This window comes from Oncorhynchus keta, chromosome 27 (assembly GCF_023373465.1).
Source record: "Oncorhynchus keta strain PuntledgeMale-10-30-2019 chromosome 27, Oket_V2, whole genome shotgun sequence".
Taxonomy (NCBI): domain Eukaryota; kingdom Metazoa; phylum Chordata; class Actinopteri; order Salmoniformes; family Salmonidae; genus Oncorhynchus; species Oncorhynchus keta.
The window spans coordinates 36364953-36500332 of NC_068447.1; the positions used below are offsets into that span (position 1 = coordinate 36364953).

General features: G+C 43.2%; 7 protein-coding genes across 44 annotated transcripts; 3 read left to right on the forward strand and 4 right to left on the reverse strand.

Moving 5' to 3' along the window:
* The first annotated feature begins 7992 nt into the window (after nt 1-7992).
* LOC118359897 (protein prickle-like) lies at nt 7993-44230 on the forward strand. 6 transcript variants are annotated; one of them, XM_035738793.2, is made up of 12 exons: nt 7993-8256; nt 8399-8463; nt 21186-21265; nt 32601-32784; nt 32973-33086; nt 35491-35628; nt 39005-39208; nt 40016-40202; nt 40847-41185; nt 41447-41755; nt 42000-42359; nt 42450-44229. In XM_035738793.2, exons 2-12 carry the CDS (start codon nt 8422-8424, stop codon nt 42908-42910), a joined length of 2418 nt encoding a protein of 805 aa, XP_035594686.1. In that variant the 5' UTR covers nt 7993-8256; nt 8399-8421; the 3' UTR covers nt 42911-44229. The 6 variants fall into 6 exon arrangements, with proteins under 6 accessions (XP_035594686.1, XP_035594687.1, XP_035594688.1 ...); XM_035738794.2 differs by having other exon boundaries at nt 7993-8463; XM_035738795.2 differs by lacking the exon at nt 8399-8463.
* A 477-nt stretch (nt 44231-44707) lies between these two features.
* LOC118359900 (protein FAM110A-like) lies at nt 44708-53563 on the forward strand. 28 transcript variants are annotated; one of them, XM_052482294.1, is made up of 6 exons: nt 44708-45102; nt 45498-45549; nt 45793-45846; nt 46670-49616; nt 49726-52974; nt 53208-53563. In XM_052482294.1, the coding sequence occupies exon 4, from the start codon at nt 46863-46865 to the stop codon at nt 48123-48125; it is 1263 nt and encodes a 420-aa protein (XP_052338254.1). In that variant the 5' UTR covers nt 44708-45102; nt 45498-45549; nt 45793-45846; nt 46670-46862; the 3' UTR covers nt 48126-49616; nt 49726-52974; nt 53208-53563. The 28 variants fall into 28 exon arrangements, with proteins under 28 accessions (XP_052338254.1, XP_052338256.1, XP_052338240.1 ...); XM_052482296.1 differs by having other exon boundaries at nt 46675-49616; XM_052482280.1 differs by lacking the exons at nt 45498-45549; nt 45793-45846 and having other exon boundaries at nt 49726-50798; nt 51436-51516; nt 51811-52974.
* Nucleotides 53564-54205: 642 nt separating this feature from the next.
* LOC118359902 (peptidyl-prolyl cis-trans isomerase FKBP1A-like) lies at nt 54206-56495 on the forward strand. Its single transcript, XM_035738809.2, has 5 exons — nt 54206-54346; nt 54449-54496; nt 54989-55101; nt 55382-55557; nt 55751-56495. Exons 1-4 carry the CDS (start codon nt 54310-54312, stop codon nt 55508-55510), a joined length of 327 nt encoding a protein of 108 aa, XP_035594702.1. The 5' UTR covers nt 54206-54309; the 3' UTR covers nt 55511-55557; nt 55751-56495.
* LOC118359901 (syntaphilin-like) lies at nt 55997-65745 on the reverse strand. 2 transcript variants are annotated; one of them, XM_035738808.2, is made up of 5 exons: nt 65348-65745; nt 62733-62837; nt 62385-62504; nt 61817-61966; nt 55997-59375 (listed from the first exon to the last, which is right to left on the reverse strand). In XM_035738808.2, exons 1-5 carry the CDS (start codon nt 65383-65385, stop codon nt 58103-58105), a joined length of 1686 nt encoding a protein of 561 aa, XP_035594701.1. In that variant the 5' UTR covers nt 65386-65745; the 3' UTR covers nt 55997-58102. The 2 variants fall into 2 exon arrangements, with proteins under 2 accessions (XP_035594701.1, XP_052338227.1); XM_052482267.1 differs by lacking the exon at nt 65348-65745 and having other exon boundaries at nt 62733-63456.
* Nucleotides 65746-66026: 281 nt separating this feature from the next.
* Nucleotides 66027-73313, reverse strand: LOC118359903 (double-strand-break repair protein rad21 homolog). Of its 5 annotated transcripts, none has more exons than XM_052482268.1 (14): nt 73021-73312; nt 72540-72743; nt 72146-72275; nt 71926-72025; nt 71642-71745; nt 71336-71464; nt 71060-71164; nt 70055-70174; nt 69591-69820; nt 69247-69334; nt 68931-69070; nt 68685-68798; nt 67116-67193; nt 66027-66819 (listed from the first exon to the last, which is right to left on the reverse strand). In XM_052482268.1, exons 2-14 carry the CDS (start codon nt 72684-72686, stop codon nt 66637-66639), a joined length of 1668 nt encoding a protein of 555 aa, XP_052338228.1. In that variant the 5' UTR covers nt 72687-72743; nt 73021-73312; the 3' UTR covers nt 66027-66636. The 5 variants fall into 5 exon arrangements, with proteins under 5 accessions (XP_052338228.1, XP_035594704.1, XP_035594707.1 ...); XM_035738811.2 differs by having other exon boundaries at nt 73007-73312; XM_035738812.2 differs by having other exon boundaries at nt 66036-66819; nt 71060-71125; nt 73019-73310.
* Nucleotides 73314-87143: 13830 nt separating this feature from the next.
* LOC118359463 (opsin-5-like) lies at nt 87144-92649 on the reverse strand. Its single transcript, XM_035737981.2, has 5 exons — nt 92562-92649; nt 89918-90080; nt 89634-89761; nt 89102-89436; nt 87144-88910 (listed from the first exon to the last, which is right to left on the reverse strand). Exons 1-5 carry the CDS (start codon nt 92647-92649, stop codon nt 88434-88436), a joined length of 1191 nt encoding a protein of 396 aa, XP_035593874.1. The 3' UTR covers nt 87144-88433.
* Nucleotides 92650-122265: 29616 nt separating this feature from the next.
* Nucleotides 122266-127499, reverse strand: emilin3a (elastin microfibril interfacer 3a). The gene is made up of 4 exons (XM_035738816.2): nt 126207-127499; nt 125856-125975; nt 124886-125568; nt 122266-124606 (listed from the first exon to the last, which is right to left on the reverse strand). Exons 1-4 carry the CDS (start codon nt 126359-126361, stop codon nt 122637-122639), a joined length of 2928 nt encoding a protein of 975 aa, XP_035594709.1. The 5' UTR covers nt 126362-127499; the 3' UTR covers nt 122266-122636.
* Between the last annotated feature and the right edge of the window lie 7881 nt (nt 127500-135380).

The window sequence follows — 135380 nt, forward strand, 5'->3', positions numbered from 1 at the left end:
AGGTTCCATCAGAAAAGTTTGTCATCAAACTGTAGAAATATCTTCCAAGGGCATTTAGAATGTTAGAACAGCTGTAACTACAGCACTAGTGTCACCATGACGATCCTTCTCCTCAGGAGCACCATATTCATTAATTCATGGTTCTCTTCCTGAGAGTCTGGCCCACACATCTCTCTCAACCTCTACAGTACGTGGCGGGATGTCACACGCTGTGGGGGTGGAATCATCTCAAGGACTTCATCAAACTGATGCCAGTGCATGTCGTCTCGAAGTCCATAAAAATCTGTTTGGTCCAACACGATGCCTACATTTCACTTGTACACTAATTTCATCCGTGCTGAAGATGATGCCTGGATAAAGGTCAGCATCATATTCCACTACACACCACTGCCCAAGAAGACGTGGATTTACCCACTGGATTTCATCCACAGGTTGTGGATTTTCCTCATTGGCTGGCTGTTCTGGAGCAGCCAGGCCCTTCTGCCTGAAACTGAAGTGATGTGTGTTAAAGCATGTACAGATTACATCCTTTGTTGAACAAATGCAGCTGACATCACCAGACATCAGCTCACCAGGAGCAAGGGTGATGACCTGGTGTATTTCCTGATGGAGGGCACCGCTTTTATCGGGCTTGGTATCACCTCCATCGCACGTTCAACATCGGCACTCTTCACAAGGTGTTTGTCTCATGGAGGGTCAAGTTCCTCAGTCATCCTTTCCTCTCCATGCTTCTTTTGTATGCTGTTCTCCTATGTTTACCTTTCTGACACTGGTCTCTCTCACTTACATCACGGATCTTGTTCTTTTTCTCTGCCTCAACATTTATTTTCCATCTCTGACGCTCTCTCTCAAGGTATTTCCTGGGTCAGCATTTTGAACGTGATCGACACTGCCTTTCTCTTTCTGCTGCTGATGTGGGTGCCATCATTCCCTAGATGTTTTAATGGATAACGTTAAATCAAATATTCTTAGAATATATACATGTATACACTATAATCCTTAAGTAATTTAGGCTCTAGAGTCACTTAAAGGAACAACTGAAGTTAAGAGCATTACCCAACTCTCCTACCACTAGGCTACCTGCCTTAAAATATATTTTGTGTTCACATGGAACACATTACAGCATGTTTTATAAGTGAATATAAACCAGATATAATGTATAATATATTGAATAATTCATTTGTTTAGATGCAATATTCATAAATAAAGTAAATAACTCAACCCTGTCCCAGGTTTACTACCCCTTTACAATGAAACGTGATGGGGTTGAGTTTCTTTTGCTCAAAATGGCCTCTGCTCCTCATGTGTTGAAGGACAGGAGACCACATGGTGTGCATGAAATTAATAGATTGTATATTTTTATGGGTTAAAGTGTAATTTAGATAAGTTCTAGTTTTCCAACTTTATTTTAAGTTGGTCAGCTTGACGATCCCCACCTGACTTTAAAAAACAACAAAATACAGATATAAAATAATGTGATTACTTGCCTGTTTCTGTACCATGCAGTTGAAAATTTTAATATTAATTTCCCAAGTAAAAATTAAATGAAACGCCTGGGGGTCATGACACAATTCTGAGTGTCAGTTAAAAAATATATTTTTTAAATAATAAAGTTGAAATGAATGCTATATTTATGTCAATTCATTATACTGGACATTTCAATGTATATACAAAATCTTTAAAAATGTCATTTTGGTGACCCAATACTTGAAATATAATATAAAAAGTCAGAGGGACTGAAATATTACCTGAGCCCAAGAACGGCCCAGGAGCAGCCAAACTATGAATGGAAGGTCTGTTGTAGAAATATAATATAATTCCCTAGAATAGACCAATATGATGACATACTACTTTGTGTTGTTACTTTACTACACTATTTCTGCAAGATATACAGATCTATGAGTATTTCCATGATGCTATACCATTGATTTGTTCATATAGTATGATAAAATCTTTGAGACAGTTGTGTGGACTTGAAATGAGAACCATGTGCTCTTGGGGTTGTGGGTCAGGCAAAGGGTTAGCCAAATAGCTTCCAACTGTCACTTTTAATGTGGTGTTGTGCGTGATAGTCCCCTCATTTGCCACCCAACAGTCAAATGCTGACAGCTTAGGTTGAAGATCAAAGTTTGACATGCTGGATGATTCCTCATGATTTCAATAACGATTTTTTTTTACATTAATTTAATATTGAAAATATAAATATGAATATTGAAAATGTAATGTATTTGATTTGGCTAGTTTTCAATATATTGTTGAACATAATATACTCTATGGGCATGTCAAAGTTTCAGAGTGGAATCTCTGCTAGTTTAAAGTTATGGCCCATTTTATACAGAGACGTTGGCATAGTTGGCATTGTAACCAATCACAGTCCTCCTTTTACTTGTATCATTGCACATCCTGCAAATCATTAGCAGAGGGCAACCATTTTGAATCCATTTTTACATTCACCAAAAATGGTTCTTCGGCTGTCCCCATAGGAGAACTCTTTGAATAACCTATTTTTGTTCCAGGTAGATTCTGTTTGGTTACATGTAGAACCCTTTTTGGGTTCCATGCAGAACCCTTTCCACAGAGGGTTCTACATGGAACCCAAAAGGGTTGTACCTGTAATGAAAAAGGGTTCTCCTATGGGGACAGCTGCAGAACCCTTTTTCTAAGAGTGTACTATGTTTGTTGTTGTTTCGTGTGATTTGGGACAGCTTTGAGTGTTGGTTTACTTCATTGCTTCACCACAGGGTCTTTAACCACACAGACTATTGTGTCCTGTTGTAAGATGTTAATGTGAGACTTGGCAGTTAGGGTGTCTGTCCATTTGACTGTGCTGCCCCTTGGTCTTACTTAGACTGGGCCTTGGAGTAGAAGGCTATCAGGCTATCATAGATAGCATATGGTTCAAAAGTCATCCGGCATATTGCCTTCCTTTGATTAATTTGACTCTGAGATGACAGTTCCTATCACTGCTGATCTGCGGTCTGGGATGAACTTTAATCAAGCCATTCAACCAGAACTGCTAATTCAAATGGAAGAGACGAATTTGGAGCCTAATTGTCAGTTTGTTGTAAACTACAGCGAGACTTCTCAAAGGATTCCTGGATACGTAGCAGTGATTTCCTTAAAAGGAAATGCTGTGAATAACATCCCAAGGTCAAGTAATTAGGGTACAGATGCATTGAGCCAAAAAGCTATTTTTGTGCACCACAGATTTGGCATTTGCTAAGTATCTTTATTAACATTTTGCACCAAATATTTCCACGCAGGCTGCTTTTTCCCTCCCATTCCTCTCTTTCTCCTTTCCCTATTATAATTTTTTTTATCATTTTCTTTCAGCTCATCAGTCTTACCATCCTAATCTGCTATACTGTGTCATTGTATGGAGGTTATTATGGAGTGGCCATCGGTGAGATGGTCTCCGCCATCATATATATATATATATCATCTTCTTTGTCGTCTTCATGATGGAAGTGGACAAGACCATTCAGGTGGTCAACTGGGTCTGGAGTGTGAGTACAGTATATATACACACACACAAAGAGAAAAATAAACACACAGACATAAATTATAGATATATTCATAAAAACAAACAGTAACAATGAGGACATTCCATGTGCATATAGAAGGACAATCATTCACTAATGTTAGTCTCCTCCTACCAGGATCTGTTGCGTGCTTCTACTGGTACAGCCATGTACCTCATCAGCTCTCTGATGGATCTGATTCGTGGAGCAGGGGATGGCGCCCATATTGCAGGAGTGGTGAGTCAAATGTCTAACCACTGTGAGATTTTTGAACAGATACAAATGAAAGCATCTCAAATTACTTACTTATTCAGCTCTTAAATCCTTCAGCCCAATTCATCACTGAAAGTAGAACTTTGTGGTTAGATTATGTTTAGATGAAACATTATTCCATTCCCTTAGGTGTTTGGCCTGCTGGCTGGGATCCTGTTTGCCTATGACGTCTACACCATCATCCTTGTCATCAAGAGCAACAGATAGGATACAGCAGCGCCCACTGGTGGGTATTTTGGATAAGACTGCATGCAGCTTTGCTATGAACTTCAGTTTGGACTTTGACATTTTCTCACCTAATTTCCTTTGTTCTATTCCCTGCTTTGTTTCCAGATGACAACGTTTAAGCAGTGGAAGGTAACCCCCAACTTAGCCAATTAAATAAAATGCCATTTGTGCAGGACGAGATGACAATGAAGAGAGAAAGAAGTGCAGCAGGTTGGAAGGAAGTTTGATGCTCAAATGAAGAGATTAATAGCAGAAATTAACCACTGTTAGGGTCAGAAGAGAGAAACATCTACTGTACGATCTATGGCTGACACAGAGAGGATAATGTTATACTGCACTGAGGTCATTATGTTCAAAAGAACCATGTAAATTCCAGGAGGGATTCCCTTGACAACCGCTGTTCCAGTCTCGGTGTACAATTCTACCGTCCCATTGTTCAATCTTTAGTCTGATGAAAAAGGGAAAGATGTCAATATTATGCAGCATAAGGAGGTGGAAAGCTCTGGAAAGTTCACACGAGGACATCGTTTATTTTCTGATCTAATGAACTATTGTGTAAAACAGATGTCTGTGTTGAGTTACATCCACTGCTAAAGTATTGGTTTTGTATTAGAAATTAGATTGTAGCATTACATTTATAGAGGTGCTCAGATGAATATAACATAATGTAACATCAATAGTTTTGGTACAAATGGCATTCTCTCTCTCTTTGTCGTCATAATTTCACCTCGGCGTCATGGCCCTCTCCATTACCGACTATAATATATTAAAAATGTGCTGGTTGAATTAAGCCAATTTTTGCTTGCGTTTAGACCTTGATTTAATCAGATCGAGTGTTAACCGGCATCGCGGATGTTTTGACATATGTTGGAGGTGTCACTGCAGTATGAGCTGACAAATAGGTGAGAGGCTGCTCTTGTGTGTCACAAACCACTTCCTTCCTTATTAATCCTATTGAGTTAGAAGTTCAAAACGGTGATAGAAAGTGTAGGTTAATGCATGTTTTCATGTTCATTTGGATGGTGGGGATTTGTAGCCTATCAGTCAAATCGAGATATAGACAACGGAAACATCAAGCAGTGTTTGAACTTGTAAAGTGGCTGCATGGGATTTGTCGGTTTCGTTGCATCCAATAGCATGGTCCGAGATAAACTAACACCATGAGCCGCTTGTGGATTTGACAGCTCTAACGCAGTTCCATCTCCGACACACCAAAACACCGCTATGCGGGTGTCTGCTAGTACGTATCTGCTATAGAATCTAGCCCATTGTCAATTCACCTTAATAGTACTGGCTGGCACAGAATAAATGGATTGGTATTAAACTCAAACACATGGTTTCCATGTGTTCGTTACCATTCCATTCACTCTGTTACAGTGATTATTATGAGCCGTCCTCCCCTCAGCAGCCTCCTGTGCTGGAAACATTTGTAGTGCCTTAGTTGCATTGGTTGTTGTTTTGCCTCTTTCTACTTACCTAGCACTGTAAGGCCTACTGGCCACAATTAACCCTGCACTCACTCATAGTAAAGTTTGATGTTCATTTGCCACCAAATAACTTCTCATGAGTACTCTTGCCATAGGAAAATAATGGGACAACATGTTTTCATTATCCTGGTTTTGAATCTAATTCAGGTCAAGTGTGTTGCTTACCAGTTTTTCTTTGTGTTTTTTTTTAACCAATGATAGATAAGATATTTTAATGAGATTGAATGTTGTACAAGAGAAATGTTACCTCAGTTAGTGCCCCCTTGTTAAAGTATTTAGACAGTTTGTATGCAGTTATAGTAGTAAACATTAATATTTGTATTATAGACTCGTAGAAAAACAACTGATTTAGAATGAGCAATTCATTAACTTAATTAGCAAAGAAGGGCACTTGATCACTTGTGTGGTTGCATTTCAGGATGCCTATGTTATTGTAATATCTTTTGTGAATGTTATCTCAAATATAAAGTACATTTCTCAAGGAAGAATTTGGCCTTAATGTTTTATATCGAACAGTTTTTTAATGTATTTATTCATACTTTTGTGTATTTCAAATATTGAGGAATATACACAATGCTTTGTGCAATAAAAGCAAGTTATTATACAATTAGGAACCTCTCTAATAACTGTCTGCACATTGTATAATCTCATTGTTGTTATATACATCGTACTTTCTAATGACTGTGTATACTGGTTTGTGACACTCACAAGTTCAAGGATCTGAGTGTTCTCTCTTAAACTACCACTAGATGGAAGCAGCTGCACTCTAATTGGAATTTGACCAGGGCTCATTCTGTACTTTTGTATTTGTTCTCACACAGGACTAAATGCAATAAAATCGAATGCTGCAAAATACTACGAATAATTACTAATGTTTGTTTAGAATTTCACTTGACCTAGATAACATATTTTGTTTCATTTTCAGGGAACTAGGTCAACAAAACACCCTTTCACTATGAGTCTTTGGTTGATCTGAACCCCCTCAGTAAAATTAGCAGATGTACAGCTAATTTCCAGCAATTCTAAAAATGTTTTCATTTTTGAATCTGATATCTGACTAGTCGGTAATTTGAGAAGTTTACAAATGTACCAATCTAAAAATGTTTTGCTGGCATGGGCAAATTGACTGACATATCAAGAGTGAAATTGCTGATGCACAACCACATTTTGATATTGCACCTTGTGTATTCTACTATTCTAACTCCCAACATGAAGGTGAGACCCGGACTGAGTTCCGTGTTTTGAAAATGCCCATCCCCCATCTACAGTCTAGTCTGAGCAGTCAGATAGATTTTCCTCTATGTTCACAAAAATATAATTGCAGTCACAACTCCAAATTGTCATTCAAAAGGCTTCCTCAAGCTGTGAACACGTAGGAATTGTTTTGGAGTCTGTGACACCAGTGTACCTGAATGCAGGTGATAGACCAAATGGGATTCAAAACCACAGACCTTTTTGAGGATTACATAAGGCCGACATTGGGAAGAGTTTTGGTATTCTTGGCCGATTTGAATGTTGACATGGTGTCCATAATGCCACTCATTTAAATGGATTGTCCATTATTCGTTTAGTGCTCCCATCATTAAAAAAAAACAGTAGGGAGTCACAATCCATTGGACATACAAGAAAGACTGGAAATGAATCCCTGATGTTGTGCTTGTTCCAAACAGAACAGGGCCCAGTTTCCCAAAAGCATTTTAAGGATAAGTTCATCATTGGAACCATATAGATCCAATAGGATCCCTATTGTTCAAACATGAACTTAGCCTTTTGGGAAACTACCTGATAAGGTCAGGTCACCTTGTATTTGCTATTCTGTGAGGGCCTATTCTCCAGTGCTTTAGGTTCCAAGGATTCTGACATGTTACAGCAGTGTGTAGAAGGGAGATCCCATGATGTGAGGAATGTGCAGGAGGGCATAGTCAGAGGGAGTGTACAGTTGGGATAGAGAAAGCACTGTGTGCCAACTGTGGGGGTGCCGATGCAGCTGGGGATCCGAAGTGTCCTGTGAGAGAGAGACAGGTTGAGGTTGCCAGAGTTTAAGTGGGGCCAACAGTTTCCTATGCTGAGGCAATGCGAGAGCAGAGGAAAGCCTAAGGGTGAGTGAGTTGACTCTGAGCACCCCAGTGAGTGATCAACTGCACTGATGGAGTGGAAATCACAGAAAATGTATGTGGTAGCTTAGCTGCAGCAGCAGAGACATATTTGGTGATGAACGATTTTAATCGGAAGATAAACAAGAAGTTTTGAGAGAAGGGGTTCCATCCTCTCAGGCCGGCTGCCTGGTGTTGGATTATTTAGGGCCAAAGTAGTGGGATGGAGTGGTGGGTTTCTGGGGATAGTGTATATGTGCAGGGTTAGATGGTGATGAAATTTCAATTTTTCGCATTCGGCTTTTAATTGCGGTGACCAGTATGTGCAATCCGCACTCCGACCTGTAAAAGGCAGCAATAGGCAACACATCCTCTAGTCTGCCAGGAAAGCACACGAAGAAGAACATGGTAACAAATGGGCAATGATGAACCTCAATTTGAGGAGCGCACTGTCTGGGCCCGGGACAAGAGTGGCAGAAGGAAGGGTGTAGCGAAGGTAAAACTATCGTACAGCCCAGTGGGCTTCCACTCAATGAGTGCGGTCAATATACATTGAAACCCGGTGCAGTCATCTATGTGTAGGGTGCTTACGTGTGCGTCAGTGATTTTCAGACAACTCCAGAAAGTCGACTGTGCGTAAAACTCCAAGAAGAGGTTTGTACAAGTTCGTACTGTATGTAGGACACGATTTATTGGAACATATTTTTACTTTGTCCTGTGAATTCAGATGCCTCATGTATCCATCAACCTATTTTTTTTTTTTTTAAAAACCTCTGACTATTTGGAAACAACCAAGCCGCTTGTTCTTGAACCATCGACATGTTCACGCGCGGATCTAAAAAGCGACGGTCGAATCGCTCGGTAAGTAGATCCGCCAGAACTACAGTATGTTGTGACATTGTTTTGTGTTTTTTTTTAGAGTCCGGGGTATCTTGTTATCTGGAAAGTACTTGCATCGTTTAGAATACCTTTATTGACGATGAATAGCGTTCATAAAGGTTATCGAGTAGGCTGCAAGTAAATATACAACTTTAGGCTATTTTGTTCAGCCAACATTGATTAGGCTATGTACTTGTTTTACTGTTTGTTATTGGCTTGATTATAGACCTGTCTATGCGCTATGCGTTTTTGTATGTTATCATGTGACAAGTTGCTTTGCTTCCCTTTATTTAGTTTACAGAAATTCCGTTCTTTGTTTTATGACTCGAGTTTAATCGTGGTTGCGTGGGAGGGGCGTAAGGTCACTTCTTCGATGGCATTTACCTGCACAGGTTAGGGTTAGACAACTTCGAAGTATAGCCCCCCCCCACGACCCCAGGCCCCACACTCGGGGAGCTCTGGTGTGTGTGTGTGCGTGTACGGACACTTATTGCACAAAGACAATGTCATCTTTATTTATTTAAGAACATTTACATGCCAAAGCATTTGCGTTTACACGTGTTGATGGTGACAGGGAGGACATGTTTTAGTTGAACCATGCAGTCAAGGAGGACTAGTGTAGCTGTTGATATACTCAACATCTGGCTCCTATCAGACTTGGAGCATTTCCAATGTCCTCTAAAAGTGAATCCCACTGTAATTATATTGGAGGGTTGGCTTGTGAAACTCACACACAACAACTGATCCACACTATGGTCTGCATTCATGACTACTCTGTAACTACAGTATCTGTTCCATAAGAACTTCTGTGGAAGTGTTATTTGGACATTATATCAGACATATATATTAATTTATTTCTAAAGGCAGTTAATGTTGCCATAAGGCGCATGCAGGGGAGTATGTGTCTCCTTTCCTATGCAGGAGCTTAAAAAATGTAAATAAAGCTTTTAGTCAGCATCATTTTAATAGCCTGACGCAATCCTCCTATCGCAAGCTAAACATGCAGGTAGTTGAGGCATGCAATAGCTGCAACATTATGCCTCTTCGGTTTTGGCATGAGTTACTTGAAAGGGTGACTTGAAGTCAAGACACAACACAGTAAGCCAAGTGAGTTTGTTTGGTGTCAGCCTCTCATAGTCAAAGAGAGGATCAACTTTCAGGAAGCAATACAAGCATTATTACCAGAACATTTTATCCCTGTAGTTCTCTTATAAAAATCCCTATTGACAACATAATGAAATACTCACTGAGCCTCTGTAATATGAAGGTTAGCAATGCTAACAAGTACATGTACAATCCCGTAGCGAATGCTCACAAGGGCATTGAATGGAAAGGGAGATACCTAGTCAGTTGTACAACTGAATGCATTCAACTGAAATCTGTCTTCCACATTTAACCCAACCCCTCTGAACCAGAGAGGTGCGGGGGGCTGCCTTAATCGACATCCACATCATCGGTGCCCGGGGAACAGTGGGTTAACTGCATTGCTCAGGGGCAAAATGGCAGATTTTTACCTTGTCAGCTCGGTGATTCGACCCAGCAACCTTTTGGTTACTCGCCCAACGCTCCAACCCACCAGGCTACCTGTTGAAAACATTTGATACAGTCTCAAACATAAACTATTTGCAGGACAGACATTAGGCGCACCGGGGTATTTGGCAAAATCCACTGGATGGTTTTTCAATACAGTCAAAACGATTTATTTGACATTTTTCAATACATTTGAATATTTGTGGTTAGTTAGTACCTGCAGTCCACTTGTGTAATACGCTAGGAGATAAAGCAGATTGTGTTCTTTATTTCACCTCATATTATTTTACATTATGAAGCTTAGGGCTTACCATAGTTCCCTAGAACAGTTGAGCCAGTCACATGTTTTGTTTGTAAATAACACAACGGGAGAAAGCGGGAGCTGGTGAGTCCAGCTGTGTATTTGGTTTAACTTGCTAGTCAGCTAAGTAAGTGGCTACATTTAATAAGGAGACGGGGCATCATATAGTGTTTACTTTCTGCTGTTAAACAAGCTAAGCGTCAGTACAGAGACAAAGCAGAATCTCAATTCAACGGCTCAGACACAAGAGGCATGTGGCAGGGTCTACAGTCAATCACGGACTACAAGAAGAAACCCAGCCCATTCACGGACCAGGATGTCTTGCTCCCAGGCAGACTAAATAATTTTTTTGCCCGCTTTGAGGACAATACAGTGCCACTGACACGGCCTGCAACGAAAACATGCGGTCTCTCCTTCCCAGCAGCCGAGGTGAGTAAGACATTTAAACGTGTTAACCCTCGCAAGGCTGCAGGCCCAGACGGCATCCCCAGCCGCGCCCTCAGAGCATGCGCAGACCAGCTGGCCGGTGTGTTTACGGACATATTCAATCAATCCCTATACCAGTCTGCTGTTCCCACATGCTTCAAGAGGGCCACCATTGTTCCTGTTCCCAAGAAAGCTAAGGTAACTGAGCTAAACGACTACCGCCCCGTAGCACTCACATCCGTCATCATGAAGTGCTTTGAGAGACTAGTCAAGGACCATATCACCTCCACACTACCTGACACCCTAGACCCACTCCAATTTGCTTACCGCCCAAATAGGTCCACATAGGTCCACAGACAACGCAATCTCAACCACACTGCACACTGCCCTAACCCACCTGGACAAGAGGAATACCTATGTGAGAATGCTGTTCATCGACTACAGCTCGGCATTCAACACCATAGTACCCTCCAAGCTCGTCATCAAGCTCGAGACCCTGACGGGCCGCCCCCAGGTGGTGAGGGTAGGCAACAACATCTCCTCTCCGCTGATCCTCAACACGGGGGCCCCACAAGGGTGCGTTCTGAGCCCTCTCCTGTACATTTAACATTACATTTAAGTCATTTAGCAGACGCTCTTATCCAGAGCGACTTACAAATTGGTGCATTCACCTTATGACATCCAGTGGAACAGCCACTTTACAATAGTGCATCTAAATCTTTTAAGGGGGGTGAGAAGGATTACTTTATCCTATCCTAGGTATTCCTTAAAGAGGTGGGGTTTCAGGTGTCTCCGGAAGGTGGTGATTGACTCCGCTGTCCTGGCGTCGTGAGGGAGTTTGTTCCACCATTGGGGGCCAGAGCAGCGAACAGTTTTGACTGGGCTGAGCGGGAGCTGTACTTCCTCAGTGGTAGGGAGGCGAGCAGGCCAGAGGTGGATGAACGCAGTGCCCTTGTTTGGGTGTAGGGCCTGATCAGAGCCTGGAGGTACTGAGGTGCCGTTCCCCTCACAGCTCCGTAGGCAAGCACCATGGTCTTGTAGCGGATGCGAGCTTCAACTGGAAGCCAGTGGAGAGAGCGGAGGAGCGGGGTGACGTGAGAGAACTTGGGAAGGTTGAACACCAGACGGGCTGCGGCGTTCTGGATGAGTTGTAGGGGTTTAATGGCACAGGCAGGGAGCCCAGCCAACAGCGAGTTGCAGTAATCCAGACGGGAGATGACAAGTGCCTGGATTAGGACCTGCGCCGCTTCCTGTGTGAGGCAGGGTCGTACTCTGCGGATGTTGTAGAGCATGAACCTACAGGAACGGGCCACCACCTTGATGTTAGTTGAGAACGACAGGGTGTTGTCCAGGATCACGCCAAGGTTCTTAGCGCTCTGGGAGGAGGACACAATGGAGTTGTCAACCGTGATGGCGAGATCATGGAACGGGCAGTCCTTCCCCGGGAGGAAGAGCAGCTCCGTCTTGCCGAGGTTCAGCTTGAGGTGGTGATCCGTCATCCACACTGATATGTCTGCCAGACATGCAGAGATGCGATTCGCCGCCTGGTCATCAGAAGGGGGAAAGGAGAAGATTAATTGTGTGTCGTCTGCATAGCAATGATAGGAGAGACCATGTGAGGTTATGACAGAGCCAAGTGACTTGGTGTATAGCGAGAATAGGAGAGGGCCTAGAACAGAGCCCTGGGGGACACCAGAGGTGAGAGCGCGTGGTGAGGAGACAGATTCTCACCACGCCACCTGGTAGGAGCGACCTGTCAGGTAGGACGCAATCCAAGCGTGGGCCGCGCCGGAGATGCCCAACTCGGAGAAGGTGGAGAGGAGGATCTGATGGTTCACAGTATCGAAGGCATCCGATAGGTCTAGAAGGATGAGAGCAGAGGAGAGAGAGTTAGCTTTAGCAGTGCGGAGCGCCTCCGTGATACAGAGAAGAGCAGTCTCAGTTGAATGACTAGTCTTGAAACCTGACTGATTTGGATCAAGAAGGTCATTCTGAGAGAGATAGCGGGAGAGCTGGCCAAGGACGGCACGTTCAAGAGTTTTTTTCCTGTTCTCCCTGTTCACCCACGACTGCGTGGCCACGCACGCCTCCAACTCAATCATCAAGTTTGCGGACGACACAACAGTGGTAGGCTTGATTACCAACAACGACGAGACGGCCTACAGAGAGGAGGTGAGGGCCCTCGGAGTGTGGTGTCAGGAAAATAACCTCACACTCAACGTCAACAAAACTAAGGAGATGATTGTGGACTTCAGGAAACAGCAGAGGGAACACCCCCCTATCCACATCGATGGAACAGTAGTGGAGAGGGTAGCAATTTTTAAGTTCCTCGGCATACACAGACAAACTGAATTGGTCCACTCACACTGACAGCGTCGTGAAGAAGGCGCAGCAGCGCCTCTTCAACCTCAGGAGGCTGAAGAAATTCGGCTTGTCACCAAAAGCACTCACAAACTTCTACAGATGCACAATCGAGAGCATCCTGGCGGGCTGTATCACCGCCTGGTACGGCAACTGCTCCGCCCTCAACCGTAAGGCTCTCCAGAGGGTAGTGAGGTCTGCACAACGCATCACCGGGGGCAAACTACCTGCCCTCCAGGACACCTACATCACCCGATGTTACAGGAAGGCCATAAAGATCATCAAGGACATCAACCACCCGAGCCACTGCCTGTTCACCCCGCTATCATCCAGAAGGCGAGGTCAGTACAGGTGCATCAAAGCTGGGACCGAGAGACTGAAAAACAGCTTCTCTATCTCAAGGCCATCAGACTGTTAAACAGCCACCACTAACATTGAGTGGCTGCTGCCAACACACTGTCATTGACTCTGACCCAACTCCAGCCACTTTAATAATGGGAATTGATGGGAAATGATGCAAATATATCACTAGCCACTTTAAACAATGCTACCTTATATAATGTTACTTACCCTACATTATTCATCTCATATGCATACGTATATACTGTACTCTATATCATCGACTGCATCCTTATGTAATACATGTATCACTAGCCACTTTAACTATGCCACGGTGTTTACTTTGTCTACATACTCATCTCATATGTATATACTGTACTCGATACCATCTACTGTATGCTGCCCTGTACCATCACTCATTCATATATCCTTATGTACATATTCTTTATCCCCTTACACTGTGTATAAGACAGTAGTTTTGGAATTGTTAGTTAGATTACTTGTTGGTTATCACTGCATTGTCGGAACTAGAAGCACAAGCATTTCATTTAAGTCTACACTCGCATTAACATCTGCTAACCATGTGTATGTGACAAATACAATTTGATTTGATTTTGAGTCAAAGCGCCTTTTTGATTTCCTTGCATAGATTTATTTTCTTTCTCCTCTCCGTTCTCTGCCCACCTGCTCCTCCCCCCTTTTCTCAGCACACAGACACAGCATGTACACCTACTGCTCCAGAGCCAGTACTGTTCTTCCTTCAGACACGCATGCGTCAACTTTGTTCATTTGCACAATGTCTCTCGTTCACATTTGCTTGTAAATGTCCAAGCTCACCAAAATTAAAACTACCTATACTTCTATAACTTAGTGAGATGGATTTCCTGTCTTTGCAATTTGTGCACTCGTTAGCTAGCAGCCTCTATTGAAATGATCTATTAGTTAGTGAATTTATTTGCATTCTGGTAATAGACACCCAATCGGCTTTTTTAGCGCCTCCTTGTGTACGAAGACCGTTATACTGTAAATCTGAGGATGAGAGAAGGATGGTATGATATGAAAATCTGGATACCGCCAAACCGTAAGACATCCCAGCTCAAAGTTATACAAGTAACTCAAAAATTGCTACTCAGCTTCCTCCACACACAAAACAAACATTCGACTGCATGGCTATTGATCCAGGAGGGGATTCTCTGCTGTTACCAAGAGAATCTTGATTTTGCAAGAAGCTAACCACTTAGCTAGATAACTAGCTACTAAATTAGCCTACCAAATGCACAACTGCAGAGCATTTAGCACATTTTAGAAAGTTCACTTAGTACACTGAACAAAAATAAAAATTCAACGTGTAAAGTGTTGGCCCCATGTTTCATGAGCTGAAATAAAAGATCACACACATGTTCCATATGCAGAAAGCTTATTTCTCTCAAATTTTGTGCACAAATTCGTTAATGTCCCTGTTAAGTGCGCATTTTTCTTTGCCAAGATAATCCATCCACCTATGGTATATCAAGAAGCTGACTAAACAGCATGATCATTACACAGGTGAACCTTGTGCTTGGGACAATGAATGGCCACTCTAACATGTGCAGTTTTGTCACACAACACAATGCCACAGATGTCTCAAGTTATGAGGAAGCATGCAATTCAAAGTTGTTTCAGAGAATTTAGCAGTACATCCAACCGGCTTCACAATCGCAGACCACGTGTATGCCGTTGTGTGGGCGAACGATTTGTTTATGTCAATGTTGTGAATAGAGTGCCCCATGGTGGGGTAATGGTATGGTACCGACAACAAACACAAATGCTTTTTATCAATGGCAATTTGAATGCACAAAAATACAGTGACGAGATCCTGAGGCTCATTTTTGTTTAAGCTATCTATGACTAACAGATGCATATCTGTATTCCCAGTCATGTGAAATCCATAGATTAGGGCCTCATTTATTATTTTCAATTGACTGATTTTCTCATATGAATTATAACTCAGTAAAATCAATTAAATTGTTTCATGTTGCATTTATACTTTTGTTCAGTATGGTTATAAGATATCAAGCTCGCAGACATTTAATTGTGAATTCCATACTGTAACTAGATCACCTGGTGCCTGCTGCACAATAGTCAGTGACTCACAAAGCTCCGGTGTCTTGTGCTTGTAAACAAACACCATGTGTCTGGGGACTACACGTAAGCTTCATAATAAAAAATAATGAGACGGGTGAAATGAAGAATGGGATCTTCTTTATCTCCTAACGTATTGCACAAGTTAACTGCAGATATTCAAATGTATTAAACGAACTTCAAATAAATAGTTGACAGTGTTGAAAAAACCATCCCATGGCTATACGGTATACAACTCAAGCCTAATACAGTATGATAGCGTATTGTAGGGAACAGGGATGTGTTCCTGACATTCCAGAGAGAAGAGGCCTATTTGGCCTATTTGTGTGTGTGTGTGGTGTGATGGCTAGTGACGCTTTCCCTGCAGGCTTGTGTGTTTGATGTATCTGAGTCCAGCCCAGTCTGTAGTGTAACTACCATGTCTCGGTGAGTTAGGCTGCACAGGCCTGTGACCCCTGACCCACTCCCCTGAGTTAACGTTTAACTCCTCAAACACTAAACACATCCTGCTGTCTCCATTCCAGCATCTGTTATTCTATGCATTGTAACAGCGTTACTATGTAAACAGATTGTTGTAACATGGGTATAAGAGAAACAAAGTGTTACTTAGCATTACCATTGTATGGCTATGACGGCACTGGTCAGCTTTTAGGTAAAGGGTCTAACAGCGAACTTTCTGCGGCCTTGTTGGGTAAAGCGTATTATCAAGATCAAAAGGAGTAACTAAAGTAGGGTGTATGTATGTGCGTTTGCAAGCGTTCATGTGTACGCTCTCCTATACAGATGTGCAGTCTTAATTTGATCCCTGTTGTTGCAGATAATTTTCCTGTGCAGCATGGAATGCAAACTTGAGCGTATTCTAGGTTTTAAAAAGGCTTTCCAAGTTTGTCATTTCCACTTTAAAATGTCAGACTTGATTTTCTCGAATGAAAAATGTATACAACGCCTACAATGTCTATTCATAATAATCCACATTTCCTGTTGCTGCAGAATTTATTTTCCTGCTGTGAGAAACTGTTCAAATTAAAATGGCACATCTGTACCTGCTTTGCTTTTAATGGAGAGAATACGTTTTTTTTTCTTGTGTGATACTACAAACAAACCTATTGTCAATTCAAATGTTCTATTTACTTCCCACATATAGTTTATAAACTCACTTCCTACCTCTGCAGTCCCCACCCATCACATCCCCTACTTCAGAAAGCAACGTAGGCTAACCCACTGCAGGGACAGAAACTTGATGTGTATTTTCTCTTGCCGAGAGATGTGAAGGAAACTCATGAAACCCACATTACCTTGAATTTTATTACACTGTCTGAGAGAGTCTTCTTGACATCATCCCCTTCCCATGTTCTCTTGCACATGATGAATTTCGACTCGCAGCTCTTGTCTTCATTCAAGGAAAAATCATCCTAAAGGAACAAGTTGTATGATGGATCTGAAGTTTTCCATTACAAACTTTATTTGTCATGGTAATGATATGGAGCTCACATCCCCTCTCTCTCTCTGTGAACACGATACAGTGTTAATTAGAACCATCTTGGCGGGTATTGATGCATTTCTTTCTGGATCAGTTTACAGATGGGACCGTTTTAATGCCAGCTTTTTCTCCATGAGCAGAATGGATCAGCTTTATGACGGGGATGAAGTATGACCTTGTGTTTCACATGTGTCCACTGTTATGAAGGCATTCATATGCAGTACATGAATGTAATCCCTACATAGCAATCATCATCTGCCTTCTAGCATTGATCAACTCCCATAAATGTTTTAAATTGATTGTAAAGTCAGAAAGCAGTGTGCTATTATCTACAATATGTTTGTGATTTCACTGCTGAGTATGCTGATTTAACCACACGTGTACTGAACCGAACACTACTTTACTGGCCTAACAAATGTTAGGTAATATTTTCTGCATCTTTATTGCAAATACTAATGCTTCTCCGCAAGCTTTTTTTTGTAGTTCCTCAGTTATTTATTCTGCCCACAATCCCAAATGCACGGCATGATTTGCAGGCCCTCTAACTTCTCTCCCCCAGGACTCTAATCCTCCATTTGTCAATACAACAGGATTGTGCTACTACTCCCATCTTTCTCTCTGTATTTATTGCACACTTTGCTGGGCTTTCCCAGGGAGTCCCGTGCTCTGGCGGTGAGCTACACAAGTCGGGGATCAGTAGGCATGACAGAGGGCAATGTGGCTTCGCAAAATGTTTGTTTTTAGCACACGTGTTACCATGGGATCGCATTCCCCAGAGACAAAAGACTCTGCTTTCTGACTCTGAAAGATTGCGTAAGCATGTGTGTTCAGGACACGGTATGACGTACACAATATACATGTGTGTTTTGTATTCTTAATGGATTTCCACTTGGAGGGGAACGTCAGAAGACTTACTTCCTCAGTACTCCGTACCGTTTGGCTTGTTTATACATCCTACTGGTTTAACGTAGATGTCTTACAGTACATGCATGTCTGTGTCTAAGCACGTACGCCGTCTCTGTGTAGCTATTCAATCCCACAACAGTTGCAATAAAACTATGTGAATCATTCAATGTTATTTTCCATAGCGTGTTCTTTCCTAACCTGTTGATGCTGTTCATAGATTGGCCGTTTTGAGCTCAGGGGTGTGTGATGGCGCCATTGGTAGATTTGATGTTGAAGTGTATCGGGTTGAGCAGTTTAGACTCTTTCTCAACGACCTGCAAACATATCAACATCTGGACTCCGTTAACGAACAGCCACATTTATACAGGGATGAACAGAGCAAAATGCAGAGGTGTTTTTTTTCTGGTCAACGACACCCAACATATTGGTCTACTGCATCTCTGTTGACACTGACTGCAGCCCCGTCATAATAACCTCCAGGTCACAAGCCATAAAATGCTTCTCTCAAATGGTCTAACTGGCTTGACATGAATATTAACGTTGCATTCACCCCATGTCCTGAGATGTGGTTTCACAACAGGTCAAGACAAAGCTGCACAGGTGCTTTCCCAAATGGATTTGCTTTATTGGCATGTGTATGTCTGTGAGAGAAGGATAAGTAGCCTGTGTGTCTGTACAGTTTGTAAGATTGTTCAAAGGGAGTCTTTTTTTGGGGGGGGGGGGGGCAACATCCTCTGTTTTTGTCTCGTGGCAGTGACTCTCTCTCACTCTCACTTATCTGAGAAATATTGTTTCGCTAACCATCCCATCCTTCCCTTCCTATTGCTTGGAAGGGCTGGTTAATTATGATTTGCATAATAAAATCAGAGGCCTGACATTTTCATGGTGTGAAGCAACTTTCTATCCAATACTGTATATCAACATCGAATGTAAGAAAAGAGCCAATTATTGAGAGGAGGGTCGGTTTAGAAAGTGGGAGAAGGGAGGCAGGATGACAGCGTCAGAGCAAAGTGGAAACGGTGACTTCATGGAGAGGGAAAGCAAAAGGTGGCACACTTCCTCTCATCTGTTTCCTTCCTCTCATCTTTAAAAAGAGACTCTACAGTAGAGCAGTTGTCACACACTCTCTCCAAGACTACTTAACTGAATAGATACACACACACACACACACACCAATACTAATGCTCAAGTCAATATTTAGCTTTTACATGTAGGTCATCTGTTTATGGTTTGTTGAATGTGCTTTGAGAACTTCTGAATTTGCCAAATGACTTGTGATCGTGTGTGGCTAGAGTCCCACTCCCAACAGGAGCTGTAGTATGGGGGGTTGGACCCAGTTACTGGGCTGTTTCTTCTGGACTTGACAAGAGCTTAGCCTGTTCCTCTAACCGCTTGCCACATAGCAGCGAGCACCCGGCATGTAATCCTCTCACCCACCCGCTCCACACACACACACAAAGCTGGGTAATGGACAAGCCGTCTGTGCAAGCATACACACAGACCTTTCACATGCATATGAATCAGGGGCTGGAAACAAATTATTTTCCAATCATTAAGTTCTGAACAGAACCCTTTTTTTTTGTTCCTTTCTACTGTTCCAGACAGAGAAATAAAATTCTGAACTGTTTAGAACCCCCAAAAAATTACGGTTTTGATTGTTCCTTTTTAAGCCTCTGATATCGACATTTAGCTCGTCATTAAATTAATTCAAGAAAGGGTATGGATAGAGCAGCTTGCTATGATGCTGGCAAGATTTTTTTTAAATAAAAAAAAAAACTTTTTTACATGCTTTGGACAGACTAGTGTAGGGCGTGAAATGCAACTTAAATGTTGTGGGTGGTGAGAGAGGGTAGAGGCTTGGCTTGACACACTGGGCATCTTGTTATGACTGTCATGCCCTGGCCTTAGTTATCTTTGTTTTCTTTATTATTTTGGTTATGTCAGGGTGTGACATGGGGGATTTGTGTTTTTGTCTGGTCTAGGGGTTTTGTATGTTATGGGGTGTTTTCTAGTCTAGGTGTTTAAGTCTATGGTTGCCTAGATTGGTTCTCCATTAGAGGCAGGTGTTTATCGTTGTCTCTGATTGGGAACCATATTTGGGCAGCCATGTTCTTTGGGTATTTTGTGGGTGATTGTTTCCTGTGTCTGTGCCACACGGGACTGTTTCGTTGCCAGTTCACTTTATTTGTATTTGTGTTCATGTTCAGTTTCCCCTATTAAAACATGGACACCTACCACGCTGCGTATTGGTCCGATCCTTGTTTCACCTCTTCAGAGGAAGAGGAGGAAATCTGCCGTGACAATGGCATGCATTATATAAATTAGGCCCACAGAATTATACCATACCTATGTAGGAGCAGCTTCCATAAAGGAACTTTTAATGTCTTGGAACTTCAGAGAGTTGGCTTAACGTTGGACCAGCTAGCTAGCTAGGTAACAAGCTTGTGTGTGTGCAGAGCGGCACCAGAATTAAAATAAAACATCTTCTCTGTTTTGTAGTTCATCCAAATGTGAAAACTATAGTAACCTAGCACTGAAAAGGTTAATCCATTCTTCTCTCATTAACAATCTCTCCCTAATTTCTGACTCACGCTTGTAACGTCAGTAGGCTACTAGACTATGCTTCGGAGGGGCAGGTTGCCTACACACACACTTGCAAAGATTTTCAGCTGACAGGCAGACACTGGAATACGTTTCTGAGTGACAGACTGAGGACTTTGCATAGGTGATTTGTTGTGTTTTTGTGGGACTGGGAAAAAATGCCCTGAATGTAAAATAATGTTATTAACCGGTTCCCATACTTTTTAAAATAACTGTTCTGTTCCAGGACAGTGTAGATCACTTTCGTTCTGATTCTGTTCCTCGACAAATGTCCTTATTTGTCGGTTCAGTTCCCTGAACATAATGTGTGTACACATAAACATGCACAACCCTACCCTATTAACATAGACCATTTTACACATTATTTACATGCATATACTCACAGATGACATCACACACATGGAATATGAGCGACCACTCTCGCATAAAGTACACTGATGTGGGGATAGACCTCTCTCTAAGTCCATCCGTACTGCCTTTTGATTTAAAGCGAAATGACAACTTTACTTGTGTGACCGTTTTCTCCTCCCATTCACTCACTGTCAAGTGAAATAAATAAACGCTGTGTTTGTTCATCATTTTATCGTCATTGTTTGTGATGCATGAATGGTGTTATCGTACTTGGTGTTGTGGTTTCAGGAGGAGGAAAACCCAGACCAGGGACAACCATGTATGAGATGTGGAGACCAGTGTCCAGGCTTTCGCATGCATGGCTGGAGGTAGGCCTCTCACACTCCCGTCACATACTCTAAACACTCCCTCCTCGCCTCCTCACAGGATCATAGACACTGTTCTCAAGATATTTCATGTGATTATATTTCACGGCATGTGTTTCTTTACTTTCATTTCACATTCATAACTCGTATGTATTATAGATCTGATCAGTCTAGTGCAGGCAGTGCCTTGTGTGTCGCATGTCGCTATTTGGTTGTCACTTCATTATTGAGGAAGTGGCTAACTTAGTATCATTTGCATAATTAGAGGTGATTTCTGACAACAGTTGGGTCTGTGTGTTTGTATATCAGTGGACTGGGCCCTTGGAGAGATTAACACAACTGTGTTCATGTTGAGAGCAGGCCTAGATATTGACTCAAACAAACATTATCCACACACAACACATTTACCACATCCAGAGCAGATAAAGCACCCAGCAGTGTATATGGAAAGGTCATAGAGAATCTAGGCTATAGACACAAAAGCATGTTAAGCAAATGTGAGAGCAGCTGCACTTTGTGTGTGTGTGTGTGGACGTTATCCACACACAGCACGCACAACCTCTGAGGGCAAGAGATTACCATTAGACATGCTATCTGCATGTGTGTTGTGTTTTTTGTAAAACATTTTAAAGGGTTAATGATTTAACCTTTATTTAACTAGGAATGTCCGTTAAGAATAAATTCTTATTTACAATGACGGCCAAACCCTAACCCGGAAGGTGCTGGGCCAATTGTGCGCGGCCCTATGGGTCCACCCAATCGCGGCCAGTTGTGATACAGCGTGGAATCGAACCAGGGTCTGTAGTGACTCCTCTAGCACGGAGGTGCAGTGCCTTAGACCGCTGCCCCACTAGGTAGAGCCATAATATGCTATGGATGGATGTAGCCCTATTTTACATGACACTGTAGACATTCTACATACTGTATCTCAATTAATAAATTAATAAGAGGTGTTTTAAATAAATGCAAGATGACAAATTTGAAGTCTTGGAATGGAAATGGCAGAGATCATAAGAGAAGCTTTGCTAAACTAAATTGTCTTGACTTGGTCTTACTACCAGAGAGTGTGAAATAGCTGAGCGTTGAACTGGAACAAACTCTAGTGGACACAAGGGGAATTCCACCAGGTTTAGAGGTGAGTCTTTGTCTACCGGTGCGTTAAACACATTTTAACATAATCTATACAGCTCACTGTACCCCTGAAATGAGTATTTGTCAGTTGGAATGTTTTTCAACCAGCTATGGTCATATAGCAGTCTAGTCAGTGTCCCCAATGTCTTTCCGAGCAGCAACTAGTTTTCCACTCCTCTTTCCTCTGTTGTACAGTCCCCCAGTATGAACTCCCTCCCCTCCTCACTGTGTCAGCCAGCTGGGTCTCTTGGTTAGTCCTAATCCTGTCCGTCACCCTAATAAGATTAGCCCTTTCAGCCCCTGCTACTGCCACCACCGCTGTGATGAAGCACTAACCCCCCCTCCCTGAATCTCTCCCTTTCTCCTTCTCCACATCCCTTTCTTTCAGCCCCTGCCTCTGCCACCACCGCTGTGATAGAGCCGTAACCCCCCCCCTTCATCCCTCGCTCACTTTCCCTCCCTCTGCCCATCAGTCTGGCTTTTCACTGTCCTTGCTCCGTTAATAACTACTTTATGAGGAAGGGCAGTTTGGGTTTTGATTTAGGACCAGTAAATCTTTTGAAGACCAATATTATTATTTTTTTAACCTTTTTATTTTAGCGGGGAGTCTCATTGAGACCAATGTATCTTTTGCAAGGGAGCCCTGCATGACAAGACCAGCAGCAATTACACTTTAAAAGTTAGAAACACAAATACTTCAATCAAGGTGGGAGCATAGGAAACACAAAAACACTATTCTAAAAAAACAAACACATTCCTCTGTGAAGAGATCCTCCACCATCAATCTGAGCTGCCGAAAGGCACCAAATCATCCAACTGTAGGGTATTCTGAAGATTGTTCCATAAGTATGGTGCGAAGAAACTAAAAGCTGTTTTACCTAAATCGGTAGTGACAGAAGGAATTTCAAAAGTTAGCCAACCCTGTGAGCGGGAATGGTATCTCGTACTTCATATAGGTTAGGACCGATGTTAGGTAATGGGGGCATTTTTGCTTAAGAGCTTTATAAACAAACAGAATGCAATGTTTGGACCTACACAACACTAATGAGGGCCAGCCCACTTTCTGATAGAGAATGCAGTGATGAGTGCAAAATCGCTCGGTTAACACAGATTGCAATTCTGACTATTTTCTTAAGTGCTCCCTTAGTTGTTTTAGTGAATGGGGACTACACTCACATTTCATGGTAGATTTGACAGAGAGAAACCCCAGCTGTCAGATTGAACGAATAATGAGTCAGATCGAAGGAAGGTCAAGTCAACAGGCGTTTGAAGACAAACCAACCTTAATCTAAAGCACATGGTGACTCTACTGTACTTTTTATACTGTCATGCTAAAAACACAGAGGAACTTGATATGCCACTGTCATCATACCATTAATGTGTTAACCAGGGGTGTACCCAAACAATTTGTGCTTCTACTTCTAAAAATTCACCTTTCCAGAAACAAGCCTCTCACTGTTGCCGTTTGCTATAGACCATCCTCTGCCCCCAGCTTTGCCCTCGACACCATATGTGATTTGGTTGCCCCCCCCATCTATCTTCTGAGCTCGTGCTGCTAGGTGACCTAAACTGGAACATGCTTAACACCCCGGCCGTCCTACAATCCAAGCTTGATGCCCTCAATCTCACCCAAATTATCTATGAACCTACCAGGTACAACCCCAAATCCGTAAACACGGGCCCCCGTGTTTAACTAACTCGCCCTCCAAATACACCTCTGCTGTTTTCAATCAAGATCTCAGCGATCACTGCCTCATTGTCTGCATCTGTAATGGGTCTGCGATCAAACGACCACCCCCCATCACTGTCAAACGCTCCCTAAAACACTTCTGCGAGCAGGCCTTTCTAATCGACCTGGCCGGGGTATCCTGGAATGACATTGACCTCATCCCGTCAGTAGAGGATGCCTGGTTATTCTTTAAAAGTGCCTTCCTCACCATCTTAAATAAGCATGCCCCATTCAAAAGATGTAGAACTAGGAATAGATATAGTCCTTGGTTCACTCCAGACCTGTCTGCCCTTGACCAGCACATCCTGTGGCGTTCTGCATTAGCATCGAATAGCTCACGTGATATGCAACTTTTCAGGGAAGTTAGGAACAAATATACACAAGCAGTTACGAAAGTTAAGGCTAGCTTTTTCAAACAGAAATGTGCATCCTGTAATACAAACTCAAAGTTCAGGAACACTGTAAAGTTCATGGAGAGTAAGAGCACCTCCTCCCAGCTGCCTACTGCTCTGAGGCTAGGAAACACTCTTTAGCACCGATAAATCCACAATAATTGAGAGTTTCAATAAGCATTTCTCTACGGCTGGCCATGCTTTCCACCCGGCTACCCCTACCCCGGTCAACTGCATGGCACCCTCCACAGCAACCCGCCCAAGCCCCCACCATTTCTCCTTCACCCAAATCCAGATAGCTGATGTTCTGAAAGAGCTGCAAAATCTGGAACCCTACAAATCAGCCGGGCTAGACAATCTGGACCCTCTCTTTCTAAAATTATCTGCCGAAATTGTTGCAACCCCTATTACTAGCCTGTTCAACCTCTCTTTCGTATCGTCTGAGAGTCCCAAAGATTGGGAAGCTGCCACGATCATCCCCCTCTTCAAAGGGGGTGACACTCTAGATCCAAACTGCTACAGACCTATATCTATCCTACCCTGTCTTTCTAAGGTCTTCGAAAGCCAAGTTAACAAACAGATTACCGACAATTTCGAATCTCACCGTACTTTCTCCGCTATGTAATCTGGATTCAGAGCTGGTCATGGGTGCACCTCAGCCACACTCAAGGTCCTAAATGATATCATAACCGCCATCGATAAGAGACATTACTGTGCAGCCGTATTCATCGACCTGGCCAAAGCTTTCGACTCTGTCAATCACCACATTCTTATTGGCAGACTCAACAGCCTTGGTTTCTCAAATGATTGCCTCGCCTGGTTTACCAACTACTTCTCTGATAGAGTTCATTGTGTCAAATCGGAGGGCCTGTTGTCCGGACCTCTTGCAGTCTCTATGGGGGTGCCACAGGGTTCAATTCTCGGTCCGACTCTCTTCTCTGTATACATCAATGATGTCTATCTTGCTGCTGGTGATTCTCTGATCCACCTCTATGCAGACGACACCATTCTGTATACTTCTGGCCCCTCTTTGGAAACTGTGTTAACTAACATCCAGACAAGCTTCAATGCCATACAACTCTCCTTCTGTGGCCTCCAACTGCTCTTAAATGCAAGTAAAACTAAATGCTTGCTATTCAATCGATCACTGCCCACACCTGCCCGCCCATCCAGCATCACTACTCTGGACAGCTCTGACTTAGTATACGTGGACAACTACAAATACCTAGGTGTCTGGTTAGACTGTAAACTCTCCTTCCAGACTCACATTAAGCATCTCCAATCCAAAATGAAATCTAGAATCGGCTTCCTATATCGCAACAAAGCATCCTTCACTCATGCTTCCAAACATACCCTCGTAAAACACTCTACTCAACAAATTGGATGCAGTCTATTACAGTGCCATCCGTTTTATCACCAAAGCCCCATACACTACCCACCACTGCGACCTGTACGCTCTCGTTGGTTGGCCCTCGCTTCATACTCGTCGCCAAACCCCCTGGCTATAGGTTATCTACAAGTCTCTGCTAGGTAAAGCCCTGCCTTAGCTCACTGGTCATCCTAGCAGCCCCCACTCGTAGCATGCACTCCAGCAGGTATATCTCACTGGTCACCCCCAAAGCCAATTCCTCGTTTGGTCGCCTTTCCTTCCAGTTCTCTGCTGCCAATGACTGGAACGAACTGCAAAAATCACTGAAGCTGGAGACTCATATCTCCCTCAGTAGCTTTAAGAACCAGCTGTCAGAGCACATGTTTACTCCATGTGTAACTCTGTGTTGTATGTGTCGAATTGCTATGCTTTATCTTGGCCAACTTGTTCTCAACTAGCCTACCTGGTTAAATAAAATGTTAAAAAATATATATACTGTATGTTAATCTGTTACTCAAAGTTGTTAAACTGTCTGTTATAGTCAGTTTCGTTATGGTGAAATTATTGAACATATGAAAGACATTGGGCCAAATGGAGAGTTTACTTGGTTTTTTGTTTTGTTTAATGTTCCAGTCTGGTATCAGAAGAATCAGAGGTGTTTAATCGTTTTAAGTCAGAGGTGTCAGAACCACAGTTAAGAGGGCAGAATAAATACATGATTGAGATGTATTGGGGTCACTGCTTAACATCTTAAAGACTCCAGAGCCCAAGACAAATAACCTCTCCTTTTAATAACCCATTCACAGTAACACCTGACCCCATTACCCCCATGGAGGACAAACAGGCAAGTGACCAAAGAGCGCTGCTGTTTAACCCCACTGTCAGGGCAGTGATCCATCTTCAGCACTCTCTCCCAGACAGGGCTGAGGCCTCAGAGGCAGATGTCTGTATCCACCAGAGGAGGAATTAAGTTACTTGTGACCCCACAGGTCCCAGTCGGTGTCACTGACATACAGAGTGCTCAAAACCAACTAATTGGGGAGGGCCGGCAGGCAGGCGGGTGGCATGGCGATTACTCTGGCACTAATTGGTGGCCACAGAGCGAGCGTTCTGGGACAGTGTCCATCTGTTTCTTGATGGATCTGTCTAATCTGGACTCAGAGTACCATCATGACACAGTAAGAGAGAGAAGCTATACTGTAGCTACTCAGTTTCAATCACAGCTAATCACACCAAAAGCACACACGCATTCATGCCAATAGGATTATTTATCACTGTACTGTACACACTGTTTGGTACATTACACTACCCATTTAATCCATTTGACGATTGAGTGGCCAAACTGATGGGACTGGGTGGCTAGATTAAGATGTACATATCTAAAACGTCTGACAATTTGACTTAGTTCAGAGTGAACGATGAAGTTGTGATTTTTATGGAAGATTTTGTAGCTAAATATTCTAACGGTTCATTATGTTTGGATTGATGGCACCCTTTACAGATGTATGAACTGAGAGTGATGCTAGTATTGGTTGGTGAGTGACCAGAAAAGGGACAATACCAGAGATGTACTGAGGGAAGAAAGAGCGATTGACAGGCGAGGCAAATTAACACAGATCTAAGGGCAAATGGCCTTTTTGGTGGGATCATTTGACTGACAGGTCATCGTGGAGTGATTGAAAGTGAGGTTAGATGAGCTGTTATGATGTTGTACTTCTTTGAGGCCTGTAGCCAATCCAAGAGCTGCTCTGAATGTCATCCTTTTTAATTGGTCAAAACAGAAGTACTTGATAACCCACCAGAGGTGATTATTTATCAATTATGCTCGTCTTGATTTGACTTGTCAGAACTAAGAATGATTCATTCACAAATGGGTGGAGGTAGGGGCTTGGATTTCTTTGTCACCTTATTGACTCAAGCGGCTTTATTTCTTCCTTTACTCATTTGTTTTGTTGAATGTAGCCACTAATTGGAAGGCTACTTGCTCATAGAACATACAAGTGAAATTCTTGTGTTAATGTGTTAGCTCACAGTGGGAAGTGGATAGTGGGAACACATGGGCCACTATTCTCCAGAGGTAGAGGGTTTAGAATTTAGATTGAGTCTGTTAACACTGCTAGCAGATTTATAAACAGGAGGGTTAATGATTGTAATTAGGATTGTGGCATTCTAAAAGTGAAAATGAGCAGACAGAGTGGCCTGTCTGCTCTCCCACAAGAGGGCCAGCAGGGAAAATGTTATTCGTGATTACTATATGTCAGGATTATTTGGCCCTGCTGTGCATACTAATGGGAGTTACTGAGGCTCCATGGTGGCCTAGTTCACACTGCGTTATCCACACAGAAGTTATCCACTGAACATAATGAATAAGACTAGATAAGAGTACCACAAGCTAATGGATAGTGTTTTGAAGGGATGTAATAATTCACCGATACGCATCAGTCCCTGATTCAAATGTTTAAGATACGAATGCATCAGTCCGCAGACCCCAAACCAATCCAAATGTAGCATGCATCAGTCAGAAAATCTATTAAAATGTTATAAATCACAAATTAAATGTGTTTTGTTGTTGCTCATATTACTTTCTTTCTACCTTCTGAAAATAACATATTTTGTAACAGTGTCGAACAAAGCATGTAACTGTGATGACATTCACTAGGCATGTTTCCATTGACCCAGGTTTTTTTGACAAGTCTAATATATATATATATATATATATGCAACATGTGCAATGGTAACAAGTAATTTATTAGTTGACTAACAACCTATGTAATTTTCTAGTGTAATCGGTGTGAAATGGATAGCTAGTTAGCAGTGCGCTAGTAGCGTTTCAATCGGTGATGACACTCGCTCTGAGACCTTGAACTAGTTGTTCCCTTTGCTCTGCAAGGGCCACGGCTTTTGTGGAGCGATACGTAACGATGCTTCAAGGGTGAATGTTGTCGATGTGTGCAGAGGGTCCCTGGTTCAAGACCAGATTGGGGCGATGAGAGGGTCGGAAGCAACACTTATCTATGCCCTGTTGAATATTGTGTTTTACCAGAATAAAAGTGAGCTGTCGGAGACACAACTCTCATCTGGCTATAGGCTACCTGCTGAACAGTGCTTACAATAGATTTTATTTTTATTGTTCAGGTCCACCATCAGCAATAGTTTTGGCAGTTTTGCTTTAAACAATCAGTGTACAAAACATTAGGAACACCTCAGAACAGCCCCTATTCACCGGGGCATGGACTCCACAGGGTGTTAAGTGTTCCACAGAGATGCTGGCCCATGTTGACTCCCATAGTTGTCAAGTTGGCTGGATGTCATTTGGGTGGTGGGCCATTGTGGTTAGATCTTTTGTCTTTCCCATTCACCTTCTGAATGGCACACAATACATAATCCAGGCCCAGCTCATGAGATCCATCAGCAGCAGACTTTGAATGTTTTTTCCCCCTGTATTGTATCAAGGCTCTAGTTTAATCTCATCTTGATTATTGTCCAGTTATATGGCGCTGCACAGAAAGACTTAGTTAAGCTGCAGCTAGCCCAGAACAGAGCGGCAAGTCTTGCTCTTAATTGTAATCAGAGGGCTAATATTAATACTATGCATGCCAGTCACACTTGGCTAAGAGTTGAGGAAAGACTGATTACATCACTTCTTGTTTTTATAAGAAACATTAATGTGCTGGAAAACCCAAATGGTTTGCATAGTCAATTTACACACAGCACTAACGCACACACTTACCACACCAGACATGGCACCAGGGGTCTTTTCATAGTCCCCAGGTCCAGAACAAATTCAAGGAAACATGCAGTATTCTACAGAGCCATGATTGCATGGAACTCCCTTCTCATATAGAGCAAGTGAACAGCAAACTTGGTTTCAGAAAACAAATAAAGCAACATGTCTCGGCACAATGGCCTCTCCCCATGTGACCTACTTGTGTGTACTGTATGTGCTGACATCTGTGTGTATCTGATAGATGCACACGACATGTTGATGTTTATACATTCATGTCCATTGTAAAGTATTTTGTCTGCGATGTATTTTTCGTTACGTACACGACTCCAGTAAGATATATATATATTTATTATTTTTATTTTTTTATTTATTTTTTTATCAAGTATCGGAGCCCATGTATCGAATCGTCTTGAGAGATGCACATCCCTGACATGGATTCTTCACACACTGTTTTTATAGAGGATATAAGAAGTGTATATACTGTATTGTTTATCTAAATGTATAGTACTAGTTTGTGATGGGCCTCAGAAGCACAATAGAAAAGCAGCCTACACTGCTTTACTTGTATCCTACTGCCCATCAGTCAATCATGTATGGGATTATCCACTACCAGGCTCACTGTTTACACATCAACACAAAGTAAGATGCCTCAACAACAACTGTTACAGCCACAGAGCGCTGACGCAGAGGCGTGACACGGATTACAAGCTAAACAGATCAAATCAGCATCTGCTCATGCTCTGTAACCACGGTAACGATGCTGGTAATTTCTGAGGCCCTCTTGGTGGCAGTAGCTGGGTGTGGCTGTGGAGGCTGTGTGTGCCGCCCTGGCATTCCATCTGAGCGTAGCTAAATATACTCTTAATGGCCAGCTATACGTCTTTCCAGGCTGGCAAGACGATACAACTAGGTTAATAACACTCAAGCCCATTTGCACACAGTCCACATCGTTTAAAATAAATTCGTTTAGAAACTGGCTCTCTAGCTCTGGCTGATGTAATTAGGTTTAATGTTGGACTTGGCTACTATACTCTGAACAACTCTTTGCTGATTATTTTACTGATAAACCTGCCTGTCGTTTTGAGTGGGTGGCTGGATAACATTTCCTGGTACATCTGTAGTGGTTTTCCTGCTGCCTGCATGCTGGAAGTCATCTGTACTACACACACACACACATATACATACACATATGGTGTCTCACTGTGCCTCTTACATGCACGCATGTACAGTGTACACAGGCTCTGAGGACAAACAGCTGGGGCCAGATTGTGGCTAGTGAGTCTTGCCAGAATGGCTTACCCTGAGGTGACCTGCTATGTTTACCATGATTTATACAGGACCTGCTGCACTACAACCTGGCCTTATAAGGAGCTACGGCAGCCAGTGATGAAAGCAATCCGTTAAGGAACCAAAGTAAATATATAGCAAAGGCATAGATATCATAGTATCAGCAGACTGAATAGCAGCAGAATAAAGATTGGACAGGAAAGCCCAACAGTTTAATATTTTAATGGGAAGGTAATAGTAGGAAGGATGGAGGACTGACTGGTGAATGATGTTTATCCACATGAAAGGATTGGACTCTGGTCGGAGAGAGAGTGGGTGTGTTTAGAGCTGGTGTTTGGGTTAAGGGGTGGGGGGGTATGTGTGTGTTTGTGTCTAAGCAAAGCGGCTTTGTCCTCCATCTGTGCCTGAGGAACAGGCCTTGAGCCGCAAATACCAGCTGAGGGCCTGTTATGCAATCACACAAGAGCCAGAGATACTGTATATGCAGCAGCCAACACACTGATGCATCCACACACATGTAATGCTTGCACATACATTAGCACGTACTGTACAAAACCTTTCTCCCATGATCAATCCCACATACAGACAGGCCCAATTACAGATTGATTCTGAGGAAAGATATGACATCCCAGAGTGGGTGTCCTCCTGCTATAGATGTAGGATCTTAATTTAATCAACCTGTTGCAGGATAAACTTTCCGGTCATTTAAAACTTGTGGTGTATTTGAGGTTTAAAAAGGCTTCTGAAATGTGTAATATTTCACTTAGAAATTTCAGACTTTAGTTTACCTTACAAAAAAACATTTCCTGTTGCTGCAGGATCATTTTCTGCTGTAGCAGACTGACTCAAATTAAGATCCTACATCTGTATTAACCACTGTAGGACGGCCAGGCCCAGGCTTACATCAGTGACCTCATTTCCTGCTAGCTCAGTGGCGTGATAGAGCAAGGGTGGGAATCTTAAAGGAGAAATCCACTTCAAACCGATATTTGTGTTAGTCCTGTGATACAGTCCCAAAAGGTTTTGCATGTCAGCAGTCCGGTTTTCAAGATATTGTAAAACGCATCATCATGATGCTTCATGAAAGTCATGACTTTCCTTTTGATATGCAGGGTCTGATTCAAGAAGAGATGAGACTTACCAGTATGTTTACCATAGGTGACAAGGTGTTAAATATGACCCCTTAACGGGCAGGGGTCAGTCTCTTTCATCAGGTAATCGGAGAATGGTCAGCTACCTCATCCAGTTATGTGTGTGTCCGACGGTGTCACTGTTACACTGAATGCGGGTGTGCATGTCAGTTTGCAGTTAGACTACATGCTCGTTTTAGCTTCTGCGCAGTGAGTATTTGACTGGGTCTGTGTGTCTGAGTTTGTGATGTGCCTCTCCTTGGATGAACACCTGCTTGTTGTCTTAGTAATGCGTGACTGTGATGCGGGGAGTCATATTGAGTCACGCTCAAGAATGTTTGTGGGCTTGCTAATTACATCATGTATCCAACGCAAAGTATGTTCATGCCATGGAATACTTGACCACAGACAGTATGGATGTGTGGGCATGTGTATGAGTCTATTGGAATGGTTGGCAAATGTTGGCAAACAATGGCATGTTTTTATGATTAGATAATAGGATGTGTTAAAAAAAATCTTAGTTTGGTGGGTGTTGCATGTATTGGACCTGTTGTCCTCTCTTTCCATCCACAGGAAGATCTGTGTGCACTGTAAGTGTGTGCGTGAGGAGCATGCAGTGCGGGCGGTGCCGGGCCAGCTGGAGAGGATGATGGTGAAGCTGGTCTCAGACTTCCAGAGACACTCCATCTCCGACGACGACTCAGGCTGCGCCTCCGAGGAGTACGCCTGGGTCCCGCCTGGACTCAAGCCCGAACAGGTCAGAACCAGCTTTCAATATACTTGGCATCGCTCATTTACTCACGTGTTTCCTTTTTATTTTGACAGTTAGCTGTATGTTTAAACTTCAACACTCATTCTTATTTGCATACACACAGGGTATAAAAAAATGGCCTCGCAGCCCCTGTCAAAGAAGTGTGTGTCTGAACATGCTTGTTTTTAATGCAGGTGTATCAGTATTTCAGCTGTATCCCGGAGGACAGAGTGCCCTATGCTAACAGCTCAGGAGAGCGGTACCGCATAAAACAGCTCCTCCACCAGCTACCAGCTCATGACAGTGAGGTAACAGTCGCTAATACTGTAACTCTGCGTGGGGTTTTGGTTGTCCTAAAGCCCCTGGGCTATAATATGATTGTTTTCTGTGATGCTTCTCTGACTCAGCATTATAACTATTCTTTACTGTACTACACGTCTGTGGGAGATTTTGGTTTCCCTAGCCTCTGGTCTGTAATGTAACAGTCACAAGTTTGGACACACCTACTCATTTCAGTTTTTTTCAAATAGATATTTTATTATTTTTGACTATTTTCTACATCGTAGAATAGTAGTGAAGACATCAAAACTATGAAATAGCACATGGAATCATGTAGTAACCAAAAAAGTGTTAAACATTTCTTCAAAGTAGCCACTGTCGTGTCCTTGGCTATGCCGGATGAAGTGATATGACATGCTATTCTATAAAATAATTTCTCCGTAATTAATATCACCTGGTTGAGCTAATCATGTAAATGTAATTAACTGGAGAGTCGGGGCACCACAAAATAATATTTATAGAGCTGTTACCCTCCGAATAAACTCTTGAAGACCTAGTAATATTTTACATCAATAGCAGTCAATATTAATTGTCACCTTAATTCAGTCTCATCTGAAAGTTGTAAATTCTTGGTTATCTTCACAAACCCTGGCTAACATGTTGAATCAGCAATGCAAAATTGGGTTTAATTATTTATTTACTAAATACCTAACCAATCACACAGAATTACACATAATTAATCATAACTTGATTACAAATTATGTCATAAAGGAAAACGTCCCTAGCGGGCGGAACAGATATGACAGCTTGTCACACAAAAGTAAAGGGTCTGGGTTTGAGTGAAAGAGCGGGAAGACTGAGTAACAAAGGAAGAAGCTGCAGTATCTTATGCATTCCAAATTACCGCCCATTTGGACCCACTGGTTGATGCTTATTTATAAAATCCTATTAGGCCTCACTCTCTCCTATCTGCGATATCTACCGCAGCCCTCATCCTCCACATACAACACCCGTTCTGCCAGTCACATTCTGTTAAAGGTCCCCAAAGCACACACATCCCTGGGTCACTCATCTTTTCAGTTCGCTGCAGCTAGCGACTGGAACGAGCTGCAGCAAACACTCAAACTGGACAGTTTTATCTCAATCTCTTCATTCAAAGACTCAATCATGGACACTCTTACTGAGAGTTGTGGCTGCTTTGTGATCTATTGTTGTCTCTACCTTATTGCCCTTTGTGCTGTTGTCGGTGCCCAATAATGTTTGTACCATGTTGTTATGTTGCTACCATGTTGTTATGTTGCTACCATGCTGTGTTGTCATGCGTTGCTGCCTTGCTATGTTGTTGTCTTATAGGTCTCTCTTTATGTAATGTTGTCTCTCTTAATGTGACACGTGTTTTTGTCCTATGTTTATATTGTATTTATTTTTAATCCCAGGTCCCCGTTGACCGCAGGAGGCCTTTTGCCTTTTGGTAGGCCGTCATTGTAAATAAGAATTTGTTCTTAACTGACTTGCCAAGTTAAATAAAGGTTCAATAAAAAATAAGAAGGAGAGACTTTCTTGGGCCAAGAAACACAAGCAAATGGACATTAGACCGGTGGAAATCTGCCCTTTGGTCTGATGAGTCCAAATTTGAGATTTTTGGTTCCAACCGCCGTGTCTTTGTGAGACTCAGAGTAGGTGAACGGATTATCTTTGCATATGTGGTTCGCACAGTGAAGCATGGAGGAGGAGGTGTGACGGTGTAGGGGTGCTTTGCTGGTGACACTCTCAGTAATTTATTTAGAATTCAAGGCACACTTAACCAGCATGGCTACCAAAGCATTCTGCAGTGATATGCCATCCCATTAATTTGCACTTAGTGGGACTATCGTTTGTTTTTCAACAGGACAATGACCCAACACACCTCCAGGCTGTGTAAAGGCTATTTCACCAAGAAGGAGAGTGATGGAGTGCTGCATCAGATGACATGGCCTCCACAATCACCTGACCTCAACCCAATTTAAGATGGTTTGGGATGAGTTGTAGCGCAGAGCGAAGGAAAAGCAGCCACCAAGTGCTCAGCATATGTGTGAACTCCTTCAAGACTGTTGGAAAAGCATTCCTCCTGAAGCTGGTTGTGAGAATACCAAGAATGTGCAAAGCTGTGGCTACTTTGCAAAGGGTGGCTACTTTGAAGAATCTCAAATATAAAATATATTTTGATTTGTTTAATTATTATTTTTTTGGGTTACTACATGATTCCATATGTGTTGTTTCATAGTTTTGATGTCTTCACTGATTCTACAGTGTAGAAAATAGAAAAAATTAAAAATAACTTGAATGAGTAGGTGTCCAAACTTTTGACTGGTACTGGCGTTTTTGTTTTGTTCCTCACTAGTTTGTTCTGCTTGAGACAGCATTATAACTTCTGTATGTGTTTTGTGTTTCCAGCCTCAATACTGTAACCATCTGGATGAGGAGGAGAAGAAGGAGCTGCGTATGTTCAGTCAGCAGAGGAAAAGAGAGAACCTGGGCAGAGGCATGGTCAGACTGTTCCCTGTCACCATGACCGGAGCCATCTGCCAACAGGTAGATACTGCTGGGGGGGGAGGGGGAGAGACAGGAGGAATTAGGGAATTCTCCGATTTTTGGTGTATGTATCAGACCTGGGTTCAAATATCTAAATTATTTTCACATTTGAAGTAAGTATTCACATTTTATTTGAAAATACAAGTAGTTTAATTTAATATTTGTATGTATTTGGAAATAAATTTGGAAAGTATTTTAAAATACTCAATTACACTCCCAGGTATTTAAAAATAGTATTTGAAATAAGTATTTTAAAATGCTCTCAAATACAATTTGTTAGACTATTTCGTTTTTACAAATAACCGTTCAAATAAAGATACTTATTTTGAGCTCTTTTGAAAAGGCTCAAATACACAGAAAAAAAGCATTTTAAATACCAGATACTGAAATACACACCAAGCCAGGCACATACAGTTGAAGTGGGAAGTTTACATACACCTTAGCCAAATACATTTAAACTCAGTTTTTCACAATTCCTGACATTTAATCCTAGTAAATATTCCCTTTTTTTTAGGTCAGTTAGGATCACAACTTTATTTTAAGAATGTGAATGTCAGAATAATAGTAGGGTGATTTTATTTCTTTAATCACATTCCCAGTGGCTCGCACACGCTTTTTCAGTTCTGCCCACACATTTTCTATGGGATGGAAGTCAGGGCTTTGTGATGGCCACTCCAATCCCTTGACTTTGTTGTCCTTAAGCCATTTTGCCACAACTTTGAAAGTATGCTTGGGGTCATTGTCCATTTGGAAGACCAATTTGTGACCAAGCTTTAACTTCCTGACTGATGTCTGAGATGTTGCTTCAATATATCCACATAATTTTCCTACCTCATGATGCCATCTATTTTGTGAAGTGCACCAGTCCCTCCTGCAGAAAAACACCCCTACAACATGATGCTGCCACCCCCGTTCTTCACGGTTGGGATGGTGTTCTTCGGCTTGTAAGCCTCCCTCTTTTTCCTCCAAACATAATGAATGGTCATTATGGCCTAACAGTAATATTTTTGTTTCATCAGACCAGAGGACATTTCTCCAAAAAGTACGATCTTTGTCCCCATGTGCAGTTGCAAACCGTAGTCTGTCCTTTTCATGGCTGTTTTAGAGTAGTGGCTTCTTCCTTGCTGAGCGGAATTTCAGGTTATGTTGATATAGGACTCATTTTACTGTGGATGTAGATACTTTTGTACCTGTTTCCACCAGCATCTTCACAAGGTCATTTGCTGTTGTTCTGGGATTGATTTGCACTTTTCACACCAAAATACGTTCATCTCTAGGAGACAGAACGCGTCTCCTTCCTGAGCGGTATGACGGCTGCGTGGTCCCATGGTGTTTATACTTGCGTACTATTGTTTGTACAGATGAACGTGGTACCTTCAGGCATTTGGAAATTGCTCCCAAGGATGAACCAGACTTGTGGAGGTCTACAATTGTTTTTCTGAGGTCTTGGCTGATTTCTTTTGATTTTCCCATGATGTCAGGCAAAGAGGCACTGAGTTTGAATGTAGGCCTTGAAATACATCTACAAGTACACCTCCAATTGACTCAAATTATGACATAATTTTCTGGAATTTTCCAAGCTGTTTAAAGGCACAGTCGGCTTAGTGTATGTAAACTTCTGACCCACTGGAATTGTGATTAAGTGAAATAATCTGTCTGTAAACAATTGTTGGAAAAATGACTTGTCATGCACAAAGTAGTCCTAACCGACTTGCCAAAACTATAGTTTGTTAACAAGAAATTTGTGGCGTGTTTGAAACACTTAGGTTGGAGTCATTAAAGCTTTTATGTAAACTTGAATGAATCATGATGTACTGTTTTACGTAGGACCGCCCCAGCCCTTCCGTTTGCAGCCAGCCCTTCCGTAATAAACACACACAACAGTAGCTAGCTAGCATAAGCCGTTGAACTTCAGACATCGTTTGCCACTAACATCATGAATATGGCACATAAATCATCACACACATTTTCAAAATGTTATAATAAACCTTCTATACTAAAACAAGTGACATATTAGACAACTGCAACCTGTTAAACATTACGATCATGTGGCTAGCAAGTAGCAACTGTTAGCTTGCATTGTTCAGCGCAAAGAAGGTCAGCCGCTACAACTTCAGCTTGCTTGCTATCAACTCAAAATCGTCTAGCTAATCAAATGTATGTTTTGTTATAAATTAACGAGTTAGTTAATTTTAGACAGAACATTTCCTTACCCTACTGAAGTTATTAATTTTCCATCTTGGTTATCCTCTTTACGTAGTAGGGCAATGATGTAAATAAACCATGCGTGCTAGCATTACTTTAACAAAACGCTCCCTAAAAGTTGAAACATGTTTACATTTTAATTTCCATTTTGTTCTAGGAACGTTCTCCAAATGGTTTTATATTGGGAATGGTCTCAAAAAGTTCAGAGAACTTCAAGAAACAACATTCTTCTGTGGGAATTTCAGTACTTCTGCATAATGTTTCCTTATGGTTATATTTAAAGTCATGTTCTCAAATTGTTCCAAGAACGTTAAGAAAACTTTACATAAAAAACAAATGTTTAATGTTCAGAGAACGTCCCAATGATGTTATTTAAAAACATGTACATTTACGTTACGCTCAGCATCAACAAAACACTCTATCCTCTCTTGTTAAGTGTATTCAGGTATGTTGGTCTCGCCCACTATTTGGCCACACCTGATCTTAATGAGTGCCTGTTTCCTTTGAAATGGGGTATTTTGAATAGACTAAAAACATGTCAGGCTTTCTCCATCCTGGTGGCGCAGTGAACTAATTACATAGATAGAGAACAGAGGATTATACATTCGAATCTAACTGATGCAGTGTCACAATAAAAAACAACATGAATGTGTTTCCATGATTAATGCCCAAGGAAATTAATTTCCATGTATCCTATCTGTTCTTGGAGTTCAAAAACATTAACCCAAAATAAGCTAGCAACATTATTAAGTCTTAAACATTCAGTGACATTTTTGTTTTTTAAAACCTACAAATAACCTGTCATTTTAGTTCTCTGAGAGTTAATAAAACCTCCCAGGAAAACTGTCAAGGAACCAGAGTAAAACATTCTCAGAACCTCAGTGGAACCTAAAGATAAACGTTTCCCAGAACAGGCAAAATGTTTACTTCTTTTCTCGGAGCGTTTAAAAAAAAAATGTTAAGTTCCGTTTTACCCGTCAGGAAGCGTATGGCTTCGTTCCCAGAACAAATAGGAAACCAAAAATGTACGTACCCACAACTTCCAAGGAACCAAATGTGCGAGCTGGGATGTATTTGAACCGAGGTCTGTTATGTATACACTTGTGATCTCACATGCTCATTTACATTTGGTTTACCTATTGTTTTGTCTCTGTCATTCTCTGTGTTTCAGTGTGGCAGACAGATCTGTGGTGGGGACATAGCGGTGTTTGCCAGCCGGGCGGGTCACGGGAGCTGTTGGCACCCTCAATGTTTCCAGTGTGCCTCTTGTACTGAGCTGCTGGTGGACCTCATCTACTTCTACCAGGATGGACAGATCTACTGTGGCAGGCACCACGCTGAGAGGATCAAACCGCGCTGCCAAGCCTGTGATGAGGTGATTGACTCTGCCCTGTCATGATATGCTATGCTCACTGTGTATCCAGTCCACTGTCTGGTCATGCACTCTGTCTGCCCTGTCCTGTCAACAAATCTCTCCATACTATGTACGCTGTCTGCTCATATACTGTGTGGCCCTCTGCTGTCCACAAAGCTCTCCAAACTATGTATCCACTCTCTGCTTATACACTCTCTGCCCTGTCTACAAATCTACATTTTTCAAATCGCCACTCTTGCCAGTTCTAACACTGACTCTTATGAGGAGATTTGTATCTTTGGCAGACTTGTACTTCGGGGCTGGGAGAGTGTTTCTTTATTTGATTTACATGCCTGTAGACCCTAGAGGAGCATCTAGTCCCTCAATGAGACAGCCATATGTTGTTGTTCCACAAACACCTTTTAAATCGCTCTTCCACGTGCCCGCACACACCCACACAGTCTTGTTTAGACCCTTGGTATTTCTGACTTAAGAGATTAGTTGAAGTAGACTAATAGGTCTGTCATGACTGACCTTCACAAGTCCTTAGAGGATGTACCCTGTCACACTGTAAAGACAGTCTTTCAGAGAAACAGAGCTGTCATTCCACATGAACCAGAAATGTTCATTAGTGATGTGATTGGCTGAGCCTCTTACCCTTTTTTCCACCCACTCTCTTTCCCCCTCTCTTCCCCTCCTCTCTTCCCCTCCTCTCTTCCCCTCCTCTCTTCCCCTCCTCTCTTTCCCTCTCTCTTTCCCTCTCTCTCTCCCCCTCTCTCTCTCCCCCTCTCTTCCCCTCCTCTCTTTCCCTCTCTCTCTGAACTGCAGATAATTCTAGCTGATGAGTGTACAGAGGCAGAGGGCCGACACTGGCATAGGAAGCACTTCTGTTGTTTTGAGTGTGAAGCAGCGTTGGGAGGGCAGCGGTACATCATGAGAGAGTGCCGGCCGTACTGCTGCTCCTGCTATGAGTCACTCTATGCAGAGTACTGTGACACCTGTGGGGAACACATAGGTACTGGAACAACACAGGTCCATATTTGCACAAAGGGAAACATATACAACCACTCACACAGAGAGAAATATACAACCACTCACACAGAGAGAAATATACAACCACTCACACAGAGAGAAGTATACAACCACTCACACAGAGAGAAGTATACAACCACTCACACAGAGAGAAGTATACAACCACTCACACAGAGAGAAGTATACAACCACTCACACAGAGAGAAGTATACAACCACTCACACAGAGAGAAGTATACAACCACTCACACAGAAGTATACAACCACTCACACAGAAGTATACAACCACTCACACAGAAGTATACAACCACTCACACAGAAGTATACAACCACTCACACAGAAGTATACAACCACTCACACAGAAGTATACAACCACTCACACAGAAGTATACAACCACTCACACAGAAGTATACAACCACTCACACAGAAGTATACAACCACTCACACAGAAGTATACAACCACTCACACAGAGAGAAGTATACAACCACTCACACAGAGAGAAGTATACAACCACTCACGCAGAGAGAAGTATACAACCACTCACGCAGAGAGAAGTATACAACCACTCACACAGGGAAAAATTCATATACACAGACAATTTTCTTAGACCCGCTTTGTCTTCCAGGTATAGACCAGGGGCAAATGACCTATGAGGGCCAGCACTGGCATGCTGCCAAGTCGTGTTTCTGCTGTGCCCGCTGTCGGCTCCCCTTGCTGGGGCGGCCCTTCCTCCCACGTGGGGGCCTCATCTTTTGCTCCAGGCCCTGCTCTCTGGGAGAGGACCCAGATAACTCAGACTCGTGTGACTCAGCTCTCCAGAACCGGCCTCCTCAGCACAGACGCTGTGAGACAGATGAGAAGATCCAGCAGCCGCAGCGCTGCTCCCCACAGCAACCACCAGAGGGAGCCAACATCCCTGTTGTCCCAGGAGAAGTCTGCATTCATGCTGCACTGGAAAATAGACGTAGGGGCTTACTGTACATACATAGATGCAGATGGCATTTACATGTTATGTAGGTCATTCCTGAGCCTTTTTATTTCCCCAGCATGTAACAGCTTTGTAATACTCATGCGCATAGATTATTTTACTTATTTAGCAGGCTCTTTTCTCCAAAGTAACTTTGATCACATGCTCAAAACAATAGATTTTAGAAAGTGTCAGAGATTACATAGCCTTTTCTATTTAAACAAGGTGGGTTTTATCTTCATTTCATCTGTCTCACAGGTGTTCACATCTCTACTAACGTTCCGAATGGAGTCCCCCCATCACTCAACGGTCATCCTAACCTCAGACGGTCCTACTCTCCCCTTCCCCATTGTCACTTAGCCAATAACTGGGGACCATCTTGTCCTGTCGACCAATCACTCAGCAGTTTGCGCCCTGGAGATTGTGGCAAGCATCCAGGCAGTAGTCTGGAGTTTTTAGGAGAGCCCAATGGCTATGCGGGACACCCCCTCACCCGTTTCAGTAGAGGAACGTCTACTGCAAAGGACCGTGGGAACTGTGTGGAGAGAAGTAGTCAAGTTATGCAAGGTATTATACAAGGCAATAAGATGCATCATAAGTTAAATTGGGACTGTTCGGAATTAAAAAGTTAACTGTGGTGCTCTGTTAGATACAATTTGCCACAAGCAAGAGTTGAGTAGTATTCTATAAATCTGGAACCAAGTCTTACTCACCTCCTGTTATTGTGAGTTGATTGAACATAAATTGTATCCCTTGCTTTTTTAAATGTATAAATGGAGGTATTTTATTTGTTTTCTCTCCCTCTTCCCAGTGTTTCCTCCCCCGAGGAACTCATCCTTACCTGCATCACTAAACCATCTCAGTCCTGCTGACCCTCTGCCCCTCCCGCCCCCTCAACCCAAGTCTTGTGATTTGATAATCAGGCCAATTCTGCACCAACTAGAGCCAAGCCCCCCTGACCCTAGCCCCCAATCAAGTCGAAGTGGGACAACCAGGGTCAGTTTCCGAGAGCCAATCAGCTGCAGCTACTCTGTGGATGAGGAGGAGGAGGAGGAAGAAGAGGAGGAGGAGAGAAGAGAGGGGGATGAAGAACAGGCAGAGGAAGAGGATGGAGGTTTTGGGAGCAGGTTACATATGCAGAGGGGCATTCCACCTCAAATGGACCTACTGGGTAAGAGACTGAACTTTCTTTTCCTTTTCGTTCTCTTTTTCTTTTCATCACAAATGCCAACCGTCTTTCATTTTTTGCGTTTTCTCACAGATGGTTCATACCAACATCGTAGTTTACGGCGGGGGTGGAACCGTGGCCATGTGGCTTCCGACTCCACTCTCCACCTAGGCACAGAGACACGTTTCTGTCACTCTCAGCCGGACAGGCCCTGTCTGGATGCTCTAGAGAGGAGACGAGAGAGTGTTTCCCTCGCTTCCCCTGTTATCACAGAGCTTCCATTACTCAACCTCCAGCCAACCCAGTACAACAAACATGAGGACTCCTGCTCCACCTGCTCCTCCTCCTCAGACTCAGAGGAAGATGGTTACTTCCTGGGGCAGCCTATCCCCCTGCCCCCCCAGCTAACCCACAGGCCCCAGTCTGTGGATGGAGAGAGGGATGGAAAGACTGAAGGAGAGAAGGACAGGGGGTTGAGAGACAGCCTGAGCAGGAAGAGAAGGGCCAATGGCCTTGGTGCAAAGGACAAAGACAAGAACTGTGCCATCTCCTAAGTTTGACCCTCACAGTGAAAGTTCTGTTTTTCAACGATCAAGCCAATGTCCAGTTTCACAATGAAGGATAAATATTAATCTGTAATACTTTGAATACAACACTCCTATCCAGCAGACTCATTCAAAGATTAAACCGCTACTATAAGAAGGCAAGAGGAAAAGGAGAGAGTGACTGACTGTAAGATGTATTAGAGGGATCAGATATGAAATATAAATGTTATGTTTTGTGTTTGTATATTGTTTAGGGCACTTTTTTTCCACACAGTAGAGTGAATCTGGCATCCATCTAGGGAGTTCTGTAAGAACATTTCACTGTGTTCCCGCAGCGCATGTTGTAGGATTTACTCAGAAACGTGAAGAAATTCACTTTACATTTATATTAAAGTGAATTTGTGGAAAGAGAATGCTCATTCCAGTATAAACATGTAAGCATTTATTGCGGGAAGTTATTCTTATCCCTCTTTTTGTATAGGACCATCTAATTAATGTACATGAAAGATTTGGGGATTCCTTCTCAGATTCTACATTTCTTTGAGGGTCTTCATGGGCATTTGTCTCGCTCACTCACTCTCTGCTTCCAAACATGTTCTTCAGAAAATAATGTGCTGGCAGTGTTCAGTCACATTATTTCACCAAGGCCGATATCGACTAAGAAACTTTTCATGTTTTTGTAGCATACCATTTTTTTCTACTCTGAGTGTTATATGCAATGTTACACATTTTATGAGAATAATGATTGGAAATGTTTGTTAAACCAAATAGTTGGCTAAATATTCTGTGAGAACCAAAACAGAGTGTTGGTCCCACACAGTGAGATAGAAAAGACTATATGTGCAAACCTGGACTGTGAATGTTGGTGTGTATGTTTTGACAACCTATCATATCAAACTGTATTTGTCACATGCGCTGAATACAACAGGTGTAGACTTCGCTGTGAAATGCTAACGAGCCCTTTCCCAACAATGCAGATTTAAAAGTAAGGAAAATTTGCAAAAAAGGAAATATTAACACAATAGAATAAGACTATATATACAAGGTTCTCACTTCGACGTAAAGCCTCCCTATGTGAGCATATGATATTCAAAAAAAGAAATGGTGTACATTCATTGATTTTTAGATCAAAAACACATTTACTTCAAGTCTATTATTTTTATACTCTTGGGTGCTGGTTCCTGTTTTCAATGTTTTTTTGTTGAAATGTAAACACTTTTTAAACAAACATGAACTTTTCAGAGATTGTGAGGAAACTACAGTTTCTGAAAGTTTTGTACTAGGAGAAATAAATTAATTGAAAACAACAATTTCTCATTTCATATCAGAATATACACTGAGTGGACAAAACATTAGGAACACCTTCGGAATATTGAGTTGCTCCCTCTTTTGCCCTCAGAACAGCCTCGACGTTGATTCCAATGCTTCCCACAGTTGTCAAGTTGGGTGGTGGACCATTCTTGAGACACACAGGAAACTGTTGAGTGTGAAAAAACCCAGCAGCGTTGCAGTTGTTGACACTCAAACCGGTGAGCCTGGCACCTACTACCGTACCCTGTTCAAAGGCACTTAAATATTTTGTCTTGCCCATTCACTCTCTGAATGGCACACGCACACAATCCATGTCTCAATTGTCTCAAGGCTTAAAAATCCTTCTTTAACCTGTCTCCTCCCCTTCATTAACAGATGACATCGATAAGGGATCATCGTTTTGACCTGGTTAATCTGTCATGGAAAAAGCATGTTTTGTACACTGTATGTTTCATTCATTTCAATATTATGTTTCATTTTGACAATTAACTCCAACAATGGTCCTCTTTTTACAGTCTATGGTCCACACACTGACCTTCTGATCAGAGATGGGTCTGTTATTGACAGGTTATTTATTACAAACACCAGCATGCTTTGAAGCGTAAATCATTAGAGGAAAAGAAACTGTCATGTGACAGAAGAACCCGGTCTACTTCCTTATGTAGGAATGATTGGTCAGAGTAGTCAGGTGGGGGAGGGAGTAGAACAAGGAGGAGGAGCAGCACATGAGTCGTCTGACAGGTTTGGCTGGTCTGTTGCTCCCTTCCATTCTGGAACACATTCACACGCTACAGTAGAATTCTACAGTTGTTATCCTTTGTGGCGTGATGAGCTGTAGAGAGGCCTAGAGTTCCATTGGGGACCTGTAAGATTCTACTTCCACTCTAAAGGTGAGTTTTCATTGGATTGTAAAAGCCTAAGTGTGCGTGTGTCCTAGGAACCAACGCCTTCAAACAAACAGGATCAAAGAACACTAGGACAAGACCCTAAATAAGGCCTTGACTGTGTTTGTGTGAGAGGTCCATTCAGTTTCATGTACATGCCTGGCTTGTGAGTTTATACAAGTCTTTTCTCATTAACCTCCTGGGTCATCCCATGGTGTTAGGTGTTTTTTCTTCCTAAACGGAACAAGCTGAGACTTGAGCCTGGGTTGAACGAGAAGGATCTGTATGTTTATTTTACATACCACTGTACAGAACTTTGTGTTCGGTATTACTGTACTACTTGGCCTAATAAAATAGAATGTGCTCTGCCCTCATTGACATGCATTGTACTTTGTGTACAGTAGGAGTGTGAGAGGAGAAGCAACGTTGAGATAGAGAGATAAGGACATGCAGGTGAGAGTGCAGTGAGACAGTTGTTGCTCCTGGTGGAATGAGAAACATGTTGAGAATGTGTCTGTCACACAGACTGTTAGAGTGGTGTATTTTAAACTCACTCTTCCTCTTTCATAAAGCAATGAATACTGGTTTGTAATTGATATCTATGCACTTTATCTACCAATGGTGCATGACACCACACAATAGGAACGTCTTTAGATGTTAATAACAGGCCTACACTCTTAACTTCTTGTTCCCCAGTCAGATACATGGAATAATTTCCCTGACCCAACCCCCTTGTATCCAGCTCTCAAGGTAATGTTTATGTTGCTGTGGTCACTGATCTTCAGCAAATTTACTGGTGTAGAAAAAAACTATATAATGTGTGTTCTTCTAAGGAAAACAAATATTCAGATAACGAATTGATGATGACTGACTACAACTCCTAGATGGGTGGGTCAAGTGTTACGGTTTCAGAAATACAAACCAGACAACCCTGGGGTCTGCAGTCTAGAGGAAGCCCAAGCCCAGCACTACCCCCTAGCAACTGGGAGCTTTATTTAAAGATGGAGTGGCATTGTTCCCCTCTAACAGCTGTTGGGGTGTGTGTATGGATATTCTTCCAAACAATAGTTTGTTGACAGCTGGTGAGCCCCCCACCCCCACACTTTTCTTCAGTCCTCTCTCAAGCTCAGGCTTTTCACTGGCCTTACAATGAATGGAAATGAAGTATGGAAGTTTATTGTGTTGTGTTCTTGAGATCGATGGGTGCCAGGTGTAATTGATAAATGTTTGGACCCGCAGCCAATGACCTGCATCCGACCCCGTCCCTTTTCTATTCAGATGCATAACATTCTGTGTTGTGATTGGCTGCAACCTGGGGTTTTGTGAGTGCAGTGGGAGGAGCCATTATAATGTTGACTTACAATATCCCTGAATCAACCACAGCACTTTATAGTGCTTAGTGTGAGTTGCTGTATCAGTTACATTGGGGCAGTATCTCTCTATCTCTCCCTGTCTTTGAGGTAACTGTGAATTTATATTGATTGCTTGCTTGTTTGTGTTGTCTCTTTCCTTTGACACATATATCTGATGGTGTGTAAGTTGCTGTGTGATGGTGTTTCTCCTTTTTCTACAGAACAGACTTTAAGGCACCAGGGATCAAGTGAGATCCCTTGGGAACTGGACGAAGAAGGAATCATATCGCCAAGAGCAAAATCCTGTCAGCTTTCAGGGGACAGTAGGATTCTGGACTGATGGCATCCAAAGAAGTTTGACTTTAGGTGGCCAAAACCTGCAGGAGAAAGACGGGAGTCAAGGACAACCCACCCATGTTACCTCCCACTCCCATCTCCAGCATGCCTGTGGAGACCCCCCAGCCTGTCCTGACACAGCCGGTGAGGGCTGCTGGGACGCCCAACCCCAACCGCATGCCAAACCGCCTCCTCCTCCAACCAAGAACAGCGGCAGCAGCTGAGCCCAGGCAGAGCGCAGTGGAGAGGCTGGCGGCAGACAAGGCTAAATACGTCAAGAGTCAGGTGGCCCCCTCCAAGCAGCAGCCAATAAAAATGCCTCCGCCTGTCATGCGCAAACCTCTGATGTCCCCGGCTACCGGACTACGGCCAACCCGTAAGACCCAACCTTCTCGCTCTAACTACACCCAGCAAGGGAGTGCTCCATTGGACCTGGAGCACCTGAGTAACCTGATCAACGGGATGGGTGAGGCTGAAACTCCCCCTACCTCTCCCACCATGGACCCAGTGGAGAGTAGTCAGGCCCCTGACTGCCCTACCACCACTACCATCTCTCCCTCTCCGTTCTCTGCTGAGGGGATCCCGACCCCCTGCCCTGAATGGTCCACCCCAGTCAAATTAAGGATAAATGCCTCTGGCCCACTAAGTCCTTCTGGATGTTCTGCTGCAGTGACCATACGTAGAGTGGACGTAATACCCCAACACCACCATACCATGCCAGTGAGGAAGCCCTTCAGAGCACAGCAGCAGATGCATCTCCCATTGCAGCCCATGGCTCTGCATCCACACACCCAGATCCACAGCGCTATGTCACCTCTTCGTCTCTTCCACCCCCGAACTACCTATGCACCAGGCCCTGGATCTCTTAAACCAGTCCCAGCCCCTCCACCACAAGACCACACCCCAAGCCCCAACTCCCCGTCTACCCCCGTTCAGTTCCCAGCCAACTACCCTGTACTTCCGCCCTCCCCGTCGGTCACTCGCCCGTCCTCCAGTAGCTCCAGGAAACGGCCCTCTCTGACCCGCTCCAAATCAGACATGAGTGACCGTTACTCCCGGGCCAGTACTGACCTGGAGCGCTTCTTCAACCTGTGTGGTTTGGACCCTTCGGAGATGCAGGTGCTGAAGGGGCCGGGCTCGGACATTGTGTCCCTTGCACAGTTCCGCAGTGCCAGTGCTCCTGGGTCAGAGTGTGCAGGGCACGAGGAGGAAGAAGAGAACGGTGGGCCTGCAGAGCCGGCTCCCTATGGTGTCTCGGTCATTGAGAGGAACGCCAGAGTGATCAAGTGGCTTTATGGTATCCGCCAATCCAAGGATACTGCCAGGAGCACCAACATGTAGGGCCATGAGACTGATGTAAATAGAGGCAGGGGAGAAAAATATGGAGGTACACTTTAAACATAATTCCTGTACAGAGAAAAAAAACTGGAGAAGTGTGAACCAACCAATGACAATGAAAATGAAAGGAAGGGACTGATGTGTACTAATAGTGAAAGAAATGTCTGTTAAAGCAGTATGATAGTGTTGGACATCATTTGTGCAAGATATTTGGTACTTTGTACTACCACCCGTTTCACCTTTATTGACAAAAAAAGATAGCCGGTCAGATTACAAGTAAGTTATCAGAATTGTGTTCTGTTTTTTTTTAAATGAGAAATACATCAACATATTTGTTTTTGTCTCATAGTGGGGCTTTACAAGTCTTTCTTTTTGGTTTGCTTTGTTACTGTATGTTCAGATCTGTTTCTAAATAAATACCATTTAACAATGTTAAAGTAAGCTGATTTGAGGTGTGTGAGTTCATCATTCATGTTCTCTGTTTTCGAGGGGTGCAGCTGGAGCGGGAAAAGGTATGTGGGACTGACTGGGTGAAATTACAGGAGAGGTGGGACTGACTGGGTGAAATTACAGGAGAGGTGGGACTGACTGGGTGAAATTACAGGAGAGGTGGGACTGACTGGGTGAAATTACAGGAGAGGTGGGACTGACTGGGTGAAATTACAGGAGAGGTGGGACTGACTGGGTGAAATTACAGGAGAGTTGGGACTGACTGGGTGAAATTACAGGAGAGTTGGGACTGACTGGGTGAAATTACAGGAGAGTTGGGACTGACTGGGTGAAATTACAGGAGAGTTGGGACTGACTGGGTGAAATTACAGGAGAGTTGGGACTGACTGTGTGAAATTACAGGAGAGTTGGGACTGACTGTGTGAAATTACAGGAGAGTTGGGACTGACTGGGTGAAATTACAGGAGAGTTGGGACTGACTGGGTGAAATTACAAGAGAATTGGGACTGACTGGGTGAAATTACAGGAGAGTTGGGACTGACTGGGTGAAATTACAGGAGAGTTTCACCAGGTCATAGGAGTCCAATTCGATATGAAGTTTCTGTTGAACATTTGGCTTAGTGTGTTTTTACTCCATTTGAACTTGAGCAACTCCTGATTAATGACAACGTTGAAACAATGATTTGATTTTTCAGAAGCATTTATTTGGTTCTCCATCCTCTTGCAATGGACTACCATTTCCCCAAACATCTTTTTGCTTTATAACACTTTAGTGTGGCTTTACAGATGTTCCTGCTGGATGTTCTACAGGTCAGTAATGTTACTCATTGCCTGCATGTCAGTCAGTCAACTCCACTGTCTCGTGTCTGTCTGTAATCTCTCTGGCCTGGAGTCCTTTCTGTCCTGGAGTCCTTTCTGTCCCTGGCTCTTTTGCAGATTGAGGCCTTCCATGTTTCTCTGATCCTTCAAGAGGAACTGACCCATCCCTACCTTCAGGCTAGTGAGCCTCAGCGGTTTGACACCCATTGACAAACTCCTGCCATGGTTAGTGGATCTCAGTAATGCCGTCCATTTTTATATTGACTCTTGGCAGTGCTATCCATTCTAGCTGTCCTTCTCAGAGCATCCCTTTCTGTATCTTTGTGTTTTTCAGGGTGGTTGTCTCCATGCCTTTTGGTTTCTTCTCCTATGTCCTGCTGTAGTTCATGTCGCAAGCCTTCAGTGTTCCCTGGTACCTCACATCAAGCTGCCTGTTTGAGACCCTCATGACATCCAGCCTGTGATCCACTCTTCCTTCACACACAGTATGACCCGCCAACCCTATCTCCCAGTCTTTATCCTCTACATCCTCAACCACTGTTTGCCTTGCTCCATGTCTGTATCCTCATGACTACTGTAGGTATCCCAAACAAATCACTTAGCTGTCGCCTGATCTCTGCAGGGTTATTGCCGCTGCTTCTTGAGAATTACCTGACTGTATGAAACAAGAAGTACCATTTACTTTCCTTAGGGCATCGGTATGGTTACTACCTTCCATACTGCTCTTCCTGTGTCCGTGTAACCATGGTTACAAGGTGCAATTCTTGAATGACTCTAGTTACAGTATCACAAACCCCTGTTTTTCACCATGGTTTCTGTCTCTTTCCTGACAGTGTATTCATGTGCTTTCGCTGAGCATGAGACACTCTGCCACAGCCTACAGTAAGAGCTTGATATCCACTGTCTCGTTTTTCATATTGTATTGACGAATTGCAAGCAGTAACAATTGATAAAATCATACATTTCAGTTTCAGTCTCACCTGTCCCTTGGTCTGTATGTTTCTCCTTCTCTCTCTGATAGGAATGAGTGTGGAGCTGGTGGCCTCTGTGATTCAGGGTCAGGTTGTGGCTGTATTCTACACAGAGAAGGCTGGGGCATGTCAGCAGTTGGACCAGAGCCAGGGGCTGCCTCACAACACCCCTTCACCACAAACCGTTACTACAGACCATGGTACTACTTCCCCTCTGAGACACACTGCAAGTAAATGTTTCCCAGTCTCAAACCCTAGCCTAACCCAGCACTGAAGTACATACCGCTCTCCTACTATGTTGGTTTAGCAGCGTTTCTTTGTCTGTGGAAGTGAACTTACCTTTAATGCCAGGGATATCATATTACACTAATTAACTGTCCTTAGCACAACAAAGGCCATTCGTGTGTGTGCATGTGGGAGCATGCATTTCAAGGACGTGAGTTTGTCTTGTTTGTTTACCCATAGGCCTGTGCATTTTATGCATACATGTGAAGGACTTGTGTTTGTGTAGCCTTGTTTATCTGTGAGGTTTTGTGTATTTTTCCCCTGTTGGAAGTTTTTCCTGACCTCAGTGCTAGTCAATGGTGGGCTGTTCTTCCTCTGCTGCCTTGTCCTCTTCCTGGGGGTGAAAGAGCTGCGGAGTGAGTCAACGGTCAGAACAATGGAGTTAGGGTTAGTGTGGTCAGTTTAGAACTGCTAGAGCAAAGCACATGGGAGGTCAAGGTTCAGTAGAACATGTTAAAGAGTCTAGAGCTGGGAGGTGACTAAATAATGGATAGGCTTGGAACTAAAGTAACTTATGACATGTCATGGTGAGTAAGTATTTTCTTAAGTTTTCTACAATACCAAACACCTCTCTCTGATTTTTGTCTCCAGCTCCCCTCTAGTGTGGATAGTGTGTGTCCTATCTCTCCACTCTAAAGATGCTAATGTGCCATGTTCCTTGCCAACGACTGGGCCTTGGTTTCTCTTTGCTGCACTTGCCTTCTAGATAAATCCTTGCCTGGACTGCATTCAAATAGATCAACAAAAAATGACAATCTTGAGTCAACTAATGCACATTTGTCCCTTAGATATCTTTGGGGAACTTTGCACTGTTCTGTACCCATGCAGCTGGGCTTGGGTCCCAGTTCCAGCACCTTCTGTCTCTGCTGGTAAGACATTGCTTGTTGCTACACACAGTTCTGTCAACGTCACACGTAGTTGTATCACACACCCCACACCCTCTTGGCCACAAAAGGACGGTCTGATTGGCTCAACACACAGATGACAGAACACAATTCTTATCCAATCTGGCATATCATACTCTTCATGATTTTATATATTTGTGTAGCTGGTATTCGTCTCTGGAAGCTAACCACTTATTCCTTATTAAAGGGCAAAAACTATAGCCACGAGACATTCTCTTGTTAGTGTTTAATATCTGGGATGGTTGTTTGTCCTAACAGATTGCAGCAACTACAGCTGTTTCACTGTTACAGCCATCTCTGGTACGGGCTTGGAAATAGATTACAATCTCCATTGGTTTGTGAGCACAACATTGTTTCTCCCTTTATGACAAGTTTATGCTTACAGTAATAATCGTTTTTTTTCTTCGTATTTACTGACAGTCTTCGTGGCCGTGTGTGATGCTAGGATTCAGCTTGGCAACCGTGTTCCTGCTGCCTTGGCGAGTCTGCAGTTAGAAGGCCACGACTCTGGCTTAGCGTTGTCTCTGCTCTCTACTGTACTCTGCTCCAGTTCTGTCTCTGCCTCTGTCACTCTGAATGACACTCAACACACACAAAATGCTGACTTGATGATTCATTCATAAACCCCCATGACAGCCTGTCAAGTGTTGAATATTCTAATATGCTGATTTGACACTTGGCCAGTTTACACTTCAATCGATTCACCAGACAGTGCTTGTTGCATAATCTGCGTTTGGTCTGATTTGCGAACCAGTCTCTTATTATTCATGTAGGTCCATGCTCCCGGACGTGGTAGATGACTTCGCTGTGAAAAAAACCTGCTGCAAGGACCTGCTACGCCTTCTGCAGTAAGCTAGGGGAGGCCTGTCTGTTGGAATCTCAACCATGACTAACATTGAGTCATACATCCACCTACTCCTCCTCTCCTCCTTATTATGTAAAATCTGATTTCATGTTTCTATCACCATATCTCAATTTATGTTGTGTTCATGCATGCGTGTATAATTTGTTTATATGCTTGTTTGTAATGCAGCTTTGTGGGGTACACTATAAAAAAGGGTTCCAAAAAGGTTCTTCAACTGTCCCCATAGGAAAAAACATTTTGGTTTGAGGTACAACCCTTTTTGGTTTCCAGTAGAACCCTTTTGGGGAAAGGGTTCTTCCTGGAACCCAAAGGGGTTCTACCTGGAACCAGAAAGGGTTCTTCAAAGGGTTATCTTATGGGGGATAGCCGAAGAACCATTTTAGGTTAAAGAGTGTACTGTGCAGTTGCCTGTAGACAAATTGAGGACATGATGACTGCTCTGATTGTACTGTTTGCCCCTGTGCCCATCACCCTGCTGCTGGTAGGGCGGGTCTTCTTCCACCTGTACCCATCAACGAGGAACGACGCCTCCAGCTCCAGAGAGAGCCAGGCAGAGAGTGAGTCATGCACACTCTTGGCTCTCCTAAGAGGCTGCTTTAGCGCTCTTACTCTGACAATAGCTTCCTCTCTAAATCCAACATACTGCCTCACACCTTCACTTACACATACCTGCGTTTATGCTTCTTCTCAAACATCCTGCTGCACACTTCCTCTTGATGTTTTGTATTTGCATAGCATTAAATATGTGTAGCCCTAGGCCACTAACTGTTCTTGTTTTCCCTCTATTCAGGGTTGAAGCCATACATTCAACTGATAGAGGAGATAGGCTCAACACGCAGTCGTCAGTCAAGACGCCAACCACCTTTTTATTTATTTAAATTTTATTTAGCCTTTACTTATCTAGGCAAGTCAGTTAAGAACAAATTCTTATTTACAATGCCGGCAAAACCTGAACGACGCTGGGCCAATTGTGGGACGCCCAATCACGGCCGGATGTGATAGACTGGATTCGAACCAGGGGCTGTAAAATAGATCTTGATTTTGGTTACTACATGATTACATATGTTTTATTTAATAGTTTTGATGTCTTCACTATTATTCTACAATGTAGCAAATAGTACAAATAAAGAGAAATCCTTGAATGCCCTCCATACTTCCATTTGTTTGTATGCGCTTGAGAGTATCCCCTTTCCATAGTGTGGTCATAATACTGTAGTTATCAGTTCAAAACTTATATCTCTAGTTTAAATTGACTGATTTTGATGGGGATTTTTTAAATAATGTTACTTAGATTGACGAACTGGTTCATGTGAAAACATTATTACAGTCCTGACAACTCGCGTAGCTATTCCTGATATATATACTTACTAGAAACAATTTGAACACCAAGCTCACAAATAATTAATACATACACACTTTTAAAATGTGCTAATTGTTGGCAGCCATTTTATTTTAACAACCAGGAAGATTAAGTTGTCAAGGTCACACCTCACACATGATAGAATTGAAAAGCCCAGGCTGTCCACTCAGGAGAACAGCACTTAATACAGTAGCTTGTATGAGATACGGACCAAAAGCTGATGCCCACTAGCGAAGGACAAAAAGGAATTGTCTCAGGAGGATATGAACAATTAGGCATTCATTCTCATCATAACTGGCATTGGCCCATTAATTGCGGTTGCCCTCTTCAATGCGTTGGGGCACATTCATTACATTGATTATGTTGCAAAACGTTTATTAAACAGAACAAAAGGGGGCGGGATCTACCTTAATATATCCAATAGAAACTCCCGTTTTAGTTGCAAAACCGAACGTTTTGAAACTGTTTGGACTAATGATTACACCCTTGGACTTCCAGTTCCGCTTACAGTTTTGTGCGTCGGAGAGCGAAAATGGGAGTAGAAATCGAGACCATAACCCCGGGTGATGGTATGGAACAAACAGCAAATATGATTAAATTGGTTAAGTGGATATAGCTAAATTTGTTTACATAAGGCCTGGCTAATTCTCACCCTTTCTTCAATCTTTTAGGCCAGACATTTCCCAAAAAAGGGCAGACATGCGTTGTGCATTATGTCGGTAAGTCAGCGAGCAAGCTAGCTGGTTAGCTTAGCTAGCTATTGTCAGTTTTCTACTTGCGTCGGCAACATAAGTGTTGTGGTATTTGTTGGACAATCTAATATGCAAAGCTGATATAGTCTGATAAACTACGTAACAATTGCCACACCATTTTCTTATCTAATTAAAAGTAAGTCGTTTTTCTACGACGAGTAGCTAGTTAGTTAGCTATAATGGCTACCTACACACCCTAACTAAACTAGCTAGCTAACACTAGCTTATAGCTTGACAGTTTTCTGCTGAAAACCAGTGATAATTCATTAAGACTGGTGTTAACCAACTTTCCATTGTGCAATAGCTTTATCAGTTTACTGTGGATATTTATTTATCCAGGGGATTTGATATGGGTGCTATCAAACGGTAACTAGCTACAGTTTTTGTGAGGGGACAAAAATGCAAGTAACGTTCGCTACACCGATCTATGACTTTCTTTCAATACTCTATTGCACGCAGGCTCACTGACTGATGGAACCAAGTTCGACTCATCCCGGGACAGAGGCAAGCCTTTCAAATTCAAGATTGGCAAGCAGGAGGTGATCCGTGGCTGGGAGGAGGGGGTTGGCCAGGTAAGGTTCTCCTGGGTGTGTGGCCCAGTTGGTAGAGCATGACGTTTGTAATGCAGGGTTCAATTACCACGGGGGACCAGTACGAAAAATGTATGCCCTCACTACTGTAAGTCGTGAACCACTCTGGATAAGAGTGTCTGCTAAATGACTAAAATGTAAATGGAATGATTAAACCATTTGTTTCATTCGTTTGGAGAAAACAAAAAGGGGTTAGTAAGGACACAATGGGAGGGTTATGTTATTGAATGACATCTTCAAAATAGGACATATTTTGTTTCAGATGAGCGTGGGCCAGAGGGCGACCCTGACCTGCACGCCGGACTTCGCCTATGGCAGCAAAGGGCACCCTGGCATCATCCCACCCAACTCTACACTGATCTTTGATGTGGAGCTGATGGGCCTGGAGTGAAGCCTGTGTGCACTTGTTACGTGTTTAATTCCACTCAGATTTTCAGGGTGAGAGAATTCTACACAAAATCGTCTACAATAATTGCGCTCCACTGTTGGTGTTTAACTACAGAGTAGATTACAGTGGTAAGAGCTTAAGAGCTCATTAGAATGTGTGTAACAAGCTTTGGTGCTCATCTCCCATAATCCCCTCTGTCGCATCTCCTGTTAACCACAGAACTATCCCTGTCCCCCTCTGCAGGTTGACTCCTATCTCGGGAACATGGAGGAAAAGGCTAAAGGAAGATTAATGCACTTGACTCCTGTAAAAGACTGTCTAATAGCTTCAGCACTTCACTCTCCTTTCCATTTAGATTCAAATGTGTTTTTGTCGCTTGCTTAATACCTTATCCTTGATCTAGCTTGTCGTAGGACACCCTAACAAGTCATAGGCCATACATTTCAGATATCATGTCATTTTATTCTGTTATGTATGTTTATGTTATTGTTTTTTTTTCTTATTTTTTTTACTTCAAATTTGTAAGTCATGCCTGCCATCAGGGGTAGGTACTGGCAACATTTGGGATAAAGTATCATTACACACATTAAATTTGATCTATTTCTTGTGGCTCTGTGAGTGGCCTTGCTTTAGAAACTTTTTTGAAAATGTGGACATAAGTGATTTAAAAATATTTTAAAAAGACTACCTAAATGGATCAGGTAATGTCATTTGGATTACAGAAGTTGACTTAAATTAATATTAGTGATGTTTTGATGTAGATTTTTTTCAGTTGCATCAACTTTCTGTATGAAACACTGAATAGCATGGCACACTGTTGGCAAGACCATATATATATATATATATATACATATATAAATGCGTAATTAAAGGTCATTATTATAGTACAGAACTCGCAGAGTATGCTGACAAGTATAGTTTCCTCTCAAGCAACAAAATGGGTCAATTTCCTATGGTGTGTTTGAATAAAAAATATCCTTTAACACCATGATATTGTGTTTTTTTAAATAGGATATATAGGATAGAAAAAATGTCTACATTAAATGTTACTTGAGTCACTGTTTTTATTCTGTTGTGCAGTATCTGAGAAATGGTTCTCCACTGTAGACCAATTCTAGTGATGCTCTGAGAAGTGCTAAGGACATGTTTGAAAACCATTAGTAATCACAAGGGAATGCAAAATTGAAAACCTTTGTTCTAATAGCAAAACTTGATCTGTGATAAATGTTTTTCATACCCAGTACCACAGCACACATTGTCAGGAAGATCAGCAAACTATGGATATGTAAAATTGCCCCCCTCCCCAATGAGTCAACTCTCACCCCATTGGTTAATAAAAATGTATTATATTCCTCATTAAGAGCTTTGGATATGTTCTAACAATGTCAAAAAGAGACTTCAAATGTTTTTATTTCATATTGATTCCCATGTGTCTAAATCTCCCGAAGCAGACTTCAATAGATGACAAACTGACAAAGGCAACTTTCAGTTTATTTTCAAAGGGAAGAAGAAATACATCCAGGTCTATTTACACTTTGTATTCTACAGCTTTTTTGTGCAATTTGACCAATCCTTGTAAAGACTTCATAGCTTTTTCTTATTGCTTTTGACTTCTGAATTTGAATAATTGAGAATCTATCACTGTAGCATTAGCGGCAAAATGTGGCTCAAAAGTAGACTTGCATGGTTAATGTTTGATGAAACGTAAAGTAGTATAGTCCTACAAGTGGAAAAATGTGCAATGTTTGAAAGAAATATCTATCCTTTTGAAAATAATTGATAATTTCCTAATATTGTAAATGTTGAAATTCAACATGTATTTCCAACAAATACATACATAGCTGGCATTGTACTTGCTTTCAGCATTTAGACATGGATAGTGACAGTGCTAGACTTGTTCAGAATTTTACTCTTATCCTTGGACTATTAATACAATTAATGAAACCAGAAGATAAATGTTTGATCCCTGAAAAGTAATAGATTCCCAATCTCCCATTCGTTGTGCAAACATAACATAACTTTTCTCTATTTTCTTGAGAAAATTCTTTTTTCAAAAACATTCAACTTGAACTCTCACTCAGGTCCCTCATTGACTTAGCTCTAAAATAAAATGTTGCTGATGTTTAACAAGGTGAACAATGTTCACCCCAATTTCAAAGACAACGAGAAGATTCACGGAGAATACAGTACGTCAAAGTGTTCGAGGTTCAATTGTAGCAGGTGTGTATTTGAAGGTTCTGTTTAAGGTGAGTTAATAGCAAAGGGTTGAACATTTCTCAGGTTTACATGCAATGAGTTGTGCAGTCATGGGAGCCACTGTAGACCAGTGGCAAAAAGTTCACGCAGGCTCACGCATTCCCCATCAAATCACTATTGCATTTGATTTCCTAGATAGTTAGGCATTATTACAAATCTAACAGACAAATCATGTAAATCTCAAGGTCGTCCTCAAATCAGATGTGGTGGGTGGAGAATAAAAAGCAATATAAGTTCAAGTCAAAATCAAAGTCTGATTGCTGTTCTGGCTGTGACTCGTTAGAGGTTGGGGTTGCATGGTTGCTGTGAGGGAAGTCAGGGGGCTAAGGAGTAAAGTTGTCAGATATTGGACGCCCCATTCATGCTTGTGGGGCCACGTCCCCCGCGTCGCAGAGAGTGAAGGGCCACAGCGCAGCAACCCCGTAGCAGAGAACCGATGTGGTACACAGGCATGACCTCCCGCGGGGCCCTATGACACAGCCAGGCCACTGTTGGCACCACCGGCATGGCCACTGCCAATAGGTCCACCAGGAAGTATCGGCTCCAGAAGTTCCGCTGTGGAGCACCGTCCACCCCCTCTTCCCCTCCCACAACGTTTTCACCGTCAACTTCAACAGCCTCAACAGCTTTACCCTTCTCTTCATCCTCCACCCCTGTCACACCTCCTTGCCTCTCTGGTGACAACATTGGCCCAGGCTTGGGCTGGCAGGTTTGGGCCACTGTTGGCATCATTGTCATCTCCACATGGCCATCTGGAGACAGTGGATCTAGGTTGTAGGAGAGCTGGGGAGGAGGGGAGGAAGACAAGGAGGGAGGGAACAGCTGTTGCTCTGAATAGGCTGGGGTGATGTTGGTTGTTGCCAGAGAGATGATGCTCAGCTCCTCTCCCCCTCCTTCCTCTGAGACCCAGGTCATGGTGGGGCTGCAGGCCTGGGATCGGACCTCCGGTTTTGCCTCCCTCACGGGGATAGCAGCAGCCGCCGCCACTGCAGCCGAGGGCTCCTCCTTGGGGAGGTGAAGGAAGAGGTGGTGATGGGGGAGGTAGGTGTGTCCACTGCACCTGCAGCTGTTACTCAGGGATTGGCAGGAGTGGGAGACGGGCAGCACAGCCCCTCCACTGCACAGCCTCTCGTAGGTGGAGGAGCGTGGCATGGTAGAGGAGGGGCCGTGGACCAGGGCGGGGCCAGACGGGGTTTGCTGCTCTGACAGAAGGGCCGCCTCCAGAAGCAGGTGGGTCCGCCCCCTTTCTACTTGTGCCGCTGCACGCAGGTCAGGCCCTGGGGTGTTTCCATTACGGTCCACATAGAGGGCCTCACTGCTCAGCCGGGTGTAGGCGGTGCTGCGGCTCAGGGTGCTGGCTGGGGAGCACCCACAGGAGCGGGACTTTGTAGGCCGGGGTCTCTGCGGTGAGAGGTATGGCTTTTTGTCATAGGGGGCTTTTTCTGGGGTGCCGAGGTTTGATCGTACTGTCTCCACGACCTCGTGCAGGTGCTGGATCTCCCTGCGCGCCTGCTTCAGAGCCAGCTGGGCCTCGACACGGTGACACTCTTCCACTATCCAGTCCTCCTGCATCCGACACAGCTGGGTCTTCATCTCAGCTATCTCACTGTCCCTGAGAGAGAGGGAAATAGAGAGAAAAAGAGAGGTTGAGAGTATGAGGGCTACCTAGGGCAGAGAATCAATATGTGGTACTCCTTAAAGATGGAATCTGCATTAGGGGAAAGAGCACCACTGTCCACCCCAGCACTTTAGTTATTGTTTTCAAATCAAATAAAATTTTATTTGTCACATACACATGGTTAGCAGATGTTAGTGCGAGTGTAGCGAAATGTTTTGTGGACAAAACTGAGGTGAGGTGCGTCGAGCAGTGTGGTAAAAAAATGGCAGTACATATTCTGCTGTTCTATCGCACATACAATGATGTCAGGTGGGGGAGGGGGAAAAAACAGTGTTTGTTGTTTGCAGTTGTTTATTGTTGTAATATCCCAAACAGACGTGGCAGTTTCAACCCCCCAAAATAGTATTTGACCAGATACAATGATATTTTACAGTAAACAAATTGACAACAAACTTTCGGCATGCTTATAGGGAAGGACATTCAACAAGCACAGCACTTACACAAATGACTGATGATTGGTTGAGAGAAATTGATGATAAAAAGATTGTGGGGGCTGTTTTGTTAGACTTCAGAGCGGCTTTTGATATTATCGATCATAGTCTGCTGCTGGAAAAAAAAGGATGTGTTATGGCTTTACCCCCCTGCTATATTGTGGATAAAGAGTTACCTGTCTAACAGAACACAGAAGGTGTTCTTTAATGGAAGCTTCTCCAACATAATCCAGGTAGAATCAAGAATTTTCCAGGGCAGCCGTCTATGCCCCTTACTTTTTTCAATCTTTTCTAATGACATGCCACTGGCTTTGAGTAAAGTGTGTCTATGCATGTGGATGACTCAACACTATACATGTCAGCTACTACAGCGACTGAAATGACTGCAACACTTGACAAAGAGTTGGACTTAGTTTCAGAGTGGCTGGCAAGGAATAAGTTAGTCCTAAAACTGAAAGCATTGTATTTGGGACAAATCATTTACTAAATTCTAAACCCCAACTAAATCTTGTAATAAATAATGTGGAAATTGAAAACTTGAGGTGACTAAACTGCTTGGAGTAACCCTGGATTGTACAAGGTCATGGTCAAAACATATTGATACAACAGTAGGTAAGATGGGGAGAAGTCTGCCCATAATAAAGCGCCGCTCTGCCTTGTTAACAGCACTGTCAACAAGGCAGGTCCTACAGGCCCTAGTTGTCGCACCTGGACTACTGTTCAGTCGTGTGGTCAGGTGCCACAAAAAGGGACTTAAGAAAATTGCAATTGGCTCAGAACAGTACAGCACAAATGGCCCTTGGATGTACACAGAGAGACAATATTAATAATATACATGTTAATCTCTCCTGGCTCAAAGTAGAGGATAGATTGACATCATCACTACTTGTATTTATGAGAGGTATTGAAATGTTCAATCCACCAAGCTGTCCATTTGAACTACTGGCGCACAGCTCGGACACCCATGCATACCCCACAAGACATGCCACAAGATGTCTCTTCACAGTCCCCAAGTCCAGAACAGACAGTACTACATAGAGCCATGACTACATGGAACTCTATTCCACCTCAAGTAACTGATGCAAGCAGTAAAATTAGATTTAAACAACTGATAAAAAAACACCTTATATGGAACAGCGGGGACTGTGAAGTAACGCAAACATAGGCACACACACACACACATGTAACAGTATAATTTTAAACCGTCCCCTTGCCCATACCCGGGCGCAAACCAGGGACCTTCTGCACACAACGACAACAGTCACCCTCGAAGCATCGTTACCCATCGCTCCACAAAAGCCGCGGCCCTTGCAGAGCAAGGGGAACTACTACTTCAAGGTCTCAGAGCAAGTGACGTAACCGATTGAAACGCTATTTAGCGCACACCGCTAACTAAGCTAGCCGTTTCACATCCGTTACACACACACACACACACACACACACACACACACACACACACACACACACACACACACACACACACACACACACACACACACACACACACACACACACACACACACACACACACACACACACACACACACGATAACATATGCACTATTTTTTTTATTTTCTTATTTAACCTTTATTTAACCAGGCAAGTCAGTTAAGAACAAATTCTTATTTACAATAAAAGGCCTACTTTTGCTGGACCCCAGAAAGAGTAATGGGGATCCATAATAAATACAGTAGTCCATGAAGGAATCCAGATTTAAAAGGTGATAGAGGCAATAGAGAATTCTTAGAAATACTATCCCAGGCCAGTTTCTGTAGTGAAATGCTAGACCGTTATTGATGTTGCTATTTTTGTAATCATAATGTGGTTGAATACAAGCAGCTAGGTTGTGGAAGAGACACTTCTATGATATCTACAATATGGTATTTTTAAACAAGTTAGCCACTATTCTGCTTCTTTGTCACGACGCATCCCTTCAGACTCACCTGTGCTGCAGCCTCTGGACATTCTCCCTCAGCCTGGCTCGCAGGTGTCTGATACACACCTCCTTCTGCTGCAGCGGGGTGAGGTACTGCTCTGGTGTGGGGGGCCAAATCCCATGGTTATCACTGCAGGTTGCATGCTTCACCTGATGCCTGGGTTTGCATAGGGGTGTGAAGGAGAGTTTATAGTGATTATCAGTTATGCATCAGATGGTCAGATAATGAACTGTAAAGAACTGTCATCATAAGAGAGGCTGAGGAAGAGGAATTAGTTTTCACTGAGGTGAGCAGCCTGCTTTATATCTTATGAGTAGATGTCAGTGGGATTTTTATGCAAGCTCGGCACCTTTCGATTTTCATAATAAATTATGAATCTCAAGACTACATTACATTTTTTATTTGTCCTTTTATTGCAGGGCCGATGCTGCACCTTATTCTAAAAACATTCGCTGTTTTCTTCTGAATCATCTTTATTGCATGATATTTTGGCCTCGACCTAAAAAAAACTATTCTTAAAACAAAATTATGTTTGCATATGTCTTGCATTTGATGTACAGATGCTCTGTTTTACTTAGGTGTGCCAGGATATGTCCGGGCTGTAGGACTACCCTCACTAGCCCTGCCGGGGTAAGTGTTGGCATTGGAGGCATCGCTATAGGAATGGCGCCCACTGCTAGTGGCCACTGGCCGCCTGTAACAGAGAGGCAATGTTAATGTTACATATTGATTGGACTTATCTTCAGTCACTAACATCAAGAAAACAAACTAAATCAATGCATTGTTTCCAACAACTCACCCACTATACATGTGGCACTAAATTACCCTAGTATGTGTGTACTTCTTGGTGCCATCATTTTCATACATCATCACTTTCACACAGTAGCAAAAATACCATATAGAGAGAAGGGGGCAGCATTACCTGCGCTGTCCTGCAGAGGGCTTCCGGCTTTGAGGGAGTGACATGGGTGTGGACCACCTGCTGCTGGCTCCAAGAGGAAAACTAGGAAGATGGCTCAAAGATGGACTGCATAATACATTATGTATAAACATAGAGAAAACAGAATGGATGTAGTCAGGAGGTAATCTGTTAAAAACTACTGTGGAAAAGCAATACATTTTGTGGACATTTCCTCTGCCTACCAGATACCACTTTTAATCTCAGGGCAAGGACATAGTCCTATGTCATCCCACAGGGCACATAGTGGTTAAATCACTTAGATTTTTGGTTGAGATGAAGACGTGAATGCAACATATACATTATTAATTTGTTGTCAACACAACCAAATGAGCATTTTAAGGAGATGTATCTTCTGTGTGGATAGTTCTATCTGTGACACTTAGTCTGGCTTTAATTCCAGTTTGTCTACAAATTGATATGTTGGATTCACATCTCCAGCTCAACCAAAAATATAATTTAAAGAACAGCACTAAATCAAATTAATCCACAAATGTACTTTAAATAAAGTTTGATTTGATTTAGTCCTGTTATTTAAGTTTGATTATTGGTTGAGATGGAGATGTGAATTCAACATTAACGTTTTCATTAACGTTTTCATTTCATTTTCACAACTCAATATCACTTTTTCAATACAATAAATAGCCTATTAACTTGTCGACAAGTTAAAAAAATATGATATGTTGGATTCACGTCTACAACTAAACCCAAAATAAAAGTTAAAGAATAGGATTAAGCCAGTGGCTCAGATGAAACTATTCTGCGTCAACCAAAAACAATTCAATACTATTTTTGTAAATACTGTAATGAAACAGGCAGGGAGCAGGTCTCGAACCCTCGACCCTCTAGCCCGAGGTCCGGCGCACTATCAACTGTGCTGCAAAAGCAAGCTCGTGAGCACAGTCGATATCCGCGGTTATAAACCCAGGGTCGTTACAATACAGTAAAAAGCCTAAAGTCAAGGCCATTTTACAAACGAATGTAACAGTATTTATTCAACCTTAAAATGAGTAACACATTCTTGGCCACATGTTTAGGTTAGCCTAATGTAACTATAAATGACTTCGTATGTAATCATAGAAAGCGTACATGTTCAAGATTGCATGCAAAGGTCACAGGTCTGTGGAGATCTTCACAATTGATGTAATAATCTGCATAGAATCTTGAATAAATTGTTGTATAAATTCAAAATATCTGACATTGTATTCCCATTTGAACTTTGTTGTGCTTTTAAAATGGTTGAAAGCGCAGATAATACATTTAGATGACAAAATAAAGCAAAACATCTGACATTGTTTTTCCATTGGAATTTAGTTGTGCCTTTTAGATGGTTGAAAGCATAGTGATAACACATCCGCATATCAACAAACTTTTGAGTGGGTGAATAAAGGTTGAAATCTCATTGATCAACGTCTCAACCAAATAGTACCCACATTTACACATTGAAATTATGTGGTGTGTCCAGTGGGATGCACTCATATGGTGCATTAAAAAACATATTCAACATAAAATAATTAAGTATGTTGACGGTTTGTTGTGGCCCTGCCTGTTAGGAGACCATTGATGAGTAAACCAGTCCGGCTATCAGGAGCTCTTCAACAGATAAAGAAGCCTTTCACAAGGCAGACCAGGAAAGGCACAGGGGATTCTGTGAGTTCATCGCCATCTCACTGCTGCACACGCCATCCCCGGTAACCACAGACAGATGGGACTAAACATATATCAAAATCCCACGAAGAGACCCAAACAGCAAAGGAAATTACAAAACTATGACAGCCCAACTGGGACAGGGACATATTTTAAAAGGTGCTGTGCAAAACAGGATTGCCTCATCAGCACTTCTGTGGCTGTGACTGAGCTGAGCAGCATAGCTTTGCTGTACTATCAAATATTAAAAACAATCTCAAACAATAAGGGAGCAAAAAAAGTATGATCAAAGCAAAAAATCCTGCTGAGCACAAAGCAGCGAATATACAAAAGCAGCATACCTGTGATATGTTATGTTATATCGGTGTCTGTAGTCACTGTGTCAATGGGACAGTTGAGGACAGAGTGCATTTGAGCAACACGGGAAAGTGGCAGAGGCAGGGCCTACCCTACAGTAAGTACCCTTGGATAATGATTGAGGGGCCCCTGTGCAACAGGTGGTGGGGACACGCAATGTACTTCTTACGTAATAGTGAGCATCAGGCGGCATAACTGTAGGATGGTGAATTAACAGGTTGCATGTACGCCGTATACGATCATTTGATTAACATGCAGTAATAGGCCTATGTCCGTAGTAGGCTACCTAGTTTTCGTGAAATTACCGAATAAAGTTGAACATAGTGCTTTACATCATCTGTAGAATGCCAAAGGGCAAAGAGCGCTGTGGTTTCGTCCTTGAACAAACTGAATATTCCCTTCACAATATTTTTTTCGATAATAAAGCCGCGCGCAATGTTGACGAATTGACAAGGAGCTGAAAGACATGCGAAATATCAGTTTCAGCTCCGTGCAACATACATGGAAATGTTAGAAAACAAATACTAGTCTACTATAGATTATATGCCAGTATAAATCTAAAAACAACATCCTACCAGCCAACATCATATTCCGGTGAACCTAAACATCCCATCCAATGTTTTGAATCTTCAGGATGAGGCAGGAATAGCTGACAAACTAATTACGTCCAGGCTGTGCCCTACATAGGCAACTGATAGGGGATATAATACAAGCCTCCTCTCATGCAGCGATTACCCGACTGTGATCTCTGACATAACAATACAGTAAAGATGACACGATTCCCAACATTTATGGTACCATATTTGCCAGACCGATAAATAGTCCTACATCCTGGAGTAGAATTGGTCCCCGCAGGACTTCTGGTGGAATGCGTGTGAACGGTCACTAGTGGCATTGATCTGTACATGGATGCTGTGCTGCTGATGAGAATCCATGCCGAGCCGGCCATGAAGTGAACAGAGGCAATTGCGTAGGACTACACTGCAACGGATTCTCTTAAAGAGACAGTGGATCATGCCGCATCATTCGGCAATTATCTAACACCTACCATTGCTGGGGATGGTCTGAGATAAAAGCTTGTTAGGCAGTCTATTTACAAGTGGCAAGGGCATAAGGGACAATAACATGATCAGGGCAACAGTGATGTAGGCATGTAAAATTCAACAGACTCATTAAAATCCTTGCCATTGTATCAGCATTACACATACAAGTATTAGTTCATCCTATGGTGAATTTGTACTTCTTTTAATTGAGACTTTACACATTAATTAAGGCTCTTATCATTAAATACGATTTACTGGGTATATTTACATAGCTTTAAGAATAAAAACACAGTAACAAGTTAAAAAAATAGCTAAAGTTAAAAACACTACCAAAACCACCCTTATTACTGAAATTGGTCAATCTAAAAAAATCGTAGTCTGTCAGCATAATAAATAACAAACCATATTACTCAAACAAGTAAAGCACCTGAACAAAATAACAGAACATTCATAAACTTTTACTGTGTCCCAAATCAGACGATAACTCTGTCCAAATAATGTCTTGTAAGCAAGCCTTGTTTTCTCATAAAGGGAATGAGTAACTAACTCGGGTTTGGACCCTGGGAGATACATTGAGGTACCATAACTATCTCAGTAGTGCTTGTAAGTGCTTTATGTCACAACCCAGTTTGGTCACTTTTATCAAAATTATATTTATTGGTGTATTCAGTTCTCAATCAGCTACCCTCCTAAGGTCCACATTTGATGAGGGTGTCAAGACCACTACAGAGCTTGTGCAGTTGTTGACAGAGCAGTGAGTCTATGAACAAGGTGTCTTAATATCAAAACCTCCTCCTCCTTCCTCCACTACGAGTCCTACTCTACGTCTCATAGAACCTGGGTCCAGGAGTGGCCATAATGTCAGCGTAAGGCTCGCTTTGGTGCAGGTCGAGGGCCTGTTGTTTCTTCAGCACCAGAAGGCAGAAGAAGGTGGCTGCGGCCTGGGAGCGACTGTTCCTCTCACACAGAGTCTTCAGGCTGAACATGGCGTTGCTGCTCTGAATCTGTTCAGGGATGTCAGGACAACATAGAACATGAACATTTTGTCTCAGGGATAGGTCAGTTTCTGTTTTATATGAAGGATAAATGTCAGATAAGGGAAAATCCCATCCGTTTGTTATAACACAACACACAATCACAGCAATTTCATTTCCACTGATTGTCCCCTAATCCTGCCCAATCCTCTTTAATATCCCTGTCCTCAGTGACTGAGGATTTCTGGGTCAGATCGTAATCGAGCTAACAAGCTGACTAACTGTAAGAATGGATGCCCTGCTGCATAGGGGTATCAGGTTCTTACTTTGAGAGCATTTAGTAGTTTCTGTGCTCGGCAGGTCATCCTCTTCTCTTCCAAGTCATCCTGGCTGTCCACCATAGACTGTAGTTTGAGATAGCAACACATTAGAGTGTACCATACGTCACACCGCACTCATGATGACCGTGTGTGTGTGTAAGTGCGCGCAAGTGTGTGTGTATATACAGTCAGGTCCAAAAGTATTATGACAGTGACACAATCTGCATAATTTGGGCTCTGTATGCTACCACAATGGATTTCAAAGGAAACAATCAAGACGTGCTTAAAGTGTACTCTCATCTTTAATTTAAGGGTTTTGTCAAAATTATTGTATGAACCGTGTAGGAATTACAACCATTTTAATATATCATTTTCGGGTCTCAAAACAACTAAACATAATCATAAATTAAATTGTGAATTTTAATACTTGGTTGCAAATCTTTTGCAGTCAATGACTGCCTGAAGTCTAGAACCCATAGACATCACCAGATGCTGGGTTTCCTCCCTGGTGATGCTCTGCCAGGTCTTTACTGCAGCTGTCTTCAGTTCCTGCTTGTTCTTGGGGCCTTTCACCTTCAGTTTTGCCTTCAGCAAGTGAAATGCATGCTCAACTGGATTCAGGTCAGGCGATTGACTTGGCCATTGCAGAACACTCCAAAAAAGTATTGGGTTTCTCTCACAGTATGCTTCAGTCTTGAAGGAGTTCCCACATATACCGAACACTTGTTGGCTGCTTTCCCTTCATTCTGCAGTCCAACTCATCCTAAACCATCTCAATTGGGTTGAGGTCAGGTGATTGTGGAGGCCAGCAAAGTACCCCCACACAACTCCTCCTCCACGCTTCACGGTGGGAACCACACATGCGGAGATCATCCGTTCACCTACTCACAAAGACACTGCGGTTAGAATCAAACATTTCAAATTTGGATTCATCAGACCAAAGGACAGATTTCCACCGGTCTAATGTCCATTGCTCGTGTTTCTTGGCCCAAGCAGGTCTCTTCTTATTGGTGTCCTTTAGTAGTGGTTTCTTTGCAGCAATTAGACCACGAAGGCCTGATTCACGCAGTCTCTGAACAGTTGATGTTGAGATGTCTGTTACTTGAACTCTGAAGCATTTATTTGGGCTGCAATTTCTGAGGCTGGTGAAGTTATCCGCTGCAGCAGAGTTAACTCTGGATCTTCCTTTCCTGTGAGAGCCAGTTTCATCATAGCACTTGATGGTTTTTGCAACTGCACTTAAAGAAACTTTTATAGTTCTTGAAATGTTCCGTATTGACTGACCTTCATGTCAAATTAACTTTTAAGAAGGCACACTTGCTAATGGAAATGCATTCTACCTCCTGAATCTGGTACAAAGCTGTCATCAAGACAAAGGGTGGCTATTTGAAAAATCTCAAATCTCAAATATTTAGATTTGTTTCCACTTTTTTTGGTTACAACAGGATTCATGATTCCATACAATGTAGAAAATAGTAAAAATAAAAGAAATCTTTGAATGAGTAGGTGTTCTAAAACATTTGACTGGTAGTGTATATGCGCGTCTGTGGGTGTATTCAAAGCATGTGAAAGCACCTGTGTGTTCCGTGGTACAGTCGATGGAGTTTCCCTTTCCATTCCAGAAGGATGAAGATACATGGAATCCTCAGACGGGAGCTCAGGTTGAGAGACCTCCAACCTGCTCCCATCCTGAGAGACAAGAAAAAGAGGGGGAAATGAGAAAGAGGAATCAAGAAAAGTTGTCAGACAAAGATAGACAATAGGATAACCTTGTTGAATAAAGGTTATATGAATATTTTGTGTTCATGTTGAGCTCTTTACATGTACTGCGTCCCAGAGGTATTCAGGTGGGTTGTCATTCCCATAGTGGTGCAGAGGAGTGAGTTCCACATTGTGTCCAATTCTCTCAGGATCCATGGTCTCATGCAGGACACTGAGCAAGGCGCTTACATCTGTTTCCACTGTACAGAGACACATAAAATGTATAAACCCAAATAGGAAACATAACAGTTCCAAGGTAATGGGGTCCGGGGGCACTTTAATTCCCTCAATTTCATTTAATGTAATGGCTAGTGTAATGTTCTCAGACGATAATTTCTATAACATGGTGTTGCTCTCTGTAAATATGACCTCCTACCCTCATGTCTCTCCTCTCTCATCTCTTCAATGTCATCTTCATTGACAACTCCACCTGTTTTCACACGGAACACATCCCTGGAATAGAGCTGCAGAGACAGAATGGGGGCAGTTGTTGAACCAAAATGCACCGCTGCTATACATTACTGGTTACAGATGTGAATTAAATTTCCTCACTTAAGTGTGGAATACAATATGTATCTATTATAGGTATGAATTAGGTGGAACAACATTCTTAAGCTGAACCTGTATTTCTTTATGGAACAGATGAGATAAACATTACAGGTAAATATGTCAACCTACATTTGACTGATGGGACAGATGTTAATTTCAGACCCTGCTTACCTGTTGCAGGTGTGGATGAATGACAGGGGCACAGAGGTGACTGAAGAGCCTGTCCACCCCACCACTCTCTTTCCATTGCATGAGATGGCGGGTAGGCGGGGCGATGTCCAGTGGGGCAGTGAGATCTGAGTAGTCAGAGAGTTGCTCCCTGATGGCCTGGTTGGACAGCTCCTTGGCCTGGTCCACCACCAGTCTCCTTCTCCTCTTCCCCTTCCTCCTCTCTAAGGTTGCTAAGGAAGCGGAAGGCAAACAGAAGGTTTAACTCCAATGGCTTATCTATGCTTCTCACACAAGTTTCCACCGCAGGTAATAAGTAACAGGATATTATGTTACTTATGGCTTTGATGTGTGATAGAGGTTGTGCCCAGTTAGATAACTGTGTGTTTGAAGGACAGTAAATGCATTTATGAGAATGGCCATGTTGGGGTGTAAAGATGTTGCGTGTCAGGCAGCTAAATAGTTACGCGTAACAGTGACAGGCTCCAGAGCGAAGCCCTCCTTCTCATTGCCCAACAGAGTTGTCTCATTCAGGACAGGGTGATCCTCCTCCATGGGTGCAGATGTAGTAGAGCTTTCTGGACGACCTGCAAGGTTTTGGAATGAAGGGCATACCATAAAGTAGACATGGACAGCATACAATGGATTAATATTATACTGTATAATGTAATAACGATGAAGCACCCCATTTTGGGAAAAGTTCCAGCACCGGAAAAATCAAATTTACTTGCTGCAAAGTTAACAGCAAATTGAAAATGGCACCTGAATAATGAAAGGATAATTTTCCAGTATGCACTGCCACTTGCTGCCAGAGCACTTCAACACTTGCACAAAGTAGAACCAAAGATTTTTATAATTAAACCAAGAAAGATCACAGCCTGTCGTTTCAAGTGGGAACAAAGGAGCCATAGCGGGCAGAACAGGCAAGGAGGTGGACAGAGCCAAGCATAAGCTAGCGAGATCCTAATGGCGCGTTCTAGCCTGCATTTGCATATTTACGTTGGGGAACGCCTACTCTGAAGTGCGTGTGTGCAATAATTCAATTAGTCTTTGCACTCCTAAACAACACTTTATTTATTTTTTACTTTGGCAAAGGGTAAAGTCTACAAAACTTAGTCCACTCTGTTCATAAAAGATTGTAGTTTTGGGAACAGAAAACTGTATTGAGATCAAATGTTTCATCGATGAGATAATTAGCAGAATGTCGGCCAAAATCCATCTCGTTCCATCTTCTCCCACTGCCGGCCACTGGGCTTCCTCTCACTACCATATTTGGTAGTGAGTGGAAACACCAAGTGGATGCTTCACACTTATACATGTGGTGAAATATCTGTCTTGTTGTTCTATCTGTGGTAGAAATGTGGTCTCATACAGATGGAGACACCTTCATACCAATATCTACAGTTATACTGAATATTTAGACAGGGTTAGAAGTTTCCTAAAAGACAGAAGCAAAATAAACACAAAATTACCTTCTTGGTTAACATCCATCATAGCAGTCTCCGGCAACATATTTTCTTGTTCGGCTTCGAAAAAATCTGTCAAAACAGCATGCTCACTGGAACTGGCTAGACAGTCTACACAGGATTTGAAAAGGAATTTGAGACGTTGTCTAGGTTTGCATTTGAACATTGTTGATGTGTTCAGATGTGGAACCGATATGTTATCTTAAAGTGAAACTGCTCCTAAGAGTCCAGGTCAGGATGCAGGGTTGGGGAGTAACGGAAAACATTTAGAAAGTAATCTACCTAACCCTGTAAGGACGTCACCCAGGATGTCCAAGCCTGTGTCCTCATCGCCAAAAGCATCTCCTTGCTGGGCCAGGCTTAGGAAACTCACATCTAACATGCCCCCTTGGTGAGACTGGGTCTCATCACCTAAAATGTTTTGATACAGAGTAAGTCAGAGAAAGTTATTGACAGCAGTGTGAGTGAAGGAGATAAACGTCGGCTATGGCGAGAAGGCAAGATAAAACTAGAGTTTTGAAAGTGAGGGTAAACTAACTTTGAGGGAGAAACAGGCAGGTACTGTGGAGTAGTAACCCTAACACTTACCAAAGTCCTCAAATATGAGAAAGCTATTTCCAAAATCCTCTTTGAGGGTGATGTCCTCTGTTCGGCACTGATTCAGTGAAAAATGGTCCACAACACCTATGGCACTAGGGTCAGAGAGAGGAGAGAACATAACAAATTACTTTTTGATACAAATATTGTGATGTGAAGCATCCACACCCCCATGATCTACTGAAACTAGCCTAAATTGAGTATTGGGTGAATATCTTTTTGCTTTGAATGTGAGCGGGTGAAATGAGGAGAGAGAGAAAGAAAAACAAAAGTACTTTGCATCTGGTAGCTGGGAATCAAAGTCAGTGAAATCCTCCATTAACGTGATTGCTTTAAGTGTGGCCTCCAGTGCCTCAGCAGGCATGTCAGTCTGTCCTGATGGTGACAACAGAAATAAATGTATCATTTGATATATTCTTCCAATGATCAGAATAACATGGAGTTACTGTCATTAAAATGTTGACATTGACCACACAAAACGGATACCTGGCTAACCTGGTCTGAAGGCCACTTTGATTTTGACAACAGCGTCATTGCAATCAGCAAGGAGATATTTGGCTTTTCTGAAGTATATCCTCACTATTCCCAGAAGTAGGTGGCCAGAAGTTCGTAAGCCGATCTTTATCTGAAAATGATTGCACACAAGCAGAGAGAGACAAGCAGAGACAGATCTAAGTTATATCAGTCATTTCATCAGTGATGTGCTCATTGTGTGGCCACCGGTATCAGATATTTTTTCACAGACATTGAGACAAAAAAAAGCATTGAAGGAGACAACAAGAGTACATGATGGTGAGCTAACATCGGCCTAACAAACGTTAAAACAGTGGCAAACACATTTCATCCCATTGTTTGTACACTTTTGCAGACAGAACAAAGTTTAGCTTACCTGTGGGGAGATTATGTCTTTGACGGTGCTCTCCAAATTGCATTCAAACACATGAGTTTTGGTGATTTTCCGCTCCCAATGAGCTGCCAACCAAATTTTGGCCAGAGGCCCGCGCTTGGATGTGAAGAGCTGAGTATAGAACATCATGGTGAAAGCCTTGGTGGTCTATCACCTAACTTAACTTAGTCCTCGACCTGTTGATAACTGCGGGGGTTGTTTGATAAGAACAACAAGTTGGTTAATCTGATATGGCACAATTCACTTGCAAAGTATTTGTTTCAACAAGCATTCGACTATGAAAACGCGCCACTTTCTCGAAAGCGTCGTTGACAACGAGCTACAGCTAACCTTTTGACGTTGCTATATGGTCAGCTAGCAACTTAATTAACCAGCTACTTACTGTAGCTGAATAAAAAAAGTTCAATTTCTGAACAACGTTAGCCCCGTTTTCAGATAAGATACAATACCTTGATACTCACACGTTTAAGTCCAAAGTAAGCCTGTTTGAAGGTGGTAAACACGCTGAAAAGCTAGGTAGCGATGGCGCGAGATAACGATATTAGCCCGCTCATTCGGCACCAGTTTGGCACGCGAGTGGAGCAACCGGCCTCAAGCAAAGTGATAGCTATCAATATAGCTACAGCATGGTTCGGTGAGGTTTCAACCTCTTTATCAAACACAGTACCTGTGTGTATTTATGCTTGATTGTATGGAGGGTGACCAGTGCCAGTTCGAAAATGCTATACTTAACCGTTAAATAGGAATGTGAAAATGATACATGCGTTTATGTTTTCATATCAGTGCGCATGATTCATGCCACAATGAAATTGTTATTCAAATCAAAACCAAATATGGCATCTGACATTCGAAATAAAAATGATAAACAGAAAATGGCAAATGGTTCAACAGAAAATAGTAAATGTAATATGGGAATGTGCTGTTTTCATTTTCATTTCCCAACTACCCAATTGAGCGTTCTCTTTTAATTTACATTTTCAAAGTGCATGCAAATTGTTCATAGAGGCTAGAACCAGGAGAGCAACACCACCATGCAGTGATACATCCTTGCCAACCCTAACCCACTCTCTCTGTGCATTGATTTTAGACTAGTGTAACTGACAGGGTTCAAACCTGGTGTACTCTACACCAGAAGAACATCTTAGCCTACTAATCCAAAGCCTGGGCAGTTTAGCTTGGAGAGCCAATACAAATTGTTGGGTCTCAGGCAAAGATACTCAACACTAGGCAGTTACTCATAATATATGCATTCCTCCTGGTTTATTGTTCATATGATGAGTAACCTTGCCTGATACCTGAAGAGTTGCATTGGCTATAGGCTTTGGTTTAGTCGACTACAGCTCGACATTTAACACCATAGTACCCTCCAAGCTTGTCAACATCTCCACCCCGCTGATCCTCAACACTGGGGCCCCACAAGGGTGCGTTCTGAGCCCTCTCCTGTACTCCCTGTTCACCCACAACTGCGTGGCCACGCACGCCTCCAACTCAATCATGAAGTTTGCGGACGACACAACAGTGGTAGGCTTGATTACCAACAACGACGAGACAGCCTACAGGGAGGAGGTGAGGGCCCCCGGAGTGTGGTGTCAGGAAAATAACCTCACACTCAACGTCAAAAAAAATAAGGAGATGATTGTGGACTTCAGGAAACAGCAGAGGGAACACCCCCCTATCCACATCGATGGAACAGTAGTGGAGAGGGTTGCAAAGTTTTAAGTTCCTCGGCATACACATCACAGACAAACTGAATTGGTCCACCCACACAGACAGCATTGTGAAGAAGGCGCAGCAGCGCCTCTTCAACCTCAGGAGGCTGAAGAAATTCGGCTTGTCACCAAAAGCACTCACAAACTTCTACAGATGCACAATCGAGAGCATCCTGGCGGGCTGTATCACCGCCTGGTACGGCAACTGCTCCGCCCACAAACGTAAGGCTCTCCAGAGGGTAGTGAGGTCTGCACAACGCTTCACCGGGGGCAAACTACCTGCCCTCCAGGACACCTACACCACCCGATGTTACAGGAAGGCCATAAAGATCATCAAGGACATCAACAACCCGAGCCACTGCCTGTTCACCCCGCTATCATCCAGAAGGCGAGGTCAGTACAGGTGCATCAAAGCTGGGACCGAGAGACTGAAAAACAGCTTCTATCTCACGGCCATCAGACTGCTAAACAGCCACCACTAACATTGAGTGGCTGCTGCCAACACACTGATTCAACTCCAGCCACTTTGGGTGGAATTGATGGGAAATGATGTAAAATATATCACTAGCCACTTTAAACAATGCTACCTAATATAATGTTTACATACCCTACATTATTACACTTGTGTGTATAAGATAGTAGTTTTGGAATTGTTAGTTAGATTACTTGTTGGTTATTACTGCATTGTTTAGAAGCACAAACGCATTTAGCTACATCTTATATGTATACGTATATACTGTACTCTATACTTTGTTTACATACTCATCTCATATGTATATACTGTACTCGATACCATCTACTATATGCCGCTCTGTACCATCACTCATTCATATATCTTTATGTACATATTCTTTACTACACTTGTGTGTATAAGATAGTAGTTTTGGAATTGTTAGTTAGATTACTTGTTGGTTATTACTGCATTGTTTAAGGCATGGTGCTAACCATGTGTATGTGACAAATAAAATTGTATTTGATTTGATAATGTGCTCTTCTGATGTGCAAGACAACCCTTATTTGAACCCTGTCAGTCATATTTGTGCTATGGCTCAGATGGGTATCTGTGAGGAGGAGGAGGTTTAAGGATGGTGAATTGTAACTGAGGTGGTTCAGTTACCACACATATATGATGAGTAGGCCTAACCTTGCCTGATACCTGAAGAGTAGCATTGGCTCCCTGAGTCAATGCCTAAGCTTCAGCTTTGCAGGGCTATGTTTTTCTGGTGCGTAGGAGACCTGAGTTAGCACCCTGTGTGTTGGTTACGCTAGTCAAATCAATGTACAGAGAGCCTGACATAGCTAAAATGTACCACCACATGGGGGTGTGGTGTTGCTCTCCTGGCTCACACCTCAAAGAAGCTATTTGCATGCACGATGAAAATTAAAATTAAAAAGAGAAAATGCTTAATTGGTTAGTGGTAAAATGACAACAGACACTTTCAAATTCTCTTTGCACATTACATTTTTCTGTTTACCATTTGGATTTTTACATTTACCATGTTTATTTACAATTTCTCTTTACCATTTCAAATTTTAAATGAACCATTTTCGATTTTAATTGTAATTTTGCAACTTAATTTACATTTACATTTAAGTCATTTAGCAGACGCTCTTATCCAGAGCGACTTACAAATTGGTAATTGTGGCATGAATCATGCACACTGATATGAACGGTGCTTGACTTGGGTTTAAAGAAGTGCAGGTGCTTTCTTTTTCGAAGTCGGTCCATTAGACTCTGTTCACCAAAATTCACAAATCTCATTATGCTTTAGAGACCTCTAATTCACTGTTAACGGTTTATACGCATTTTCCATGACTTCTCCATGACTTCTCCATGACTTCTCCATGACTTCTCCATGACTTTTAACCACATTTTCATGACTATTATTATAGCCTACATGAAAAAGAACGCATTATTGACACTGGAAATCTGCTGTGTCTGATCCCATGTAGACCTGCCACCTCCTGCCACTGTGCCCTTAATCAAGGCACTTAGTCCCCCACATATAACTGCACTGTTAGTCACATCTTGTCAACATGTGGTAAACCTTCCATCTGGAGAGCTCCTGGTTGTGCAGGCTTGTCTTTAACATTACAACCAAATAATTGTCTTTCTAAAATGATTCCCTCATTCAATAAATCAGGGATCAAATGGATAAGGTAGGAATCGCATCTTTCCTATGATGCAGATTTATTTCATCTCTACAGTGCCGGTGGAATGGCAACAACAAAATGAATGCTTAGTTGGCTGTAGTTAACTTGTAGCAGTTATCTCACTAGTTATATTTTGAATTGATGATCTAGTTACTCTGTGTCATTATTTTATACCGGCTGCTGAAATGTTGTGCTCTCTCTCCTCGGGCAACGGCCCACTCACACTGGCACGCAGCACCACAGACATGCACTGAAGAGTCATTCAGATTCAGCTGAAATTTCGTTTTTTAATTGATTGATCATATTTAAAAGTGTTCTTTCATGAATTACATGAACAACAATTATGAAACTAATTTCCATTACTTTTCATGACCTTACAAACCCTCATTTGACAACTTGGAACAGCGCATGATGCCATTTCTCCAGGTCATCTACAAGTCTCTGCTAGGTAATGCCCCGCCTTATCTCAGCAGGTCCTAATCCAGGCACTTGTCATCTCCCGTCTGGATTACTGCAACTCGCTGTTGGCTGGGTTCCCTGCCTGTGCCATTAAACCCCTCCAACTCTTCCAGAACGCCGCAGCCCGTCTGGTGTTCAACCTTCCCAAGTTCTCTCACGTCACCCCGCTCCTCCGCTCTCTCCACTGGCTTCCAGTTGAAGCTCGCATCCGCTACAAGACCATGGTGCTTGCCTACGGAGCTGTGAGGGGAACGGCACCTCAGTACCTCCAGGCTCTGATCAGGCCCTACACCCAAACAAGGGCACTGCGTTCATCCACCTCTGGCCTGCTCGCCTCCCTACCACTGAGGAAGTACAGTTCCCGCTCAGCCCAGTCAAAACTGTTCGCTGCTCTGGCCCCCAATGGTGGAACAAACTCCCTCACGACGCCAGGACAGCGGAGTCAATCACCACCTTCCGGAGACACCTGAAACCCCACCTCTTTAAGGAATACCTAGGATAGGATAAAGTAATCCTTCTCACCCCCCTTAAAAGATTTAGATGCACTATCGTAAAGTGGCTGTTCCACTGGATGTCATAAGGTGAATGCACCAATTTGTAAGTCGCTCTGGATAAGAGCGTCTGCTAAATGACTTAAATGTAAATGTAAATCTCAGCTCACTGGTCACCATAGCAGCACCCATCCGTAGCACGCGTTCCAGCAGGTGTATCTCACTGGTCACCCCCAAAGCAAATTGTTATTTTGGCCGCCTCTCCTTCCAGTTCTCTGCTGTCAATGACTGGAACGAACTGCAAAAATCACTAAAGCCGGAGACTCTTACCTCCCACTCTTTATCTCCCTCATCAGATGTCAGAGCAGCTCACAGATCACTGCACCTATACATAGCTCATCTGTAAATAGCCCATCCAATCTACCTCATCCCCATACTGTATTTATTTATCTTGCTCGTTTGCACCCCAGTATCTCTACTTGCACATTCATCTTCTGCACATTCTACCATTCCAAGCTTTAATTGCTATATTGTAATTACTTCGCCACCATGGCCTATTTATTGCCTTACCTCTCTTATCCTACCTCATTTGCACATGCTGTATGTAGATTTTTCTACTGTATTATTATTATTATTGATTGTATGTTTGTATATCCCATGTGTAACTTTGTTGTATGTTGAACTGCTTTGCTTTATCTTGGCCAGGTTGCAGTTGCAACTGAGAACTTGTTCTCAACTAGCCTACCTGGTTAAATAAAGGAGAAAAATAAATACATTTAAAAAATTATACAATACTGTCACTCACAGATTCACAGACTAGCTGCAAATCAGATTGAACAAAGCGGAATCAGGAAATGAATGCCCACTCACCATTGCTATTCAAGGAATATTCCGCCTTCATTCTGCTTTGATCAACCTGTTTTGCCTCCGTGTGTGAATCTGGGCAAGCGATAGGCTACTTTATTTTTTATAAAGGAGCTGGTACATTCCCCCAAAATTAGAAGTGCCGGTACGGCGTTCTGGACAGCTCCGACCCAAGTCAAGCACTGGATATTAAAATAAAAATGTATTTATCATTTTCACATTCCTATTTAGCATTCAAGCATTGCATTTTTGAACTGGCACTGATCCCCCTCCATATAATTGTAAGTATTAGCTAATCCAAAAATGTATTACCCTGAAGTACAGGAAATCTTATGAACTTGAACAGATCATGTTTTATAATGTCAAAATGTTGTGTTAGTGTGCCAGCGCCAACTAAAAAGTTGACAGTGGCTCAACTCTAAAACAAATAGAAACTATTTGATCATCAAATCCAAAGTTTGATGCCGTTTATTAAATAATTTATAATAGCTAAATTTATTTAATTGAACTAGTTTTGTTTTGGCATGTGATGTTTATTTAATTTCTTCACTCCCTGTTATAACCAGCTGGGGGAAGTGTTACTCTCTTGCCTGAACTAAAACCAATACTTTTTTAGTCTGTTTCCATTCCCTTTTATAATAACTCAGTGTTTCATATTCTCCTCAGGGCCATAGAAACTCTGTATTGTTTCTTAGTTTGCCAAAATTGAAATAAGTTTCCCTCTCCCTCTTCCCTCTCTATTTCCGCTCTGAAATACAGTATCCCAAAAGCAAACAAAATAGAATCACCCACTGAGGTACTCAAATAATCCCCTAAACCATAGTACTACCTGAAGGAGTCTCGGCTACCCGTAATGTGAGCAGGACAGCCCTTACTGTCATACTGATTACATAACTTACAATTACATAAATCCCAGGGGAAATGTAATTACTAATTTGCACACACACACTAACTCCCAAAAGCACACACACACACCAGAGCAGAAATGCCCCCCAGTATCTGCTGAGGCGGGGACAGCAGGATTGGAAATAAACACACCAAAATAAATGTGTGTTGTGTGCTAACTGGGTGCCTGGAGCAGTGGCGAAGCTCTATAACAGCTGGTGAAGCAAGTCTTTGAAGAGGCCCTAAACCAAACTACCCACTATAATGAACAGAGTGTTTCATCAAAGAAAGAGGGAGAGAGATAGATTGGGAGAGAGTAGAGAGGGGGGTGATAAAGGGGGGAAAGAAGGAGCAGTTGTGAGAGGGAGGGAGTGAACAGTGATGAGGGCAGGGAGTGAGAGGGATAAAAGCCTTGTATGGTGCACTGCTGCAGTTCCAGTATAAACTCATGTATATTAGTCAGATTAATCTTCAGCTTTGAATATAATAAGTAACAAGGCATTTTACAGAAACTAGTGTGACTGTCTGTTCTGTTATGTGTGCCCCTCTTGGATTAAGTCTGTTTCACCTGGTTTTAATTTCCACCATGTTCATGACTCTTTCCTGTACTAATGTGAGCATTTTAACAATGATAAAGCTTGTGCAGCATGTAGGCATGAAAAAATACAAAATCATGTAAAAGTACCCAATCAAATGTTGAGCATCACTCTGTGTTAGTTACATCTGTTTGTTATGTACTTGCATCACTGTGAACCACTCATTATTATTATTATTAGCCTGTCAGTATCACGGCTCAAGGTAAGACCCAAGTGTAGACTGTGTGAAGTAACAGTGTTTATTGTAACAACAGGGGCAGGCAAACGACAGGTCAAGGCAGGCAGGGGTCGATAATCCAGAGTAGGAGCAAAGGTACAGGGCGGCAGGCAGGCTCAGGGTCAGGGTCAGGCAGAGTTCAGTAATCCAGAGTAGGAGCAAAGGTACAGGACGGCAGGCAGGCTCAGGGACAGGCAGAGTTCAGTAATACAGGGGGGGAGCAAAGGTGGGGCGGCAGCGTAGCCTAGTGGTTAGAGCGTTAGATTAGTAACCGGAAGGTTGCGAGTTCAAACCCCTGAGCTGACAAGGTACAAATCTGTCGTTCTGCCCCTGAACAGGCAGTTAACCCACTGTTCCCAGGCCGTCATTGAAAATAAGAACGTGTTCTTAATTGACTTGCCTGGTTAAATAAAGGTAAAATAAAATAAATAAAAGGTACAGGACGGCAGGCTCAGGCAGAGTTATCAGAGTCGGTACAGCCACCTGGTTTCTTCATGCATCGCGCCGACAGAAACAAACATCTCTCTGGTAAGAAGAAGGGCGGGGTTGTATTCCTTCTGATTAACGAGACGTGGTGTGATCATAACAACATACAGGAGCTCAAGTCCTTTTATTCACCTGACCTAGAATTCCTTACATTCAAATGCAGACCGCATTATCTACCAAGAAAATTCTCTTCGATTATAATCACAGTCGTGTATATCCCCCCCAAGCAGACACATCTACGGCCCTGAAAGAACTTCATTGGACTCTATGTAAACTAGAAACCACATATCCTGAGGATGCATTTATTGTAGCTGGGGATTATAACAAGGCTAATCTGAAAACAAGGCTCCCTAAATTTGATCAGTATATCGAATGCGGACCCGGGCTGGCAAAACCCATACAAAGCCCTCCCCCGCCTTCCTTTCGGAAAATCTGACCACAACTCCATTTTGTTGCTCCCAGCCTATAGACATAAACTAAAACAGGAAACGCCCGGGCTCAGGTCTGTTCAATCCTGGCCCAACCAATCGGATTCCACGCTTCAAGACTGCTTCGATCACGTGGACTGGGATATGTTCCGCATAGCGTCGGTCAACAACATTGATGAATACGCTGATTCGGTGAGCGAGTTTATTAGCAAGTGCATCGGGGATGTTGTACCCACAGCGACTATTAAAGCCTTCCCCAACCAGAAACCGTGGATAGATGGCTGCATATGCGCAAAACTGAAAGCGTGAACCACGGCTTTTAATCATGGCAAGGCGACCGGAAACATGACCGAATACAAACAGTGTAGCTATTCCCTCCGCAAGGCAATCAAACAAGCTGAGCATCAGTATAGAGACAAAGTAGAGTCACAATTCAAAAGCTCAGACACGAGAGCTATGTGGCAGGGTCTACAGTCAATCACGGCCTACAAAAAGAAAACCAGCCCAGTCTCGGACCACGATGTCTCGCTCCCAGACAAACTAAACAACTTCTTTGCTCGCTTTGAGGAAAATACAGTACCACCAACACGGCCCGCTACCAAAACCTGCGGCCTCTCCTTCACTGCAGCCAACGTGAGTAAAACCCTCGCAAGGCTGCCGGCCCAGACGGCATCCCTAGCCGCGTCCTCAGAGCATGCGCAGACCAGCTGGCTGGTGTGTTTACACATTCAATCAATCCTTATCCCAGTCTGCTGTTCCCACATGCTTCAAGAGGGCCACCATTGTTCCTGTTCCCAAGAAAGCTAAGGTAACTGAGCTAAATGACTATCGCCCCATAGCACTCACTTCCGTCATCATGAAGTGCTTTGAGAGACTAGTCAAGGACCATGTCACCTCCACCCTACCTGACACCCTAGACCCACTCCAATTTGCTTACCGCCCCAATATGTCCACAGACGACGCAATCGCATCACACTGCACACTGCCCTAACCCATCTGGACAAGAGGAATACCTATGTGAGAATGCTGTTCATCAACTACAGCGCCAAACTCGTCATTAAGCTCAAGACCCTGGGTCTCGACCCCGCCCTGTACAACTGGGTCCTGGACTTCCTGATGGGCCGCCCCCAGGTGGTGAGGGTAGGAAACAACATCTCCAACCCGCTGATCCTCAACACTGGGGCCCCACAAGTGTGCGTTCTCAGCCCTCTCCTGCACTCCCTGTTCACCCATGACTGCGTGGCCATGCACTCCTCCAACTCAATTATCAAGTTTGCAGACGACACTACAATGGTATGCTTGAATACCAACAACGACAAAACGGTCTACAGGGAGGAGGTGAGGGCTCTCGGAGTGTGGTGTCAGGAAAATAACCTCACAGTCAATGTCAACAAAACAAAGGAGATGATCGTGGACTTCAGGAAAGGGCAGAGGGAGCAGCTCCCTATCCACATCGACGGGACAGTAGTGGAGAAGGTGAAAAGTTTTAAGTTCCTCGACGTACACATCACGGACAAACTGAAATGGTTCACCCACACAGATAGCGTGGTGAAGAAGGCGCAGCCATGTAAGATTTCCTCAATGGTGGATCTATGAAAGAGGAGCATGATCTTCTGGTTGACTCCATAGACCCTGAGCCAACACAGGAAGTGCAAGCACTGTAGAATGCGTGAGCACACGCTCGTGCTCCACATGGGTGTGCCAGCACAGCCCACTGTCAATGTGGACCCCCAGGTACTTGTATGAGTTCACTTGCTCAATGTTCTCTCCGTGTACCAACCACTATGGGGCTGTGGTCCCCAATGGACTTAGGGTCAAGGATCATCTCCTCAGTTTTTTTCACATTCAGTTATAGGTGATGTTCATCACATAATTCTGACGAATCCTTGATGTCATAGCGCTTGTTTAAGAGTCAGAGGACAGCGGTGTTGTCCGAGAACTTAACAACGTAGTTGTTGGGGTGCCTGCTTATGCAGTCGTTTGTATACAGCGTGAAGAGGATAGGGAAACTTACACAGTCCTGGGGCGCCCCCGTGCTGATGGTCAGGGCATCAGAGAGTGTAGAGTTAATTCTGACTTGCACCCTGTTGGTAAGGAAAGAGTCCTACCACCTTAATGTGAAGGGGTTCACCTTCATCTGTTTCAGCTTCTCCCGTCGGAAATGCACTTAGATTGTCATAAAGGTGAAGCTGAAGTCAATGAACTGGGCATGTATGCTACTGGGCATTCAAGGTGTTTTAGGATAAGATACATTATTGTGCTAATGGCGCCATCCGTGTTCCTCTTCTCCTTGTATGCAAACTGATAGGGATCTAGGAATTGTTGGTGTTTCGGTTTCCAACCATGATTTTCTCGAAGGACTTCATCACAATGGATGTGAGAGCACATGCTCTTAAAAACACTGGTGACAACACTTTGTAGAAAAATCTGACATCAAATAGATTATAAAACTCATTAAGTTTGTTTGCTTTGTCAAGTTCATTAGGTGCATACACTGATTTCTTAGCAGAGCTCATGTTTGATATCACTCTAATAGAGTCCCATAGAGTCCATTGTTAGGGAGTTCTGCTCCTCACACTCCCTATGTTGTTTCTGTGCCTCCTTCAGTTCACTATTCAGCTCATTTTGGGTCGCCCTCAACTTTAAGTTGTTTCTGTTTATGAATGCTCACTTTTCTGTTAATGCAGTATTTAACTTATTTTGTGAAAGTCTTTATTATTTGGTTACACAGACAGCCGAGCTCCTGTGGGACCATTTTTGGAAGGTAAAAGAAATTCTACTTCAAACGAGTCTGCTCACGCCCTCAGCTGTAGCTTGGATGCCATCCTGATTATTTCATTTATTTTACCACTATTTAACCAGGTAGGCCAGTTGAGAATGAGGTCTCATTTACAACTGCGACCTGGCCAAGATAAAGCAAAGCAGTGCGACAAAAACAACAGAGTTACACATGGGATAAACAAACATACAGTCAATAGCACAATAGAAAATCTGTATACAGTGTGTGCAAATGAAGTAAGGAGGTAAGGCAATAAATAGGCCATTGTGGCAAAGTAATTACAATTTAGCAATTAACACTGGAGTGATAGATGTGCAGATGAGGATGTGCAAGTAGAAATACTGGTGTGCAAAAGAGCAAAAATAAATACATATGGGGATGAGGTAGTTAGTTGGTTGGATGGGCTATTTACAGATAGATGGGCTGTGTACAGCTGCAGCGATCGGTAAGCTGCTCTGACAGCTGATACTTGGAAGTTAGTGAAAGCCTCTAACTTCAGTGATTTTTGCAATTTGTTACAGTCATTGGCAGCAGAGAACTGGAAGGAGGATGTGTTGGCTTTGAGGATTAGGCAAAACTATTTTGAACTGGAATAAATGCTGCACTTACTAACATTGACCAACACAATTCTGTTGAAATAGGTTGTAAGAAATACTTTAGTCTACTATCACTATATCCAACCCAACTCTTTGTTGCCACTATCATGTATTCCAGTGTTTTACAAAATGTTTGACCCGTGACCCCCGAAAAGGGGTGGAACAAAACTTGCGACCCCTGCACACGCACATCACACATACAGTGGGGCAAAAAAGTGTTTAGTCAGCCACCAATTGTGCAAGTTCTCCCACTTAAAAAGATGAGAGAGGCCTGTAATTTTCATCACAGGTACACTTCAACTATGACAGACAAAATGAGAAAAAAAATCCAGAAAATCACATTGTAGGATTTTTAATGAATTTATTTGCAAAGTATGGTGGAAAATAAGTAATTTGGTCAATAACAAAAGTTTATCTCAATACTTTGTTATGTACCCTTTGTTGGCAATGACAGAGGTCAAACGTTTTCTGTAAGTCTTCACAAGGTTTTCACACACTGTTGCTGGTATTTTGGCCCATTCCTCCATGCAGATCTCCTCTAGAGCAGTGATGTTTTGGGGCTGTTGCTGGGCAACACAGACTTTCAACTCCCTCCAAAGATTTTCTATGGGGTTGAGATCTGGAGACTGGCTAGGCCACTCCAGGACCTTCAAATGCTTCTTACGAAGCCGCCACTCCGTTGCCCGGGCGGTGTGTTTGGGATCATTGTCATGCTGAAAGACCCAGCCACGTTTCATCTTCAATGCCCTTGCTGATGGAAGGAGGTTTTCACTCATAATCTCACGATACATGGCCCCATTCATTCTTTCCTTTACACGGATCAGTCGTCCTGGATTGCAGGATTTGAGTCCCTGGCGGCATAGTGTGTTACTGATGGTAGGCTTTGTTACTTTGGTCCCAGCTCTCTGCAGGTCATTCACTAGGTCCCCCCGTGTGGTTTTGGGATTTTTGCTCACCATTCTTGAAATAATTTTGACCCCATGGGGTGAGATCTTGCGTGGAGCCCCAGATCGAGGGAGATTATCAGTGGTCTTGTATGTCTTCCATTTCCTAATAATTGCTGATGATTTCTTCAACCCAAGCTGCTTACCTATTGCAGATTGCAGATTCAGTCTTTCCAGACTTGTGCAGGTCTACAATTTTGTTTCTGGTGTCCTTTGACAGCTCTTTGGTCTTGGCCATAGTGGAGTTTGGAGAGTGACTTTTTGAGGTTGTGGACAGGTAGGTGTATTTTATACTGATAACAAGTTCAAACAGGTGCCAAGAGTTACAGGGTGTGTTGAGTGGTGGTTGTAACGGTTTTCTTCTGGGGAAAGAGAGGCGGACCAAAACGCAGCGTGGTTACTTGTAAACATCTTTAATAAAGATGAACAATCTACAAAACAAGAAATGTGAAAAAACTGAAACAGCCCTATCTGGTGCAACAAACACAGAGACAGGAAAAATCACCCACAAAACCCAACACAAAACAGGCTACCTAAATATGGTTCCCAATTAGAGACAATGACTAACACCCGCCTCTTATTGAGAACCATATCAGGCCAAACATAGAAATAGACAAACCAGACACACAACATAGAATGCCCACCCAGCTCATGTCCTGACCAACACTAAAACAAGGAAAACACACGATGGTCAGAACGTGACAGTGGTGTCCCATTCTCCCAGGTTGGCAATGACATGGTGCAGGAGCAGATAGGGTCAAAGTAGTGGAATTAATCGATTTAAAGTAGATTTAATCAGCACTTGCATTAGTCCCCTCATTTTGGTGATTGGCGTTTAGGCGGTGACAACGAAAAGGCAGCAGACAAACCTACAGTATGTTTTAGCAGCGAAGTTTGGTAGGGTGTCCTGATTTGTAACTATGAAAATAATTTTGTCAAACAGATTGTGAACCCTAACCTGTACGTTTTATTCTAGAGGGGGGACGACAACAATTAAATAAGCATTTGGCTGAGGTTTAAGGGCAGGTTTATATACTCTTGTCTTTAGGAGAATGTATAACTTATTTAGTCGGATCAATGGAACAACTCATGCTTAATGGGCTAAAATATAGGGTAATTACTGTGCTTGTCAGCAAGAACACTACTACTGTTATTCCCCACACATTTTATTATTCCACTTCTTTCCAATTGTGCCAGTGTAATCACATATGAAATGTGAAATGGACATTGAAAATGAATTATATGAGGCTATGTATTTTTCAGCCATTCATGGAACGTTTTGATTAAGTCATACAAATAAGCATTGGAAATGAAATCCTCCAGGATTCACATATAATTTGACATTTTAGTATTGAGCACATGCTAGGCAGATATGGTAGGGGAGCTCAAACACATCATATTGTGTCTATGTAGAGTAAGACGATGGCAAGGATATTCAACTAGTAGGAATAAACCACCTGATTCTTAATATTCATGAGATTTTTTTCTTGAAGGTTTGGGGATTTGAGAAATGTGTTATAACAAGAACATTTTCAAACACCTAGCACTTCAGGTTAGGCAAACATTTCATGTATAAAGAATCCTGAATACACCTGACCTGTGGTTTATTTTTTGTATTTACTTTTCCATCCTGGTCATATGTCTAAGCCATGTCAAAATATGTACAATTGCAAGGAATTAGCTTTATAACAGTAACATTTTCCATCTAGGGCAATGAAATTCACACAGCAAATCTCATGCCAAGCCTTCTTCAAAAGTTTGCAGCCATGAAAATGTTATTGAAAAACAGAGATGGTTAATCTAATCTCAGTCAACTAAGGCACATGACATCTGTCATGCCACAAACAATGACTTTACCTTACCTGACCCACAGCATGCAGGCCTGAACCTCCCTGCCTATCAGAACAGGTATGTGACAATAACTTGTACGAACTCGGACCCAGGCACAGAGAAACACAGCGGGCAGAGGTGAGGGTAAATCCAGAATGTTTACTGAAGTATTCACAGAAAAAACAACAAAGCAAGTGCACATGAGTACATCACAAAACAAGACAAGAGGTCTGAGCAACCGGCACAGTTCAATAGAGGAACCTAAATAGTCCTAAACTAGGTGAACCCAGTAATCCTAATCAGGCTCACCTGGACACTAGAAACATAAGGATGCCCTCCTGTGGTACCCTCAGGGGTACATTTCAAACAATATAACCACGCACCAGACTGGTAGTTTTCCATATTGTTTCTAAAATTAGCTAATTAAAGCAATTTCCTCATATTTGTTTCACAGTTTTAATAAGGACATCATGATGAAAATGTAGCCTAGATAGGCTCTCTTATTACAAATACACATCAAAGCCTACAGCACAACAACACAATGGTCTGAAAGGAAATCTAGGCCTATTTCACAGCCCAGTACTATCAACAATGTATTGGAAATAATGTCATGAGAAATTTTGCCAAGGCCTCTCTCTACACTGGCACGGTATCACCAGACGAGTTTAGTGATTAGCTATAAGATTTTCATATCATAGCCCCCACGACAGAGATGTGAACATTGCATAATGTGTGGGATCATTGGGCTCCTATTTCCTTTGGTTCTGTCTCCTTGCCATGTAATTGTCCTTGGATAAATCCACTGCACTTATAACAATAAATGTTCTCTTTTATAAATATATTTAAATATTTCAATTAACAATTTTGTCCTTAGGCATCTTGTACAACTTAATGTTAGTTGTTGTTTGCATTGACCAACTTGTTTGTTATGGTGAGCGAGACGGAGTATAACAGCTGCCGATGTACATAAACATTTCAAGAAATATGTTTTTTTTGCTAAATATCCAACCTTGAAGCTGTGGTCCTTTGGCAGTGACCTTGGTCAGAACAGAATGGACTGAGGCTCTCCCTATAGGGATGCTGAGGCTGGCTGCAGCTTGCTGTAATGCCAATAATAGCTATCTGGAATGGAGGCATTAACAAATATTGCCCAAATAAGCGCCAATACCGGTAACTCAGCCAGCTAAAAACATATGTATGTTTGGGGGGATGGATGGCACAGGGGAATGCATGCACTGTTTTGTAGCGGAGGCAAACGCTGATGAGGCATGATGGGCCAGATTCTCACAGATACTGACATCTTGCCCTGTGTGCTTGAACTGAATTCCACCTATCCTTTTTTGCCATTTTACTGTCTCCCATCCTGGCCATGTCTTTCCACCTGACCATCTCCATCCCTGCCTGAATGATTAGGGTAGGATACAGTTCTGATTCACTACTAGAGGAAATGAGCCTGTTGTTTAGCAGAGAGTTGACTGACAGTCGAATTGCTGTAGGTGGAGCCTGACAGTATTCGGGCAGTCCTCTGGGGAGTGGTCCCTGTGTGGCAGTGTGCTCCATCCTCGGCAGAGTGCAAACATGCCCTGTGGCTCTCTGGCTGTCCGTTTGAGACACTCATGTCCTTGATGTTTCTCTGGGATGTGGATCCAAATGGGTCTTTCTGTTCAGGCCGGGGGCTGCCCCTGCAGATCCTATTGCGGAACGTGGATGTGTCCCGACAAAGACACTTGCGGAAGTTTGGTTTGCAAAGCAGGTATACCATAGGATTGTAGATGGTGGACGATTTGGCAAAGATGGCTGCCAGGGCGAATGCAGTAGGAGGCACTAGGGTGGCGTCACCAAATGCCGCCCACATGGCCACTATGGCGTAAGGGCTCCATGCACCAAGGAATCCGATGCATACTGCTACTGACAACTGTTGAAAAACACACACAATATATAAACAGCTATAAATATTCAATATCACTTGACTTAGTCGCAAGGTATAATGCTTTATAACTTTGTCACAGACCCTGCAAACTATACAAGTCTAACCACACACAAAAGTACATAATCCCTGAGCTGATGTTGTTGTGAACTGGACTGCTGACACAGGGATACTCTGACCTTGACGATGAGGGCGTGTGCGTTGGTGGTCTTGGTCTGGGGTGACACATGCTGCTGGACGGCCTGGTGAGAGCCGCGCACCGTCAGCAGGATGAAGGTGTAGGAGAGGAAGATGACGGTGCAGGGCAGAGCGTAGCAGAAGAGGAACAGGCAGACAATGTAGGACAGGGCAGACAGCTCGTAGTTGGGTACGTTCCAGTCAATGCAGCAGGCAGTGCCATAAGGCTCTGCTCTGTAGTGTCCCCAATGTGCCAGGGGACCGATGGCGAACACAGAGGCATAACACCACACTGCCACCACCAGGAAGCAGGCATGGGATGAGGAGAATTTATTGCCTGGGAATGGAAAATGGGACAGAGGGGAAAAGGAAGGAGGAGAAATTAGCATTTTGACACAAGATAAAATAGTGCTTTATTCATCTCGAAAGGGCACATTAGATTGTATCAGTTTTAACATACTACTTCACCATCTCAGAGATTAACATACAACAAGAAATTAAGGTTAAATGATATGCCAATTACCTCTAACTCACCATAGTTAGAGAAGCAGACTTTGAGGCAGCAGATGCAAGAGAGAGCTGTGAGGTTGGTCAGACTGCACAGACCAAACAGAACCCCACACATAGCGTAAAACTGACAGGTGATCTCATCAAACAGCCACCTACACAGTGGGGAGAGATAAGAGAGTTAGACAGGAAAAAGTTTTCACTGAGATATTTAGTCATTATCATTGCAGCATAGAATAAAAATGCTTTCTCGATAATGCCCTAGGGTTTTTTTGTTCCATGAACAAGAAGAGAGAAAGAATATCAAATACTTGTGAGCGAATGCTGAGGGAATGGCCAGAGGGAATAAAGACAGGGTCATCCCAAGGTCGCTGATGGACAGGTTTATGATGAAGAACTCGGCCGGCTTCAAGGACAATCGCTTACGATACGCAACAAGCAGCAAGATGCCATTCCCCAGGAGAGACAGAACACCTATAAGAGAATGAGAATGAAATATGAAAATAAAAAAAGAGAAGGATAACTACAGTGCATTCTGAAAGTATTCAGACCCCTTGACTTTTTCCTCATTTTTCTTTTACATCACAGCGTTATTCTAAAATATATATATATTTTTTAAAATATACTCAATCTACACACCCCATAATGACAAAGCAAAAACTGTATTTTTAAAAACATTTTTGCAAATGTATAAAATGTAAAAAACGAACCTGTAGGTAACACGTTCATCTGTACAAACAATAGTATGCAAGTATAAACACCATGAGACCACGCAGCCGTCATACCACTCAGGAAGAAGACGTGTTCTGTCTCCTAGAGATGAACGTACTTTGGTGCAAAAAGTGCAAATCAATCCCAGAGCAACGGCAAAGGACCTTGTGAAAATCCTGGAGGAAACAGGTACAAAAGTATCTATATCCACAGTAAAACAGGTCCTATATCAACAGAACCAGAAAGGCCGCTCAGCAAGGAAGAAGCCACTGCTCCAAAACCGTCATAAAAAAGCCACACTACGAATTGCAACTGCACATGGGGACAAAGACCGTACTTTTTGAAGAAATGTCCTCTGGTCTGATAAAAAATAGAACTGTTTGGCCATAATAACCATTGTTATGTTTGGAGGGAAAAGGGGGAGGTTTGCAAGCCGAATAACACCATCCCAACCGTGAAGCACGGGAGTGACAGCATCATGTTGTGGGGGTGCTTTGCTGCAGGAGGGACTGGTGCACCTCATAAAATCGATAGCATCATGAGGAGGGACAATTATGTGGATATATATAAGCAACATCTCAAGACATCAGTCAGGAAGTTAATGCTTGGTCGCAAATGGGTCTTCCAAATGGACAATGACCCCAAGCATACTTCCAATGTTGTGGCAAAATGGCTTAAGGACAACCCAAGTCAAGGTATTGAAGTGGCCATCACAAAGCCCTGACCTCAATCCTATAGAACATTTGTGGGCAGAACTGAAAAAGCGTGTGCGAGCAAGGAGGCCTACAAACCTGACTCAGTTATACCAGCTCTGTCAGAAGGAATGGGCCAAAATTCACCCAACTCATTGTGGGAAGCTTGTGGAAGGCTACCTGAAACGTTTGACCCAAGTTAAACAATTTAAAGGAAATGCCACCAAATACTAATTGAGTGTATGTAAACTTCTGACCCACTGGGAATGTGATGAAATAAATAAAAGCTGAAATAAACCAATCTCTCTACTATTATTATGACATTTCACATTCTTAAAAAAAAGTGGTGTTCCTAACTGACCTAAGACAGGGAATGTTTACTGGGATTATATATCAGGAATGGTGAAAAACTGAGTTTAAATGTATTTGGCTAAGGTGTATGTAAACTTCCAACTTCAACTGTAAGTAAATCATGTATTTGTGTTTCTTATATTTAAAACATTTGCAAACATTTCTAAAAATGGGGGGGTAACGTAACAAAATGTGAAAAGGGGGAAGGGGTCTGAATACTTTCAGAATGCACTGTAAATAAAGACCTAAACATATAGGAAGAATTAGGAATATGTCAAATCAGGGTATATATCCAGGCATAAAATCATACAGTACTCTTAAGAATGGATGAGGGTAAATGCCTTGACGCTTCTATTTGATCTGTATGTGGCTTGGACTGGCTCCCCTTGGAATCCTGTAAGGACTGGCTCCCCTTGGAATCCTGTAAGGACTGGCTCCCCTTGGAATCCTGTAAGGACTGGCTCCCCTTGGAATCCTGTAAGGACTGGCTCCCCTTGGAATCCTGTAAGGACTGGCTCCCCTTGGAATCCTGTAAGGACTGGCTCCCCTTGGAATCCTGTAAGGACTGGCTCCCCTTGGAATCATGTAAGGACTGGCTCCCCTTGGAATCATGTAAGGACTGGCTCCCCTTGGAATCCTGTAAGGACTTGGAATCATGTAAGGACTGGCTCCCCTTGGAATCATGTAAGGACTGGCTCCCCTTGGAATCATGTAAGGACTGGCTCCCCTTGGAATCCTGTAAGGACTGGCTCCCCTTGGAATCATGTAAGGACTGGCTCCCCTTGGAATCATGTAAGGACTGGCTCCCCTTGGAATCCTGTAAGGACTGGCTCCCCTTGGAATCATGTAAGGACTGGCTCCCCTTGGAATCATGTAAGGACTGGCTCCCCTTGGAATCATGTAAGGACTGGCTCCCCTTGGAATCATGTAAGGACTGGCTCCCCTTGGAATCCTGTAAGGACTGGCTCCCCTTGGAATCATGTAAGGACTGGCTCCCCTTGGAATCATGTAAGGACTGGCTCCCCTTGGAATCATGTAAGGACTGGCTCCCCTTGGAATCCTGTAAGGACTGGCTCCCCTTGGAATCATGTAAGGACTGGCTCCCCTTGGAATCCTGTAAGGACTGGCTCCCCTTGGAATCCTGTAAGGACTGCATCAACAATGAGTAAATATGACCCATTGACAGGGAATAGGAACTCACAAAATATGCTGTAGAAAGTGCCCATGAGCAAGTCAAGCTCCTTTGAGATTGTGGAGACAAACAGGGTTGTGTCTGAAGCATTTCCCATCTGGAGAGGACAGAGGAGTGTAACGGTTAGTTACAGAAAACACTAGTGCAGTTAATTGTATTAATTATGTAATTACGTCGTGCTTGCTAGCGTTAATTACAGACACAAGTTCTCTCTGAATCATCTAGTTGAATAATCAGTGAATGAGTGACAAAGGACAAATCAGAGGGGAAACAAACAGGAAATGGAAGTGAGAAAGTAGCATAGCAACAAAGGCTTCCCTAAACGATTTGTTGTTGTTGTTAGCTCTACAGTTGTCTACTTTTGATAGACAAAAAAAATGAAAATATATTCATTGGAAATACATAGATTTTAAAAGAATGAATTGGCCTAACATGTTTTTTCAAAAGGACCCTACTTTCTGGCTAATCTGATTTAACTGCTCCAGAGAGACAAATAGAAGTCAAATCACACCATTGAAAACCATGCACCATAAATGTATTTACAATAAATATATTTACAGAGACACAAATTGGGCCAAGATTTGGGACTGTGGTTATGCAGAGAGCTGTGTTGAGCAATGAATCAAGACACTGCCTGTACTTCTGCCAAGAGTTTGAATGTGTGCTCTTCACCCAGCAGCTGCTGGTTTGTGTGTGGCGTATATTGGAGTAGATGTGTTAAGGAGGCTGTATTATTATGTTATATGCTGCAGTTTCTGCAGAGTGGATGGCATATACTATAGGAGGTGGGTTGTTAGATAAAGACCAAGATTCTGTGATAAAGGCATGCATTTGAAGCGGTAGAAAGGCACAACAGAGGGAAATATAGTTGGAGAGATTGAACGTTTCACAGCAGATACGGTGGCACCTGAAAATGAATGCCCAAAAAGTCTAAGTATCTCACTGAACCCAAATATCCCATAGAGAGAAGATTAGTCATAAGAGAGACAGAGAGGGAGATGGAGATAAATGGGAGCTTAAAGTTGCTCCAGAGAGCGTTGAGCAGATGGTAAATCTGATTTTTTTTCCTACCTCACACACACTACGCACACACTGATGTTATATGATACACAGAGGTTATTGGACATGTCTGTTACGGTTGATGTGAGGGATGTTGGAGAAGCCTGCAGTCCCTCTGCTAATAAAGCCTGACGAGCTACAGTATTATATCAGAGACACACGTTCCATGTTATGAGTCATGCAGAGGAGCTGGACAGAGCCAGTTCAGAGACCTGAGTGGTCCACATGGAAATGCTTCCTGCTGAGGAATTGAGTTTGTATTATGCAGACAGAGAAAAGCTAAATAAAAAATCAAATTAAAGCCAGGAAATAAGAAAAGCACAAAGGGTCTTGAACACCACTCGTGTTCTGAATGGGCCGCCCGCACCTTCCTCCAGAGGCTCTAATCTCCCTAGACATTCATGGCCCTCAAGCATCCCTCCTTATGTAGGCTACGAATTTAACATATTTTCCATATTTAGTAACCAAATGAATAAGGATTGATTGCCTATCTATAAACAAATTATTAACAGTTTATAAGCTACTTATAAACCCTTTATAAGTTATACCCTAATGTAAAGTGTTACCAATGTGTTGGCATGATGATGAGGGTGTAAGTGTGAGACAAGCCAAGTGTGTCACATCTTATGTGCAGACAGATTTTCCCTAAACGAGAAGACAGCAATGCATTGCACATTACAGTATGGTTTTATATGCAACCCAACACAGTCATCAAACTAAATCTGCTACCTCATTTGACGTGCCCAGGGAATTTAGTTAAAGATAAACATTTAGGTCAACATTCATTCAGTCATACAGAGAGAGTCCTCGAACCTGTAGCCATGCTCCAATAAGTATTTCAATACCTTACACAGCAAGACATACAGTATCAGTCAAAAGCTTGGACACACCTACTATTTCAAGGGTTTTTATTTATTTTTACTATTTTCTACATTGTAGAAAGTAGTGAAGACATCAAAACTATGAAATAACACAAAGGTTGTATGTTCTTAAAATGTTCCAGATTGACTGATGTTTTAAACAACACAACTGAAATAAATTCCACAAATTAACTTTTAACAAGGCACACCTGTTAATTGAAATGCATTCCAGCTGACTACCCCATGAAGCTGGTTGTGAGAATGCCAAGAGTGTACAAAGCTGTCATCAAGTCAAAGGGTGGCTACTTTGAAGAACCTCAAACATAAAATATATTTTGATTGGTTTAACACGTCACTATTATTGTACAATGTAGGAAATAGTAAAAAATTAAGAAAAACCACTGAATGAGTAGGTGTGTCCAAACGTTTGACTGGTAGTGTAGTTCTACCACCACAACTCTAGGAAATATTCATCATTTATTACAACATCGGTGCCGTAGAAGCAAGGCTATATAACATAGTGATGCTCAGTAATTGAGTCTGGTTGGAAGCGCTCCACAGAACTCATTATTCCTTGCATTTCCCCTTGACCTGAATATCAATTTCCAATAGAGTGACTTGTCATTATGTTTCACATGATTACATAACAGCCCTCTCCGGTATATTCAGGTACATGTAGGCAATAATGTTACGTGGGTGCTTGACAGATGTTATCAAATGGGTTGGTTGTTTTACTGATCATGTCATGACAACACACAGAACTTCGTATGGTTAATGTACCTCAGTCATATTTCAGATGGGTACCTGAGCCAGGTGTAAATGATCCATGTCATAACCATTAACATCACAAACAGGTTCTTTATTTAATCCGCACAAGGAACAGTGAGTTCACATCGTTGACCTATTTAACATACACAGTGTAAAACAGCAGGAAGTTAGCTGTCCCGCCCACAGAAAAAAGAGACTTGAGGGTGTTCCTTCTTCTTTCAAAGAAATAGACAGCCCGGCTTTGCTACTCAAACAGACACCAATAAGAACTATGTTATGATACTACTTCAAAAAGACCCTGACATTAATATTTCAGATTTTGTTTTTTGATTTCATGCAAACCAAACCCCTTGGTACTTTTTTAACATGTTGAATGTAAATTGGAAAGCTTCGTTACAGACCAATGTGTGTCATCACTTTCAAACAAACCATCTTTTCCACTGACAGCGCTACAGTGGATGTCCTTGTTCTACTCGCTGTGTTTTTCCAAGAAATAGGCATGCTCACTAGTAACAGTATATGAGTACCAGAACACCCTCATCTGTGTGTGTGTGTGTGTGTGTGTGTGTGTGTGTGTGTGTGTGTGTGTGTGTGTGTGTGTGTGTGTGTGTGTGTGTGTGTGTGTGTGTGTGTGTGTGTGTGTGTGTGTGTGTGTGTGTGTGTGTGTGTGTGTGTGTGTGTGTGTGTGTGTGTGTGTGTGTGAGTGAGAGAGAGTACGTGTGTGTGTGTGCATGTGTGTGTACAGCTCATGCGTGAGCGTGTGTGTGTGCATCCGTGAATGCTTGTCACCACATTGGAAAGCTGCATTACCACTAGTTGACCGGCTGAACTGCGACGTTGGTCAACTGTGGCTAATCTGTTTTTTGTGGGACCAGCTGAACTGTGCCAAAGATAATGTGTCTTTGAGTTCAGTTGAACAGCTGCTCTGATCAGTTCTAGTGTACTGGGTGACCTGGATAGTGACAAACACAGGATGTGTCCCAATTGGCACCCTACTCCCTATTTAGTGCAATACTGGGCCCTGGTCAACAGTAGTGTACTATATAGGAAATAGGTTGCCATTTGAGACGCTTCCACAGATCCAGTTTAGATGTCCAAACTTAGATGGCCTGCACAAATATCAGAAGTCAATGATTTACAATTGACACTACTGTGTTATTTTTAATACTGTATCTATTCCTTTATGTATCTCCCTTTTTGCCCCAACATAACACTGTATTCAGGACAAAAAGGGATTTGCTTTGCCACATTTTTTTCAGTATTACTTTAGTGCCTTGTAACAAACATGATGCATGTTTTGGAATATTATTTCACTCTGTTAGTTAGGTTAGTATTGTGGAGTAACTACAATGTTGATCCGTTCACAATTTTCTCCGATCACAGCCATTAAACTCTGTAACTGTTTTAGTCACCACTGGCCTCATGGTGAAATCCCCCAGCGGTTTCCTTCCTCTCCGGCAACTGAGTTAGGAAGAACGCCTGTCTCTTTGTAGTGACTGGGTGTATTGATACACCAGCCAAAGTGTAATAACTTCACAATGCTCAAAGGGATATTCAAAGTCTATATTTTTATTTTATTTTAACCATCTACCAATACAGTAGGTGCCCTTCTTTATAAGGCATTGTAAAACCTCCCTGGTCTTTGTGGTTGAATCTGTTTTTGAAATTCACTGCTCAACGACGGGACCTTATATATGCCATTTAGCAGACGCTTTTATCCAAAGCGACTTACAGTCATGTGTGCATACATTCTACGTATGGGTGGTCCTGGGGATCGAACCCACTACCCTGGCGTTACAAGCGCCATGCTCTACCAACTGAGCTACAGAAGGACCATCCTTGCAGATAATTGTATGTATGGGGTACAGAGATGAGGTAGTCATTCACAAACCATGTTAAACACTTATTGCACACAGTGAGTCTATGCAACGTATTATGTGACTCGTTAAGCATATTTCTACTTCCTGAACTTATTTAGGCTTGCCATAACAAAGCGGTTGAATACTTATTGACTCAAGACATTTCCGTTGTTCATTTTTAATTAACATGCAAAGATTTAGAAAAACATTATTCCACTTTGACATGGTATTGTGTGTAGGCCAGTGACAAGAAAACATCTTAATTTAATCCATTTTAAATTCAGGCTGTAACAGAACAAAATGTGGAAGAAGTCCAAGGTTGTGAATATTATCTGAAGGCAAAACACTTCAGTGGTTTGATTTCCAGAGAGACAAAGTTCCAGACACTAAACTCTGTGGTCTGACCATGTCTGTCGGATGCTCTCCTCTTATTGTTTCTCCTCTTATTGTTGGCTGGATGTCAGTCAAATGTTCACACATTCTGTGTTCTCCCTCAGTTACATTTATTTAGTCTGCGACATACTGCAGGACTCCACTTTAACTAGAAATGTCACTCGTACTGTGTGATGGTCTTGACTCGGGAGATACCTGGTGGGATCGGTGCCTGTTGTAGCATGGTGGTGGCCATGTACAGTCTGAATTACATTTAAGGCATTTGCCGTATAAATGAGCATGTGAGCGGTGACACGATTATACTTGCAGATCATGCATATGAAAAAAAAACAACCTTTAAACTGTGTTTCCATCTAGGCTAACTGTTAAGTAAAGAGATTAACTTCAGACGGTAATCATATGACACTGTTCGCCTGGATGTCTTTCATTCTGTACATTTTCCCTTGCAGAAGCGTGGATCAAGCCAAAGCCAGTTATGATCACAATTCAAAAACAGAAGTGGTGCATCACATGCATGTTGTTGCATTTCCACGTTAAAGAATCAGCTATCCAAATGTGTTGAAAACCACGTACTGCCTCACACACATGTCACATGTGGCATGTTGTGTGTCACGTCCTCAAAGTGGGCCTCTGGAGATGCCTTGAGGTCGTGGGAGTGAGCTGAACCGCGCATGCTCTCCATGTAAAAGCGCCCTCAACCGACCCAGAGCTGACAAGTAAATGTCACCATAATCCTGCGGTTTCTGTTTCCCACAACGTTCTGACGACTTAACAGCATAACTACGGTTTGATGCTTTGTGCTGAACAATATATTTATCAGCATGTACTGCCCACAGCTAATGTACTGTCATTTTTGTTTTGGGGGGGGGGCACTATACCAGAGCCACTCTCTAATGGCCCATTCTTCAGAGTTGGACTGTACTGTAGATATGATTGGTTTGGAAGATGATAGATGAGGTATGAAGACACGGCCCATATTGACTGAGGAAGTATTTGCTGTGTATAGCCTATGTCTTGACTTAGCTGGGAATTGGTTTCTGTCCGCATATGAAACATTTAGATGCAGTAAATGTAGTCATTAATCTAAATAGGACCTGGAGATCAACCCTTTGGTTGCCAAGGATGCATGTGCCTTGGTGTCGCTTTCAAATTAGATCATTGTAAACACATGATCTGCATGGGCTTTGAGACCTAATGCCTTATCTTACCAGTCCTCAAAAACTGCCTCTTCTCATACCACTGAGTCTCTTTCACATTTAGGCTACATCTCACATCTGAATATTCTGCATAGCTTCTCCTCCACGTTAGCATGTGGACTTATTGGTCAATAGTCTTGTCGTCATAAATTGCATGTCAAAAAAAGCAGGGGGCTTTGAAGTGCTTTCATCCACAAAAAGCTCCTTAAAATGAAATTCTGAAAAGCTCCTTAAAATGAAATGAGCAGTGAGTTAGATTTTTTTGTTGCATGGATGCAGAAATGCTCGGGTCCGCCCGGCTGTTATCAATTGAATGAGTTAGAGGAATTACTCAACAATAAAAATAGGGACATGAAGGAACCTCGAAGAGACTTACCAATGCATTATATCAGAATTGGATTTGAGGTCCACAAAAACATTTACTCAATGCCATACAGAATTGATCCGTGTACTCCCTCCACAAAGTAAATGTGTTTCTACTGTAGGATTCCACAACTTTTCCTTGGTTTCTAACTGGAAGTTGATGACAACTACAATAGTTGCTCTCCTCTTAATGTCCTCTTACAATAGTATTTTATATTTGAGATTCTTCAAAGTAGCCACCCTCTGCCTTGATGGTAGCTTTGCACACTCTTGGCATTCTCTCAACCAGCTTCACCTGGATTGCTTTTCCAACAGTCTTGAAGGAGTTCCCACATATGCTGAGCACTTGTTGGCTGCTTTTCCTTCACTCGGCAGTCCAACTCATCCCAAACCATCTCAATTGGGTTGAGGTCGGGTGATTGTGGAGGCCAGGTCATCTGAAGCAGCACTCCATCGCTCTGCTTCTTGGTCAATTAGCCGTTACACAGTCTGGAGGTGTGTTGGGTCATCGTCCTGTTGAAAAACAAATGATAGTCCTACAAAGTGCAAACCAGGTGGGAGGAGATAAGAATGTGCCGTAAGCTCACTCCAGAGCTTGCTTGAAATGTTGCCAATGGAGTTAACGAATTTGATCCTTTTCTATAGCTCAACTGGTCTGTACATTTGTCAAGGATGATATGTGTTTGCGTTCAGAGGCCCACTGGTTAAAACCCAGTATTGAGACAGGGACAGTGGAGGAAGCTAGTTTCCATTTATCATCATTGACATCCGTTGTTTGGTATAATTGTGTGCTTACTGTGTAAAAAGGCTCCTTATATTAGCTATTTAAATGATCCTGCTTTGTTGTGTTTAGTAACTTTGATAAAAATTCAGGTATGGCAGTTGATTTTCCAATTGGTTACGAAAGCTATACCGTTGACAATGGGTTATAAGAACATTTGAGTCAGTATTTAGGAATATTAGTCCTGCTTTGTGTTGCTTTTTGTGACATACCCCCCTGGTCAATTTTCACTGGCTGCGCTGCTAAAAAAAAGAAACTGTTTCGTCCTATTAGACTTGCTTCCATTTCCTCTGTTACATCTCCGTAAGAATTCCTAAAGAATGTCTGACGTCTTGACAAATAGAGGCGATTGGGCATGTGAGTGCTGAAGAGCCTTCCTAAGACTACTCTGCTCCCATGGGAAGGAGATCAGCCCAGAGGAATGGAAATAAATGTTTTCGCTGCCCCAGCTACTCATGTCATCATCATCACTCTGTTCTGCCTGCCCCCCCCCTAACCATATTACACAATCACCCTGTTATTTAACTAATAATAACACTACCACATGTACTACATGGAATATCAAATGTCATTGATTTACTAATGGGCAATTCTCACACTGTCAACTGACCTGATGTGTTGTCTCTGACACCATTGGTAATCAGTGGCTCCGCTAAACAGGCTATATAGCCCTGATAACCTGTTGTATTTGTATCTGTATATGGGTAACATACATTTAACTTCTACAAAGTTTCAACGCTTTTGCTTAATTAAGAAAAAAGATTAGACCTCCTGAATCAGTGCCCACTTTTCTTTGGGAAAATCCTCCACATTGGGGTCCCTGAGAGGTAAGAGATGGCTTTTTTTCTCCTGGGAGGTGAGCTGATCTTTTTTTTTGTTCCTAGTCAGGGCAACTGCAGGTGTTATGCAGCATTCAGTTAGTTAGCCTCATTCACAGCCAGTTAGTATGTAATGGTTTGATTCGTGTTTGTGAGCAAACATTACATAAGACTGCAACATGCCACTGTTGCTGACATCAACGATGCTCAAATTCATAAATTCATAAAAATCTAAAAGTACTAACATGAAGTCTTTTACTCTTTTATATATGCAATCCACAAAAGTGCCATCTTAAGATTTTAGCTGAGATATACAGTACCAGTCAAAAGTTTGGACACTCTTCTTTATTTTCACAATTTTCTACAATGTAAAATAATATAGTGAAGACCTCAACAATGAATGAACAAATATGGAATCTTGTAGTAACCAGAAAAGTGTTGAACAAATCAAAATATATTTGAGATTCTTCAAAGTAGCCACCCTTTGCCTTGATGACAGCTTTGCACACTCTTAGCATTCTCTTAACCAGCTTCATGAGGAATGCTTTTCCAACAGTCTTGAAGGAGTTCCCACACATGCTGAGCACTTGTTGGCTGCTTTTCCTTCACTGTGCGGTCCAACTCATCCCAAACCATCTCAATTGGGTTGAGGTCAGGAATTGTGAAGGCCAGGTTATCTGATGCAGCATCACTCTCCTTCTTGGTCAAATAGCCCTTACACAGCCTGGAGGTGTGTTGGGTCATTGTCCTGTTGAAAATGAAATGATAGTCCCACTAAGCGCAAACCAGATGGGATGGTGTATCGCTGCAGAATGCTATGGTAGCCATGTTGATTAAGTGGGCCTTGAATTAAAATCAAATTTTATTGGTCACATACACATGGTTATCAAATGTTAATGCGAGTGTAGCGAAATTCTTGTGCTTCTAGTTCCGACCATGCAGTAATATCTAAAAAGTAATCTAACAATTTTAAAACAACTACCTTATACACACAAGTGTAAAGGAATGAATAAGAATATGTACATATAAATATATGGATGAGCGATGGCCAAACGGCATAGGCAATATGCAGTAGATGGTAAATTCTAAATAAAAGTTTTAATAAATCACAGACAGTGTCACCAGCAAAGCACCCCCACACCATAACACCTCCTCCTCCATGCTTCACAGTGGGAACTACACATGCAGAGATCATCCGTTTACCTACTCTGCGTCTCACAAAGACATGGCGGTTGGAACAAAAAATCTAATTTGGACTCATCAGACCAAAGGACAGATTTTCACCTGTCTAATGTCCATTGCTCGTGTTTCTTGGCCCATGCAAGTCTCTTCTTATTATTATTGGTGTCCTTAAGTAGTGGTTTCTTTGCAGCAATTCAAGGCCTGATTCACGCAATCTCCTCTGAACAGTTAATGTTGAGATGTGACTGTTACTTGTACTCTGTGCAGCATTTATTTGGTCTACAATTTATGAGGCTGGTAACTCTAATGAACTTATCCTCTGCAGCAGAGGTAACTCGGGGTCTTCCTTTCCTGTGGCGGTCCTCATGAGATCCAGTTTCATCATAGCACTTGATGGTTTTTGCGACTGCACTTTAAGACATTTTCAAAGTTCTTGAAATTTTCCGTATTGACTGACCTTCATTTCTTAAAGTAATGATGGACTGTTGTTTCTCTTTGCTTATTTGAGCTGGTCTTGCCATATTATGAACTTGGTCTTTTACCAAATATGTCAATCTTCTGTATACCACCCCTACCTTGTCACAACACAACTGATTGGCTCAAACACATTAAAAAGGAAAGAAATTCCACAAATTAACTTTTAACAAAGCACACCTGTTAATTTAAATGCATTCCTCATGAAGCTGGTTGAGAGAATGCCACGAGTGTGCAAAGCCGTCATCAAGGCAAAGGGTGGCTACTTTGAAGAGTCTCAAAATATAAAATAGATTTTGATTTGTTTAACACTTTTTTGTTTACTACATGATTCCATATGTGTTATTTCATAGTTTTGATGTATTCACTATTATTCTACAATGTAGAAAATAGTACAAATAAAGAAAAATCCTTGAATGAGTAGGTGTGTCCAAACTTTTGACTGGTCCTGGAAATCATTTTAACATCAACAGCATTCAGATTACAGCAGTATTATATATACTTGTGGTTACAGCGTTGGACTAGTAACCGAAAGGTTGCAAGTTCAAATCCCCGAGCTGACAAGGTACAAATCTGTCATTCTGCCCCTGATCAGTTAACCCACTGTTCCTAGGCTGTCATTGAAAGTAAGAATCTGTTCTTAACTGACTTGCCTAGTTAAATAAAGGTAAACATTTAAAAAATCATGAAGCACATTGTTCTTTCCATGACAGGCTGGCCAGGTGAAAGCTGTAATCCCTTATTGATGTCACTTGTTAAATCCATTTCAATCAGTGAACGGGAGGAGAGGTTAAAGAAGGATTTTTAAGCATTGAGACATGGATTGTGTTTGTGCCATTCAGAGGGCGAACTGTGGGAAGCATTTGAGTCAACACGAGCCAGCATCCCCGTGGAACGCTTTTGACACCTTGTAGAGTCCATGGGCCAACGAATTGATTCTGTTCTGACAAAAGGGGGTTAAACTCAATATTCCTAATGTTTTGCACACACACACACACACACACACACACACACACACACACACACACACACACACACACACACACACACACACACACACACACACACACACACACACACACACACACGCACACACACACTATGTGACCTGTTCCTCCTCTCCCTCTCATACATTCTCTATCCAGGCGCATCTAAACATTTCCATACATACTCCATCTCCATCTGCCAATAAACACAAACGCTTTACTCCCCAGGCCTATAAATTCACAAGCAAATGATTGTGTGAAAAACAACCTCAGTCAAACAATTTTGTGAAATAAATAACTTGGTCTAACACACCAGACTCGGTCTAACACACCAGACCCGGTCTAACACACCAGACGCGGTCTCACACACCAGACTCGGTCTCACACACCAGACTCGGTCTCACACACCAGACTCGGTCTCACACACCAGACTCGGTCTAACACACCAGACTCGGTCTAACACACCAGACTCGGTCTAACACACCAGACTCGGTCTAACACACCAGACTCGGTCTCACACACCAGACTCGGTCTAACACACCAGACTCGGTCTAACACACCAGACTCGGTCTAACACACCAGACTCGGTCTCACACACCAGACTCGGTCTAACACACCAGACTCGGTCTCACACACCAGACTCGGTCTCACACACCAGACTCGGTCTAACACACCAGACACACCAGACTCGGTCTAACACACCAGACTCGGTCTAACACACCAGACCCGGTCTAACACACCAGAACACACCAGACTCGGTCTCACACACCAGACCCGGTCTCACACACAGACACCAGACTCGGTCTCACACACCAGACACACCAGACTCGGTCTCACACACCAGACTCGGTCTAACACACCAGACTCGGTCTAACACACCAGACTCGGTCTCACACACCAGATTCGGACTCACACACCAGACTCGATCTAACACACCAGACTCGGTCTCATTTAGGACCACTTTCTGGAGTCTCTTTGCATTTCCAATGTCTCCATTTCTCTGTCTGCGTGTTTATACCAAAGGCCCCTATGTAGGTTAGACTCCATGGTTCTGAATGAGCTTTAGAGACGAGCAGACATCAAGGGTAACTCAATACCAAGATCTACCGTGTCGTTCACATCCCTGACCTCATCTCTGCCTTAATTTGATGCAGTTCTTGGAAAATGGTCAATAAAGCCTTGAGTTTATCTTCCATCATTATAGCTTTGGAAACTAGGGATTTGCCAGAATGCCAAATCACATCATAGACTTTTATAAGCTGTTGCGGGAAGATGCAATGCATTATTTGTGATCTGAACAAAAGTCCAGCTTGACACATGAGGAGAAGGGGTGACATTGTTGCCTTCATCTAATCAGTAGAGACCCACAATGCAGAACATTTCAATCTAAAACAGTCACTTAGATCTACTCCAGATAGTGCTTCAACCTTGTTAGATAGCCTCCATGTACAGTACATATACATATACAACACTGCTGTCACACTTTTGAATGCTGCTTTTTCAGCCATTTCCCTGACAACAACATCACATCAGGTGATGTGTCAAATACACTTAAACAGTAACAAACTAACCAATATAACATCTTTGAGAGAACACAAGTGCGGGAGACAGACATACAGAAATGCAAAAGACAGAGACATGCAGCAAAACAAATTACATTCTCTCTACGACATGTGTGGTTCCCCTATATCAAATGTCATGCCTGTACACTATCCCTACACTAAAATAGTCCAATAAAATAACATCAGCTAAAACCTGTAAGGTCATGTAGCTGCGTCAACAACAGTGATCCCCATGAAGTAGCCCTGTAATCCTCTAATCCCCAACACTGAACTGAAAGGAAACAGACAGAATCCTCCATGCAGCCATTCCCACAGCCTCCCTTATTTAAAGCCCCACACCATGCAGCCCCATACCATGTCTGCCCATGGTACCTACCTTCCAGGGAGGAGATGTGTGTCCTCAGATAAACTCATGAAGGCCAGGTGGAGAGCCCGGATTGCATTAACAGACACACTCATTCATTCATACATACATACATACATACAGACAGTACATTTGCCTGCACACATTTCCTTTGAGATGCAATGGGTCATTGTAGTGCAGCCAGGAAGAAAAGGCCAGGGTGATGCTAATGTAACCAGAGAACGAGAGAGAGAGAAATCAGCATAACACTGACTGGAAGGCGCTGAGTGTCACTGACGAATCAAAGTACCACCGTTCCCCTACCCCTCTCCCTCCCTCCACTATACAACTCTCTCACTCTGTTCCTCCCATCTCTCTCTCATTATTTTACTGACTGTCTCGCTCTCTCTTTCCCCCTCTTTCTCTTTTCTGTCTCTGCCCCTCTTCTTCCCCCGCTCTCACCCTCTCTCTCTCTTTCTCGCTCTCTCTCTCTTTGTCCCCTCCCTATCTGTTTACCACTCGGTCTCTCTGTGTGAGGGCATACTTTCTCTGTTTATCTCTCACACACAGCCTTTCTTGTTTTTAAGCACCACAGAATGCCACCATCAGACAAACTATAAAATTCCGCAATCAGTAAATACCTATATTAAATGCGTGCTTGACATTAACATCTGCAGAAATGAATTAACAATATTGAAAAAAGTGATATACCATTGTTTGTTACTTGACCATACAAAATTGACAAACACTAATATCTCATGTCAGTGCCTCAAAACTGAAACATAACTGAACACAGGACAACGAACTAGTCTCTGAACAGATACATAACAGAAGCTACTTCTGCTTGATATCAATCAATAGCATCACCATGCAACAAAACATTATGAAAAGCCTTTCTATTCTAACGTTATTCTTTCATTAATAAGACAGTCACAGGACCAGGATGGAGGTGGTCATGGTTGGCCTGTCCCCATCAGCGTCGCCCCTCTCTGCTGCTCGTCTCATGTAATCAAGTCTCGATTTGCTGAGTGACTCGCCAGACTCATAGAAACACAAAGCAAACCTCGAAACCATTTGCTGTGTGCGTATGTGTCTCTTACATTTTATGCCAGAGGACAGACACTTCATAAACTGAGAATATAGATGAGACCAGCTGCAAGCTAAGCCTGACAAAACTGTCTGTCCAGAAATCCATGTATCAGATATACAGTGCTTTCAGAAATGATTCAGGTCCCTTGACTTTTTCAATATATTGCTATGTAGTCTTGTTCTAAAATGTATTACATTTAAAAAATCCTTAGCAATCTACATACAATACCCCATAATGACAAAGCGAAAACAAGTTTTGAGAAATGTATTGCAAATGTATAAAAAAATAAAAACATTATTTACATAAGAATTCAGACCCTTTGCTATGAGATTCAATTGAGCTCAGGTGCATCCTGCTTCCATTGATCACCCTTGAGATGTTTCTACAACTTGATTTGAGTCCACCTGTGGTAAATTGAATTGATTGGACATGATTTGGAAAAGGTCCAAGAACACAGTGGGCTCCATCATGGAAGAAGTTCCATCCTAAATGGAAGAAGTTTTGAACCACCAAGACTCTACCTAAAGCTGGTCGCCTGGCCAAACTAACAATCGAGGGAGAAGGGCCTTGGTCAGGGAGGTGACCAAGAACCCGATTGTCACTGTGACAGAGCTCCAGAGTTCCTTTGTTGAGATGGTAAAATCTTCCAGAAGGACAACCATCTCTCCAGCACTCTAACAATCAGGCCTTTATGGTAGGGTGGCCAGATGGAAGCCACTCCTCAGTAAAAGGCACATGACAGCCCGCTTGGAGTTTGCCAGAAAGCACCCAAGGACTCTCAGACCATGAGAAACAAGATTAGCTCGTCTGATGAGACCAAGATTTAACTCTTTGGCCTGAATGCCAAGCGTCACATCTGGAGGAAACCGGGCGCCATCCCTACGGAGAAACATGGTGGTGGCAGCATCATGTTATTCAGCGGCAGGGACAGAGAGACTAGTCAGGATCGAGGGAAAGATGAACGGAACAAAGTACAGAGAGATCCTTGATGAAAACTTGCTTCAGAGCACTCAGGACCTCAGACTGGGGTGAACGTTCACCTTCCAACAGGACAACAATCCTAAGCACACAGCCAAGACAACACAGGAGTGAGTTCAGGACACGCCTCTGAATGTGCTTGAATGGCCCAGCCAGAGCCCAGCCTAATCCCGATCGAACATCTCTGGAGACCTGAAAATAGCTGTGCAGCGACGCTCCCCATCTATCCTGACAGAGCTTGAGAGGATCTGCAGAGAAGAATGGGAGAAAATGAAATGGTTGTCCTTCTTGAAGATTCTCCCATCTCCAGCGAGGAATTCTGGCCCTTCTCCCAATTGATCTTGGTGGTTCCAAACTTCTTCCATTTAGGAATGATGGAGCCCACTGTGTTCTTGGGGACCTTCAAAGCCGCAGACATTTTTTGGTACCCTTCCCCAGATCTGTGCCTCGACACAATCCTGTGTTGGAGCTCTACAGACAATTCCTTTGACCTCATGGCATGGTTTTTGCTCTGACATTCACTGTCAACTGTGGGACCTTATATAAACACGTGTGCCTTTCCAAATTATGTCCAATCAATTAAACTTACCACAGGTGGACTCCAATCAAGTTGTAGAAACATCTCAAGGATGATCAATGGAAACAGTCTCATAGCAAAGGGTCTGAATACTTATGTAAATAAGTTATTTCTGTTTATTATTTTGAATAAATGTGCAAACATTTCTAAAAACCTGTTTTTGCTTTGTTATTATATTGTGTGTAGGTTGATGTTTTATTAAATGAATTTTAGAATAAGGCTGTAACGAAACATAATTGTCAAGAGGTCAAGAGGTCAAGAGGTCAAGAGGTCTGAATACTTTCCGAATGCACTGTATATACAGTTTATTGGGTACACCACTCTGTTCACGAAAATGGTTCACTCCTACAGATAGGTGGCCGTGGCTTGCTATATAAAGCAGGCAGACAGTCATCGAGGCATTCAGTTACTGTTGAATGTTAGAATGTGTAAAACGATTGACCTATGCGACTATGAGCAGGGTTTGATCGTCGGTGCCAAGCGCGCCGGTTCCAGTATCTCAGAATACTATACCACACACTGTAGTATCCCCCGATCATGTAGTGCTTACTTTAGAATGTTGTAGTATACTGTGTAGAATACTATACTACACACTATAGTATCCCTCGATCACGTAGTGCTTACTTTATCATTTTTGGATTGATTGAACTGCTAGCTAGCTTTACTTCTAGCTGCTAGCTTTGTCGATGCTGTTTTGATTTGAACATGCTGTCCTTGGGGAGCTCATGCCGGGAATTCCCTCTGGGGTTCCCGCTCAATCGTGTAGTGCTTACTATAGAATGTTGTAGTATACTATACTCCACACTGCAGTATCCCTTGATTGATTTGATTTGATTATTTAACAACACTATAGAACCACAACCGTAGGTACAATGCATTTAGACATTTGTCAAGAATAACAACATTTCAAATGTATTTCCATTGTGGTCCTGGTTCAAACATGGTACACATTTACAGCTAACCCACATAAAAATATACTATGGTATAATAAAGGCGCTAAACCTGGAGGGGGTGTGGTGTATAGTCAATACTGTTCTTAGCACGACACAACGCCGTGTGCCTGGATACAGCCCTTAGCCGTGGTATATTGGCCATATACCACAAACACCCGATGTGCCTTATTGTTATCATAGACTGGTTACCAACATAATTAGAGCAGTAAAAATACGTGTTTTTTCATACCCGTGGTATACGGTCTGATATACCTTCAGCCAATCAGTCAGCATTCAGGGCTCAAACCACCCAGTTTATAATATTGTCTAAATAATGTTGTGTTACTATATTTATATACTATAGTAGTCACTGTATTGTTTTTGCGGACATGACTGTAATACACTATAGACGGGTTGGTTGTTTAGCAACAAAACCGACGCATGCGCAAATATGGTGTCACACCCTGACCATAGTTTGCTTTGTATGTTTCTATGTTTTGTTTGATCAGAGTGTGATCTGAGTGGGCATTCTATGTTGTGTGTCTAGTTTGTCTATTTCTATGTTTGGCCTGATATGGTTCTCAATCAGAGGCAGGTGTTAGTCATTGTCTCTGATTGGGAACCATATTTAGGTAGCCTGTTTTGTGTTTGGTTTTGTGGGTGATTGTTCCTGTCTCTGTGTTAGTTTCACCAGATAGGCTCAGTCACTTTGGTTTTTCTTTTTTACTTGTTTTGGAAGAGAAGAGAACGAGCGCCATTCTCCTTGCGGAGATGGTGCTAAATTCATCAACACGGTCGGTCCCTGGGATTGGGCTGGCCAACACGATTCGGTTTGCTTGGAAGGAAAAGGAGTTGGAGCCTTTAGGACGGGAAACTTTTGGAAGGATAATATTGATGGGGATTCTAAAGCTGACGGTGAAGGACGTGTTTTGTTTCCAAGGCAACTCGTTGGAGGGAGCATACGACGTGGCGCTATATACAGAGGAAAAACACGATGATATCCTGAGAAGGGAAAGAGCAGTGGGAGGTGAGAGGCCGATGTGCCACTATGAAATAACAAGCCTGGCGAAGAATAACTTTAGGGTTGTAACTGTCAACATTTACAACCCTTACGTTAAGGACGAAGAGGTGAGGGCTTTTCTGGGGAGATATATGGATAACGTCTCCTCAGCAAGGCACTTCAAAGACTCCCTTGGGTTTTGGAATGGGAGGAGAGGCTTCCAGGCCCTCCTCAGAGAGGACCCAAAGGGACATGGTGGCTACCTCCATCCTCCTGCTATGTTCTCCCTAGGGGCTAGGGAGACAGGGAGACGTTGTTTTATGCACGTCAGCCCCCATTTTGCAGGCGCTGTATGGCCTACGGACACATATTCGCCTCGTGCAGTACAAGAAAATGCAGATTTTGTGGATCTGAGGAACACGAGGCGAGGGATTGTGACAAGCTTAAGGCGTGCCACGGGTGTGGCTCGTCAGCACACCTGTGGCGGGGGTTCCCGGCTCGTCAGAGGTCATATGCGTCTGCGGCTGGGGGGGAGCAGGAGCGGGGGATGGCGGAAGAAGAGGAGGGGAAGGAAGCACGCCTCATGACCAGAGTACAGGTCCAGAGGGGAAGGCCGCAAGGAAGGAGGAGGAGCAAGAAGCGACGGATGGAAGAGAGAAGGAAACGGGAGTAGGAGAACCAGGAAAAGCGGCGGAAGAAGGCAACCGAGTGGAGGAGCATGAGAGAGAAGAAAGTGAGGGAGGAGTGGTGGAGAAGGAGACGGTGGAAGAGCAAGTGGACTGGGGGGAAAGTGCTCTGGTGGAAGAGATGAGGGGTATGGTGGAGGAGCTGGCGGGGGGGAGGGTGGTATCTCTCCACTGCCGCCATCACCAAAGAAGAGAATGAAGAGGAGGGTGCGATTGACCGACAGTCAGAGGGAGGGGATGGCCAAGAGAGTGATGGGGGTGGGAGAAACCTTTGGGTTGCTGCTGGTTTCCCCAGGCCCTCAACTTCTGTTGGGTGGGGACACACCTAACAAGACTCAGGACTGGGTACAGGAGGAGGTGGGGAGTTTTTTGTTTGGGGACTCAGCCTCCCCGATTTTTTTTTTCCAAACCAGCTGCAGCACTGGGGAGTGGGAGGAGTGTGGGGGTAGACCCAGGGTGCAGGGCACCCCGGAGCCAAACACTATTCCTGCATCCTGGGTTGGTGAGATGGAGGAAGAGGGGGGGATGTCGGGAGTACGGATGGTGTTCTCACCGGTAGATATGGAGTAGGGGTGCATCGGGTGAGTCTCCTGTTTTTTTTGTGTTTTTTTTATGTCTGGGTTTACAATTTGAGTGTATTACATGTTTTTATTTTTTCATGGGGTCTAATTTTACCTTTGTTAGTTTAAATGTAAGGGGTTTAAGGGATTTTGTTAAGAGGAGGGCGGTTTTTAGTTATTTGGAGGGTGTGGGGTTTGATTTTTGTTTTTTACAGGAGGTTCACCTGAGGGATGGAGGGGATGTTAGTAGGTTTAAGAGGGAGTGGGACAAGGGGGAGTCGGTTTGGGGTATTGGGGGGGGTGCACTCATCGGGGGTAGGGATTTTGTGTGGGCACAGGGAGGTAAAAGTGGAGGATTCTTTTGTGGTAATGCAGGGGAGGGTTATAGGGGTGGATTTCACGATAAGGGATTGTACATTTAGATTAGTGGTGGTGTATGGGCCACAGGTGGTAGCAGACAGGAGGGAGATGGTGGACTTTCTGACGCCCCTGTGTGTCACAAATAGGAAATTAGTGATAGGGGGTATTTTAATATTTTTGTACCCAGGTCTTTGGGTAAGTTGTCTGGGCGGCTGTTGCCTGTTTTCTTTTCGGATCACGACGGGGTGCTCCTGCAGGTGGGGCCGCCAGTCTGCCTCTTTGGTAGGGGGTACTGGAAGTTAGATCGGGATGTGCTGGAGGAGCAGGCTTTTGTTGACGGGTTTTATGGTTTCTTTTGGAGGCCTGAAGGCCTCCGGTCCATGTGCGTGGGGGTGTTGCGTGGTGGGAATTAGTTAATAATAATAATAATAATATATGCCATTTAGAGTGGTGGGACATTCTTAGTGGGAATCGAACCCACTAGGTGAGGATTAGGGCTTTTATAATAGGGTATTGCAAGAGGAAAAAAAGGGAGGAGAGGAGGGAGGTGGATCGTATCCAAAGGTTAATTGAACTCGAATACGAGGCAGGCAACCTCGGCGGGTCGTTTGACTGGGAGAGATCCGCAACCCTAAAGGCGCAGCTCAGGGAGTTGCAGGAGCGGAAGGCTCGAGCTTTCCTGGAGCGTGCGCATAGTGGCTTTCTAGAACATAATGAGACTTGTTCTGCTATGTTCTTTTAGTTGGTTAGGGCCAGACAGAGTAGGAAGGTAATGCATGGTGTTAGGGAAGAAAATGGTAGTGTAGTTAGAGAACCAGAGGATATGGTCAGGGTGACAACTGATCATTTCCAAGGTTTATTTAAGGAAAGGGAAATAGATGTAGAGCGGGGAAATGTGTTTTTAGAACACTTGTCCAGGCGGTTGCCGGAGGACATTAGAGAAGTGATGGAGGCCCAGATCTCACTAGAAGAGGTTGAGAGCGCTCTTAGGAGGATGGGAAAAGGGAAGGTGCCTGGGATGGATGGGCTGCCGGCTGAGTTTTATCTCAAGTTTTGGGGTATACTTGGACCAGTGGTCCTCAAAGTCTTGAAAGCCATCCTTGAGACGGGGGTCCCGGGGGGATCAATGGCTGTTGGTGTGCTGTCACTTTTATATAAGAAGGGGGAAGTAACAGACCTTGGCAACTGGCGGCCGTTGACCATGCTGTGTGTAGATTACAAGCTACTAGCAAAGGTTTTAGCAGACCGGTTGTGCACAGCCCTTCCCTACGTCGTCCATGAGGATCAGACGTGCGGGGTAGAGGGATGCTCTATTAGACGGAACCTACAGTTAATCAGGGACTCCATCGCTTGGGTTGAAGATAGAGGACTGCCTTTAATGGTAGCAGCGCTAGATCAGGCGAAAGCCTTTGATCGCGTGAATAGATCCTTTTTATTCAGAGTGTTAGGTTGATTAGGATTTGGGGAGAAGTTCATAGGATGGATTCGTACATTATATGTCGGAGCGGGGTGCCGAGTTAGTGTAAATAGTCACTTGGGTGACGTTTTTGACCTCTCGTCTGGGGTCAGGCAGGGGTGCCCACTCTCGGCTCTCCTCTTCGTTCTGTACATGGAGCCTCTGGGGGCTGCCATTAGGGCAGACACAGGGGTGGAAGGCTTGCTGATCCCTGGAAGTGGTGGGCTGCGTGTTAAGATGACGCAGTACGCCGACGACACTTCCTTGCTGCTGTGCAAGGACTCGTGCCTGACAAGGTCCCTTGCCATCTTTGGGGATTTCACCCGAGCGTCGGGAGCAGTTCTGAACCATGCAAAGTCTTCCGTCAAGTTTTTCGGAAGATGGCGCGGTAGAACGGATGTGCCTGGGGGGTTATCTCTCTGTGAGGGGGCCCTCACGCTAAGCGACGCTAAACTGGAACATGCGTATCGCAGTGGTACAGAGGAAGCTAGCAATGTGGAAGGCTTGGTATTTGTCTTTTATGGGCAAAGTCCTGGTCCTAAAGGTGGATGTGTTGCTGTCTCTTTTGTATTTGGCATACATCTACCCATTGCCGGCTTGTCTGAGGAGACCTCTAGTTAGGCTTGTGTTTCAGTTTATGTGGAGTGGCAGGTGCGAGTGGGTCGCCAGGGCACGCATGATCTGTCCCATCGGGGAGGGAGGTAGGGGGGTACCACATTTCCCCCTCAAGCTGGACAAAATTTTTGTTTCTTTCTTGTTAACGGATCTTGCTCAGCCAGTGATACACCCGTCCGGTTACCTCCTGCGGGTGTTCTTCTCGTATCAGGCGAGAAGCGTAATGGTGTGGTCTAACACGGGTCCTCGGGCGGAACAGCTGCCGTGGCACTTTGGTCATGCAGCCATGGGCACCCTGAGGTTGAAGTTGCCCGAGTAGGTTTAGATCACAGGCACCTGTACGAGGAGGTCAGAAAGGCAGAGAGTCCGGCGCCTGTAGTGGGCATCTCGGAAGTGGTCTGGGAGGGAGTGCAGGCGCGGGGTCTGGACAACAGGCTCAAGGACCTGAATTGGTTGAGCCTCCATAAGTGCTTGCCGGTACGTTCCATCATGTACCGGTATAGTTTGGTGCAATCCCCCACCTGTCCAAGATCCTCTTGTGGCAGGGAGGAGACTGTGCGCCATGTCTTTTGGGACTGTGCCTTTGCCGGAGTAGTATGGGCTAGGGCACGGGTGTTGTTAGGTTTGGTAAGGGGGATTTTGTATTGACGTGGGCCAGGTTAGAGAGAGGTGTAGGGAGAGCGAGAGGGACGGATAGGGACAGGTTTCTGCTCTGGCTTCTCATGAGTCTCTTTAAACGGGGGCTGTGGGAAGCCAGGCAGAACATGGTGAAGACAGGGAGAGATTGGGGGGTGGAAGGGATAGTGAGGAGGGTGGAAGGAGATTTGAGGGGGAGGTGAAGAGGGAGGAGAGGAAGTGGGGGCAGCATGCTGCTCGGGAGAGGTGGAAGGGGGGTTTAGGGCAGGGTGTCACTTAGATTTGTAAGGGGATAGATTAGGGACGGGGAGATAGGGAAAGGTATTTTGTAGTGTGACGGGGAGGGAAGATGCTCCCCTGAAGTTTTGTTTGGGGTTTATGTTTAGTTAAATTAGTTTAATTAAAATACCATTATTTGAGTATGTATGAAAATTATGAGTTGTAAAGAATGAATGGTATTGAAGATAACACATTTACTTTTTATTAAAACAAATTAAAAAGATAGGCTGTATAGGTTTTCGTGTTTGGTTTGTTGTTTTGTATATATTTAGTTATTTCATGTGTCGTTTATTTTCATTAAAGAACATGAGTAACCACCACGCCGGAAAAAAAAAATAGGCTGTAAAGGTTTTCACGTTCCGTTTGTTGTTTTGTATTGTTCGTGTTTTTGTCGTTCAATAAACATGTATGGAAATAAAAAAAATAAAAAATAGGGCTGTTTTGGTATTTCCACGTTTATTGTTTTGTATTATGTTCATGTTTAGTTTTCTTATCAAAAAAACATGAACTTCAACCACGTTGCATTTTGGTCCGCCTCTCCTTCCCAGGAAGAATCCCGTTACATATGGGGCAAAACTGACTGGGTTAGATCAGGTATTCCCAGGGGGTTTGTGTACCCCAGTTTTTTATTCACATTTTCAAACAGTCCATTTATATTATCCAACAGGGATATACATTTGGGTGAGTTTTTTTTCTCGCCTAAGTAGCTTCGTATCACTGCCAAAAATAAAATAAAAACATCTAGTGTTCAGCGAAATAACAACACAATGTCAAATACAGGTAGCCTAGTCAAATAATTTAGGACACAACAGTAAAAATGGTTAACTTTGTTAAAGCAAGGCCCCTGAACTCTCGTCTATTTTCTGCACTATGCAATGATATGGGCAGTGGCCATGTAACGCTTTTACAACATACAGAAGTTATCTGGTTATCAAGGGGCAAAGTATTGACATGTTTTTTTTTAAATTGAGAGACGAGCTTATAAAGTTCTCTTTTACTGACCATTTTCACTTGTCTGACCGCTTGCATGATGACGAGTTTCTCACATGACTGACCTATCTGGGTGATGTTTTTACTCCCCTGAATGATCTGAATCTTGGATTACAGGGACTCTCAGCAACTATATTCAATGCGCGGGACAAAACTGAGGCTATGATTAAGAAGTTGAAGCTCTTCTCGGTCTGCATTAACAAGGACAACACAAAGGTCTTTCCATCATTGTATGATTTTTTTGTGTGCAAATGAACTCAAGTTTACGGACAATGTCAAATGTGATATAGCGAAGCACCTGAGTGAGTTGTGTAATTGCGCACCCAGGTACTTTCCCGAAAGAGATGACACAAACAACTGGATTCATTATCACTTTCATGCCCTGCCTCCAGTACACTTACCGATATCTGAACAAGAGGGCCTCATCGAAATTGCAACAAGCGCTTCTGTGAAAATAAAATTTAATCAGAAGCCACTGCCAGATTTCTGGATTGGGCTGCGCTCAGAGTACTGTATCCTCCCTTGGGAAATCTTGCTGTTAAGACACTGATGCTCTTTGCAACCACGTACCTATGTGAGAGTGGATTCTTGGCCCTCACTAGCATGAAAACTAAATACAGGCACAGACTGTGTGGAAAATGATTTAAAACGGAGACTCTCTCCAATACAACCCAACATTGCAGAGTTATGTGCATCCTTTCAGGCACACCCTTCTCATTAACCTGTGAGTTATTCACAATGTTCAATTAACAAATACGGTTTTATATGTAAGATGGTTAAATAAAGAGCAACATTATATTATTTGTGCTCTGGTCCTATAAGAGTTCTTTGTCACTTTCCACGAACCGGGTTGTAACAAAACCTCACTCATTCTTATGTTTAATAAATGCATCGTATAATGTGTTTGGCAGGCTTACAATGAAGGATAAAAACACATTTGAGTGCGCTGACCCTGGTGCTAGAGGGGGTACAGGACTATAAAAAGTTTGGGAATCACTGGCTTAGATAAACTACAATTAGTCTCCAATATTTATTGAAAACAAAATGTGCACAATGAGCACTTGTATCTCAAATGCATAGCTAGCGATTTTTGTTGTTGCCATAAAATGTTCTGGAATGCGCTGAATTGAACAACCTGTTGAAAAACGGGGAGGGGTTGTGGGAATGCTGTCGTCATGGCCACTGTACTTTGAATACATCAATCATTGCTTCAAGCCACACCCACCAAACGGGAGCAAACGTACCTCAAAGTCTGTTCAAGACCTTACAAGAATGTTTTGGGGATGGATACATCTAGTTCAGTGCAAACCGTTCCGCAATGTAGTAAACGTTCAAGCGATCTGAACGCACCTATAAAGCTAGCTGAAACGAGCCACCTAACGATTCCCCGCATGCCAGCTTCTTGTCACGGATTTACTGTAATATTCTCTGTAGTGTTTTTGCAGCTGTGACTGTGGTATACTATAGTGTTTTTGCAGACCTTACTGTAGTATTCACTGTAGTGTTTTATTATTGTGACATTATTGCAGTGGCTTTATATAATTGATATATTGAATAAACTCACTGATGGTCAAACTCAACACATACCATTCAGAACAATCGACCACACCCCAAACATTTCTTCAAGAAAACAAGGCCACAAAATGGTTGCTCACTGAAATAAACTAACAGCAACAATGCCATACAGCAAATATACAAAGGACCTTCCAGGTACAAAGCTTTCTCCTGAACTATTTAAATATATATATATATATATATATATATATATATATATATATATAAATAACTAGGTAGGCTAGCTGAGAACAAGTTCTCATTTGCAACTGCGACCTGGCCAAGATAAAGCAAAGCAGTTCAACACATACAACACAGCGTTACACATGGAATAAACAAACATACAATCAATAATACAGTAGAAAAATCTACACACAGCATGTGCAAATGAGGTAGGATAAGAGGTAAGGCAATAAACAGGCCATGGTGGCGAAGTAATTACAGAATAGCAATTAAACACTGGAATGGTTGGGTGTGCAGAAGATGAATGTGCAAGTAGAGATACTGGGGTGCAAAGGAGCAAGATAAATAAATACAGTATGGGGATGAGGTAGGTTGGATGGGTTATTTACAGATGAGCTATGTACAGGTGCAGTGATCTGTGAGCTGTTCTGACAGCTGGTGCTTAAAGCTAGTGAGGGAGGTAAGAGTCACCAGCTTCAGAGATTTTTGCAGTTCGTTCCAGTCATTGGCAGCAGAGAACTGGAAGGAGAGGCGGCCAATGGAAGAATTGGTTTTGGGGCTGACCAGTGAGATACACCTGCTGGAGCGTGTGCTACGGGTGGGTGGTGCTATGGTGACCAGTGAGCTGAGATAAGGCAGGGCTTTACCTAGCAGAGACTTGTAGATGACTTGGAGCCAGTGGGTTTGGCGACGGTAATCTGTTTGTTAACTTGGCTTTCAAAGACCTTAGAAAGGCAGGGTAGATATAGGTCGGTAGCAGTTTGGGTCTAGAGTGTCTCCCCCTTTGAAGAGGGGGATGACCGAGGCAGCTTTCCAATCTATGGGAATCCCAGGCGATACGAAAGAGAGGTTGAACAGGCTAGTAATAGGGGTTGCAACAATTTCGTCAGATAATTTTAGAAAGAGAGGGTCCAGATTGTCTAGCCCGGCTGATTTGTAGGGTTCCAGAATTTGCAGCTCTTTCAGAGCATCAGCTTTCTGGATTTGGGTGAAGGAGAAGTGGGGGAGGTTTGGGCGAGTTGCTGTGGGGAGCGCATGGCTGTTGACCAGGGTAGGGGTAACCAGGTGGAAAGCAAGGCCAGCAGTAGAAAATGCTTATTGAAATTCCCAATTATTGTTGATTTATCGGTAGTGACAGTGTTTCCTAGCCTCAGTGTAGTGGGCAGCTGGGAGGAGGTGCTCTTACTCTCCATGGACTTTACAGTGTCCCAGAACCTTTTTGAGTTTGTACTACAGGAGGCAAATTTCTGTTAGGAAAGCTAAGGCTAGCTTTTTCAAACTGCCTGTGTATATTGGTTCCGAACTTCCCTGAGAAGTTGCATATCACGGGGGCTATTCGATGCTAATGCAGAACGCCACAGGATGTTTTTGTGCTGGTCAAGGGTAGACAGGTCTGGAGTGAACCAAGGGCTATATCTATTCCTGGTTCTAAACATTTTTAACGGAGCATGCTTATTTAAGATGATGAGGAAGGCACTTTTAAAGAATAACCTAGGCATCCTCTACTGACGGGATGAGGTCAATTTAATTCCAGGATACCCCGGCCAGGTCGAATAGAAAGGCCTGTTTGCTGAAGTGTTTTAGGGAGCGTTTGACAGTGATGAGGGTTGGTCGGTTGACTGCAGACCCAGTAAGGATGCAGGCAATGAGGCAGTGATCGCTGAGATCTTGGTTGAAAACAGCAGAGGTGTATTTGGAGGGCGAGTTCGTTATGAGGATATCTATGAGGGTGCCCGTGTTTACAGATTTGGGGTTGTACCTGGTAGGTTAATAGATAATTTGTTTGAGATTGAGGGCATCAAGCTTAGATTGTAGGATGGCTGGGGTGTTAAACATGTCCCAGTTTAGGTCACCTAGCAGCACGAGCTCAGAAGATAGTTGGGGAACAATCAATTCACATATTATATAGTGTCCAGGGCACAGCTGGGGGCAGAGGGTGGTCTATAGCAAGCAGCAACATTGAGAGACTTGTTTCTGGAAAGGTGCATTTTTAGAAGTAGAAGCTCGAATTGTTTTGGCACAGACCTGGATAGTAAAACAGAACTCTCTCTGCAGTAGATTGCAACGCCGCCCCATTATTATTATTATATTATTTGGCAGTTCTAGCTTGGCGGAAAATGTTATAGTTACGGATGGAAATTTCAGGGTTTTTGGAGGTTTTCCTAAGCCGGGATTCAGACAAGGCTAGGACATCCGGGTTGGCAGAATGTGCTGAAGCAGTGAATAAAGCAAACTTAGGGAGTAGGCTTCTAATGTTAACATGCATGAAACCAAGGTTTTTACAGTTACAGAAGTCAACAAATGAGAGCACCTGGGGAGTAGTAGTGGAGCTAGGTACTGCAGGTCCTGGATGAACCTCTACATCACCAGAGGAACAGAGGAGAAGTAGGATAAGGGTACGGCTAAAGACTATACGAACTGGCTGTCTAGCACGTTCAGAGCAGAGAGTAAAAGGAGCAGGTTTCTGGGCACGATAGCATATATTCAAGGCATAATGTACAGACAAGGGTATGGTAGGAAGAGAGTACATTGGAGGTAAACCTAGGCATTGAGTAATGATGAGAAAGATCTCGTCTAGAGACGTTTAAACCAGGTGATGTCATTGCATATGTGGGAGGTGGAACAACATGGTTGGTTAAGGCATATTGAGCAGGGCTAGAGGCTCTACAGTGAAATAAGACAGTAATCACTAACCAGGATAGTAATGGACAAGGCATATTGATATTAGGGAGAGGCATGCGCAGCCAAGTGAATCGTATGGGTCCAGTGAGTGTTTGGGCTGGCTGGGGCCACGACGATTCAGACAGTTAGCAGGCTGGGGCTAGCAAGTTGCCCCAAACTGAACTATAGTATAAATCCATTAAACTTCATAATACAAATGACAGGGCACTACCACTTAACACGCCCTGTAACTCTTCTGAAGTCAAATCTCATATACCCAAGTACTTCTCTGCAGCTGCCACTACATCTACGTTCTGCCTTATGTTTAATCTCTGCAGTACCATTGATAACCATTGCTATGAAGGCTAAGAAGCCAACCTTATGGAAACATATCACTCATTGGCCTTGCCCTCTGTTCTGGCACAGATCTACTATTCACAGGGATCCTCTCAGAATCCCTCACCCTTCATCCACCATACAACATCTTCTACACTACTCGCCTCTTTCGCACCGGCCAACATCACAAGCACCCCTATAGTTTCTCACCTGAACATGGCCAAGGGGTGCTTTTATACATATCCTAAATGTCCTCCCCTAATAAGGGTGCACAGGGGAAACGCTGACCAAAACGTTGGTTTCTAGCCTGCCACACAATATTGTTCAGTTACAAGATTGTAGCTGAGTGATGTTTAGGTGAGGGTTATGGTGATGCCCATCTACTGTGGGACTCCAGTTAAAAAGCAGGCAGAGGCAGAGATACAGTTCAGTTTAAGAGTATTTATAGGCTCAGGTAATGGAGATGATACATGGCAGGGAATGATTGACAATTGTTGACATGAGACTCTTGTCTTGAATTGAGACTTGGTTGGCTTTGCATGGAGTATGGTTCATCTAAAAGGAGACACCTTGTAGAGTCCATGACCCAACTAATTGAGGCTGTTCTGAGGACGAAAGGACGGTGTTCCTAATGTTTTGTACACTCTGTGTATACTACGGTCATGTCCACAAAAACCCTACAGTGAATACTATAGTATACTATAGTCATGTCGGCAAAAACACTACAGTGATTACCACAGTAAAGTCTGCAAAAACACTAGTGACAATAGTATAATGTAGTATTCTGATACTATGAAAATTAAGCTTCTGTTAGTTTTTGTTCTTGTCTTTTTTTATTTTAATCAGTTACTGAATTATATGATCCGGGAAGCCTAGTGAGTGCGCTGCACTCTCCGACCACTCGTGACAAGAATGGTCAATTAAGTGTAGGTTAAATGAAAAACAGCAGGACTGCAACCTGCGCAGCCATGTTCTGTTGGAGTCAAGAGGAGACGTGAGGGCTGTGCATTTCAAGATGGCGCCTTGCTCAGACAACATTTATCTCCAATGTAATGGATTTTCTGTCATGCGGCTCCCTTTCTGACCATCCCGTTCCCGAGACATAAGAACGTTTGATGGAAGGGGATATTCCTATCGCTAAGCCTGAGCGCCTTTTTAATGAGAAGATCTGAAGTTGTCTTGTTTGTCCTGAGGATAAATACAACTGAGTTGATTAGGAGAGATATGATTATAGGATTGATTTGATTTGGTGTGATGCTGATTTAAAGGGAGGAAGTGGATGGTAAGGAGGCGGTGCTTAAGAGAGTGTTCTGAAGGTGATAACGTGTGACAGGGCCCACTGGATACAACCAACCGCAGTGCTGTGTGTGTGTGTGTGTGTGTGTGTGTGTGCATGCAGATGACTATCCTTCAGCACCCAATCTTGCCTCCTGCCTCTTATTTTTTCTCTCTCCTTCTCTCCCTCCCAGACATTGCATTAATATGCACCACCATTCTCCACCTCTGTGGCCAAAACACTTTCACATAACCGCAGTTCATCTCACACAAATCAGTCATTTTAATGGTGGGATGTCAGATGGGAAACAAGGACCGACAAGGGAGGGTTAGTAGGAAGGTCATCTATGGGCCGTCATAAGGACCCATCAGAGATGGGTGCTTTGGGAACAGAGACAGTCAACAATCTCGGTATCGAGTGTCTGTCTAGTCCTCACCCTAATTATGCTTTTAGTATTATTTGCATTCAGGAGCGTGCACCACATTTGCACCACATTTTCACGAGGGCTACTGAATGGCCAATTTCAATATCGTGATTGAATAATCAATTCAGTTTAACCAAAACTACATATTTTATTTCATGTTTTACAAATGGATGAAGTTGAAGGTGCAAGTGACCCTTCAGTATCAATGGACTTGGCCAATATGTGTAATAAGACAGACAGACTGATTTGTCCAAGCGCAGTATTTTCTTGAATCTGCATGCAGATGCTTCCCAGTGGGTAGTGACAGCGTAATCTGTCTCTCTGTTGCCCTCTGGTGGCTTTAGATGTGGCCTAATGTCATACTTTTGCCATTGTGTTCACTCACTGATGGATTTAAGTGCATCTTTTTATTTACTGTTGTCAAATTGATACTTTTATTCTTACAAGTATATACATTTCAGACCATAGAGCAACAGTGACATAACGCCTCTTTATTATACAAACAATACTTTAACAGCAAGAGGAATGGAGGTCACAAAGAACTGTAATGTTTTATAAAAATGTAAAATACAAAAGACGATAATCATACAAAATAAAAATATAGTATCTTGGATACCTGTAAACTCAAAGGCCTACGAAAGAACAGCAATACAAAAAAATCAAGTGTAAACATTTTGCTAAACAAAACTCAACACAATTAGAAATTCTCTATGGATTGCCAGTGGGTTGAAACATTAGCCTTTTGTTTCTACCACCAGCCCTTGTCTCTGGGGCTCACGATTATGGTCCATTATCATTCCGTACAGAACACTGGCCTCCCTCTTACAGTAAATGGTTTCATAACAAGTTACTGGTCTCCTCTTAATTGTTCTGGCTCTACGAGGAATAGGTTCTGCTGGGTGGGCTCTGCCTTCGACGTGCAGTTCCTGAGTTCCTGTCTTAGCTCAGACAGTTGGTGAGCGTGATTAGTGAGGGTGCCGTTGACCTGGGAGAGGTACACATCTGACTGCCTCTCCAGCTCTGCCCTGATCCTCTCCAGATCCTCGGCCAGGTGACTGAAGCCTTTACACTGGCCCTCCATGCTGGCCAAGCGCCCCCCCACCTCCACGACCTCCTTCTGGACTCCCAGCGCAGTGGAGCGGCAGCCCTGCACCTCACCGGCTAGCCGCCTCCTCAGCTCCTGGAGCTCTCCTTTTAGCCGGGTCAGCCTCCTCTCTCCTGCCCCCAGCATGGAGGCCTGGCGCCCCACCAGCTGCACCACGCCCTTCACCTGCTGGGCCAGGCGCTCTTCCCGCTCCTGCCATGTGGTGTTGGCGTGCCCGACATCCCGGACCACTGACACTACAGAGTCCTTCAGGCCCTTCAAGATGCGGTTCACGGAGCGGACGTTGAATTTAAGCAGCATGATTTCACCCTGGACTGAGCTCCCCTCTCCCTCCCGGTGGTCTTCCCTCTGCGACAGTCTGGTCAGGAGGCTCTGCAGCGTGAGATTAACGCTGTTCAGACGGTCAGCCTGCACATCCAGGAGAGCCTTCAACTCTCCGCCTCCTTTCTTCTCCTCATCCACCACATGAGTGTTCAATGTGGCTGTTTCTCCCTGGTGGATGGGCTGAGAGGAGGACATGCAGAGGAGTTCCATGCCACGAAGCTGTTTCTGCACACTGTCCACATCCAGCTCCAGCTTTCTCCTGAGGGACTCCAGCTTTGTCTCCAGCGTGGGCACAACGTGCCCCTCAAGCAGGGCAGGGGATGTAGCGTTCCCCAACTCCTCCACAGCCGTCAGAAGACGACCCTCCAGAGCCTTTAGCTTCCCCTCCAGACGGGCCTCCAAGCCACCTGGCCCCATCCCTCCCTCTAAGCTGCTACCCTGGACCCCGCCACTACCACTGCTCCCACTTCTGCCACCCCTGACCTTTCCACTCCCTGTCAGGTTGAGCTTAGCCTCCACATACCCCAGACGGCCCTCCAGCATGCCCTCTACATGGGCCTTGTGCCCACCCAGCTCCACCCTCAAGTGCTCCTGGGACTGGTTGAGGACTGCCACTGACTGTTCCAGCATATGCACCCTCTCAGCCAGGCCAGTGACTGTACCACAGCATCCCTCTGTCAGGTCATGTCCCTGAATCTGAGCCTGCACAAGTCCCAGCTCCTTCCTCAATCCCGTGGCGCTGCCCTCCAGGGCCTGCTCCATCTGTTCCTGCCTCTCCTGCTGCTCTCTGTGGCATTGCCGCCTCACCTCCCCGGCATTCTCTTCACAGCGGCTCTCAGCACTCTCCACGCGCTTCTCAAACCCATCGATGATCTCCGTCCGGGCCCCACCCAACTTGACGTCCACTAGATCCTCCATGGCCTTCTGGGTGTCTCTCAATGGGGTCCCTGTTAAGCCAGCCATCCCTCCTGACATCTCCTTCAGTGTGTCGTCGTGCTTGATAACCGTGCCTCTCAGCTCCTCCAGCTCAGTGGCCTTTGCCTGCAGCTCAGCCCGGAGCTCCTCCACCCTTCCTGTCAGCTCGCCCAGCCCTGTGAATGCCTGGCCACCATCCAGGCCCTCTGCATCAGGGTTCCCTCCTGGGATGTCTGCAAAGCCTACAATGGAGTGAGGGGAGGAGGACAGAGCGGGGACAGGGCCTGGTGATGCAGACAGAAGGGCGGAGAGCATCCTGCTTGCGTCCTCTTGTAGTGAGGCACGCAGGCTATCCTCCAGACCGTTCACTGTCCCACTAAGTGTCTCCAGACCCCGGGATAGATGCCGCATGTCCTCCTCCATCCGATCCAGACGCTCTGCAGACTCACTGCCCACTGTGTCTAGAGCCTGGCCTACAGCGGAGAGAAGATTGTTACATACACAATCATACATCAGAGAGATCGAGAGAGCAAATGTAATGTAACATAAGTGTTAATTTTTACGAGTATTTGTCTGCATAAAGCCTTTGAAGAATGAAGCCAAAATCAATGGAGTTTCTGTGCATTTATGCACTCTAAATACATATAGATATCCTCTTCCAGTAGAGGAAGCAAGGCTAGAATCTTATGTACATGTAATATTCATGATGTGCAGCAGTACTGAAAATGCATTGGAATAACACTTTGTCTTACCATCGATTTCTTGGCTGCCAACAAGGGGAGCTGTTTCTTCAGCAACGGGCTCCAGCTCTGAGTGATCTGTGTGGTCTGGATGATCAGGTTGGTCTGGTCCAGGTTGCTGGTGATGTTGATGGTCTGGCTCTAGATCAGATTCAGGCTGGTGGTGGTCTGGCCCCTGGTGGTCTGGTTCCTCATGGTGGTCTGGTTCAGGTTGATGTTGGTCTGGCTCGTGGTGATCTGGATCTGAGTGATGGTCTGGTTCAGGCTCGTGGTGGTCTGGCTGTCGGTGGTGCTGTGGCACAGAAGGGTAACGCTCAAAGGAGGACACTGGGTAGGAGGGGTGGGTCATAGGAGGCCCAAAGTGACGTATAGGGTAGGACTTGCTGGGAGGAGGACCTTTTGCTTTCATTGGGTAAGACTTCATAGGAGGAGGTCCCTTCATGGGAGGGTCCTTGGCAACCATTGGGTAAGATTTCATGGGAGGAGGGCTCTTGGTCTGACTCCAGGGATTTCCTGTAATGGGTGGGCCCTTGAATGGTGAGCCCTTATATGGAGGCATCGCCTTAATTGGGTGGTTGTAGGCTGGGGGTCCCTCCATGCAGCCATAGCCAGAGTAGCCTGGACAGCAACGCCATTCCAGCTCAGTGACAGTCTTATGGGCAACTTTATAGACTGGCTTGTACATCAGACGGTACCTGTGGGTCGATGGGAAAAAAAATGAAAAACATGACTCAAGAAACTGCATAAGGTGACGTCTGTGAACAGCAGAAGGAAAAATGGCAGCACTGTTTTCATAACCTTTTCATATGGTAATAGCAGCAGAAACAATAATAGCGGTTGTTTTTACAGCAGTTATACACATAGTAGTCATGGTATTGGTAGGCGGCAGTAGAAGCAGCAACAACAGTAGCAATGTCAAAGGCAGTAGGTTTGTTTGTAGAACTATTAGGAATAGTTGTCTTGTGTAGTATGGATCACTCACATGAGGGTTGAACACTTCTGACCCCAGGCACACTTGTTGTACTCAGCCTTGACATAGGGTGTTACACCATTCTGCATGGTGAATGACATAGTCTTCTCAACCACATAGGCACAGTGGTTCCTGTCAGAGGGAGGATGATGGGGGGAAAAAGATATCAGATAACAGTCTTAAAAATGTATGTTATACCTAAAAACAAACTTACAACATTTCTAACTGGCTTGAGAAAACTAGGCGAAAGAAAATGGACCAGGACAACCGATAATCAACTACAGTATGCACTGAATACTGAGCACATCTATAGTCAGCCCCCTCTGCCCTGTATAGCCCAGTATAGTCAGAGTGAGTACTCACTTGTGCCTGCTGGTGGGCTTCCCATGGACAAGGTGGTGAGGATTGGGTCCAGCTTTGTAGAGGTTGGACTGGTGGGGTCTGTAGGATTTGGCATCAGCCAGTGACAGAGTGACTGACAGGAGGAGAATGGGATGTAATGCCACCACAATGTGCATTGTTACTCCCACTCAACGAAAGGTAGACGAAAAATAAAATAAACTGCTGACAGAAAGAATGGCAGTGTAGTTTCTAAAGAAAACGTAAGTCTGCCTTACAGGCAAGTTTTGAGTTCAGCTTGAGGGAAATCCTAAAACTTGAATCCTCAGAGGTGTCCGGCGTTAAAAGGATGTATAATTCAGATGTATAGCATCTCACTAAAGATACCTCACAGAACTAGAAAACGGTCAGTTCTAAAGCAAAGGCTTCATGCTGAGTAACCAAAATCCATAGATGAAAAGCTGACACGGAAAAAAGTTGTCAGAGAACGAGTTCTTCAGCACTTAGGAAAAGCCAAGTCAAGTACAAGTCTGTCGGTTGGTGTGGCCCTGGTGCAGTCTGTAGCTACGGGTGTGGTGGACTCTCTGTCGGGGTGACAACAGTCCACTGTGAGCTGACAGGGCGGCTGCCGGGCCCTAATAGGGGGCACCCCCTGCATTTATTTGCATATCCCCCTCCCACACTGCCTTCCTGAAAGTAACACAAGTGTGAGAGTAGAGGGAGAGGGCCCCGTCCTCTATTCCTTCATATGTGTCAATGCTCATTAATGCTATATAATAGTGCTACCATGAATAGGCCTAGCTAGGGCCTCTATCATCACCAACATTACTCTGGCTGCGGCCTCTTATTCAACTTCCTCATGCAGGGATGGACAAATGGCTTTGGAAGGAATGCAGGATAGTAACAGTATTCCTTATCCAACAAACACAAATTCAGTATCTACTGTCTCCCTATCGAAATGATGACAGAGCAATATCTATTTCTGGAAGCCATTACATGTGGGTTATTCTCTAACTGATATGATCTTAGCCATAATGGACCATGGGTCATGTCTAAAAGTTAGGTTTTTCCCATGCAGTAAAAGGTCATCTGAGGTGACAGTCAGGGTCACAGAATTAAATCAAACACGTAATTTAATGTCTCTCTATGGTCAGGGTTATGTGGGTTATATGCCTCTGAATTTGAGCCCACTGCTAAGGGGACATCAGGGCAAAATTACATAAGCAATAAGTCCTTTCTCTGTTCAGATAAAAACAGCACATTTGCAAAACAAACGGCTCATGATGGAAATGAAGCTAGGCAGTTGACACTTCCCCTGCTCTGTCCACTTCATACAATTCGTACAGTAGATATATTTTATCCACCACTGAACAAACCTATGAGAAATAGCTACTGCTACATTATATCTGTTACACAGCTGGACTCACCCCACTCTCACACACACCCCAACCAGACCTAACAGCTAACCACCTGGAACAAAAACAAACAAATAGCCTGTGTGGAAACACACCCACCCTTCCCAGTACCTCATCCCCCAGTAAACCAACATGCTGAATCACAACATGTCTTTGTTCAGCAGGGCAGTGCTCAGTGAGGTTGTTGGCTGGTTAGTAATTATATCATAGGGGAATTTTAGGCCTACAAGCCATCAGTTAAAGTACATTTACATTTTCAATAACCCAAGTCCTTAAATCTATTTGCATAGTGTTGCTAACTTGCTCGTAGAGAATAGAGTGTGACTCATCAGGTAGGCTACATACATGTGAGGCGTGTGCCTGTCTTAGAGACATCTTATGGGTTAAAAATAGAAAATAGTGTAATTTTGCAGTCATTGGTCTTACCCAGGACTCAAGCCCCTCAGTAGTGGCCACAAACCATGTACCACAGAATGTTTAACCAAGCAGCTGGTGCAGATCACTAAACACAAAAGTATGTATACTGAATAAAAATATGAATGCTACATGTAACGTGTTGGTCCCATATACACAAAAAGATAATTTCTCTCAAATTTTTGGCACAAATTTGTTTACTAGTGAACAATTCTCCTTTGCCAAGATAATCCATCCACTTGACAGGTGTTGTATATCAAGAAGCTGATTAAACAGCATGATCATTGCACAGGTGTACCTTGTGCTGGTCACAATAAAAGGCCACTCTAAACTGTCCAGTTTTGTCATACAACAAAAGGCCACAGATGTATCAAATTTGTCTCAAGTTTTGAGGGAGCATGTAATTGGCATGCTGACTGCTGGAATGTCCACCAGAACTGTTGCCAGAGAATGTCATGTTCATTTCTCTACCATATTTGGTAGTACACCCAACTGGCCTCACAGCCACAGACCACAGGTAACCAATTGGCTGATTTCCTTATATGAACTGTAACTCAGTAAAATCGTTGAAATTGTTGCATGTTGCGTTTTTATATTTTTGTTCAGTATAACATGTACTAAATGTTACTTTGTGGTAATTTAGGTTAAAAGTATCCCATTTGTTTGTGTATTTATAATGACGGTATATGGAAGAACCAAGTTAAATGTTGATACATGAAACTGCAGAGGTCAGTTTCTCCCCAGAAATGATTTATCAACTGGACCTTGTTAGCCTGCACTCTGTCAGGAACAGGACTAACATTGTATCCATTATTTCAGAGCAGGCTTTTGATTAGCCCTCGTTTTAAAGGGTAATTTCCTGTATCCTGTTTGTGCCTGGTCCCACCTTCTTTACCTGGGAACTCCCTGTCACGCGCTGATACAAAACAACAGAATTGTGTGTGTGTGTGTGTGTGTGCGAGCACAAATGTGTCCGTGTTTCCAATCCCTTAGCTCTTAGCTACGCCACCATTTGATCTGTCAACAACAAGTCTTCATTGTGCCATAGGCAGGACTTGACATACTCTCAAACATAGGAGCTAGGCTTGATCCTGGACTGGTAATGCAACACAAGCACACCATTATTCTAGTAGTTAGAGCAGGCCACTCCAGCAGGAAGTGCACTGAATGACATCACAATGTAGCAGCTGTTCCAGGCTCTACTCCTCTACTCACCTGCCCATCGTAACTCTGACTTCAGACTGTAGAATGTTCACGTACCTATTATCACAACTGTTTTCTGAATAGGGTGAGGTGTAATTTACCTGCCACATGCTTTTCCGCACACAGCAGAAAAGTGTTGAAGCCATGCAGTGACTAGAGGGAATGGAGCATGTGAGATGGTGTGTGTGTCCACATGACTTTAATGTCTCTGTCTGTCTCTCTGTCTGTTTACTATTGACACCAGACATCTACATTCAGAGCCTGCCTGTGAATTATTTTAAGTCAGGCTTATGTTGTCTATGTTTGTTTCTCCAAAGTCGGTGTGTCTAAAGAGGAGTGTGACATTGGCAGTGTTTAACTAGGAATCTGCCACTGTTCTGATCGCTGGGATATTGGTTCGTCTTCTGACAGATTCACAAACTCATGTATTTTTGCTATCAACTTAACCATAGATTTTTCTTGTGCAAAAACAATCTACTGCACAGTACTTAGTCTTGTTGAGATTTTATTTTAGGTCTGGCATTTAAGTGTCTGCTGGTCAGACTTTTCAATGTTGCGTTATTTTCAGGTGTGTGTGTGTGTGTGTGGTTTCCGATTCTATGTGGTTCATGCTCTACAACATCCGCAGAGTACGACCCTGCCTCACACAGGAAGTGGCGCAGGTCCTAATCCAGGCACTTGTCATCTCCCGTCTGGATTACTGCAACTCGCTGTTGGCTGGGCTCCCTGCCTGTGCCATTAAACCCCTACAACTCATCCAGAACGCCACAGCCCGTCTGGTGTTCAACCTTCCCAAGTTCTCTCACGTCACCCCGCTCCTCCGCTCTCTCCACTGGCTTCCAGTTGAAGCTCGCATCCGCTACAAGACCATGGTGCTTGCCTACGGAGCTGTGAGGGGAACGGCACCTCAGTACCTCCAGGCTCTGATCAGGCCCTACACCCAAACAAGGGCACTGCGTTCATCCACCTCTGGCCTGCTCGCCTCCCTACCACTGAGGAAGTACAGTTCCCGCTCAGCCCAGTCAAAACTGTTCGCTGCTCTGGCCCCCAATGGTGGAACAAACTCCCTCACGACGCCAGGACAGCGGAGTCAATCACCACCTTCCGGAGACACCTGAAACCCCACCTCTTTAAGGAATACCTAGGATAGGATAAAGTAATCCTTCTCACCCCCCCCCCCCTTAAAAGATTTAGATGCACTATTGTAAAGTGGCTGTTCCACTGGATGTCATAAGCACCAATTTGTAAGTCGCTCTGGATAAGAGCGTCTGCTAAATGACTTAAATGTAATGTAAAAATGTAATGTGCATCGTGGAAATGTACATGTTAAAGGTTACAAACGTTATCATCATCCGCTGTGTCATATATCTCGTAGGGGTACCTGCCATCGCATCATCTAGCTCCGAGGATCTTCCCTCTGAGATGAGGTCATTCCCCAAACAATTGAATAAAATGTTATGCATTCTGTCTCTGTCTTACTTTCAGACTGTACTAGACTGAACTTGCTTTTGAGTAGGCCTACTGACAGCCATGTGGAAGAACAAACAGGGATAATTGGTCACACCCCTCCATCAACCTAATGTGTTTCCTCTGCAGCTTCCTGAAGATTCTACTGTACCATCATACTTCCAAAGTGACAGTTTTTGTGGTTGTGTAAAGTACCTGTTCAAGTATTATTGTCTATGTAAGATGGAACTTCATGTCTTTCACGTGGTGTGTGAGAGAGGTAGCCTATTTGACACATTCTTGTGGTATGTCGATAAAGTATTGACATAATACAAATGTTGAAAAGACCAAAGCTCATTTGATGGCCACATGGGGAAGCAGTAGCTGGTGGCACACTTAACACCCGTGTTAGAGGTTGTGTGTTTGTGTTAATCTGGTCTCATACCATGTGGCTCTGTAGTGTCCACACATCTGTAGACAGTCCACACAAGACCTGCCTATACACACAGAACACCTCCTCAGTCCTCCTGGTCAATTGGAACAAGCCATTGTCATGAAATGTTTCATTTCATAGCAGGACCTGCTGGGTGTGTAGCAGAGGTGGCTGGTGGGGGAGGACAGCTCATTATAATGAGTGGACTGGTATCAAACACGTGGAAAACCAGATGTGTTTTATACCATGACATTTATTTAGTTTCAGCCATTGCTATGAGCCCATCCTCTCCTTTTTTCTTTCTTTAAAAAAAAAGTGCCACCACTGGTGTACTGAAGCAATGGGTGTTTTCCATTTCCATACACAGTGAGAACCATGTTTGAGGCTGCCCCCTGGTGTAGCCTTCAGTGAAGTCCGTAGAGAGCAGCTTGATAGTGCCAGTGTATTCTTTCTTCTTTAGAGAGGAACAAGTTTGTCCACCCTCATTGTGTTGCTAAGCCTCTATTGGCTGAATGGCTTGCTAGTGGATGAGGTATTTTAACCATGTGCCCTTGAAATCTACCTATTGTTGGATAATGAATAATTCTCCACTGATACACCATGAGGGGAAAAAAAACTTTTTCTCAGCGGAACCTCAGACTTATTGTTAATTTTCTATGCGCTTTGATGTTCCCTCCAGCAGAAATGTTCTCATTCTAGGGGTTCCCTTTCATCTTTTAGCCCTCTAACGAGGCCAAATATGCCCATGCTAATATGTCAGCCCCTATGTGCCCCCTAAAGTCTCTGTTGCTCCATAGATAGTTATGTTGTCATAGCAACGATGGTAGGCATACACCCCAGGAAGTGCCCATGCACTAGTAATTAGACCTATAGGAATTGGCTGTTTGTTGTCACTGGGTCAGCATGTCCCACATGTGGTTTGTGGGACTGATTGATCCAGTATGTATTCTGGGATTTACCATCAAGTGCTGCAGCTGATCCAACCACCAGACATGATTGTATACCCAACTGTGAGAAAATAGGCCTATGGACTACAAAATGCACATGATTTTATTTGGTGTAACATGACGCTTTGGTGTAACATGATCAAGCTACGAATGATTGTATACAATTTGATAAATTACTGATTAACTCAAGTCTTGACACTCGGCAGCCTATTGATGTGTCAAACTTCTCATTTACAGTAGGCTACCACTCCTGAAAGCATTGGGTTTCCACAGTGCCTGGGCTTGGGCTTCTGTCCCGATTGTTTTTGGTCCAGCCCCGAACCTTTTGAGTTTGCATAACCACACATAATGCTGTGTAGTATTTAAACCAAATGTTTTTCCCGACAAATTTTGATGACAAAAATGAACAATACAATATATTGCACTAGGAAGTAGTAAGGTAATGCGCTAGGCAGTAGTACGGTTGTCACTCGTTAACACAGCAACAAAGTCATAATTATGGTTAAACTCCCACCCATTTCGAAAATGTATCTTCTTTAAAATCTGATTTTAAACCAAAACTCAAACACACTGCTAACCCTTCTTAACCCTAACCTTGAATTATGACCAAAAAAAATCATTTAGATTTGAGGGATTATGTAATGGGGAATCCCTGCAGTAGGCATTGCAAGATCCCTTGAAGTGACGCGGTAGCTACTGTGATTGACCAGGATTTTACAACGCAGTGGACCGTTCACGTCCCCTACAACTATAGCACCGTTTAGAAGGCATTAGCTTTCCATCCAATTGGTTAGATTTACATGCCAATATGATAAAATCCGCATAAAGAAAATATGCACATTTTCCCACGAGTTGTGTTTCCACCAAACGGACTGCAGATAATCAGTGCGTGACGAAGTGCAAACAAAAAAGTGTTCATGTACTACATTCAAAAAAATACATTTGTTACCATTGCATTTTCAACTGTACAGATAGTTTTGTCACAAACTGTTGCTTTTAAATGGGAAATGTGCCTACTCTGGTCTTGGCACATGCACGCTCGCCAACACATCGCAGATACAATGGGGGTAGGCTGTGTGGGTAGACAAGTCTACATGATTCCATTTTTAAGGATAATATTTACATTTGTAAAACCGCAGTCAATCATCATGTCACCAGAATTTAGACCCTCGATATTTATTGGAAAGGCATCAATATCACCGTGCACTTTCACCACCCAGTGAAGTTCATCATTTATGTCATCTGTAGCCAAATAAACTGCATGGTTTCCGGAGTCGTAGTGGGAGCACCACACATGTCATCTCGTGACTCCAAGTTTACTTCAATATGATGGTTGTTATATCAATAATTGCGCATAAAGGCGTTTCCACCGGCTCTTCTCGCATAATTTTACCGAAACAAAAAGATCCCACCATGTCGAACGAACAAATGATCTGTCAGCATTTATACAATTGTACAGAAACTTCCTTTCATCACAGCTTTCTGATTATTATTTTTTATATGGTATGACTTTACTCGCATAAAAACTGTGGCTGGAAACGTGGTTATTGTCATCATTCAGCAAAACACCTGTCATTCAGTCAATCTGCAGTTTAGCACAGCACAGAGCAAATACAGATATTCTGAGTTTATCATGTTGAACAGGCAGCAGTGAATGAGGTGGGAAGGGCAGAATAGCCAGAAAGTAAAAGTGCAGCAGCAGTTTGCACAAGCTTGCGTTTGTTCTCAGCATCAGTTATTTAAAGCAACAATGCCTGAGGGGGTGTAGTATATGGCCGATATACGCGGAGTGCTAGGACACAGCCCTTAGCCGTGGTATATTGGCCATATACCACAAACCCCTGAGATGCCTTATTGCTATTATAAACTGATTATCAACCTAATTAGAGCAGAAAAATAAATGTTTTGTCATACCCGTGGTGAATGGTCTATTATAAACTGTGTGGTTCGAGACCTGAATGCTGATTGATTGAAAGCCATGGTATATCAAACCGTATACCATGGGTATGACAAAACATTTGTATTTTTACTGCTCTAATTACGTTGGTAACCAGTTTATAGCAATAAGGCACCTCAGGGGGTTGTGATATATGGCCAATATACGACGGTTAAGGGCTGTTCTTATGTACGACGCAACGCGGAGTGCTAGGACACAGCCCTTGGCCATGGTATATTGGCCATATATCACAAACCCCCGCAATATTCCACGGCTAAGGGCTGTGTCCTAGCACTTCGCGTTGCGTCGTACCTGGAACAGCCCTTAACCGTCGTGTATATAGGCCATATACCACACCCCCTCGAGACATATTGCTTAAATACCCCATGTCTGTCAGCCAATCAGCATTCAGGGCTCGAACCACCCAGTTTATATTTAACAGTAAATTTTGTGAATAGGCAAGTTAAGGATGTTATAAGTCATATTAGGAAAAAGTGTTTATTTCCAGCGAGTTTATTTCATGGGTTTAATTTCTGTAGCTACGGTACTTATTTATTTGACCTTTTATTTAACTAGGCAAGTCAATTAAGAACACATTCTTATTTTCAATGACGGCCTAGGAACAGTGGGGTTAACTACCATGTTCAGGGGCAGAACGACAGATTTTTACCTTGGCAGCTCGGGGATTCAATCTTGCAACCTTTTGGTTACAAATCCAATGCTCTAACCACGAGGCTACCTGCCGCCCCATATAGTGTAGCTCGGCTGGCAAGCCACGTTGCTAGCTAGCTCAGACTGAAGAGATTTGTTTTTCTGACTAAATCACATACGGTATCTTCTGACAGCGCCCCGCTGTGGACTGACGCTGAACGTTACTACAGCTTGAAATAAACCAGGCCAAGTCAGGAAGTGCCGTCGCCCTTTAAAACAAACTGGTGACATGTAACTCTACCTTGCAGATGAGCCCAGGAGGAAGACAGATGAGAACAGCAGGTCAGTGGAACACTTAGAACAGCAGGCCAGTGGAACACTTAGAACAGCAGGCCAGTGGAACACTTAAAAACAGCACCTGGAACAGCAGTAGCCAGAGGCAACTGATAGGGAAGAAGATGATTTAGGTGGCCCAGACACCGGCCCAAAACAAGTTAAACTACCCTAGTATCCCCTTGACCATTTTTGGATTGAAAAACTAAAGAGACACACCAGATACAGAGACAGCAACAGAAGAGTAGATGATGGAGAGACACCAGACAAGACACAGAGACAGCAACAGAAGATAAGGATATGATGGAGGGACACATCAGACAAGACATAGACCAGAACAGAAGAATACGTGATGGAGAGAGATACCAGAATAACAAAATGGGCCATGACAGAAGAGGATAGACAAAGGAGAAATGAACA

Coding starts and splice junctions, on each gene's coding strand:
- LOC118359897 (XM_035738792.2), top strand. CDS start 8,330: ATGCCTCATGTATCCATCAACCTATTTTTTTTTTTTTTAAAAACCTCT. Junction 39,209..40,015: donor GCTGCCAAGCCTGTGATGAG/GTGATTGACTCT, acceptor TCTGAACTGCAG/ATAATTCTAGCTGATGAGTG. Junction 41,186..41,446: donor TGCTGCACTGGAAAATAGAC/GTAGGGGCTTAC, acceptor TCTGTCTCACAG/GTGTTCACATCTCTACTAAC.
- LOC118359900 (XM_052482294.1), top strand. CDS start 46,863: ATGTTACCTCCCACTCCCATCTCCAGCATGCCTGTGGAGACCCCCCAG.
- LOC118359902 (XM_035738809.2), top strand. CDS start 54,310: ATGGGAGTAGAAATCGAGACCATAACCCCGGGTGATG. Junction 54,347..54,448: donor GACCATAACCCCGGGTGATG/GTATGGAACAAA, acceptor TCAATCTTTTAG/GCCAGACATTTCCCAAAAAA. Junction 54,497..54,988: donor ATGCGTTGTGCATTATGTCG/GTAAGTCAGCGA, acceptor TATTGCACGCAG/GCTCACTGACTGATGGAACC.
- LOC118359901 (XM_052482267.1), bottom strand. CDS start 62,929: ATGTATTGCTTTTCCACAGTAGTTTTTAACAGATTACCTCCTGACTAC. Junction 62,505..62,732: donor CCCTCTGCAGGACAGCGCAG/GTAATGCTGCCC, acceptor TCTCTGTTACAG/GCGGCCAGTGGCCACTAGCA. Junction 59,376..61,816: donor GTCCAGAGGCTGCAGCACAG/GTGAGTCTGAAG, acceptor CCTCTCTCTCAG/GGACAGTGAGATAGCTGAGA.
- LOC118359903 (XM_052482268.1), bottom strand. CDS start 72,686: ATGATGTTCTATACTCAGCTCTTCACATCCAAGCGCGGGCCTCTGGCC. Junction 69,821..70,054: donor GGAGCCTGTCACTGTTACGC/GTAACTATTTAG, acceptor CCGCTTCCTTAG/CAACCTTAGAGAGGAGGAAG. Junction 66,820..67,115: donor AACTACTAAATGCTCTCAAA/GTAAGAACCTGA, acceptor ATCCCTGAACAG/ATTCAGAGCAGCAACGCCAT.
- LOC118359463 (XM_035737981.2), bottom strand. CDS start 92,649: ATGGGAAATGCTTCAGACACAACCCTGTTTGTCTCCACAATCTCAAAG. Junction 90,081..92,561: donor CACTTTCTACAGCATATTTT/GTGAGTTCCTAT, acceptor ATTCTCTTATAG/GTGTTCTGTCTCTCCTGGGG. Junction 89,762..89,917: donor CCCTCAGCATTCGCTCACAA/GTATTTGATATT, acceptor CCCACTGTGTAG/GTGGCTGTTTGATGAGATCA.
- emilin3a (XM_035738816.2), bottom strand. CDS start 126,361: ATGCACATTGTGGTGGCATTACATCCCATTCTCCTCCTGTCAGTCACT. Junction 125,569..125,855: donor CAGAAGTGTTCAACCCTCAT/GTGAGTGATCCA, acceptor ATCGACCCACAG/GTACCGTCTGATGTACAAGC. Junction 124,607..124,885: donor TGGCAGCCAAGAAATCGATG/GTAAGACAAAGT, acceptor TCTCCGCTGTAG/GCCAGGCTCTAGACACAGTG.